The 118,591-nt window shown below is 39.1% G+C and overlaps 3 protein-coding genes across 6 annotated transcripts; 2 read left to right on the forward strand and 1 right to left on the reverse strand.

The window, feature by feature from the left end:
• The first annotated feature begins 13,509 nt into the window (after positions 1-13,509).
• On the forward strand, positions 13,510-86,761 carry LHX6 (LIM homeobox 6). 3 transcript variants are annotated; one of them, XR_012473654.1, is made up of 11 exons: positions 24,566-24,753; positions 30,110-30,330; positions 34,819-34,919; positions 35,047-35,142; positions 35,961-36,135; positions 40,181-40,284; positions 45,544-49,150; positions 55,930-56,067; positions 60,706-60,782; positions 86,360-86,394; positions 86,680-86,761. XR_012473654.1 is itself a non-coding variant. In XM_074211647.1 (9 exons), the coding sequence occupies exons 1-9, from the start codon at positions 13,510-13,512 to the stop codon at positions 45,562-45,564; spliced, it is 1,092 nt and encodes a 363-aa protein (XP_074067748.1). In that variant the 3' UTR covers positions 45,565-50,041. The 3 variants fall into 3 exon arrangements, 1 of the variants encoding a protein (XP_074067748.1); XR_012473655.1 differs by lacking the exon at positions 24,566-24,753 and adding an exon at positions 25,857-25,908; XM_074211647.1 differs by lacking the exons at positions 24,566-24,753; positions 55,930-56,067; positions 60,706-60,782; positions 86,360-86,394; positions 86,680-86,761 and adding exons at positions 13,510-13,578; positions 13,968-14,150; positions 14,608-14,729 and having other exon boundaries at positions 45,544-50,041.
• On the reverse strand, positions 40,895-101,871 carry MORN5 (MORN repeat containing 5). Of its 2 annotated transcripts, none has more exons than XM_074211648.1 (5): positions 101,568-101,857; positions 100,619-100,766; positions 96,833-96,944; positions 94,679-94,810; positions 40,895-54,690 (listed from the first exon to the last, which is right to left on the reverse strand). In XM_074211648.1, the coding sequence occupies exons 1-5, from the start codon at positions 101,693-101,695 to the stop codon at positions 54,611-54,613; spliced, it is 600 nt and encodes a 199-aa protein (XP_074067749.1). In that variant the 5' UTR covers positions 101,696-101,857; the 3' UTR covers positions 40,895-54,610. The 2 variants fall into 2 exon arrangements, with proteins under 2 accessions (XP_074067749.1, XP_074067751.1); XM_074211650.1 differs by having other exon boundaries at positions 40,897-54,690; positions 101,742-101,871.
• Positions 101,872-101,913: 42 nt separating this feature from the next.
• On the forward strand, positions 101,914-116,715 carry NDUFA8 (NADH:ubiquinone oxidoreductase subunit A8). Its single transcript, XM_074211651.1, has 4 exons — positions 101,914-102,116; positions 105,736-105,899; positions 111,298-111,463; positions 116,362-116,715. Exons 1-4 carry the CDS (start codon positions 102,066-102,068, stop codon positions 116,497-116,499), a joined length of 519 nt encoding a protein of 172 aa, XP_074067752.1. The 5' UTR covers positions 101,914-102,065; the 3' UTR covers positions 116,500-116,715.
• Positions 116,716-118,591: the final 1,876 nt, after the last annotated feature.

Consider the following 118,591-nt stretch of genomic DNA (forward strand, 5'->3'; position numbering starts at 1 on the left):
GAATTTGTCAGGTGAGATCATTAGAAACCCTGAAGAAAGCAATTGAAGACAATAAGTGAAATCAAAAGTCATATTTAAAGAGGCCAAGAAGTAAAAGAAATTTGATAAAGAGTAGGTTACAAGTATAAGATTTTTTTCTCAATAATTTGACTGTGAAAGGCAGACAAAGCATAGGTTGATTAATTTGAAGGCATAGCAGAGTGAAATAAAGAATTTTTAGGAATGAGGGAGGCCTGGGCATGTTTGTTGTCAACTGTAGATAAGGAAAAACTAAAGATGAGAAAAAGAGAGGGAGATGATTTAAATAAGCCAGCTCCTGGAGGAAAAAGAAAGGAAGAAGACCAATGGTGGAAGTAGAAAGCTGGCCTTAGCAAAGAAACTAGAACAAAAGAAGAGTCAGAGACAAGGTAGAGAGATTTTGAGGTGTGAAGAACAGAAGAGGAAACTCAAAGGAGCCTAGACTGTATTTTCTCAGTAAAGAAGTCTTCTGCTGAGAACAAAATACAGGATACTTGAAGAGAAAAGAGAATGAATGAATGAATGCACATTTATTGTATACTATGTGCAAGGTATCATGTTAAGCTCTGGAAATACATATAGAAAAGTAAGACAATCTCTGCTCTTAAGGAGTTCATATTCTAATGGAAAAAAACAACACATATAAGATGTTTCATTTTATAGTAATAACTAATGTTTATATAGTGTTTATATTTACTTTGTGCCAGTCATTATGCTAAAATGTTTTATAATTACTATCTCATTAGGTAAAAGCTATTATCACCCTCATTCTACAGTTGAGGAGACTGAGACAAAGAGGTTAAGTAACTTCCAGGGTTACATAACTAGTAAGTATCAGAGGCTAGATTTGAACAGGGGTCTTCCTGACTCTAAGCCTGATATTCTATCCACTTGCACTACCTAGCTGCCCCTATTGCAAGCCATATTGAAAGGTACCCTAGGGTACAGAATCAAAGCATATGGAAATGCATCTTTCTGAATACCATTTTCACTGATAGATACAATTCCAAGGACTTTCTTGGTGAGAACTATTTTCCTCCAGTCTTCAGCGAGTTTGGGTGTTGAGAAGTGGGGCTTATAATACAAACTGCTTCCTGTCTCCCCCTTTTTAGTTATTTTTATCTAATCTAGCTTTTTTTACCCAATAGAGGGTAGTTATTCGACTATTATGTTGAGAATGGCTAGCTAATTTGCTACCAGGATTAAAAGGTTTTGAATAGCTACTTTGGGTAGTGTGATAGAAAGTAAGTCATAGAAAGATTATACATATGTGGGATCCAAATTAAGATTATATTAGGGGGCGGCTAGGTGGCACAGTGGATAGAGCACCAGCCCTGGAGTCAGGAGGACCTGAGTTCAAATGTGACCTCAGACACTTAATAATTACCTAGCTTTTTGGCCATTAAGGGGCAAACTACTTAACTCCATTGCCTTGCAAAAACCTTAAAAAAAGATTATATAAATTTAGAGTGGACCCAGTCAGATTGATTGCAAATTTCTTTGATGATTTCAACAGCACATATATATGCTTGATAAACCCAGACTGGTATTTGGCAAACTATGAGCAATGACAGAACAAAGAATCAAGGAATTCAAGGATGGATGATAGGAATATAGATCTATAACTGGAAAGAACTAGATTATCTAGTCTAATCCCTTATTTTACAGATTAGGAAACTAAAACCCAAGGTTACTTGTATAATATGCATAATTGAGTTGGTCAATGATATGATCCAAAACTGAAGAAATGATAGTTATCAAAACAGAAGTGGTAGACTGCAAGATATGAGAGGAATGAAGGGATTAGAGATTGCAATTGATGGGATATTTAAGAGGAATGAGGCAGAGGGATAAATGAGAAGACAGGAGGTAGTGAGTAGCTCAGTTATTGATAATGGCAAGATCTGAGATGTAACCATCCCTGTGGGTGGCTTGAGTAGATTAAAAATTTAGGACATGGACTCTAAGGAGATTGATGAACTAGGAGACTAGAGTGTTCAAATGGAGGGAGTGAGGGAAAGAGAGAGAGAGAGAGAGAGAGAGAGAGAGAGAGAGAGAGAGAGAGAGAGAGAGAGAGAGAGAGACAGAGAGACAGAGAGACAGAGAGAGACAGAGAGAGACAGAGACAGAGAGACAGAGACAGAGAAAGAGAGACAGAGAGACAGAGGCTAGCGCTAGTGCATGTTTGGGAATGAAGAAGATGATTGATCTACCTCCTTAAGAAATAAGAAAAGGTAATATGGAAGTCAATAGATAATAATTCTGGCAAGGTCCTGGGATATTTGATATTAACAAATTGAGTTTATTTCCTGGGGAAGAGTTGAATGAAGGTGGCAAAGAAACAGATCAGAATTGGCAATGTGGAACAAAATATTTCCCACTCTTCCTTCTGGTTTGGTGTATAGTGTGGGACATAAGCAAAGGAATACCAGAAATGGTATCCAAAGACAGAATATCTTTCAGAGGGAAACAGATTTTCAGGAAGATCAGAAGATGGTTAGAGTGTGACATAAAGAGACCTAGATGGAGGGGAGTTTGTTTACAACAGAGTTATAGGATGGGGAGTCAGCTGTAAAGTGGATTAACATTCTGGAAAGCACCTTGAAATTATCCTAAAAGAGTGACAGAAATGTCTGTATCTTTTGACCCGAAGAACCCATTGCTAGGCATATAGTCCTGGAAGATCAAACATAGAAGAAACTATGATAGACAGATAGACAGAGAAACAGAGACACAGAGGCAGAGACACCCAGAGGAAGGAAGGAAGGAAGGAAGGAAGGAAGGAAGGAAGGAAGGAAGGAAGGAAGGAAGGAAGGAAGGAAGGAAGGAAGGAAGGAAGGAAGGAAGGAAGGAAGGAAGGAAAGGGAAGGGAAGGGAAGGGAAGGGAAGGGAAGGGAAGGGAAGGGAAGGGAAGGGAAGGGAAGGGAAGGAAGGGGGGAAGGGAAGGGAAGGAGGGAGGGAGGGAGGGAGGGAAGAAGGGAGGGAGGGAGAGAGGGAGGGAGGGAGGTAGCCTTCTCTAGAACAGGGTAGGGAAGAAAACAGTCTGAAACTTAACATATAACCAAAAAAATTAAATTTAATTTAGAAATAAAAAAGAAAGTTATACATAGAGAGGGAGAAATATAGCTAGAGCACTAATGATATAAAATCAAGAAAATAACAAGCCCCTACCATGAGGACAGAATTATACTTAAGTGGCCAAGACGGCTGTTACAGAGGTAGTGCAGACTGGAGATTGAGCAAGAAGTGATGAATATACCTGTGCTATCAATATGAATATGAAAAATGCAGAGAAGCACTAACAAGCTCAGTAAAGTTGGAAAAGGAAAACAATATACCCAATGACTTAAACTCTGCAAATGGAAAGAACTAACAGCAAAAGCAACAAAATGAAACATCAAGCTTGGTCCCAAAGAAGAAAAAAGAAAATTTACTTTTCTCCTTCCTTTCCTTGCAGAGCTAGGGAGCTATGGAGATGCAATATTGAACATATTATAAAATTCAGCTGACATATTAATTAGTTTTGCTGATCTGTTTCACCCTCTACTTTCATTTTTATTCATTTCAAGTTCTCTGGGTCTTCTGGGTATCAGAAGAAGAGGCCTAAATTTGAAAATGAAGATGATGTAAAACAAAAGTTTGTAGTATTTTTTTAAAGAGGGAGGATCTGAGAAGAATATGGTCTTTTGAGGATCAGGGCTGAGATGGGGAGAGTTGAAAAGCTGGGGAGAGATTGCAGGAATCAAAGGATTTTCACTTTAGTAGATGGTGAGTTTACCAGCCATGTATGGGGAAATAATCACTTGATAAGAGACCTACTTTGCCTGATTATTGAAAATAGTAGCAGTCCAGTTATAGTGGCAATACCATCCCTTGATTGTCACTCCAAAGACCAGAGGTCTGAGGATGAGAGGTAACGAGGAGTGCTTTCTGGACATCTGGGTTAATAACCATTTAGTAATCAGGGTATCCTAGGCCAAAACTTACACAGCATGTGAATCCTGCAGCATCATCCCAAAATGAAGTGCACCGAAAAGATACTCTGCAAGGAGATCAAGTACTGGACTCTCTGAGTCCCTAAAAATACAAGCCCTCTAGTTCTTCTGATTCCCAAGGTCTTGGGATCTCTTATAGATTTGTTCTGAATACTGCCTCTGGTTTCCCGTGGCTTAGCACAGAACTAAGTGGAAATATCAAGATATTGAGAGGATGAAATCAAGAAAGCCTAGTAAGTGATACAATAGAAAATGGAGAGGAAAGAATTCAATATAACCCCAAAGTTATTGGTATGGGAGGCAAGGTGAATGAATTATGATGCATGGGGATAGAAAAAGAATCTTCAGAAAGAAGAATGGTTTTGTGAGGAAGAGCACTGAAGTCTGTTTTGCACATGTTGAATTTGAAGCACTGGTGATAAAGATGATCTGTAGGCAGTTGGAGATGTGAATGTAGAACTCTGAAAAGATCACTAGATATAATAATACTGAGATCTGCATGAAGCGAATGACTTTCAGTGTAGAGAAAAAAAAGAGGAGGATCATGGACAAACCCCTTATGAATTATTAAAAGGTCAGGAGCCAGAGGAGGATTGATTAGAGAGGTAGGAGGGAAATCAAGAGAGTATGATGATTTTGAAGCTGAAGGAGCAGAAAATATCCAGTAGGAAAATTCATATAGTTGGGCCAAAGACTGCAGAGTTTGAAGAAAATGAGGCATGAAAAAGAAAGATTCCATTAGATTTAGGAAAATAGAAGGTCCTTGACAGCCCTTAGAATATTGTCTCAATAGATGGTTAGGGTAGAATCCTGATTGTAAGGACTTGAAGAGATGGTAGACATTGAACGAAATAATTTTTATTATTATGTTTTGCTTTTAGTATCAACTTCATTTTCAAATATAACCTCACCTATGACCAGACCATAAGTTAAGAGGAGGGAGAGACTGAAAGCCAAAGGAGCTAGAGTCAAAGGATTTGAGTTTTCTCAGTGAAGTAGGAAACTCATCCCTGCTAAATGTAAAAGGTGAATATGTTTGGTAAACAGAAGAAAACTTTTTTTAAAAAGTTATTGTGGGCAATGAGAAAAGATGTTGAGCTATATAGCAGGGTCCCAGTTAAGATAATGTACTAGGCATTTGTAGTGGATGAAAACATAGTTAGAAAACAGAATCTAGAATGTTGGAATGAAAAGGACACACATAGCATAGATAGTTAGACTATATAATATCAGAGCCAGAAGAAAATTAGGAGGGAATTTAAAAAAACTAGTTCAACATTCATTTTTTAAATGAGAAAACAAAACTAGAGACAGGAACTTGACTTGCCTATGGTCACAAACTACTTAGTTACAGTGTGGGAATGGAGCCCAGTTCTCCTGATTCTCCAGGGGTGCCTTTCTCAAAGAGTAAATGAATCAATCGATTAAATAACAAATATCTACTAAAGGCTTGTTATGTGTGAGGTATTGTGCTAGATCTAAAGAACAAATAAAAAGCAAAATCACACCTTCTCTTCAGGAAGCTTATATTCTAATGAAGAAAGTGATGGTCATATACATACATATATATATATATATATATATATATATATATATATATATAGGCAGACATAAAATAATGTTAGAGGAGGAAGTTCTAGGAGCTGTTGTGATAAGAAAGGCTTCCCTGCTGCAGGTGGCTCTTGGGCTGGGCCTTGAAGAGAGCCAAGAATTCTAAGAAGTGATAGTGAGAAAGACATTCCAGGCATGAGGAATGGCCAGTGTATAGGCAGAGACCAGAGATGAAATATGATGTGTGAAGAATAGCAGACAGGTTAGTATTTCTGGACCACAGAAACTGGGATGGAGAGTACTGTGTTATAAAGATTGAAAAACAGGAATGGTCAGATTGTAAGGAGCTTTAAATGCAAAAGAGTTTATTTTTGATCCTGAAGGTAATAGAGAATCATGAGTTTATTGAGTAGGGAGGATGGATTGGAGTGTGGACAGTCTTGAGGGGGAAGAGACCAATTAGGAAGTTATCACTATGATTCAAGTGAGATTATGAGGGTTTGAATTAGGGTGTTGGCTATATAAATGGAGAAAGGGGATATATATGAAAGATGTAAAGGTAGAAACAAGATTTAACCCTATGTCTAGCTTATAGTAATCACCTTGATATGTGAAATGAGTGAGAATGAAGAGTCAAGGAAGATAGCAGGGTTGTGACTAGAAGAATGATGAAACCCTCAGGGATGATAGGGAAGTTTATAACATGGATAGGTTTGGGGGGGGGGGTAATGAGTTCTGTTTTGGACATAATGAATTTGAGACATCCACTAAAAATGACCAGTAGGCAGATATGGGACTGGAGTTCAAGGAAAAGATTAGGTAAGAATGATGTCTTAGGCTGAGGTATGTGTCTTTCTGGGGGTTTGTCTGATTTGTTTGCCTATTTGTCCCAACCTGGATGTTTAAATTTAGTATTTGGTCTTTCTTCTGAAATGGCTTTCATCTGATTTCCTCTCTACTCCCCAATTTAGCTGTCAAAGGTAATAAACGTGAGGATGGCTCAGCAGCCTCCTGCAGCTCATGTTACCTTCCTAGAATTACTCAGAGGCGGAACCACCGCTGGGGGCTCTCCCATGGATTGATCCGGTTACTAATGAAGCCCCAAACTCCATGGTACAAATTCAGTGTGTGGGAGGCAGGGAGGAGGGGAATGACTGCTGAAATGCCAAGGGAATCAAATTTCACTGAAAATCCTCAGGGAGAGATCACAAACCTAAAGCCGACTCTATCTTGGGAGATGCCCCCTGCCTGAGGCCTGCAGGCCTGGGCCTGGGTCCCAGAGGAGCTTTGTCTGGAAATGAGGCTCCTAAGGAGATAAAGTTCAGTTCAATTCAGCAACAAGTAATCCCAGATCATGTTTTGATTGCCATGGTACTTTTTACACAACAATCTCAGGAGGCAAATATTATGCCCATTTGACAGATGAAGAAATCGAGACTAAAGTAGTTCAGGAGACTTGCCCAAGGTCACCAGTGACAAATTTGTAACTTAAATGCCTTTTTTTGTTCTTTCATCTATTAAGCACCTATTATGTGTGAAGCCTGGTCTCTTCCTACATGGCACAGAGAGTTCATTCAGGACAGTGGGATAAAATGCCCAGTTTTTTAGATTTCTTTGAGTCAGAAATACAATGATTCTGAGATAGTAAGTACACTGAACTTGGGCAAAGCTCTCTGCTTGATTCAAAAGAAGACACCAGTTTCTTCTACCAGAAATTTATAAACCAGACCCAGATTTTAGAGCTAGAATAGACTATCCATTTGTCAACCTGGTAGGCTACCTGCCCCATCTATCTCGAAGAATAGGTGAGTATGAGATTATAAACCCATATAGATTTTAGAATTGGGAGGGGCTTCAACATAGAACATAGAATAGCAGAACTGGAAGGAACATTCAAAAAGAGATTGCTAGAACATTTCACATATAATATAGTTTAAAATTCTATGCTGCCTTGAATTTATTATTTTTTTTTAGGTTTTGTTTTGGTTTGGTTTTTTTGCAAGGCAAATGGGGTTAAGTGACTAGCCCAAGGCCACACAGCTAGGTAATTATTAAGTGTCTAAGACTGGATTTGAATCCAGGTACTCCTGACTCTGGGACCGGTGCTTTATCCACTGCACCACCTAGCCTCCTCTCTACCTTGAATTTATAAATATTATCTCACATTATAACATAATTCTATGGCTCATAGTTGGAAGAGGGTGGCAATTGGTGTTAAATGACTTGCCCAGTCACACAGATAATAAGTATCAAGATTCTGAGATCATTTTTGAACTCAGGTCCTTCTGATTTCAGGGCTGGTGTCCATCTCCTAATCTGCCTAGCCATCCCCTTGGCTCATTCATCTTTTAAAGCAAGAAAATAAAAGTTTAGAAATGAATGCTATTCAAAGTGAGAGCAAGATAGGGAAGGCAGGTTTGTATGCTCAAGTTCTTAGGAAGAAGTTCCTTATTTAGAGAAAGTCCTGTGATTCACCATCTAGAAAACAGGTATTCATTTAAATACTCAGAACTGCCATTATAAGGTATCTTAGCTCTGCACGTAAATTTGTCTTCTTTCCACAGCTATTGTCTTTTTTTTTTTTAGGTTTTTGCAAGGCAAATAGGGTTAAGTGGCTTGCTCAAGGCCACATAGCTAGGTAATTATTAAGTGTCTGAGGTTGGATTTGAACTCAGGTACACCTGACTCCAGGGCCGGTGCTCTATCCACTGTGTCACCTAGCCGCCTCCACAACTATTGTCTTAAAAGAAGTTCACATAAAAGCTGAGCTAGTTTCCATTTATACTGAAGGCAAATGACCACGGAAAAGGGTATGGCTCCTCTCTGTCCTTTTCTCTTCCCAGCTGTACATCCCATAACTTCTTTTTATAATGTTTCAGACAGCTTATCTTAGGGGGTTCATCATCCATTGAGGTAACTAACTTCAAGATTAAATACTAGGATTTCTAGGAAGTGGTTTTCCCTTTTATATTAAACCAAAAAGTGCATCTTTATAACTTTTTTTTTTAGATTTTTCAAGGCAATGGGATTGTCCAAGGCCACACAGCTAGGTAATTATTAAGTGTCTAAGGCCAAATTTGAACTCAGGTACTCCTGACTCCAGGGCCGGTGTTCTATCCACTGTGCCACCTAGCCACCCCTATCTCTATAACTTTGACCCATTTTTCTGAATTTTTAATTTTCAGGACTTAGTTTTAACAAGACTGATCTTTCCTACATGTAATTCTTAAACAGTCATTGCCTAAACCCTAAGGGTTTTTTGGTCAGTTTTTTTTTTGTTTGTTTTGGTTTTTTTTGCTCTAGGCTAACATTTCTAGTCCAATCAACTAATCTTTATATAGTATGGTTGCAAGTCAACTCACCAATCATCCTGGATGTCCACTGTTGGACACACCTTAAATTGCAATGTCATTTCTTAGAACTTAGAACTGAATGTAAAATCCCAGCACTTGACCCAGTGCCTGCACATAATAGGTCCTAAAGAAATATTGATTGATTGATTTCAGATGTGATCTAACCATGACTGACCACCACCTTATTTCTGAATGTTATGCTTCTATTAATCACAACAATTTTATGCCCTTCCTCTGCTGTTACCTGAGTTTGCAATTCTTGAATTCCCAGATTTTTTCACATGAAATTTTATCTGTGTCTCCATTCTCCTGAATGACTGAATTTTTGAACCCAAATAAACATTTATCCCTATTAAATTTTATCTTGTTAGACTTGATCCATCTTGCTAGCTTTCTGGGTTCTTTTTTGAATTCCAGTTATGGCATCTAGGATATTAGCTATTCTAGTCAGGTTCTAGTCATCTATGGATTAAAATGCCATCTATACGTTCATCCAATCATTGATAAAAATGTTGAATAGAATGGGACCAATTATAGAGCCTTAGGGCACTCCACTAGAGACCTCCCTCAAATTGATATAAATTCAGACCTCCTCTAAGTTTAACTTTGAGCACACTTCAAATGAACAGCAAATATTTATAGAAAATAGATGGAATAGCATGAAATTGAATATATAGAATGGGATGAGATGATATGAAATAGTATATGATAAAATGAGATAGGATTATAAAAGATATATTGGAACAAATGGGATGGGACAGGATAAACTGGAACCAGTCTGGAATGGAATTCAATTTATATTCATTAAGAGGGTTTCTTGAGCACCAACTCTCAATCAGTTAATGAACATTTATAATGCGTTAGGCACATAGCACACAATGAACAAGACACTTTTGAGAGAGATACGAAGTTTAAACAAGACAGATCTGTCCTCAAGGAGCTTAAAATCTATTAGATTAAGAGCTAGAGACATATAGTACAGAAAGTAAAGTGAGATAAATATGTAATGTGTGTGTATAAACAGAATGACATGGGAATTGAAAGAAGGTTTGAAAAACTTATTTGGAAGGAGAGAGAATCAAAGAATGTGTACTGGAGAAACATTTGACCTGTATCTAGAAGAATGGATGGGATTTCAACAAGCAGAGATGGCAGTAAATGTATATTATAGATGTTTCAGGAAATGTGTAGATGTGTCTTTGCATCTGTTTATACATGCTTAAACACATATGTAAGTTTGTATCAGTGTATGACTGTAAATGGTACATGAAGATGTGTCACCAAGTTATCCATATGTTTGTCTATCTCTGAGTTATATGTATAGATATGAACATAAATAGGGGAATTTCTATGTAGGAAGAGGGTATAAAGGTAAAGGTATATTATGTGACTGTAACTGTAGATGCAGTAAGTATATAAATTAGTGATTCTGGAAAGGTATACATTGGTGTGTGTGTGTGTGTGTGCATATAAATATATTTGGGTACATATATGAGTGCATTGGAAGGAATCTATTTATTGGTTTGCCTGTTTGGGGAGAGATATAGGTATAAGTTTATCCACAGGGGAGAGTAGAGAATTGTAGTGCTTTGTAAATATATATGTGTGCATCTTCAGGATAGATTGAAAGAAAGAAGTGAGAGTGTATCTCTCTTCTAAGGGATGTGAAGGGTTAGCTGGGGATGAAGCTTGTACATTGGAAGATTGTTTCTGCTAGAGTCAAGGTGGTAGTATGTAGGGATGTGTGTCCATAGGGGGTTGTATATGTCTATATCTGCGTTCACTAGGTATGGGGCCTGTAATTGCTCTGGTTTCCACAAGGGAGAGTCGAAGAGAATTATTTTACACAGAAACACAGAAACGGAGAATAGCTTGATCCCCCAGCCTTCAGCAATTTCCCTAGAGAGATGCAGGCAGAGGAGGGAAGAGTGGGGGGAGGAGGTTATACCTCAAAGTTCCCTATTCTAATCCCTACAACCCCCAACCTAAGGATGGCTTCTTCTTGCCCTGCCTCCCTTCATTCCTCAAGTCTTTTGAGGAGGTGGGGTGAGGAGGTCTAATCTGATCTTCCTTAGTTTGACTCTTGGAGCTCCCCATTTCCCAGGAAAGAACCTAGAGAGGAAAGTGCTCCAAGCCCTTTGACCTTAAGTCTATCTGCCTAAAGTGTCTTAGTTTTAGTCAGGAAGGTCAAAGTCAGTCTATGGGTGGGGAAGAGGAACTGTCTGTATCAGTATGGATATTTATATTTATCTTCAAGATGTGTGTTGCATGATAGAAGGATGCTATATGGTGTGTGTGTGTGTATGGTTGTGTTTTGTGTATGTGGTGGGAGAGTGTGAGCATATGTGTCCAAATATGTCTGTGCTGGGACATATTAACTAAATGTTTATGTTTAAGGGTGTCTGTATATGATGGCAGCTTGAATATGTATAAAGCATATTTGTGAGAGTGGTGTTTGTGTAGATTGTGGGAAGAAAAACACACATTGTGTGTATATATGGAAGGGTGAGTATGGTAGAGTATATAAAGAATATGTGCATGGGTCTTGTGTGCATATGTGTGAAGATAAGAAGAGGGTGTACAAAGGTGAATGTATACTGTGGCAGGGGTGGCACAAAAGAGTATATGTGCATGCATGCATGTGGAGTCTGTGTGGAGGTCTCTATGTGCATATGTATTGTGTGCCATGTGTCTGTGTCTAGTTTTCTTCTTAGCAGGGATTGGTCATGCCGAGAATCTTCTTGAACTCAGTGGAGAATCAAATAACTGCCACTTCCAGAAGAGGAGGAAGAGGAGGAGGAAGAAGAGAAGAGAGAAGAAAAAGGGGGGATGAAGAGAGGAGGAGAAAAGGAGGAGGGGAAAATGAAAGGAGGAGGAAGAAGAGAGGGGTAAGGAGAGGAGGAGAGAAGGAGAAGAGAAGAAAAGAAGAGGCGGAGGAAGAAGAGGAGGAGGGGGAGAGGGGAGGAGAAGAGGAGGAAGAAGAGGAAGAAGGGGAAGAAGGGGAGGAGGAGGAAGAGAAGGGCAGGAGGAGCAAAGGAGGAGCAGGGGCGGGGGCACGGGCCTTTCCAACTTTGTTGGGACTGTACTTGTCCGCCCGAGGGGGTTGGAGCCTGAAGGTGGGGCGGGGGTGTCGGGGGGACCCCGGCGGTGAAGAGGCGGGGGCGCGGGGCTCCGCAGCCTGCTGGGCTGGCTCGCTCTGCTCTGCTCTCCTCTCTCCTCCTGTCCCTCGCTGCTCTCCGGCCCGCTCGCCGGGGCCCATGTACTGGAAGCATGAGAACTGCGCCGCCCCAGCGCCCGCAGGCGGCCGCCTCCCTACAGAAGGGGTCCCCGCCGACCAGGTGAGAGCCAGCCGCTTCGCTTCGGACCCCTTCACTAGCGCCACTAAGATGAGCGCCCAGCCCGCCGAGAGTCCAGGATTTGGGGGAGAGGGGAGGAAAAGGGGGAGACAGAGAATCCACCAGTGGGGGAGTGGGTTGCATGGGGGGAAGGGAGGAAGAGAGAGACAGGCGGGGGAGCCCGAGAGGGAGCTGGCCAGAGGGGGGGCGGGGGGGCGCAAGAAGAAATCAGGGGGGAAAAAAGGCAAACATTATGCAAATGTTTGAGAAATTTCTCAAAAAAAAGCGATTTAGCCAAGAGCAGGGAATCATGACGGGGGGAGCTCGGTATTGTCTGCTTGAATAGGGGCTTAATAACCCAAATGCGCCGAGGGGTTGTGGAGATGCAATGCTCAGAATTCCAAAGCCGCTGCCCTTTTCCGAGCCTTGAATACCAAACTGCCGAAGGATTTGGTTAGGGAAGGGGGTGGAGTGGGGGGGGGGGGTGGCTTCCCCCCTTCCCCTAGATCTATCTTGTTTTTTTCTCCTTTTTCTTTTCCCCCCCTTTCCTTACCGCCCCCACCCCTACTTCCAAAGAGACCTTGAACCTGCGCCCGCTCGGCTGAAATCTGGGACCATTTGGCTGCTTCGCGGTGCGGGTCCGGGCTGTTCCTCCTCCTCCTCCTCCTCCTCCTCCTCTTGGGTCTCTCTCTCTCTTCTCTCTCTTCTCTCTCTCTCTCTCTCTCTCTCTCTCTCTCTCTCTCTCTCTCTCTCTCTGCATTTTGTGCCAGAGAAGACGGGGGGCAAGAGGAGGAGGGGGGCAGGAGGAGAAGAAAAATTCGATTTTTAATTACTACCATTAAAAAATCAAATTTGCAATTCTTTGGGTGGTCTGATCCATTTTCTGATTGACAGCTGGAATTGACACCCTCCACACCTCTTATCTCGGGCATTTACGACAATTTCTAATTGCAGGTAGTTTATGTGTTTCAGAGCTGCGGATTGCAGGGGAACGGAGCGATTACTTCAAGAGCCGCGGGTTAAGTGCGGGGAGGGAGGGGGAGAGGAAAAATTCCATCCAAATTCAAATTGCTTCATTAAAGAGACACCGCTTTTGTCGGGAAGGGTTTAAATGCCCGTTGGAAAGTTCTGAGGTATTGTTTTGCTGCGGCTTATATAGGGGGCGCGGGAAGGCGCAGCGCGGACGCAGCCGGCTCCTGGCCGAGGCTCACTGGCTGCGTGTGACTCCGGCTCTCTTGTCTTTCCCCCCTCAAGGTGATGGCTCAGCCAGGGCCGGGCTGTAAAGCCAGCTCCCGCTGCCTGGAGGGAACCGCGCCGCCCAGCATGGTAAGCTGGGCCCGTAGCTCCCGCTCCCGCTCCCTTTTTCTCCACCCTTCCCCACTCCCCGGCTCCCCGAGCCGGAGGAACTGGAGAAATTTCGTTGAGACCCGTCTCCCTTTGGGTCAGGGAGGGGTGATGGAGCCGCGAAAACTCCCTTCACCCCCCAGGAAGACTTGGGTCTCTGGTCTCACTTCACAGCGAGTGACGCTGAGTCGGGCAGGCTGGCCTCCGGGTCCCCCAGAGGACGCGTGGAGGGCAGGGTCCGAGCCGGGGAGGCCGCGGGGAGCTGTCCTGCCTCTCACACCCAGACGGGAAGGTGGAGAAAGGGGAGGGGGGCGCTTCTCGCTGGCTTCTTGAACCCCAGCTCAGCCGTCTCCCCTCCTCTTTTCTCACAGGCTCAGACGGACGGAGATGCTCTGCCCGGGGGCCTAGACAAGGACGAGGGACGTTCTTCCCCCTGTACGCCCAGCACCCCTTCAGTCTGCTCCCCTCCCTCCGCCTCCTCTTCGGTGCCATCAGCCGGCAAAAACATCTGTTCCAGCTGCGGTCTCGAGATTCTAGACCGCTACCTGCTCAAGGTATGTGCGCTTACGGTAGGGAACATCGGAGTTGGATCCTAGATTCTTAGAACCTAGAATGCACAAGCTGGAAGGGACCCTAGAACACAGAAGGACAGGACAGAGACCGTCTTAGAATATCAGTGCTTACGACATCGGGTGAAAGAGTTGAAAAGGGGGAGTTTTAAACATCGAATCAAAACACCCTACTTTGAAAAAAGGAAGGAGCAGGGTAGAGAGGGTGGGCTTGGCTGTTCAAGGTCACATAACGAGTTGGGACCAGAATCTGGGCTCGGAAAGACAGGTGAAGAAGACTGAGTGGCCTGCCTCTCCATCATCTCCCAGTTGGCAGGGGACATTGCTCCCGCGAGTTGCTGTGGGAGGCAGGGGAGGCCTGGGGCACCGGGGCCCACGCTAAGTCCCAACCTCTCTCTTCTTCTCTTCCCCTCTTCCCCTCTTCCACATCTCCGCTGTCCAGGTCAACAACTTGATCTGGCACGTGCGGTGCCTGGAATGCTCTGTCTGTCGCACGTCACTTCGGCAGCAGAATAGCTGTTACATTAAGAACAAGGAAATCTTCTGCAAAATGGACTATTTCAGGTAGGAACTGATGTTCCGGAGGTCGAAGAGCCTCCACAATTGAATATGGGAGCTCCGAGGGAAAGGAGCAAGGACTGGAATGGGGCCTGGGGATGTGGCGGTGTGCCTCCAGAGGCTGTCTCCACCCGCTTTCTGCGTCCTGGGGAGAAAAGAGGGGAGGAGGCAAACTGCAGCAACTGGCCCAGTAGTGCCCCTCAGCCAGCTTCCCAAGCTAGAAGGGACCCGCTTGTGGCGACTGACTGACAACTCAGTTACGCAGGAGTCTGCGGGCTCACTGAGACTGTGGGAGAATGATGTAGAAAAAGGAAGGGGGGATGCCTGAGAAGCATCACTTGAAAAAAGAAAAAGGATGCCTGAATTGAGGGAAGGAGTCCTCGATCCAGAGGAGTTCCATATTACCATGCTTCAGGGGACAGTTTAGGGAATGGGGCAATGATGATACCGTTCTGTTTGGGGAATTCAATGAGGTGTCTTTGGACTCCTTTGGAGCTCCCCTAACACTTGGCTGGGCACCTTCCCCTTTGCTGGACTCTGACCCTTTCCTCCTGGGGGAAGGCAACAAATCCCACTCACCCGGAGTCCCAGATTTTGGACTGGTCAGAGAGGAAAGATCTTGGCAATTTGGCAGTCCCAAACTACCTCCCATTGTGATATGTTTGTCCTCCTTTCTGGAAGACCATGCATGACATCGGCGTGATGATGCCATGACATGCACATGAATTGGATATGAGTGAAGGGGTGCCGTGCTAAGTCACCAACTCCCTCTAGTTAGAACTGGGCAGGAGGCAAAATCATGTCCTTGAAATCCCACAGCTGTAATGTATAGTCAAGGACTCTGAAATGTCAGAAAACAGGGAGATTTATATTTGTAGGAGAATGGAAAAAAGGGTGTTAATCTCTCCACCTGCAGTAACCCTCCCCCCCCACCACCACTTCAAGGACATCTATAGAGGGCTAGTTGTGGGAGAGTGAGGGGAGCCCTTTATGGAGAGGAGTGAGGAGGGAGACAAGAAGATATTTCCCTCCAAATCTCCAACAATCTCATCCTCACCTTAAGTCTAATCTACTTTCAGCCACAGCTATTGGGACTACTACTCTTCCTGTCAGTATTTGAAAGGCAGGGTATTTTGCTGGACCTAGGGGTAGTATGCACTCCCTGTCCTTACTCTCCCTCACTAAAGAGCACAGAATTACAAAATGCTAAAACTAACAAAGAATTTAAAACATAGAATGTTGCTGCTGGAAAGGACTTTTAAAACTTACAGTGTTAAAGCTGAAAAGAATTTCTGTTCAACTTCATTTTATATATGTGAAAACTGCAACCCAAAGTGTAGTTTGCTCCAGGTCACAAAGCTAATGAGTGTCAGAACAAGGATTTGGACCCAGATCAATTTTCCTCCAAATTCCATACTCTTTTCACTACATCATAAAATCCAGTCCTGTGGTTCTTTGGGCAAGATCTGATCTCAACCTTAGCTGTGACAAGGATCATTCTTGGGGGAAAAGGTCACTCATAGGGCAGAGTTCTTACTTGGGGGAGGGATGGACAGGCTGCCATTTCCTTTGGAGCTAAGGAATCCAGGGAAGGAGAATTACCTTCTTCACCCACAGAAGGAAGAATCCTGGAGTTCTGCCCCACCCCCACTATTAGGAAGCTGGGAGACTGGGGGAGGGGTGACATTTTAGTCAGGCTGTGGAACACACAACCTCCCCCTTTTGACTGCACATTAGCAGATGAGAGAAAGGAGAGACTCCCCCCCCCCCCAGTGAAGGATTGGTTTCAACTGAAAGGATTCCCCCTTCTACCCCTTATCCACCCTTACCCAGGCTTTTACCATGATGCTAATGGTGATGATATGATAGTAGTAATAATAATAGTAATAGTAACAATAAAAGCAATAATACCTTTAGGGTAGTCAAAATGTTTTTAATCATAACAATTCTGTGAAATTAGTAGGATAATGGGATCATATAAGGATCCTTAAAAGTCATCTAGGTCAACCCCCTCATTTTACAGATGAGGAAACTGGAGCCCAGGGAAGCTAAATTACTTATTCCAGGTCAGAGGCAGTGATTTGAGTGTCAGAACTGGGAACTGAACTTGGATTCTCTGCCTTCACATTCAGTAATTTTTCCATTTACTACCTATAGGATTATTATCTCCAGTTCACAAATAATAAAAGATGTAGTAAAGTGACTTTCACAGTTTAGAGGTAGCAGGAACTTAGGAAATAATTTAGTCAAATTGTCTTAATTTTACAGATGAAGAAGCTGATACTCACAGAAAGAAAGTGACTTAACCAGAGTCATGCAAAAATCACTTGTTAAGTACCAATAATATGCCAGGTAGGCACTGTGCTAAGTGCTGGGGATTAAAAACAACTCCCTCTCAAGGAGCTTACATTTTAATGGGAGAGACAACATGAAAACAGATATATAAACAAGCCACATACAGGCTAAATAAAAGATAATAGAGGGAAGGCAACGGAATTAAAAGGGGCTAAGGAAGGCTTCCAAAGAAGGTGAGACTTTAACTGGGACTTAAAGGAAGCCCGAGATGTCAGTAATCAGACTGGAAAAAACAATAGTATTCCAGGCCTGGGGGACAGCCAGAGAAAATGCCTGAGACTAAAAGGAGTGTCTTATTCATAGAACAGCCAAGGAGGCACCATCACTGGATCAAAGAGAATAGTGTGTAAGAAGACTGGAAAGTTAGAAAGGGGCTAGGTTATGGAGGACTTTGAATGCCAAATAGAGTATTTTGTATTTGATCCTAGAGGCAATAGGAAGCTACTGAAGTTTATCGAATAGAGGAATGAAATGATCGAGCCTGTGCTTTAGAAAAATCAGTTTAATGGCTGAATAGAGGATGGACTGAAGTTGGGAGAGAGGAGACTGAGGGAAGTCTTTTTTGCAAGAATAGAGCTTTGGAGCTAGGAAGACTCTGAGAAGAGATCTCAACATAGATTCCGTGGATGGAATTGAAGAAGCATCCAAGGTCAAAGGGTTAAGGGTTGAATCCTAAGAGTGTAGTGTAGTCTCTGCCTTTTTCACACACAACTACCCCCCAACACACACACACACACACACACACACACTACTGTCTGTATTTTCAGGAGGCTCTTTCTGGCTTTTGGTATGTATATCACAGGAATGTATCATTATGATCTTTGTTGCAGGTCATAAAATCTAGAATTAGCAGGGACATTAAAGATTTTATAGTTTAGACCCTAATTTTACACACACAAGGACCAGAAAGGGAAAAAGACTGGACCAGTGTCACTCAGCAGATCAGAACCTCCACTCACTGACTCGTTTATAAGATGCCCTATCGAAGAATAGGAATTCTTAAAAATGAATGATTATATACTTATATAAAGTTGATTAACCAAGGAAATTGAGTTACAAGAAGGGAAGATAGCACAGTGATTAGTGTGTCTGAATGAGTGTCATGTGTGTATGAAAGTATTAGTCTCTGTGAGATTATGTGTGTGTGTGTGTGTGTGTGTGTGTGTGTGTGTGTGTGTAAAAATGTGTGTCTGAATGAGTTTCACTCTCCATGGCTTTATATGAGGGTATGAAAGGTAGGCTTTATATGAGGGTTCCTTACACTATCTGGTAGGAAAGACCAAAGGCCAGACTGGGATTATGGCATAATGAACCTTGGTTTGCTTCACAGATCGTGTATGTGTGTGTGTGTGTATGTGTGTGTGTGTGTGTGTGTGTTCCAGCACTCACACATGTTATGTGACAGAGTAGGGATGAGAGAATGAGTATGTATGTCTACATGAGGGTTTGAAAATGTATGTGTCAGGAGCGGCTAGGTGGCTTAGTGGATAAAGCATTGGCCTTGGAGTCAGGAGTACCTGGGTTCAAATCTGGTCTCAGACACTTAATAATTACCTAGCTGTGTGGCTTTGGGCAAGCCACTTAACCCCATTTGCCTTGCTAAAAAAATGTATGTGTCAGGTGATTTGGGGTATACACATCAAGGTGTGTATGTGCATATATGTTAAGACATAAAGAGGAGACATTTTGAATTGAATTATCTGAGTTAAAATCTTAGATCTTCCACTAATTATTTGTGTAATACTACGCAAGATATTTCTCTTTATGTCTTAGTTTCCTTACCTATAAAATAACCTTTGAGATTCCTTCAAATTATAAATCTGTGTTACTAGGATCTTTTGAGTATGTCTAGGCATGCATGTGCATTCAAGGTGGTATGTTGTATGGTTGTGTGCAGTAAGGTAAGTATGAGTGTGTGTCTGTATAGACTGTGCATCAGGGTAGACTTGAGAGAATGAGTGCAGTGTGTATCAAGGGGTGTGAGAGATAGGGGAGGGAATAGGAAGGAGGGATGCCATGTCCCACCCCTCACCATCTGTCTTAACACAGGAGGAAACAAAACTTCCCATTCACTTCCTGGCTCCCTCTTGGAAACCCATTTTCTCTGGTTGTGGAAAGAAAAGGACTCCAATACCAGTCAGGGCCTATATATGAAAAGCCACAGTTATTCTTGGACCCAAACCTCTCCTATAGCATTCCCCCTCCAACCCTGACCGGTGTATGCTTATGTGAGAACAAATAGATTTTCATGTTTGTCTAGGTCTGTGCAAGAATAAACGTGGAAGTGCTCATTTTCTGAGCTCATGTGAGGATGAATCTATAGATCTATTTCTGCATAATTAAAATACCTCTAGCTTTGAGTCTGTGCAAAAAAGAGGTTTGTGTATATCTCTCTTAGGATTAATTCATGTGCATGAAAGTATTAGTCTCTGTGAGATTGTGTGTGTGTGTGTGTGTGTGTGTAAATGTGTGTCTGAATGAGTTTCAATCTCCATGGCTTCATATGAAGATTTCTCTGTTGTTTACATGGAGATGAACATATGTATCTCTATACATCTTTGTGTATGTGCACACACATGTGCACACACACACACACCATGCATGTATTTATATACCTATGGACTCTTTGCACAGGAGCCACTTGGCAGACTCTGTGAAAAGGAGAGGGCAACTGGTTAGGATTCTTCCCTGGTACAGAAAAGGCTCAGTCCTAGTTCATGGTCAAGTTCCTTAAGTAACTTCTACTAAAGAAACCAAGACTAATATTCTAGATTTCAAAGGAAACTTCCCTTGAAGAACCAAAGGAGACTGGATGACATTTTGCCCTCTCTACCCCCTTCTAACTGAATGTTCTTCTCTGACTGGGCTATGAAACCTCAGGGAAAAAGGGAGACCCAGGTTCTGATCTTGGCTCAGTTATTAATTTTCTATGTAAGCTTCCTTTCTATTACACCCCCCCCCCAGGTTCTGAGGCTCAGTTTTTTAATCTGTCAAATAAGGGATTGCTACTTGATATTTTTTAGCTCTTTCCTAATATACCTTTCCTAATATTCTCTGCTTTAACATGCTGTGTACTACTTATTACCTGAATGACCTTGGGAAACCCACTGATGGGCTTTGGTTTCTTCATGTACAAAAGAAGTGATTTGGCCTGAATGAGCTAACCTCCCTTTGAACTCTAACATTCTGTTCTGGGGTCTCTTCCAGCTCTTTGACTTTTCTAACCCTAATAGCCTATGATTCTCAAGGGAAGGGAGCAGTTAGTCTGTCTTGATCACACTCTACTTTCAGATAGTGAAATACTGGAACTGGCAGGCTTAGGGGATAGAATATTGATATCATTGATTCCTCAGGCTCCCCTGAACCCTGAAAATAAGATGAGGGAAATGTACCCCTGCTCATTTGCTGGCAATTCTTCTGTTGGGCAACTGTCAGCCCTACCCTTTTAGCTCCTGGCTTCTTTCCCTTAGATCCTCCCAACAGACCAAGGTCCCCACCCCTTAGGGTCCTGGTTCTGACAGCTCCAGGTTTATTGACTTTCAGGGATTGGCAGCTTCTGCCAGAGCAGCATCTCTCTCTGTGGGAAGGAGGGGCTCAGCTTGGCTTGGTCGGCAACTACTTTGGATTTTCTCTCTTTGCTCTGTGGTCGATTGGGTTTTCTCCTTCCCTTCCCTGCCACCTCCCTGCCAAATTATCAAATTGAGGATCATGCCCAGATCCAGTTAAAGTATCATTGCAACTGAAAAAACAAATCTCTGTGCTTTGTCTGGGTTTTTCAAAACTGTCTCCAATGCTCTCATGTGCCAAACATCTCTCAACTTATCTATAAATTGGGGATAATAATTACATTAATTTACCTGCCTCACAAATTTTGAAAGTAACATATATGTAAAGTAATTTACAAACCTAAATCATGATATAAATGTTAGATGTATAATACTGGAAAGAGGAAGGGAAGGTAGTTTTCCATTTTCTCCTCCACTCCCACCCCAGCAAAGCAGTTAGGGTCAGGGCTGGCTCAGAACAATTTGCTCTTAGGGTCTTTAGGGATAACGTTTATTCAGTTCCGTAATCAACATTTGACCTCTGGCTTCCAGGTCCAACATTGGTTCTACAGAGCCATAAAGCCCTATGAACATGGATAATTGACATTGCCAAAGCCTCAGAATGTTAGAGTTGGAAAGGAGATTAGAATTCAGCTGAGGAACCTGAGACAAAAAGACCAATTGGAATTCAGGCCCACCAATATCTTCTCATGAACAGGTTGATATTATATGTGTTTGGTTTTGATCATGTGCTGCTTTTAAGTCAGGGTATGAGAGGAATCAAAAATCAGGAAAGATTAACTGTAGGTAAAGGAAAGAACATTGCTCTGAGAGTGAGGAGATCTGAATTCTAAACCTGATATTACTGCTAACTTGATGTGATCTTGATGTGATCCATGGACCCTCCATGGGTCTGTTTCCTTATCTGTAAAATAAAGAGGTTAAAGTGATTAATCTCTAAAACCCCTTCCAGTTTTTTTTAAATAAACAAACTGCATAAATAGGGACATATGCAGACACACCATTTATAGAGCATGAAAGTTGCAACAAAATACAATAAGATTTCTGAGAAGTTGACCTCTCATATTAAATAAAAGTTTTTTTGGGGGGGGCTAGCATTGTGAAATAGTTTATAGACATTCATACTTTATGTTTTCCATAGTTAATCAGGACTGGGAAGTGGGAACACTTTATCCCAGCAATATTGCCTAGTCTCTTGATTCAGGGCTCATCAAGTGGTGCATGTCAACTCCCTTTCCTAGCCATCCTTTCCTTCAACCTCCCCAGGTTGAGGGTAAAAAAATGGATTTTAGCCACACATTCTTGAAGGTAAAATAAAATATCAGACCTGGAAGGGACTTCAGTACATTTTAGAGATGGAATGTCAGAGTTGAAAGAAATTTTAGAATACTGGATGTTGAAACAGAATATTGGATTAATATTCTCTAGAATGTGTCTAGATTAATACTCTCTGGGGTCAGAACTTTGTAATAAGTTATTATTAGCCCCAAGTTGACCCATCCTACCAGCTATTCTCTCAATTCAATTATTCAAAGTTTCTCCTGCACCTTCACCTCAGGTTCTAAGCTAGTGAGTGCTCTCTCTCTTTGTCATTCTCTCTCTCTCTCTCTCTCTCTCTCTCTCTCTCTCTCTCTCTCTCTCTCTCTCTCTCTCTCTTCTCTCTCTCTCTCTCATCTCTCTCTCTCTCTCTCTCTCTCTCTCTCTCTCTCTCTCTCTCTCCTCTCTCTCTCTCTCTCTTCTCTCTCTCTCTCTCTCTCTCTCTCTCTCTCTCTCTCTCTCTCTCTCTCTCTCTCTCTCCCCTTACTGAAAGAAGGTTATTTCCCAAGTCACTGGACCAGTGACTCACTTTGTATCCTTTGGAATACAAGACCCTGTCTGTAGGCCATAGGATATTCTAAAAGAGAAACTGACTTCTCACATTTGAAGGAAGCATTTAAGTGCTTCCCTCATCTATCAACTCATCTGAGTCTCACAACAATCCTTTAGGGTAGGTAGGATAGGATTTTTTTTCCCCATTTAATAGAAATGGAAATGGAGACCTAGAGAACTTCTTAGAAGCTCCAGGGCATGGCAGGGAGTGGCAGACCAAGGGCCAGAACCTGTAAGTCTTGACCTGCCCTTTTTTCTTTATGCTATTGCTAAGCTGGATGAAGGTCAAACTTCAGAAGGGATCTGGGAAATTCTAAAGACTTACGTGTGTGTGTGTGTGTGTGTGTGTGTGTGTGTGTGTGTGTGTTTTCTCCTGGCTTCAGGGCCAGCCTTGGCCTCAAATTCTCAAGCCAGGATGCTATTAGTTCTCCCTTCTTCATATAACCCATTCCACTCAGTTGGAGAACTGCCTTCCCTACAAAGCCCAGAAATTGGATTCAGTCGATCGATCCAAGACCATCTGGAAAACCCGTTCTGATCCTGAATCTTAGTTATCAGTGTTCTACCTGTCAGGTAGAACAGTCAGTCACAAGTCCTTGACAGGGAACCTCGAACCCACGCATCCCTCTCCCCTTCCTCTTCCCCAGAGCTTTAAGAGAGTCTCCTTCCGCAATAGGGGATCCCCTCACTTTCGGCCTTCGAGCCTTCCAGCCCTGGGCATCTTCCTACAGCTCCTCGGGCCCCTGGCTCCTTGGGGCAGCCTGGGAGGTGAGTCTAAGCCGCCGCCTTTCCCGCGGCCTTCCAGCCCTGGCCTGGAGCCTCCGCCTCCCGTCCCTTAGGCGAGTCCCGCCGAGGCCGCTCCTCTGCGCACCTCAGGGCTCCGCATCCCCACGCGCGCCCCGCGAGGCTCGGAGCGGCGCGCTGCCGTTGGGGCATCTTAACCGCCGAGCGGTTCCTTGTCCTTTGGGCGCTGCGAGCCCTGCGCCCCTTCTGTGCCCTCCGTGCGCCGCCCTGGCTCCCCGGGCTCTCTCTGCGCCGTTGTCAGGGCCTCTCGGACCCCGGGAGCTCGGCCCCGCGCTCCTTCTTCGCGCCTTTCCCCGTGTCTCGGGTCCATCCCCAGACTGCGCGCGCTCTGGCTCTGCGTGGCATCCGTCCCGCAGCCCCTGGCCCCGCCGCGTGGTCGGTTTTCCGTCCGCTCCGCGGCTGCTGCCCTCTGCCGCAACGCGATCTTGCACCGTATGCCCCCCGCCATTTGTCCTCCAGTCCCTCTCCTGGACCAGGTCTACTTCGCGAGGGGCAGCTCTTCCGTGCTTCGGGGCGTCTCCGGCCTCGCTCCGAAGCCCCCCTAAACCCTCAGCTTCCCTGGTCCTAGTCTGGCTCCCCAAACGTCTTTCCACGGTGCACGGTGTTCCTGTGGTCCACCTTCGGCGATCAAGGTCCCCCAACTGCAGGGCTCCGCTCCGAGCCTCGCGGGGCACGCGTGGGGTGCTCTTCATCCGGTTCCTGCCCGGTTCCCCAGAGCTGCTCCCCACCTCCATTTCGGTCTGTAAGTCAGCCCTGCGCTCCGAAGCCTTCCTGAAGACCCTCGTCCCTGACCCTCCGGCCCCGGCTCTCCCCACTCGGAGGAGTCGGGGTTTGGGGTCGATTAAAAAAAGATCAGATAGCAGCTGGACCTTTCCGCAGGCGCCCCACGCGTGCTTATTGCATTACATCGTCAGCTCGCGGGTTCTATTTCGTTGTTCCCGGAATTCGGGTGGAGCAAGGCGAGCTGATGCGTGCGGCCCCAGGGAGGATGGACTGGCAGCCAACCTCGGCTTCTCCCCCGGGGCTGACTGCTAGGCTCTGAGGCCGGCCCTCGGGCAGAAGGGGCGGACTAGCAGCAGAGGCTGCCGAGGGCCCGGGGAGCCCGGCTGTGATGAACGAGTGCGCGAAAGAGCTGCTCCCGGGCGGCAGCCGGCAGCGGAGCGCACGAGCTCAGGCGAAGAAGCAGAACATCGAAAGCTCCCAGCGCAGCCGGCCCGCGGGGTGTCCGTGCGCGGGGACCAGGACCAAGGGCCCAGGGGGTGCCAGTCGGGCGGGATCCGAACGGCCGCGAGCCGGTCCTGCAGGGATTTCGTTATCTGGAGTTAAAGATGTTACTGAAAGCGCTTCAGGCGCCAGAGCAGAGGGCTCAGCCACAGGGAGAAAATGGACCCTGTCAGGGTTGACCTCGAACTCCTTGTGGATGGGAACGTCGATGTGTGAGTGTTTGGATTATTAGCAGAATTGATAATAACGTTATAAGAAAACTTCTGATCATTGAAAGGCCTCAGGAGATGTATCTGGGAGAAAGCCCAAAAGGAGCTGTGGACTCGGGAGACTGAATTCGAGTCGTGCCCTCTGGGGCTAACTAGCTGTGTGACCGCTTCCTTGACTTTAGTTTCCTCATCTGTAAAATAAGCCAACCGGCCTAGATGGCCTCTAGGGTCTGCTTCCACTTCTAATGTTCAGTGATTTTTGGACCTGCGTGTGTCTTGAGGAGTGGGGGCATGGAAGCAGCTGGTGGGCTGAGACGTTTGTGGGACGTGCGGTTCGTGGACGAGATCTGGGCTCGGCCTCATTCCCCTGAAAGGTTTTTGGGTCCGTCGAGTCTACTGGATCGGTCGTGTTCTGGGACAGCAGAAGAGAAGATCCCGGTCCAACCTAACAATCCCAGTATTGACCCTGAACGGACTCCTCGCTGTCAGATTCTCTTTAAAGTCAGGGATCCAAGTGAATGCTGGGCAGGTCCCGGGGCTGAGCATACGTGCCCGGGACCCCTTCCAGTCTCCAGGAACCCTGGAGGGCTAGGAAAGAGCACTACGAACCCAAAGCACAAACTGGAATCTCCAGTCTTAGAGACAGCAGCTACTCCCCTTAAGGCTGGGAATGATCATTTCCTGTTAAAGACGACAATTAGCATCAAGGAGCACCAAAGCGCTAGTGTCTCCAAGATCCGCTCCTTCAGCGAGCTCCCTACCTCTAGCCCTTCCTTTCACCATGCCTTCTGAGTCTACTTTCCCTCCTCCAAAAGCTGACTTAGTGATAGCGACAGCTTACTTTAAAAAAAAAAAAAGCACTGTCACATACTTGAATTCAAGTGTTTCTCCCTTTGAGTTCGGTGGCGCAAGTATTTTCACTTACATTTTATTAATGGGTACACTGAGACTCAGAGAATTGAAGTAACTTACTGGTCACACCCGGAATCCAGTTAATTCCTATTTCCCATCCAAGGCTTTTATGTGACACCTGACTGACGGACCTCTTAACCAAATTAAACCATAATGTGTTTCTCCCTAACTCTGAAGCGAATCCTTGTGATGAGATTGGCAAAAGGAAACGAAAGCTCCATCACTCTTCCCTTCCCTATTTCTCTGGTAGTGGATCTCCCGCCGTGTTGGGGGGGGGGGGGGGAGGAGAGTAGCCCTTTTCTGAGAAAATGTATATTCATTGTGAGCCGGCCACCAAGACCACACAAGTTGGAGTCAGTTTGCACCGAAAGTGTCTTGAAAGATGCTCGCATTGAATTAAATACCATGGGTTTCTGATGCTTCCGATTAACCGTAGCTTTGCCTTCTTCCGTTTTCCGGGGATTTTTGACTGAGGCGGTCAAGAAAGGGGGGGAGAAATCGCCACACCCTACTTTCTCTGCCTCTTGTTTCTTCTCGCAAATGGCTGAGTGATTAGTCATTTAAATACACTATAGGATCGTCCTTCCTCCAGGCTGCTAATTAAAGGAGCATCTACTAATGGGGCCTCTTCCATCCTTGAGAAGAATCTGTAGGTTGTTATGGGCTCAAAGCTGTCTGTAATTACAGTAAATTTGAAAGCGAGCAGCAAACGGGACCAGGACCCTTCTTCACTCACTGGCTCCCCTCCTCTATGACTCCATACCCGCTCCCCAAAGGCCCCAAGGGCAGGAGGGTTTTGAGTTTTGGGGGGGGGGCTGTGGGTGGGGCTGGTTAGGCCCCACTTAGGGAGCTGAGACTAGAGATCACTCACAGTGGAGAAGTGCAGGAATAGAGAAGAAAAAAGAGATCACCAGCCTTGAAAGGAGTGAAAGGAGGGAAAGCAAGCAATTGTTCTCTCCGACTTGATCAGGGGAGTGAGGCAAGACTCACAGAGAGACAGGAGTACAAAGAAGCTCTAACTCTCTTTGCTATATATAAACACACAAAGACAATCACATGTATGCATATGGAAACACCTTTGGACTCAGGGACACATATAGGTACACAAGACTTAAGAGATCCAAAACCACATACACATGGAGACAAATAGACACAGAGATTAAAAATCAAAAACCAAAACCCACAAACAAAAAACCAAATGCATATAAACATAGAAACAAGGGAACACATGCAGGGGGTCACAAACACAGCAGCCTAGATTTGCAGGGACACAGTCATTAACAGTTGCACAAAGAGATGACTAGAGATAATGTACACACATATTAAACATACAAATACATCTAGTAAGAAATCCTCCTTCAGGACTTGCAGGCATATATATATATATATATATATATATATATATATATATATATTACATGAAGACACATTCAGATGCTCTAAAACATTGAACTTCACATGGATACAGAGATGCAGCACACAGAGCTAACCATACAGCAGCATACTTACACACAGATTACATAGACCAGCACACACGCACACACACACATACATACACATACTCAGACCACAGTCTTGTTTTAATTAGCTGCTCCCCTCACTCCCCAGCGACACCATTGAATATACACAATGAAAACATTTTAAACAATTTAAATAAGTTCCCCAGTGGAAAATGATGTCAGGCATTCTGAAAAAATCAACCCTGGTCCCTGGCCCTTGGCCCCTGGCTGCTTTCTCATCTTCAGGTGCCAGAGAGTGTTTCTGGGGGGGGACGATAAGTTCTAAACTTGGGTCTAAAATGGGTCACTTGGGTGGGGAGTGAGGGCATAGCCAATGTTGTCTGCCATCTCCCATAGAATTGGGTGCTTCTGAGATATGATTAAGGCAGAATAATATATGGAAAAAGTGCTGAACTTGGAGCCAGGAAGATGTAGGTTCAAATTCCATAGGATGTGGGCAAAATTAAATAACCTCTCTCAGTCTTAGTTTCCTTGTCTGTAAAATGAGAGGGGTTGGACTCAATATTTTAAATGTCCTTTTAGTTCTAAATCTATGGTTCCCTGCTCCCATGAGCTTCTCTATCTTAATCTTCACCATCAACTTTCCTCTGCATTCTTCATTCTCATATGTTATGAGTTTGTCCTCCTTTACCTTGGGTCCTAAACACTAAGACTTGTACAGTTAGTTGTCTATTCTGAATGCGTTTGTTGGGGGGTGTGTGTGGAGGAATTTGGTTTTTTTTTTTGTTTTATGCTCCTTCAGGAACTCCCCTAGGAGTTTCTATCCTTTGTCCTCCCAGTTCTAAGAATTCATGATGCTCCCAGCACTCAACTGCTTTCTCAGTTTACTTTCTCTTCACACTATTACTGCTCACCACCTGGCTTATGGCTGTCACAGTCAACAAAGAAATGTTTTCATTTTAATGAATGTTCTCATATAAGCCACAGAACTGGAAGGGACCTTAAAACACAAAATGCTAGAGCTGAAAGGAATATTAGAATACAGAATGTTTGAATATTGAACACAAAGTAAAGCCAGGAGAGAGATCTTAGAACAGAAGAGGATTTCATTTTACAGATGAGGAAAGAAACAAAGATAAATGCACATAGTAAAAGTGCCTGAACAGGGCAGTCCTGGATAGAACTTTTTCTACAACTTATTCATTTTACATATGAGACTCATAAAGGAGAAGAAATGACTAGGATAACACAGAAATAGGACCCAAATTCAGGTGTCTTGACAATCAGTATTTAAGGTCCTAGGCTTAGTCCCTTCCAAAAGCACTTAACATCTTTCCAAGTAATGTTAATTTTCCTTATTGACCCAAATTTAAAAGAAACTTATCCTCTGACCCCTGGAATCTCTCCCTCTCCTTAGCCCCTCTTCCCTTACCTCAGTTCAATTTTCCATCTTGTAAATGGTAACAATATGTATATAAAATACTTAATTTGTTGGAAACACATGATCCCAAAGAATTCTTTGTCTTAGACTTATCTCACTCCAAATTTCTCCCTTCTTCCCCCCACCCCCGCCATGGAATGAGTGGAAAAGAGCACTGTGTTTGGAATTATAGGACTTGGATTCAAGTCTTAATTAGGCTACTTGCAACCCTAGGTGAGTTCCTTTCCCTTCCTGTGTTTCTTTTCCCTTTTCTTAAAATGAATGTGTTGTATTAGATAATCTTTTACAACTTTTCCTGTCCTAAATTCTATGATTCTAAAATCTTAGACTAAGAATTAGACATGGGTTGCAAGTCTGAGCTAAATCACTCCTGAGTCTTAACTTCCTTATCTGTAAAGTGGGGATAATCACAGTTTGCATTATTTTTGTGCAGAAATAGTACATAATTTTGAGTCATAGAATAACAAACACAGTAGTATTTATTCTTTATACTGTGGAGGGCTTTTTGGTCTCCTTGCTGTCTATCCTGACTCACTATACTTCAGCAAGCTCAGCTAGTTTAAATGTTAACTGCAAGTCTAAATTGGTTTTTTTTGTTTGTTTTTTTTTTCTCAGTCACCTTCATTGGCTGATGACAATGTTGCCTTTTTGGTCTGCAGTTTCAACAGACCTATGCTTGTCGTTTTATCTTGCCACATACAACAAATCTGCTCTTGAGAGATTGGGCAAGTCATTTTATTTTTCCAAGTCTCAATTTTCCCATTGTACAATCTACTCTGGGTTCTTGTGAGGATCAAGAGACAATAATATGGAGCTGTGACTTTTAGCAAGAAATTTAACTTAGCCTCTCTAAGCCTCAGTTTCTCCATCTATAAAACAGAATTGGTAATATTTGTACTATATAATTCACTGGGTTCTTTGATGAAAGTTATATTTTTTTCATCATAGAGAAGCTATATGTGGAAACTCTCTTTAACATGGTAACTCATCTGTAATTTATAGACATAAAGAATTGCATGGGAATATTCAGAGATTAAGTAACTTGTTCAGAATCACACAGACAAATATATTTTAAAGGCAGGACTTAAACATGTCTTCTTTTGTTTTTGTTTTTGTTTTTTAGATTTTTCAAGGCAACGGGGTTAAGTGGCTTGCCCAAGGCCACACGGCTAGGTAATTATTAAGTATCTGAGGTAGGATTTGAACCCAGGTACTCCTGACTCCAAGGCCGGTGCTCTATCCACTGCACCACCTAGCCGCCCAAACATGTCTTCTTGAGGTCAAAACTGTTCCCTTATCCACCATGCCAAGATGTTACTCAATTCAGAAGGGGACTTGTGAGGAGAAGTCTTTTGAAAACTCAAAAGACTGCAGAAAGGGAAGTTAATCATGATGATGATGATGATGATGATGATGATGATGGGTATTTACAAGTAGTGATAGTGATGAGATGTAGGCAAACCAAGAAACAGACACTTTAGTGGAGATGCCTTTTCCTTCTCCAAATCCCTGAGTTGCAGCTCCTTCCCTTCTCTCTCTCTTCCAGCCGGTTCGGTACCAAGTGTGCCCGGTGTGGCCGCCAGATCTTTGCCAGTGACTGGGTGCGACGGGCACGGGGCAATGCTTACCACCTGGCCTGTTTTGCCTGCTTCTCCTGCAAGCGGCAGCTCTCTACAGGCGAGGAGTTCGGGCTGGTGGAGGAGAAAGTGTTGTGCCGCATCCATTACGACACTATGATCGAGAACCTCAAGAGAGCAGCTGAGAACGGTATCCTTCCCCCAATCCCCTTCCTTCAAACTCTTTCAGCCTCTTGGGTACTACACCCTTTTCTCAAGTCTTGGGTTGTCCTCAGGAGGCTGGGTCATGGGCTGAAGATGGGGGCACAGGGTGTCAAGCCCTTTGTGGACTCTCCCCTTTCCAGGGAAGGAAGGAATGCACAACGTAGGATCCACCTCTGCACTTAGCCTTACCCATAATTGTATGACAGAGCTGGAAAGGATCTTAGATCACAATGTTAGAGCTTGAAGGAAGCTTAGAATAGCATGTTAGAGCAGGAAAGGAACCTAGAATGTAGCATTTTAGAACTGGAAGATTAGAACATAGCATGTTAGAGTTGGAAAGGACATTGAGCCATAGCATGTCAGAATTGGAAAGGTGCATCATATATCAGAGCATGAAGGAATCTTTGAAACTAGATTGTTGGCTGTAGAAGAGCCCTGAAAACATAGACACTAAATAAGCTTTTCTTTTTTGTGAGGCAGTCAGGGTTAAGTGACTTGCCCAGCTATTAAGTGTCAAGTGTCTGAGGTCACATTTGAACTTGGGTCCTTCTGACTCCAGGGCTGCACTCTATCCACTGCATGACCTAGCTGCCCTTTAAAATATAAATACTGGAGCTATGGGATGGATGTGTGGGGAAACCCAGGACTCAATCAGGAAATCAAGTTCAAATTCTTGCTCTGACACTTTACAACACACCAGGCTCCCTACTGCTCTCCCAGGGAATCTGACCCTAATATTCACACCTTGCTGCTTCCCCCACCTCTTGTGACTTGGTGAAGTACCTGATGTTGCCATGGAAATTAAGCAACTGTTCCTGTTGCTTTTCCCAATGCCTGAGTCTTGCATTGTCTTTGAGGGGGCTGTTGGCTGTATCTAACTCTCAATCCTACTGGACTGATCCACAGTGTGAGAATTTCCTTGGTCATTCTATGTGAGGACCCCTAATCCAGATCCTGAATCCACTGCTTCTCCAGAAGAAAAATGGGTAGGGATAGGAGATAGGGAGGAGTAGTTCCTATGCAAGTGACTTCAAACCCTGACTCTTCTTAAGTGAAAGGCATCTTTAGCATTGTCTTGGGCTTATGTCTCTCTTATGTCTCTCTTCAAATCTCTGGCATTGTTCATATACTTAGAACTCCAAAATCCACCTCCTATTGAATGGAATCATGGAAAGAGTCCTGGACTTGGAGTTAAGAGAGTAGTGGTTTTGAATGCCTCCCAGATCTAACATTTTCTGGTTATGTAATGTTAAGTTTCTGAACTTCAATTTCCTTACTGGCAAAATAGAAATAGTAATTCTTATATTACTTAGCTCACAGGAAGATGAGTATTAAAGCAATAAAGAAAGGTGAGCTATTATTCACAGCACCTATGTCTTCCTCATAGTCAAAATCTGAATCAAGAATAGGAAGCATTTTATTTACAGTGGAAAAGCATATAAGGCTTCTTTATGGAAAAGACCCCAGTGGTCTTCATCACTTACCTGTAAAGATCACAGGCTTTCAACCTGGAAATTAGCTTAGAGATCATCTACTGTAACTGCCATTTTACAGATAAGGAAACTAGGGTCCCGGAGGGATAAGTGGCTTGATCAAAGTTGCACAGGCTGGCAATTGCAGTCACCCAAAGATAGTATTATATTATATCACTAAATTCACCCTCCTAATTCACAAAGGAACCCTCTTTTTTTTTAACAGGTTCTGATTTACATACTCTGTTTAGAAAAGTCTTCTGCTGTGGTGCCTAGGCAGAATAGGTAACTGCCTCCCCAGAACTACCTTTTCCTTCCTATCTACAGGAGATTTCTTGGTTTACTTCAATGATAAAAAGAGGGAACTGGATCAGATACAACCAAATCCCAATTACTGTCAATAATGACTTACTTGGAGTGGTTGCATGTATTTGAATTTGCACTATTTTGAAATTTTAATATGGAAATATGGAAATAAGGCAGTGCAAATTCAAAAAACAATCACTTCAAGGAATTTATTGCATATACTAATTGGGACCTTGTTATCATTGTAGCCCCTTCCACTTTAAAATCTACTAATCTTATGATCTCTTATCCAGCATTGACTTTCTGTGGCTTTATGCTGTGATATTCTGCACTTTGGTATTCTTTTCAGCTCTCAAATTCTACGTCTTGTGGTCTAAATAAAATTTTATGCTCTAGGTCCTATTGCAATTATTACATTCTCCATTGTAAGGAACCTTCCAGTTCTGATACTGTTTTCTGTGGCTCTTTGCATGGAATAGGGGGCAAGAAGGAATGAGATTCCCCTTCCCTTCTTTCCCCATCTCCAGACCTAGTCCCCACCCTTTCCCACTGTGTCCCTTGATGCCCATGACTGACCAGGGCAGTAGACAATCCTGTAGGATGAGTCACAATCAGGGAGATAGGAAGGCTGGCAAAGGGACAAGCCTTTTCCATAATCTCCCCACCCACTCCAGGTTCCACCTTTCACTTCCTGGCCTTCCCCAAACTAGGCCTGGTTCCCCAGCTTACTGTAAGTGAGGACTGAGAAGGTGGGGATGGTGTGTCTGCTTTCTCCATTAGTTCCCCTGCCCAACTGCCCCATGAGGACAGAACAGGGCGGGGGAAGGTCAACCTTGCCACAAAGCAGCTCCCTTCCCTTTGGAGTTCTGCCAGTCCTAGCTTCCTGAATGACAACAGGGGAGGGAATAGGAGGGAGAGAGAGAAAGAGAGAGAGAGAGAGAGAGAGAGAGAGAGAGAGAGAGAGAGAGAGAGAGAGAGGAGAGAGCTAGGCAGACAGACAGACAGAAAGACAGACAGATAGACAGCCAGGCAGACAGGCATAGAAAGAGACACAGATACACAAAAAAGACAGAGAGCAGAGATATTTCAAGCCAAGATATGCTGCCCTTCAAGGCAGTCGGTGGAAGTGGTAAGGAATTCAGCAAACCAATCTAATAAAAATTTTCTCATATTAAAAATAAGTCAGGAGAAATAAGACCAAAGGAGACATTCTCTCCAGGGTCAGCTGGCACATCCTCAGAATTACAGAATCAGGCTACTTCCTTTTACAGATAAGGAATTGAAACCCAGAGAAGAGATGCAACCTGTCCAAGGTTTCACCTCTAGAATTAGAATTCAGTTCTTGTAGCTTAATGCTCATTCCTATTATATTACAGCTTCCTTCTTTTCCTTGAGGAAGCTAGGTGACATAATGCCCAGAGTTAGGGAGACGACTTAAAATCCAGCTTTAGACACCTATGGTGTCTGTGTGAGCAAGTCACTTAACCTCTGTTTGTCTCAGTTTCCTCAACTGTAAAATGGGGATATTAATATCATTTATCTCCCAGGGTTATTGTAAGGATTGAGATAAGAATTGTTAAGCATTTCTCTTGTATTTGGAGCATACTAAACACTATATAAATGATAGCTATTATTCCTAATTAGAGAGTACCTAGTGACTGGACCTTGTTAAGCTACCATACAAGGAAAGAAGCAGGGGCAACCTGATGGTCAGCTATTCTAGGATTCTTTGTTCATAGTTTCACTGACAATAGTAATTCAAGCAGGAAGGAACTATAGAGATCATATAACTCATCTCATCATTGAACTGATAAGAAAAACCCAGGCAAGTGAAGGGACTTGCCCAAGATCATATAGGTAGCTGGGACCTCAACAATAAGGTTTAATGTTAGAAGCTACCTAAAAATCATCCAATTCAACCCCCACCCCTCGCCCCGGGAACAGGTCTAGAAAGAAAAGTGAGATAGTAGTCAGGTTTTCTAACTCCAAATCCAGTGAGTGCCCTTTCCATCATACCACACTGGAGGCACAGAGGGTGTCTTTATGTATATGCTTTCAAATATATATATATACATATATATTTATATGTTCATATATATGTATACATATGCATAAATATTTCTTTTGATTGAATTCCATAGATAGAAAAATTAAACCCTTCAAGAGTTCCCTGAAGTAGGGCCTCCCTCTGGGTCATCAGAAAGAGATCAGGACTTTCTAAGCTATTTCATCTAACACAATCTTGTTCTTTCACTGGGTAGACTGAATCACAAGGTTTCTTTAATAAACAAGGGGAAGAGGATACATAATGAGACAAAAGAGACTGCTCTGCTATTCAAATCTGAAATCCATGACACTTTGAAACCCCATTTCAATTTTCTGCCTCTATTCTAAATCTCCTCTATTCTTTATTCTGACTATCTCTTCTCACAAGGCTATAGGAATACAGGAATACCCCATCGGCAGTATATTGGAAAAGGGGTAGGGGTTTGGAGTCAAAAGACTTAGGTTAGAATCCTAGCTCTGCCACATGCTACCTTTGTGATCTTGGGAAAGTCATTTTAGATTATCTAAGCCTCAGTTTCCTCATCTGTAAGATGAGAGGATTAGGTCAAATGATCTCTAAGGTCTCATATAGCTTAAATTGCAATTTAATATAAAACAGTATTTAATATTTATTCCTTCTTCCTCCTCAGGCAATGGAATCACATTGGAGGGAGCCGTGCCATCAGAACAGGACAGTCAACCAAAGCCAGCTAAGCGGGCACGGACATCCTTCACAGCAGAGCAACTGCAGGTACTTGGTCAGGAAAAGGGGCTTCCCATGCTAAAGGCTCATCTGATAGGCCCAAGAGATGGCTAGGGAGAGCCTCCCTCCGAGCTACCTGACCTTTGCTCCTCACCCCTCCCTCCCTGTTCTCCAGGTAATGCAGGCCCAGTTTGCCCAGGACAACAATCCTGATGCACAGACACTTCAGAAGCTGGCAGACATGACGGGCCTTAGTCGTCGAGTTATCCAGGTGGGCGGAGGGCAGACACCCAATGAGAGAGAAGAGGGTGAGGCTGACAGAGTCAGAGACAGAAATCATTGGGGGGGGGGGGGGTGAAGGGCTGGTCCTGCTACTCAGGAAGAAAAATAAAGCCTGTACAGAAGGAACAGGAAGGGAGGGGGGAGTAGAAACCAGGTATGAAGGGGTGGGAAATTCTTTGAGAGAGAGGACAGGAGAGAACTGAATCTGGCCCCAACCTCCCAGGTGTAGTGCAAAAAGCAATTGGATGTAGAGTCAGAAGATCCGAGTTTGAATTCCACTTCTGTTTCCTTACTGCTTATTTGACATTGGTCAAGTGATTTAACCCCTGGACTTAAGCCCCTTTCTTAATGCAAATGAATGAGTTTCATGACACAAATGTTAAGAAATTGCTCTGTACAAATTCAAAGCCAAATTTTAAATTTAAATTCTGTGACACTTTACACTCCTATTTCAAGACTTCTGCCTCTATTCAAAATCTTCACTGTCCTTTTGTTTCTCTTCTCCCAAGGCCATGGGATAGCAAGTGCTTTCTGTCAAAGTGAGGAGGGGTCCTCCCAAGATCCTTTCCAACTCTTAGTCTTATGACCCTTTGATTTCTTCCTTGACTTTGGAGATAGTCTTGCTTTTTTGAGAACAACTCCCAGGCTAAAAACAATCCAGCATAAAACACTTCATGGGGTGGTGTGAGGGAGGCAGAACTCTAAGGGTCCTGGGACATTCATCAAGAAGGATGGAGAACTAACTTCACCAACCTGACCAGTTATGTGGGATTTTCCTTGGTGGTGGGTTTGGGGCTGTCATTTCAGGTCTGGTTTCAAAACTGCCGTGCCCGCCATAAAAAGCACACACCCCAGCACACAGTGCCACCCTCGGGAGCTCCTCAGTCTCGTCTCTCCTCTTCCCTGTCTGATGACATCCACTATTCCCCCTTCAGCAGCCCTGAGCGAGCCCGCATGGTAACCCTGCACGGATATATAGAAAGTGAGTGATCACAGCCCTTAGGGTCTCGGGGAGGGAGAGATATACAAACTTTCTAAGCCTGGGGCCTTCCAAACTGGGAGAAAATTATGTTCCCAGATTCCTAGCAAACATGACTTACTGTTTTGGTTTTGTTGACTTCAGGGTTTGGTGGGAACAGATGAAGTGACAAAAAAAGAAATGAGGGCCAGGCCAGGACTGGCATTTGGTTAGGGAGAAGGGCAAGGGATGGTCCCACTGTAAGAGAAACAATACTCTTCCTCCTTTACCCCTCCACCCACAAGCCTGAACTAAAAAAGCATGAGAATGGTTTATTTGCATCCTGTTCCCTGGTTAAGTCTATCCTGGGTTTCTTTTCTCTGGTATGGGGAAGAAAAGTATTTGTCTCCTGAGTTTGACTAGAGTTCCCATGAGGTATTTTTCTTTTCTATTTAAAAATAATAGTATCTCACAGTTGGGGGTGACTACAAAGGTTATCTAGTCTAATCCCTATGAGAAATAAAAATTACCCCTTGATAAGATCATCCAGCTTCTAAGAACTCTAGTGTCAGAGAATTCATTACCTTCTATAGGTCATTTCCATCACTGGATCTTTGCCTTTTTTTGCTTTTCTTCTTAGCTCTATTATATCTAACCATTTAGAATAGTTGTATTTCCTGTAAGTCCCATTTCTTCTACTTCATACAAATCACTTTAGCTTTGTGGGTCATATTTTCTTCATTTGTAAAATGAGTATGTTCTATTAGATAACCCCTAAAATCTCTTTCGCCTTAAATACCACAAACCTAGATGATTTTTGTAGGCTCTGGTCTACCTACCATCTTCTGTTTTTTTTTCTACTCCCTTCTGTCCCAGGGGGTTGCACAGGATCTGGGTACTCTCATTGATGGATCTTAGGAAAAGCAATAATCTCTAACTACACTATCCTCTGCTCTATTAGAATGGTATACAGAAATCTCTCCTTGATTTAGGCCACATTTCTGATATTTGGGCTCTTTTTTAGCCAACCTCTTGCTCATGCTTCTGAGGGCAATAAGAGAGAGAGAACCTGTATTTGTGAAAGAAATGTTGACCAACAAACTCTGCCTTATTAAGACTCAGGCTGGGTGATCATTGTTGCCAATTTTCCAGGGCTCATACATACTGAGGGTGTCTATACTGAATCTAGAGTTAGAACACTGAATATTTACCCAATTGTGTGTCTTGAATAAGCCACTGATCCATATCAGATAGTTGGATTAGTTGGTCTCTAAAAACCATTTTGACTTTAAATCCTATGAAATATACTCATCAATTCTTCCACTGGTTTAAACTAGACTTTGTAAGGAATAGGTATACAGATCTGGGCATCAGAATATCCTTTGGATGTTGGCCTAGTCTTTCTTTAGCCTCTTCTTCACTTGTAGTCTTGTAGTCTTCACAGGCCACACATATATTGTAGGTACCTAACTCCTACCTTATCAACTAGAGTAGACCCTCAGCTCCCCACCATTTGTCTGCCTCAATTTCTGGATGGGGGAACATAAGAACCCTCTTCCAGGTCCTCTGTGAGTCTCAGGCCCCCACTGATGACAGGATTTGCCTTGAGAGATACAGCTAGACCTATTGAATTCCATACTTCATAGGATTTAGAACTTAAAAAGAACCTTTAGAAATTAACTTATAGATGAGGAAACTGGGGTCTCAGAAAGCACAAGTGACTTGTTCAAGATCACGCTGGGATAAGAGTTAGGATTGGTATCCAGGTCCTGCAACTCTATATCCAAGCCTCTTCACTTAATAAAACATTGCTCTCAGTTAGCTGTTATTCTTAGGAAGCTAGATAAAAACTTGCTTAATAGGAGGAACTCTTTTTTCTTAAGTGATTAATTTTCAGAGTAAATCTAATATATATCTTCCTCAGTAACCAAATAGCATGACACTATCTGTATCTATATGTCTTGCTAGTTGAATTTTTGGATTAGAAGTAGAGCAAAATTCATTTGGAAATGAATCTCATCTTGAGGCCAGTGTAGACCAATATGTAGGTAACTTTAAGGTTCCAACGAGCCCATAGTACTTTTAGAACAACGAAGTCTAATTAAAAATGCTTCTCTTAAGAAAAAAAGCTGATTTCAGATGTTTTGCAGTCTGCATATTGAGGTGTTCATATGCTCTGGAAGGGAAAAGACTTTATATTCATAGTAGTGAGGATGATGAAGAGCTGGATCTGATTTTTGCTTCCCTACTTTGTATAGACCTGACCTATTGAAATACTAGAGGCCATGCCAAGACTTAGCTACCCCAGAGCACTGTCTTCATTGCATGGAAGAAGGGGTAACTTGCCTCAAAAATGGGAATTCAAATCTTTTCTGTTCTTAACTCAACTTGAAGATGTGCTCTTAGATATACAATCTCAATATTAAACCTTAAACCTTATCCTATTCCCTCAGCTGTTCTTTGCTGCAGAGACACCCTTCTTCATGATGGTGTTCTCTCTGGGCATAGCCCCAAATTCTGAGTCAGTAGTCTATTATTCTTTCATTCATTCATTCAACCAGAATTCATTAAGCATCTATGTTCCAGTCACTATGTTAGCCTCTAGAGATATAAAACTAAAAACAAAAGTCCCTGGTCTCAAGGGGAAATGACATATACATACAAAATTAAATTTTAAAAAAAATAGGAAAAAATTGTAGAGGTTAAGGATACAAAGAGATAGGTTTGTTTTTAAATTAACTAAAAGCATGGGGGTCCATAAATTTAACACTATTCTATCTAGAACCACAGAATTTTAAAAGAGCCTTAGAGCCTCATAAATTTGTAATCTTGGAAGCTTAAAAATCATAGGAAGAATTTAGACTCTTAAAACCATAAAATTTTATAATCTTTGACTCATAGAAGTTTAGAGAACCTTAAACTTGAAATCGAAAAATCTTATTATAACTTTAAAACCATACAATCCAAAAATTAGTAGGACCTTGAACATGGAATTTTAGAATCTCAGAACATGGAATCATAGGTGCCAAAGATTCTTAAGATTATATTTAACAATCTTAGATTTAAAATTTTCAAATTACAGCATCTTAGAACTTTAACATTTTAGAAGAGGTTTTCCTGACCTTGAGAGGTGGATGACTGATCTGCTCTACTCTAGCATTTAAAGAGTTGGGTGAGGCCATTTGGGAAAATGATGGGTGAAGTATCCCTAGTTCTGCTTCACAGACAAACTCTGTATAACATCTTGCAGTCTTTTTTTTTTTTTTTGCAATGAAAGAAACAAACATTTCATTGGTCAGAAAGTGTTAGTCATGGGATTACTGGCAAAACCACACCCACAGCAACTATAATTCCTCTCAAAAATCAAAATACTTCTGGACCAATTTCATGTGCCTCTGTGTGTGTGTGTGTGTGTGTGTGTGTGTGTGTGTGTGTGTGTGTGTGACACACATTCATAGCTACATTTCTTCACATTCATTTAGGTCAAACCAAGACTGTCTCTCCAAAAGCTGCTATTAAGGATTGGTTTTGAATAGTCTACCATACTCATTTCCCTTATCCATACTGCTCTGAAAGGAATTTTGAAATCTGAAAGCTGGGGTAGGGGGTGGTGGTGGTGGTAATTAACATTTTAGACCTGAGAAGGATTAAGCAAAGTAAGGAACTATACACTTCCCGTATCAGTGGAGAGAGTCGGAAAGGGGCTTAACCAGAAGCAATTTAGTTAGAATAAGGAAGAATGTTTCCAACAGTGATGGTTTTAGATGCTGGAATGGGTTATGAAGGTGGTGGAGATCTTTATGGATGGGTTAGAACTTTTAGCATGGAACCTTGAATATAGTAAGTGCTCAATAACATTTATGGAATGGTTAACATAAATCCAATGAGCCCACAACTAATCTAGTCTAAATTATAGGGAATGGAACTAATAATCTCACCCGAGGGTTCCATGGAAGGGTCAGTATTTTGGGACATTTCTCTCTAGGGCCTCAACCCTGGGATGATGTTATAGGATAATCTCTGGCATAGAGAGCCCCAGAGGCTGAAGCCATCTTCTTGTTTACTACAGGTCAGGTACAATGTGGGCAAGTGCACTGTCGGCTTCCTTACACTGCCCCACCAGTTCACCTCAAAGCCGACATGGATGGACCACTCTCTAATAGGGGTGAGAAGGTAAACTGAGTGTTCCCTCAATACAATGTATTCCTCCCAATAGGTAGGCAACTGCATGCCAATGATCTGGAGCTCTATTGGCACTAGAGCTGTTGGGCTCTTAAAAATGTGTTCATTTCCATCCACCCCAGGTCCTTTATCCACCTTAAGAGTCTGGGGCCTATCAGTCATATCACTGTTGAAGCATTTCTTTCTCAGAAACCAGTGGTCTGTCTGCCTGTGTCTATGTGTAGTACAATATCCATTTACCCATCCTGTCATTCTGTAGTTCTCAGTTCTATAAATTCTTAAAGAAGTCACAGACCACAACATAGCTTATCGGTCTTATTAGAATAATTCCAGAGTTTGTTCTACATGCTGCCATTTCTTATTACATTGATCTGGATTTATTCCAACTCATTGTGGCATTATCATTTTAATTTTTATTGCTGGGGTAAATCCATTTTTAGAATACTACAATTTGACAGCTGAGAAATTAATCAAGAAATAATAACTCCCATTTCTGTAACACTTTAAGGTTTATAAATCACTTTCCCCACAACCACTCTATGAGGTAAGTAGTAGTCTATATTATATTCCCATTTAATTGATGAAAAAACTGAGGCTCAGACTTATCCAAGGTCATCTCTTCATTATTCATTATAATTAAGGAATGGGCCATTTTTATTCATCAGTTATCATGATAGAGAATTATTATATATGCTATACATGAATTACCAATTTTCAGATTATCAGAATAAAATAAAATATGCTTAACATCAGAACTATACTGAACATAATTTAATCTTTCATAGGTGATTTAGAAAGCACTTCATGATCTGGCAGGGTCTTGGGGTCATTGTTGTGCACATCAATTATCATTGTAGAAGTGATGGTTAATAGAGGCTTGCAGTTGAAAGAATATAGAATAAAATAGCTTTCATTCTACATGGTAATAATCTATTGTTAGACTAGAAATCTCCTAGTGACATCATGACCTTGGAGGTCCCTTCCAACTCTAAGCTTCTATGATTCCATGATCACAGGTATTTAGAAGTGCTGACGGGGGGGGGGGGGGGATTTAATCCAAGATATGATAAACATCTCAGTTTTAAGGAGTGTATGAATCCAGTCCAGACAAAGATGTAATTGTTGTGCTTTTTTTGTCATCATTGCTGATTTCCAATGAGGTCCTCCCCCAGTGTTTCATCATAGTGTGGGAGTGACTGTGGCTTCTTCGTGGCTTTGCCAAGAAGTACAAGGAGGGTGGGGGATCCTAACAAACTGAAAAGGCTTGAAATAGAAGCCTTGTACACAAGGACCAACCTACCCCCACTGGAGTCATGCCAGGTAATGAAATTTTCTGGGGAGGGAGTTTCCATTTCTATTAATGGAAGAAAACAGCATGTTACTGGTAGGCAAGATGTAGTAGAAAGATCGCTATATTTGAAGTTACAAGACCTGGGTTCAAGTGTGCTTTTGCCACATCATATAAACATAGAGCAATTTCCTTCTCTGGGCTTCATTTTTCTCATCTATAATGAAAGTTGGACTAGATCACTTTTGAAGTCCTTTCCCAAACTAAATCCTATTATGCTCTCAGTATTCACATTGAAGAGATTCTGGGTCCTTGAGATAGTGAAGATAAGTAGCTAAGGTTTATGATCTTGTGTGAGGTTTCAATGACAATGGCTGCATAATCTTTGAATCTCACAGCTGAAAGGCATCAGAGTGATCCAGCCTATCTGAAAAGAATTCTAACATTTCAGTCCTAAACTTAGGAAAAGAGCTACCCCTTGTCCCTCAGGACCCGAGGATTCTCTTAAGTGTTGCTGTGGTGTGGTAGATGAGTTTGGAATCAGAAGACCAGAGCTCTGACACTTTGACTTAGCTATATGACTTCAGAAAATTCAGCAAATTTGAGATAAACTCTCTTAAGTTTTACTCATCCGTAAAATCCCCATTTTACTTTGCATATTTAATTTTGCATACCTTACATTGCTGAGAGCTAAGCACTTTGAAACTTACAGCACTATGTGAGTTTTTTATTTTATTATCTGGTATTCTTATATTTCTAGCTCTTATGAAAATTCAGCTCTTTAGTGAGTTGTATCATAGTTCTTTATTTTAAGATTATGGTGAAGGGGGTGCTGCTAAGGTGACACAGTATAGAGTACCAGTATATAGAGTATATAGAGTACCAGCTGTGGAGTCAGGAGGACCTGAGTTCAAATTTGACCTCAAACACATTACCTAGCTGTGGAACTTGAATAAGTCACTTAACCCCATTGCCTTGTAAAAACCAAAAAAAAAAAACAAAAACAAAGATTAAGGTGAAGCTATCCTCTTCGTTGATAAGGCCTCTTCACTTCTGTCACTTGCATCTTTTTTAAAAAATTTATTTATTTAAGGCAATGAGGTTAAGTGACTTGCCCAAGGTCACAGAATTAAGTAATTATTAAGTGTTTGAGGCTGGATTTAAACTCAGGTCCTCCAGTCTCCAAGGCTGGTACTCTATTCACTGAGCCACCTTGCTGCCCCTATCACTTACATCTTTACTTGTATTTAAAATTCCAATTCAATGGAAGATGAGGGAGACAAGTTTCAGTCTGATAACCCCATTAACCAGAAAGTTTGAATAGTTACTATATGCTAGACATTGGTATGGGAAAGACACAAAAAAACCTAATAATCTACCCTGGAGGAGTTAATAATCTAGATGGGAAGACAAAATTAACACATATTAATGTTAACAGTTCCTTAAAGTTACAAAGAGCTAGATTGTGTGGTCCTGACTGTAAGAGCTGAGAAATGTTACTGATGATGATATATCTCTGTGGCTTCTATTGTTAACATGAGTTTTCTTCTCACCCCCTAGACTACATTCTCTGTTCAGTGCATGGATTAGAGTTATTTTTTTCAGCAGTATCCATTTCCTCTTAGTTGACCAACTTCAAAGTTTTCTAAACCCAGTCTTTCTTTGCATTAACTTCCAATTCTGGTAATGAGGTTCTTAATTTTAAAAAAAAAATCTTCTTTTAATGTGACCTTCAAAATATCTCTGACTTAGATCTGTAATATTCATAGGGAAAAAATATATATAAGCTTTTGAAAAGGAGCTATTCTGTTTTGTACTTGCATCCTCTCATTTTCAATTATAGCTTGACTATGCCTTCCTTCCTTATGTTATGGAATTGGTTGCCTACCCTTGGCAGTAGGTAGAAACATAAAACCACTTACATGGTGGTGGTGAATACTCTCTAGCAACCTCTCTCTTTCCAGAAGATCTAGTATGTACTATGCCTGAAACTATGCCTGGAGAGTTTCCTGGATCATTTCCTCCACTTCTTCTGGTTAGAGAGAGTAATCACTCCCTATCTGCTGGTCCATTTTGACAAAATTCACAGTGACTTTGGTTTGCAATCTAAAGGTCTGATGATTAACATAGGGTTTATGGTGGAGATTATTGTAGAGCATTTCATAACATTTGACATTGGAATTAGGAGGAAAGTATAAAGAGAGGGGACAGTTCAGGAAGATGAGGTTCTAAACTCACTTCAAGAGCTACTTATTTCCAAAACAATAGGTATACCTCTAGCTATTTCTATCACAGTCCTCTCTAACATTAACCTTGTACATTTCATTTTCAATAAGTAATGTAAATCAAAGAAACATTCACTGAAGAGATACTAATCCTAAATTTGCCACTTGCTGCCCTAGGTTAATTTGTCCAAATCACTCCACCTCTGGGCCTTGGTTTTTTGATCTAAGAAAAGAAAGAGGTAGTAGAAAATCTTCTATGGTCTTTTACAGTTATAAAGAACATTCCATATTCTGTCATCTCATTTCTAAGATCGCTGGGTTCTAACATCCTTTCCAGGTGTAATGTCTTATGGTTTATGTTCTAACATTATTGTTTCCATTTCAGTACTATACTACAATGACTTTTTCTTCCTCAGTCATCTTGATTGTACACAACCATCTACTAGAGCTTTTCCCCAATCATTTTCTTTTCCTCTTCTGCCTGTGGGATTCTTCTCCACGTCCCCATATCCTCCCTGTCAAGTGTAGGTAGAATGAAGTATTTTGTCACTGAATCTAGATCAAACCAAAGGGACCAAGGCAATAACATGATGTTGGTTACTTGAAAACTTTCCTGACTGTGGTCACTTTAAGACATTGTTGTCCTTGGCTGAGAAGAAAGGGAAGCCTTCTCTAGTCAGGGGACTAGAGTTTCTTGTCAGTAGTTAAGTGTGATCAAAATGCTCTACAAGCAAATGAATAATGAGGCAAAAAGAGCAGAACTTAATAGCAAGGAAATAAGATTCGGTGAATAATAATAATTTATATGTATATGGTGCTTTATGGTTGCAGAGATTTTTTTATACATATAATGTATGTGAAATAAGCAAACCACTGTGTAAAGTAAATAGCGCAAGTATTGATCATCTCTCTTTTGATGGATGAGGAAAGTAAGAATTAGAAGTGACTTCAGTGCCTAAAGTCACAAAGAAAGTCTTATCTCAAACCTAGATCTTCTGACTTCCATACTTGTTTTTCAATTCTTGTTCTCTGATCAGAACAAATGGAATCAGTGAATTCAAGGTGCACTCTCTTTTGAGAGATTATTGGGGATTACAGTTGCTTGTTGTGGATAGATTCCCAGAGTATTGAACTTCCCTAGTGAACTCAGAGAAGAGTTCATGTCTAGTCTTGAGGAAGTAAATTTCTCTTTGGTGGACTGAAGGGGAGAGTTGCTAAGTCTAGTTAGGCCATATTTTTCACTTAACTAGATGTGTAACCCTGGAAAAGTCACTTAGACTCGTGAGCCTCAGTTTCCTCATCTACAAAATGGGTAGAGGGGGCACTAATATTTGGATTTTCCACATCACTGAGTTATTATGAGATTCAGACATAATGAATATCAAGGCACTTTGTAATCTTTAAGTATCTTATAAATGTCAGCTAGTTTCATCTTCATTATTCTTTATACCCAGTGTCATCCTTCAATCTGTCATATACCACCCTGTTTGCCTCTGGATATATGGGTGTGAACATTATTTAGTGGAAAGGGAAAGCTACATGTCAGACACATTTTTTAAATAAAAAATAAAGTTTTGTTCCCAATTATTTCAGTGAAGGAAAGCAAGCAACAAGAGTCATTCTTTGAGGAGCTTCCAGTCCTAAAGCATGACTTTAAGCTGCAATGGCTGGCAGAATGACAGATGGGACCCTGAATGAGTTGTCTAACCCTCCTTGTCTATTTTCTTCTCCCAACAGGTCATCCTTTTTCAGTACTGACCACGCAGACTCTTCCACATCTGTCTATGGTGATTCCACAGCTGCCCCTCAGTCACTGAAATCCTGTATGTCTGCCCCCTATGACTAGTGGCTTCTGTCTCAGCCTTTCCATTCATTCCCAAGAACCACCAGCCAGTTCCAGGTCCCTGCTCAGCCTTCTGGGGCCAGTTCTCCCCTCCTGCTGAAAGCAGGCCCAAAGTTGTGCAGATCAAGGCCAACCAGGTCTGGATCCCCAGAGCTCCTGGGAACACTCCTGAGGCTACTTCTTGAAAGGCAAAGCCCCAAAAATTTGGAAACAGGGTGAAAAAACTTTTATTTTTATTGAAACTGGAGTAATTTTCAACTTGAGTGAATTAGAATTAAGAAAGAATGAAATTGTCAGGACAGTAAATATCCAATTTATTATTTTTTTTCAATATTGGCCTTTGTTACCCATTTCCTTGAGACCATCTATGAGTTCTGAATAGTTGACAACCCCAAATATAATCCACTCAGTTGCTTTTGTTTGAGAAACTATACAGTTTTTGTGGGAATTCCCAAAAGAAAACTGTGTTCTAATTTTATCATTTCCATCTGTCTGGTTGTGTCAAGTTAATTAAGAGAACAAAGTGAGACTCACCAGCTTGGAGAGCCACATAGGATGCAAACGAAGAACTTACCCAGCCAGAAGAAAAGGTGGCCCCGCACTGGGCATGAAGTCTATGGGAATCTTTGAACCTTTAAGTCAGTGGATATATATCCAACTGCCAGTTTTCAGAATGTCGTTGTTCTTCTTTTCTCCAGTTTATGGCAATATCTAGGTGGGGGGAAAAACTTGACAAACCAAGCAGAGAACTTAACCATTCACTTTAACCCCATCCCAAGGAGCAATTTAATGATGTCATAGAATCTTAGAATCTCTAAGCTGGAAGAGACCTTAGGGGTCATCTCATCTAAACCCCATCAAAAGCATGCATCCCTTTTCCTGCCAATTAGCCCTTCAACCTCTGCTTGAATACCTCCAGTGACAGGGAACTCATTTTTTAAAGAAAATAAACAGAAACAAGATGGAAATCAAGAGGGGAAAAACTGATTAGTCCTTCAGGTTGTACAACTTATATACAGAGTACAGAGCAAAATGTTATTTTATCAGAATGATTGTATCTTTAACTTTTTCAGCAGATGGATATAGTAGGGGGGCAAATACCTCTAAATTGCTTTGTATAGGGTCAGCACAGAATACCTGCAGTAGTAGGACAAGGAAGAACACTGTAAATTTCAATCAATTAAAGAGACTGAATCCTGTAGCAGACCAGAGCCCCAGGCATTTCAAAGCAATTTTGGAGGGACTAAATTTGATGGGCACAAATGGGGCCACAGGTATGTTCTCTTCCCAAAATAGTGCAAGAGACAGGTTAGGAAGCCATGGTGTATGTGTCTTAAATAAAAGAAACAGGTGCAGGACAAAATCATCTTTCTGATGATGAGCCTCATTCTAAACCTTCCTGGGAGCTTTCTTTTAGGAATATAAAGAGATAGCAGATGAGAATTATAGGACCTTTGTGTACTAGACATAGCCCTACACTAGCTGACAATGGAATAATATGTCAGTGATTCTCCTCACAGTTCAGGAGAGAAGGAAATGCTAGGCCCTTCAGCTAAGGCTCTGGAAGATGTTCATTTTGAAGATGCTGATAACAAGTTTCTACTTGTAGCCCCATCCCCCTTCATCAAGACCATTGGAGTTTGGACTAAAGATTGAGGAAAAAGATTCACCAAACAGTGACTGGCCTTCCACAGTAGGTATTACCTATTCTCTGAGCTTCTCATCAGATAGCTCTCTCCAGTAGAAGCAGGTGGGCTTAGCAGCACAAAGCAAGTCCTGCTCATTAACTGGCAAGCTGCCTCAGGGATAGTGACTGCACATATCTCCAGAGAGATTTACTGCCTTGCCCCAAGCTTGCTCTAAAGCCCATTCTTCAGTGAAGTCAAAAACTCCTCTAGGAAGTAGATTCTTTTGTATCCATTAAGCTCCAGATTTTTCACTTACAGTCCAACTCCTATATAACTTTAAAACAACAGTGATTATGCATATGGAAAAATAACTTATTGTGCCAAGAATATGACTTTCTTTCATTTTGTTAATTATCTAAATGCTTCAAAAATCATCTTATCCATTTCTCAGTTGCAATCATTGCTAATTAAACTTTATCTCAGGTCATTCATTCCATATAGCTTCCATCACAGGTAACTTTGTTTACTGCATATATGTTAGAATGAGCCACAGAATGCAAGAGACTTTCATGATGCATGATTAAAGTGTGCCTGAGTGCTATTTACAGGAATAGCAAGGGCAAACTATAACAAAATTTGATGTGACAGAAAGGGTCTTATAAAGAGTTTAGAAACCTTAGACAAATTCCCTCCCTTCTCTGGGCCTCTACTCCCTAGTCTGCAAAATTAAAGTGATCAAGATCCTTTCCACCTCTTCTTTGGTCTGAGGTTCCTTTTAACTCCAACATTCTATACTCTAGTTTTAACATTCCATACTCCATAGTCCCTTGTGGCTGTAATAGTCTATGTTCTACATTCTAACATTCTATGTTTTAAGATACCTTCCATCTCTAAAATTCTATATCCTAAGTTTCTTCTTACTCTAACATTCTTTTCTCTAAGGCACTTTCCAGCTCTAAGTGGCAGGGAAGGGGATGAAATGAGGAGGGGGGTTGCTATAAGAAGATCTCTGAATCATAAACACTATTTAATTTTAACAGCTGGTCCCAGATCTCAGAGAAGGGAGTGGTTTCAGAATTGCTTACTAAAATGTTTCCAGTGATTTCTTTGTTTATAATGGTTAGAACCTCCAACCCCAACTGAGAGGGAAGATCAATGAGTGAACCATGTATTAGAAGTCACCACAGACACAAGTTCAACTTAAGACTTTGCCCCAGAGTTGTATTCCTAAGGTGGCTCATGTGGTCCCAGCATACTGAAGATCCAACAGATCTCCACTACTATGGTTAGAGCAGCCTTGGACACAGCAGGCATTCAAAACTAATATTTATTTAAATAACAAAACAAAAGGGAAGACAAAAACACACACACACAAAATTGTAAGCACTTTTTTGTAAAACCAATGTCTGTTTTGTTACATACTTTTAATGTTGTGTGCTTTGTAAATGTCTTATTTGTGTAATAAATAAAGTTAATGCAAATAGAAGTGCTGGCACTTACATCAAGAAAATGATGTAATTCCATTTTTTCCATTTGATTCTTAGTGGATGGATCACGCCTTGGGAACCCCTGTCCCAGTGTGTGATTATTTGGTTAATCACCAGCTGCCAGGGAGCTTAGCACATATCTGGTAAATTGTTACAATTTCCCAGTTAGCAAACTGGTCATTAAACTGGCAATGGTGTTCCTTGGGGTAATTACCCAATCAATGCCGTCTGTTACCCAAGCTCCAAGAAGAGGGAAAAGAAAGCAGTTCCCCACCACTGCTAACTAGCACTTTCTTCCATTGCTGTAGGGGACAGAATAGATGCCACGTCAATTTGAACTGTTGAGTTTACTTAGAATGCTAAAAAAGTGATCTGGAAGCAGGAGGGTGAGTAAAAAGAGTGCTGGATTGGGAATCACAAGAAACCTGGGTTTGACTCCTGTCCCCACTATCTGCTAGTTGTGCCATCATCTCTCTATGTCTCAGTTTCCTCATACATAAAGTAGGGTTTGTAAGAAAAATGCAGTGCAGACTTTAAGGCACTATATATTTTGAGGCACTATATATAACTCTGTATATCAAAGACCCAAGTTAATATCATTCTATGCCTTTATCCTAAACCATTCTCCAAGTTTTACTACAAATCTTCAATCTACCAAATACTAAAAGGACTTAAATTCCTCTGGTCTCATGGTAATACCCATGTATTACTGAAGTTGTCTACCTGTTGCCTCATTTTTCCAATAAAACTGGTATACCTCCTTTTCTACTATTAAAAGCCCCTAACACAAAAATCCTAGTTAGGCCCATGTTTGAGATTGTTTGTGCCCACTTTGTACCTTTCTGTCTTTGAATGATTTATAAGTTTTAATTCACCAATCACTATGTTCCATGAGGGAATTTACAATTGAAGAGAATGGGGTTGACTATTGAGGCTAGCAGGTATGGTAGATGAAAATCTCTTAACTCAATGCTTCTCTGAGGTCAGGCTCAGGCCCAGTCACTATTAGTATAGACTGACATAAAGACCAAAGAGAGAAAGAAAGGAAGGCATCAAGAGGAACTTAAATAGATAGAAGCAACCATTCTTGTTTTTTCTCCTATTAGACTACACACCTTGAAGCAGAGGACATGTGTGGTTTCAACCCATCAAGGGATTGGAGCCTTTGTCCTTAGTTATCCAATGAAAGAGAACAGGATGAACTCAATGACCTTTTGCAAGTCCCCTTTGATTCAAAGAAATCATGATCTTTTCAATTCTATAGAATTAGTGGAATTTTCCAAGTTAATTGTTTTAGACTCAACTTTTCCCCTTCTAGATTCTTGAGCCATCTCACAATTTGACAAATAGAGGAATTCTATTCAAAAATATTAAGCAAATATTATATGTAAGACTATGTGTTAAGTTCTGTATCTAAAGTGACAAAGGAAGCTTACATTTTAATTGTAGGAAGAACAACTACACAAATAACTATGATGCAGGGATAAGTTAAATAAGCATAAGTCCAGGCAAAGTGGTATTACAGATTTGAGGAAGAAGAAAACACTTTTACTTGGAAGGTGTGGAATGGAAGACTTTACAGAAGAGATGAGATCTGTTGGGTCTCAAAAGGAGGGAACATCAACAAATAAGGATGGGAAAATGGTCAGATGCTAGTGTGAGAAAAGGCAGAGTTGGCAAAGGGCAGAACAAGAATGGTTTACATAAAATAATTTGAGGTAATAATAAGCTATAATTCTATAGAGTATTAAAGTTTATGGTTGTTTTCATCACAGAAACCTAGTGAGTTGTAATATAATGAATTGCTATGACTATTTTTCAAATGAATAACTTGCACATGGAGTAACATATAAAGCTATTTTAATAAGATCACTTAAGAGGTTCAATCCAAAATGGATTGGAAAGGGAACATACTGATGGAAAAAAGATCAAATGGAAGCTATGTTAGTGATTTAGGCAACAAAATTGAGAGCCTCACTGAGGTCAGTTGCAATGAAAAAAGAGAGGCCAGATGGGAAAGATACTGTGGGAGAAAGACACACTGTTTCCACTGCCTTAAATTTAGGAAAGGATGCTTGTGTGAGCAAGGGAAATGATTCTTTGAGACTGCAGGAAAGGAATAAGGCCATAAGGGATGGTAGGAATGAGTTCTCAATGGTCATCATATGACATAACAAGCATTAACAGATGAGCACAAGAAGTGAGGAAAACACTAGATCTCGAGTTGGAAGACTTGGGTTAGAATCTCAACTTTGATACTTCTGTGATCTTTGGACAACTCTCTAGATTGCAGTTTCCTTAAAAATAAAGAAAACTGGGCTAGATAATCACCAGTGTACCTTTCAACTCTAAAACCTCTGATCAAAATAAATACTATGATCCTATAGCCATTGTTAGATTTATTTTCTTGACTGGTTAACAAATAGTTCACCAAATAAGATTACTGTGATTTAATATTTTTTAATCTGAAAGAACATTGAACTGGAAGTCAGAAGACCACTTCTTTATCTCTCTAAGAGAATACCAGATGACAATTTAAGTCCCTTTTAGTATTATGGTTCAGAAATACAATTTTTGAGGACACTGGAAACATTCATCATTCCATGGGAATGCATGCTATTTAAGATCCAAGATTACAGTTAAAATGACATTGAAAAGAGGGTAAATATTTTTTCTAATTTAAGTATAATATTAGTTTGTGTTCAATAAATATTTGTTAATTGACTACATGATGCACATCTCTGTCACTAATTATAAAGTGTTGTAGTGACGTGTCCAAAGGAGGACAACCACGATGATGAAATGAATAGAAACAAAACCATTAGGGAATCATGAAAGGGATCAAGAGATGTTTATACTCTTGAGCAATTTAGGGAAGACATGGCCACCATCTTTATGTATCTGAAGGGCTATTAAATGAAAGAAGTCAACATTTTGCTTGACTTCAGATTGTCAAACTGTGTTCAGTGATTAGAAGTTTCAGAAATCTAGGCTTTGGCTTAATGTAAAAAATAATTGCCTAACAAAATTGTCCAGTTATGGAACAAGTTTCTGAGCTAGGATATTCTTCATCCTTAAAGAGTCTGACCATTTTTAGGCGTATTGGGATCACCAGAGAACATACTATATTTAGAGCATTCAGAAATCTTACAAGCCTCATTATTTTACTGATGAGGAAACATAGACCTGGAGTAGAAGAATTAAGTGATTAGTCCAGAGTCAAGTGGTGGGTTTGGGATTTTATCAAACCAGCATTTGTTCCCATTGCCCAAGAGAGACTGCGTGATATAATGGATGGAGAGAGCACTAAATTCAAGAAGACATGAGTTCAAGTTCTGTATCTGATAGATGTTGACTATGTGACTCCTGCCCGCATACTTTAATCTCTCATTGCTCTTGGCAATTCTTTAATATTGTAGGAGAGACTGCAGAAGATATTGCAGAAGAGATATGGAGCCCTCTTTCCTGCCTTTATTTAATACATAATATAGAAGGGATTTCTGCCTAGGGCAGAGTTGGGATTAGATGTTCCCGGGGGATAGCTATTTTCCGAGGTCCCTTCTAGCTCAGATTCTGTGAATAAATATCTTGAAAAAATAATTTCTGAATTATTATGAAACATATAACTGAAAAGATTGGATTTAAGTCTTCTTTCACAATATTGGGATTTGACCCAAGGCTCAACTGAGGCAGCATGATATAATAGAAGAAATTCTGGAAATGGAGTCAAGAGAGATCTAGGTTTATTATGCTGTGTAATCTATAGCAGAAAGGCAGTGAGGTGGCTCAGTGAACAGAAACTGACTTCAAATTGGGCAACAGACATTTTATTACTTATGTGAATCTAGGCAAGTCACTTAACCTTGCCTTAATCCACTACCAAGAAAACCCCATGGACAGTATGCTAAGGTCCACAGGAGTCAGAAGAGTCAATATGACTGAACAACAACAACAATCTACAGCAAGGAACTTGTCAGGATTTGACTGTAAAGTAGGATTAATAATAACTGCACCTCTTATCCCACAGGTTATTTAGAGGAAAGGGCTTTGCAAATCTTAAAGTGTTATTTAAATGCTATTTTGATTACTATTATCAGTCAAGGGGATTTTTGGGACTATCTACTCCTGTCCCATAGAAAAAGCAACCCAGAGTCAGTAAAGAGGTAGTGTTATGGGAATAGTGACCATAGTTCCTCACAGACATTTTCCATAGCAATAGCACTGAAGAGCAAGGTCATTGGAAGGGTTCCCAGAAGCATATCTGATATTTCACACACATAATCAGACCTGAAAGCAGTAGAGATTGTTACCTTCCTCAGTCTGGACACTATGACTCTTACCATTGTAAATACCAGATTAGATTTTATAGAATATTAGATCTAATAACTTCTAGGGAAAATACAGGGGCAAAAATGTATTGGCTATACCTTTGCCTGACAATGGAAGGAGGAATTAATGGCATGTCAAAGATATTTCCAATGAACTGTCTCTTCAATTTCTTACAAATAAGAAACTGCTAAGAACCCATTCTTGTTTGGAGTTACTAACACTAGTTTGATTTGATTCTTCTGAGCTCATGATATTCCATGATTAGCACACACAGAAATCCCCAGTAGCAAAAGTATGGGTTGAGGTGGTAGCAACTTAAAATTTTAAACAAAAAGAAACTTTGGATAGCATTGAGTCTATCCTCTTTGTTTTACAAATGAGGAAACTCTATTTGAAAGAAGTTAAGTGACTTAAATTTAAGGCTGCAAAGGAAGAAAGCAGCAAAGACAAGATTTTACTCCAGGTTTTCTGACTCCACCTTCAATATTAAGCAATGTGTCCATTTTGTCTTTTCACAGCCCTAGCTAAACTAAACTATTCTTTTGAATGCCACCAGTCTCATTTGGGAGTCCCTTTAGTGTCCAGGTCTTAAGAAAATTCACACCATATTATCCACAAACCAGAACACCTAGAGAATCCTATAATCGATAAAGAATCCCTATTCCACTTGGACTTTGCTCAGAATTTTTGACAATCAGTAAGATGCATTCAGTGTTATTATTTCTGATATTCTAAGAGAACTGTGTCAGATTTACTTTTGTATTGAACACTTTCGTCCCACCTAACTGTAAGCACTTTGAGGGCAAGAGCTGTTCACTTTTTAGTTCACTTTGCATATGAAAGCATGTACCAGTTCTCTTATAGGTCAGTTAATTTTATTCTTCTCAGTGGCCACAGTCTAAAGAGCCCCAAGATAGTCAATCCCATTATGGCCCAATAGGTATTTAGTCAATACTAGTGCACTGAACTGGTGATGATAATAGATGTCATGTTCATGACTTTTTTACTTAGGTTGTTTCATGTGCTCCTCCTAATAATTTCAAAAAGGAGAGTATTGTTATCACTATGTTATAGATAACTTAGTGAATTTAAGTAGCATGCTCCATTTCACACAATTAACAAGTGAAAGAGCCAGTGCTTGAATTCAGACCTTCCCCCTTTCAATCTAAGGCACCTTCATGCTCTTTTATGAATGTGATCCAAAAAAGTGGTTTTATAGAATTATAGTTAGGTTATCAAACATAGCTGACCATGTTTTAAATTTTGAAAGAGAGAGATCATCACTTGTGATTATAAGGTAAACACAAAGGGAGACTGATCTTTGGGAAGTGAGAACCTGACCTCAACAATAATACTCCACCCACTACAAGTGAGGCCCTTCTTTATGAGGAAAACACATCAGATGTAGTGAACTCCAAAAGCCTTTAATTCTACTTAAAATAGGCAAATGATATTTCCTACTAGAAAATGTCAACCTCAAAAACTGTAACCATTGATCCCAGAAGTAGTAGGGCTGATTAGAGCTTAGCTTTGTGGCCAATAAACTCATCCCAGCCTTTCCGACAGGTCCGGATAATCCATTCATGTTCATCATCATCTGCAACAGAAAAGGAATCCTTATCATCAGGGTCTGGAAGAGGCTGTCTCCTGCAAAGACTTTCCCAATTTAGGTCCTCCCTTTTTAGTCTGTGGAAGAAGACAAGCCTTTAAAGTTAGTTAATTTTGTCTGGTCCAGTCCCTGATTCCCATAACCACCCCATGTAATTCCATAGAGGTTGATTTTTTTTTTTTATGAATGAGGGCAGAGGGCTGTTTAGAGTCATTTGTAGAGGCTAAACTAATATTTGATTATTTGCTTTAGGCATGAGGAATTAAGGGGGGAATTAACCCTTTTCAAGGCTCTTATCTTGTTATGAGGAAACAGTAGATTTTAGTCACTTCATAGAATCAGAAAATATTCCATTTCAGGACATTGGAAGCTACAAGATATTTAAAAACAATTAGCCTTTCCCTGGGCCGAATATTGCAGAAGTCCACAATAAATGCTAATCTCTTCATGAAGCTATGGTATCTTATCTTAATGAATCTGACTAATAACTGTATTTCAGGAGCAATATCTTTGAAATAATGCAAGAAGATATTTGTGTTTTTTTCTTTTCTTCATACTTTAGGTCGCAATTTCTCTTTTTAAGAAAAAAAGAGATATATCATACAACCTTGTTATTCATTAAAATTGCTCTGAGTTTATGGGCCATTACAAGTTAGGAAGTATTAGTATTTTGAGATTAGTATTAGTGGTTAGTATTTTGAGATGTTTCTTCCTCACACACATTCTCCTCAAATGGCAAGGAAATCTTATAATAAATGTTTTCTCAAAATTGCCTGTCACTGGTCCTAGAAATAACTGATCCCGACTTACAAGGAAAAACATAGTAGAAGCTTCCTGAGGTAAATGTTTAGGGTAAAAGTTTTCTTTTCTTTCTTCCCTTTTTCTAAGTCATGAACTTCTTGAACAATCTGTTGAAGCCTATGAACCCCTTCTCAGAATAATGTTTTTAAATGCATAAAATAAAATACATAAGGTTACAAAGTGAAACAATTCTACTTATATGTAAAATTTATATATATATATATATATATATATAAATTTAGAGATACCAGGTTAAATAACTCCTATTCTTCAGAATTCATTTAATTCCTACAACATTTATTAAGTATTTATGGCAGGGAGGGGAAGCTTTGCCCAGGTCTTCAAGGACCTTATAATGGTGTGGGGAGGAGGAGATACGATAAATACACAAATAATTATAACACAAGCTGATTTGTGCATAGGCAGAGGTTGAACCAGATTATGAGAGACTCGGAGGGATGAGAACACATCTGGAATGAATCAGTGAGGATTTGGTGGAGAAGATGGCATATGAGTGGGCCCTGAACATGGAGAATAACGGGGGAGGACCAAAGACCATTCCAGGTATGAATGTATGCACAAAGAGAAGAACAGAGATGAGCCATGAGATAAGGAATAATGAATTAACTGGTTTGACTCACTATAGAATATAAATGTTAGTTCCCTTTTATATTTTTATTTCCAGTGCCTAGAGTAGGTCTTGGTACATAAAGCTGTAAAAAGAGAATGGAGCCAGACTTTGGAATCAATCACTCCATCAATCAACAAAGATATTTGAGGGTTGTCTTATGGGAAAAGGACATCATTAAATAAATGATGGCATGATGATACCTGAGCATTTTAGAAAGATTACTTAGGTCAGTGATATTTATTAGAAAGAGTAAAGCCTGGGGAAAAAATCATCTAGGAGGCTCTTAAAGCAGTCCAGGTGAAAGGAAAAGGTCAGAATTGGAGTAGGCCCATGTGAGAGAACAAGAGACCTCCTTGATTTTTAAAGAAAATTGTTGACATCTCTTATTTTTACCTCAACTTTGTTCCTGAATATATTCCTCTTTTAATCAGAGATCAATCCTTTGTCACAAGGGCAGCGAGGTGGTGTAGTAGATAGAGCATTGACCTTGGAGTCAGGAGATCAGGAGTTTGAATCTAATCTCAGATACTTGACTCTTCCTAGTTGTGTGACTTAGGGCAAGTCACTTAACCTGACTGCCTCATGTCCAGAGCCACCTCATCCTGATTCATATCTGGCCACTGGACCCAGATGGCTCTGAAGGAGAAAGTGAGGCTGGTGACTAAGCACAGTAACCCTCACTCAAATCCAATTCATATGCTTGTCATGGCATTACCTCCCTGATGTCATGGTCTTCTTCATGAATAAAGGACAGACATTATCATTATTATCTTTTATCACAAAAATTTAAAAAAATAAATAAAACTAACCAGCATATGAACCAAATCTGACATTTTATGCATTGTTTCACACACAGAAAGGAAGTCTATTTTCTTATCTCTTCTTTGGGAACAAGTTTGATCATTTTTGTTATATATCATTCAGTTTTATTATTATATATTTTGTTCTTTCTGTTGTACATTGCTTCAATGGCATAGTGTATAGAGCATCAAGTCTGGAATCAGGAAGATTCATTTTCTTGAGTTGGAATCTGATCTCAGACAATTATTAGCTGTGTGACCCTTGGCAAGTCAGTGTATGGTTTATTTCCGCATTTGAAAAATGAGCTAGACAAGGAAATGCAAACCAGTATCTTTACCAAGAAAATCCCAGATAGAGTCACCAAGAGTAAGACATGACTGAAGGGAGTGAACAGCAGTAATTGGGTATATTGTTTTCCCTGTCCTTCATACTTTATCAAGTCTTTCCATGCTTCTCTGTACTGGTCCTATTTCTCTTTTCTTACACTGCAATAACAGTCCATTATATTCACGTACCACAATTTGTTTAGCTATTCCCCACCCAAGGCCCCTTCAGGGCCCTCTTCCTAGACCCCTGCCTGGTAGGCAGAATGAGTCACAATAAACCAAGTCAGTTGAAAAAAGTGCAAACGTCTTTTATTCTAGTCCAGAGTCATGTGAGAGAGACTTTCTCACTGTAGCCTGAGCTAGTCCCATTGTAGGTTAGGAAATTTAGGGTGAGGGAGCAGCTAGGTGGTGCAGTGGATAGAGCCCTGGCCCTGGAGGCAGAAATACCTGAGTTCAAACCCAGCCCCAGACACTTAATAATTGCCTAGCTGTGTGACCTTGGGCAAGTCACTTAACCCCGTTGCCTTAAATAACAAATTAAAAAAAGACATTCTTACAGGAAATTTAGGGTACTTGACTATGGGAATATTCTGTGTTATTGGTAAGGGTGGTTGTTTCCCAGCTAAAGGCTTCACCTCATGAGCCAACAGTATTTCTGAGACAGCATATAGCTTATTGGTGATAATGTTTCCCTTAGACAAAATCTTTTTTTTTTAGGTTTTTGCAAGGCAAATGGAGTTAAGTGACTTGCCCAAGGCCACACAGCTAGGTAATTATTAAGTGTTTGAGGCCCTTAGACAAAATCTAACAAGGCTTTTTATATGATTATACTTTGTTCTATTAGAGTCAATTGAATTGAGGAGTCTCCTGAAAGGATTTAAAGGATTATCACTTATGTTTGTACAAATTAGTTCAATCATTTCTTTCCTGCTAAGATCTGTTTGAGAACTAATAAATGTGGGAATAGAAGTTTTAAATGTAGAAGTAGAGGTAGATAAGTTTGGCACTTGGGGCATTTTGGGGTAGGACAGCCCTAGGTTCACTTTTCCTATAGAGGGCTCACAGAAGCATGGAGGGCACTGGGAATCCAAGAACAACACCACTAGGAAACTGGGGAGGGAATTAGAAAGGAAAATGAGAGATGGCCAAAGACCACATACAAAATTTCAAAATTTTTGCCAATGGCTGGCTCTCTACCAATTAATAGGGTATGTGTGGGGGGTCTGAAGGGGGGAGAGGCATAAGGAGAGAGAAATTTATCTTTATATAGTGGAAAGAGCAGAGGACCCAGAGTCTGAAGACAAAATCATCATCATAGATTTAGAACTGTAAGGGCCCTAAGAGCTCACCAATTTATATTATCATTATCATCACACCCTTCATTTTATAGCTCAAGAAACTAAGTCACAGAAAGTTCAAGTCACTTCCTGAGGATCACACAGAGAGTATCTGAGGCTAGATTTGAACATAGATTTTCTTTACTGCAAATCCAGTACCTTATTAATTATAGATGTATCTTAGTTCCAATATTGCTTCTCTATGTGGACTTGGGTAGGTAATTTCTTCTCTTTGAGCCTCCATTTCTTTATCTAAAAATGGAGTGTGTATTATTTCCACAACTTATTTCATTGGAGTGTTGTAGGGAAAGCATTTTGTCTTTTATTTTTTTGGCAAGGCAATGGGGATAAGTGACTTGCCCAATGTCACACAACTAGGTAATTATTACGTGTCTGAGGTCAAATTTGAACTCAGGTCCTCTTGACTCCAGGGCCGGTGCTCTATCCACTGTGCCACCTAGTTGCCCCTAGGGAAAGTATTTTGAAAGTAATATGCTACAGAAATGTATTCTTGCTGACCAACACTTATTAGCCCAGCACCTTTATACATAGTAAGTGCTTACTGAATGCATATGACTTGATTATTTCTGCTGTTAAATAGCATGATATAGTGGATGGTAAGCTGGCCTCAGGGTCAGGAAGACCTGTGTGTGTATGACAGTGGGCAAGTCACTTAACATCTCAGCATTCCAGGTGACACTCTGAACCTATCATCATGGGGATGCTGCTGCACCATAGGGCCTCTTGTTCTCAGGGTCTAATCTGCAATCTGTACTAAAAGGATAGTAGTCCATAGGCTTTAGTGGGCAGGCCTGGGAATCTAACTACCATTTGTAACATTGTTTCCATGGGAAAAATGTGTTATACATTCCAAACAACTGAATCACTAACAAACTTTTTGGAACAAAATTTGTTAGTTGGGGACGGCCTGCATAGGAATATCCACTGAACTATAAAAGATAAATTAGAGGCTGGGTTTTCACTTTACAAAAGACTTCACAAAAGAATTATTTTACATAGAAACTCTTTTCAATAAGACAGAAATTGTTTTCAATATCCTCTTGTGGGTGGGGAGGGGAGTAAGGGGGAGGAGAAGAGCCATGTTCCCTTTCATTGTGCTCAAGGTAAATAGGACCACCCAGTGCTCCATTCTGCCTTTTGGGATTTAGCAGAACATGTATAATCCCTATTTGACTTGACTTTTAAATGACTTGACTTTAGAAATTGACCATGTTCTTCCTAAATTTTCTCTTCTCTAGGCCAACCTAGTTATTTCTAGTTATTTCTTACACAATTCCTTGATTCTAGCCTGATGTGCTCTTAAGCCTCCTCATGGTGTCGGTCACTCTCCTTTGAACACTCCCTAGCTTTTCAACGTCAGTCCTAAAATATGGTGTCTCCAACTGTACCTAATTACAATAAATATTAAGTATACATTATGTACAGAATATTGGGGAAAACTCAATGTTTAGAAAAGATACAACTCACATTAGTGAAGAGATGACACCAATAGTTATAATTCAGAATATTATGATGCAAGTCTGAGGAGAAAGATTCCTATCAACTGGATGAATGAGGGAAGGCTTCTTGGAGTAGAGGGCATTTGAGTTGGAATTTAACAGCAGAAAAGGGGAAAGAAGATATTTTATCATAGTGTAAGCTAAGTAACTCCATCTAGCAGGTGTCTAGAATAGAATACTCCTGAAGTTAACTGCCCCTAGCAGGCGGACATGAATGCTGACTCCTGCTCTCTGGACACTAAACATCATAGATTCAGTGATTTTAAAGCTAGAAGGCATCTGAAGAGGCCTTCATAGCCAAGACCCTCCTCTTAGAATTAAGGAGACCTATGTGGAGAGTGATCAGTGACTTACCAGGATCATTTGGCTAATTAGTGTCTGAGGAAGAATTCAAACCTAGCTCTTCCAAATTCTGGGTCCAGGGCCCTATCTGTTTACTATGCTTTTAATGACTGCTTTTTTCAAATGACAATCAATTGGTGAAACTCAGAGAACAAAAGATACAGGGAATCTTGGGAGGATGCACTTAAAAGCCAAAGGGGTGGGGGTGGGGGCTAAACCATGACCTTTGGTGTTTTTCCATCTAGTAGCTTTGGTTTCCTGGGTGCCAGGCAAGGGATGAAGCTGCCATCTGCTAAGAGCTGACACTCTGAGTCATGAAAAGGTAACAGACCCAAGGACGCCAGGCTCCCCTTTATCCTTAAGAATGGAAGCCCCACCCTGCTTTGTTTTTGCCCTCTAGCTCTTTTTGATGTGGCCTGGGAAATTGGAACAATTGACAAGGCCTTGTAGTACCCTCAGTTTCTCAACAGGCTTCTGGGTCTTATACCAATTCTCCAAGTGCTTGGGGATCCCTTTATGTCTGAGGTGTTGGGGCCTCTGGGATGGGGGAGGAAAACAGGGATGCCTTAGAATTTACCAAAGATGAAAGCTCTGAGGAATGGCCTGGCTGCCTGGGCCTGGAGTATAGCTAGCTGGATGTGTGGGGAGGCAGTGGCATGTCAGAACACAAAGAGTTAAACTCTGGTTAAACACACTTTTGCCACACGAAAAGAAGACTGGTTGATAATTACAGTACTATAGTTTTAGGGCTATTCGAATCAGTACAGCTGCAACCTCTTCAGTAGTAACCTCTGAAACAAGACAAACTGGGTTTATTGTACTGAACGAGTCTTCAAACCCCTCCCTGATTGTTAGTAATTGGACTTAACAGCCTCTTGACTACCCTTTTTACACTCTACCTGACTGTGCAGCTACCAATTTAAATCACAGATGCCGGTCCTCTTTTATAGCAGCTGCCTGCTCACTATCCATCTCGCCTTGTCAGTCTCTGTCGGCTTCCATAACCCTGCCACACCAGGGTGAGACTGGAAAATCACATTTCATCAATATTTAAAATGGAATGAAACCTGGCGGTTTGATTAATGCTACCAGATAGCGGGAGATGTAATTATTATTTTGCAAATTGCGATTGTTGGAATATGGTAATATGATTGTCTAAGCACATCTTCACCTTCTTGGGTAATTTTCCATGGGGGAGGGGAGGAGGAGATGGAGGCAAAAAAAGGAGATTGAAAAAAATACAAACTGTTTAATCAATTGTAAATTATTACCCTGGGCACAATTAAGGGGAGCATGGCTCCCCCCCCCCAGTACAGAGAACAGGGAGAATGATTTTTCTTGTGCTACTTTAAAGTTTATTTGCTTTTTTGGTGATCTCAAGGGGCACACTTTACCAATACAAAGGGAATACTTTCAGAATCCTAGATCTCATTTTTCCCAAATGTTTTTGTTTGTTTTTTAAAAAGACCATTCTCAGAATAAAAAATATTTGTTAAACTCGAAAATACTGTCATATATATAGTAGGAAAGAGTATTTTAGCTCTGGAGTCATAAGACTGGATACGAATTCTAACAATTTCATCTCTCTGAGTCTCAAATTTTATAATTTGTAGAGTTGGATTCCATGATATCTTCCAAGATCTCTTTCATCTCTATCTTTACATTCAGTGCCTTTCATATATATACATTACAGTGTGCTAAATTCTGGGGAAGTTTCATCAATGAGTTTCTAAGGTAGAAGGAAGATACAGCACATTCAGAAATAAATAAAAACAAATTAGAATATGCATCCAAAGAAATGAAAAGAGAGAGCAATCATTTTCAGATGGGAAAGCTACTGGAGGAAGAAGTATTTGAATTCAGACATTGAATATTGAAGATTTTTGAGCAAAGGAAACCAAAATAGTATATTAGAAAGATTAATCTGGCAGAAGGTATAGAACAATTTAGAGGGGAAGCATGAAAGAGGCAAAGAAAACAGCAAAGAGGTGATTGAAATTGTCTGAGAGTTGCTGAAGATCTAATCTACAAAGGAGGAGGGGGAGTTGGAAAGAAGTGGAGAGAACAGATGAAAAAGAAATTTTGAATGAGTTGAATGAGTTATAATAATATAACTCATCAAATGATTATTACAGAGACTGTTTTGTGCTATTCTATGAAGTCATATTGGAGCCCATCTTTAAATGTCAAGATTTATTCTAGAGAAGGTCTGTTTAGAAATTAACAAATTTTATGAAATCTTTTGAATGCTTTTTAAAAAACAAAAACCCAAGGATTCTCCCATCAGAAATATCCTTCCTCATCTTACAGAGTCCTGGGCTAAGATTCAGAGAAACTACCACTACCTAGTTTTATAACATTAGGCAAGTTACTTCCTCTTTCTTATCCTCAGTCTTCACATTTGTAAAATGAAGGGATTAGACTTGACAATTATGAAAGTATTCAACTCTAATAATCTCTATTTTAATATTTTTGTTCTACTTTCTGATGCTCTATTTCTATTTTCTTTCTATCTGTTCTTTCTATTCTAACATTTTCTATTCTAAGATTCCATACACCTCTAACATTCTGTTTTAATAAGACAAGGGGATGAGAAGATTTGAGAGGATATTAAAAAACTCGATTTGCTGACTTTCTTCCACCTGCCTGCATTTAATAATATAGTCATGCTGTCAAAGTATATTTACTATGTGAATGAATTCAGGAAGTAGAAACATCCTGCCTTTTTCTTTTCTTTTTTTTTTAAAGTTTTTGCAAGGCAAATGGGGTTAAGTGGCTTGCCCAAGGCCACACAGCTAGGTAATTATTAAGTGTCTGAGGCCACATTTGAATTCAGGTACTCCTGACTCCATGGCCAGTGCCCTATCCACTGCGCCACCTAGCAGCCCACCCTGCCTTTTTCCTTTAAACACATGGTACCTTTAATTGACTGTTAGCGGTTAAGTCGAACACTGAACATTTAGGGTAATTTTCGTAGATGTATGGCTAACTATGAGAGATAGTGTGAGATCAAGAAGGGTTAAATCTCTACCACACATTGACTGTGAGTATGACCAGGTACTGAACTGCTCAGGGCCCTAGGCATCCTTGAGACAATGGATTGCAGAGCAGGTCCTGAGATGCATTGGTATAAAGCATGGGTTCCTCAGACCTATGAATTCACAGGTAGTCCCATTTAGCATCCACCTCTCCCCACCCCCAAAAATCATTGACCATAAATAGCACAGGTGAGGTTCTCAAGATGTTCCTGTTTGCAGGTGTCATTGTTTTGATTTCATCAGACCTCAAAATACTTAAGAACTCCCAATAAGATTCAAAATTATTCAAGAGATCAAGCAGTCTATCAATCCATGAGGGAAAAGCCAAGTAAAGAATTCATAGTTTCCCAAATTATATCATGCAGTTAGATGGGCAACTATATAAGTGAGTTCATAAGAATATACACCATGGACAGAGATTACAGATATATAATGTGTTGAACAGGATAAGAATCATATGATGTGGAATTGTTCATTTTACAAATGAAGAATTTGAGAGGTTAAGTGATCTTAAGGTAGAGAACCCAGTTCTCTGACTCCTAAATGAATGCTTTTTTCATTATACAATGTTGCTTCAGCAAAGTGAAGTGGCTCCAGAGATTGTCACATTTGTAATATTATTCAATATTTGAATAATTCCCAAATTCTCACTACCACATTTTCCCAAAAATTACTTTTTCTAAACAAAACTCCAGATTTTTATTAAAAAAACTAATATTCCCTTGGTAGTGACATTCAAATTATAGAATATCAAGATCTAAAAAGAATCAAAATTATAGGTGGCCTAAAGGGTATATTATATATGAGCAGACTGTAACATAATACTAGAAATGACTTGAGAAATAGTAAAAGAGATACCATTAAGGGTATGAATATAGAGAAAGAGGTAAGCTAATCATGTAATAAGAGTTTGGGAAAATAGATGGATGACCAGAGTGCTTAGTTATACTAATATCCATGGAATATCAAAAGAACCAAAGGAAGGTCTCCAGTTTATTGGATAAATTCTTTGTGGAGAATTTATGGAAGATAGTACAAAAATTGTACCAGAGAAAGAAGAATTCATAACAATAGATCCATCAAACTATATAAATATGAATGAGGCTGTCATCACACATTCTGATACATAGAGTAACTTTTAAAATCCAGGATATGTTTCATAGTAAAACATCAGAACATTGTGTCCTAAGTGGAATCTTGATTAGATGAATCTCAGTTTCTTCTTCTTCTTCTTTTCTTTTTTTGGCAAGGCAGTGGGGGGTAAGTGGCTTGCCCAAGGCCACACAGCTAGGTAATTATTAAGTGTCTGAGGCTGTATTTGAACTCAGGTACTCCTGACTCCAGGGCCAGTGCTCTGTCCACTGCACCACCTAGACAACCCCAAGCCTGCATTTTAGAAATATCACAGCTGTCCCTACTGTGCCACCTAGCCACCCCTTCAGTTTCTTCTAAGATGTAAATTCAAAGAATCATAAATTGTTAGAACTGAAAGGAGGCATAGAACATAGAATGTTAGAGTTGGTAAGGCCACTTACCAAAATAAAATACTAAAATATGAAATATAAAAAGTCAGAGATAAACCTTTTTAGATAATGTTAGAATTTAAAAAACTACATAGACTATCTAATCTACCCTTATTCTATAGATGAGGACACTGAAATCCACAGAAGGGAAATAACCTGCCCAAGGTCAGACATGGTAGTTAGCAGTAGTGTTGAGACTAGAATTTTTCCCATATACCATAATATCTCAGAAATTTCAAGCGATTATTATTTGTTAAGACAAGGACAACAACTAGGAAAATTCTGAATTGCCTAAGTGAATGTAGTCAAAATATCTGTTAGTCATATTTTAGAATAGGCAAAGAGTAATTTACCTAGAAAATTACAACTAAGTACAGTCTGAAAATATGTACTTAAGATTATCTTTACCTTATATCTGTAGTCCTGCAAATAGTGTTAAAATGAGAACTTTATATAGTACAAAAATAAATCATGTCTAACTGCCAAATAAAATACTGTAACTGAACTTGAATTAAAATTGTAATCATTTACTACAAAAATTCTTACTCAATTGAAAATTCATTTCATCAGATTCATAAAAAGTAGGAATCACAGAATATTTCTAAGGGGTACAGTTTTACTTTCAAGAATATACCCCCATCTCAAATCAGTCTAGCTTTAAGCAAAGGCTCTTAGAGCTTGTATACTTAATCCTTATGTATTATATTGTAATAAATCATTTTGTATTTGGAGTATAGTTGTTTACTTACAAGCTCAGCCCTCCCACCCTCCCTCCCAAACTCCGACTAAAGCTTTAAATTCCTTGAAAGCAGAGATGTTACATATTTTCTTTTTCATCTTTGTATACTTAATACTTTGCACAGTGCTTAGGAGGCTCTTAATAAATGTCTATGGAATTCAATCAATTAGATAAGCATACATTGAGTGCTTACTGTGTTCTAAGAACCATTCATTTCAAGAACAAAGATAAAAATGAATAGTCTCTGCCCTCAGTGGAGTGCATATTCTATTGGGAAAGACAATTTAACAAATTAAACTGAATTGAAATGTCCTAAAGGGTACTTTCAGAAATTTTTTAAATATCATGTCATTTACAGTGGTGCTAGAAAGGACCTGAAAATAATCTGTTTTCTGATAAATTTAAAGTTTCCTAACCCCATTAACTACTCCTCCTCAATCTTATGACACTATTGATTCGAATTGTGAGTAAAGAAGACTTAATTTACAGAGTGATTTGTGAAGTTTGAGTTTATGACAGGCAACACATAGAGATGAGCCGGTGACAAGACTGTAGCATTGTTAATTTCATATGAGGCATATGAATGAGTGGACTTTACCACTCGCCTAAGAAAAATACCAAGGAGTGAATGCACATCTGGTGGTTGAGCTATGCCAGAGACATGTTGGTTCCAGTTTCTGAATTTTCTTGGAGGGTTGGACTAAATGAAATCTAAGGTACTTTCTGATCAAATAGTTTATTTAAAAATTTGAGGATCATTTAAATGAGATTAGATTATTTTTCTATCTCTAGAAATTCAATTCAATAAAGATTTCTTGTTTATATGCAATGCTCTATGAAAGGTGCCCAGGATACAAGGATGAAATAGGACATGATCTGGACTGTAATGAAAACTCTGCCCTGATTTCCTCTTTCCATTCCATATTCTACAGGAAAAGCAAACTGCTCTTTTCCTTAGAAATTTCCATTCCAATAAAGTGTGGACATTACATATGGTAACAGTATTCTATCCCTGGTTTTTGAAAGATATGGTCTCTTGTTATCCTCAAAGGGTGAAATTATAGGATCTTAGATTTTAGAGATAGAAACAGAGATTCTCCTCTTATAACACTCTTACTTTACAATTGAGGAAGCCGAGGTAGAGAGGAGTTAAGTGACCACAAGTGAACAGAAGAACTGGGATTTGAATTCAGATACTCTGACCTGTACCACAATCCCCCCAAAGGAGATATTTTGATTTGTTTTCCTTACACGGAAATGGATGGTCATGATCCTGTGTGATTAGATTAAAGTCATTTAAAAATGGACAGGAGGTTAGAGCAGACCTCTAAAATACTGTTCTGTTCTAAATATTCAAACAGCAATCATTTTTTTTATTTCTGTAATATTTAACAATTGTTAAAAACATTTTCATAACAACTTAGTAAAGTAGGGTGAGTATTTATATTTCCATTTTACAGATGATGAAATTGAGACTGAGAAGTCAAAGTGACAGTTCATAAAAAAAGACAATTAAGATCACCATTTCTGCCTTTATTAATTCAGTTTCAAGTTTTGAGCACTTAAAACCTTCTCTCTAGTAGATAAAGAATTATTAGATTACCCAGAATCTCAATAAGAGGCCCCTTTTCCACCAGGGAAATCGAAGGCTGAGGCCAGGGTGAAAGGCTGCCAAGCAGGGGATCCTTAAATATCACTACCCCAAAGGGAGGAAGATGGCATCACTTCGATAAACCTATCTGGTGGCTGAAAGCCTTTCCTGAATGCTTCCTACCAGCTGCTTTGGATGCTTTCAAGACTTGGCTAAAGGCCTAAATATTTTCCTGCTTCTTCCTGCCCAACCTCTAAAGTTGTCCCTCTGGATCTCTTCTCCGTCATTCTAACTTCTTTCCTCTGTTTCCTATACACACATAGAAGCAGCATTTGTCTTGTGGTCATATCCTTGTATTCCACCATTGTAGAGTTCTTGAGGATGCCCTCAAATTCCTTTAAAGTTGAGTAAAGTTTAGATCTTAGAGAAGTGCTGGGGTGTTTGACTTATGAAACTGCCCACTAACATGGGTCACTCCTAGAAACTTGAAGCCAACCACATCCCTTTTCTTGCCCCCCCCAATCATCTGTGGTATAATGACAAAATCACTGGCTTTAGAACTAGTAGATCTGAATTCAGATTTTGACTATGCTGTTCTGTTTTGCCTCGTGCAAGTCATTCAACCTCTCTGGACCTCAGTTTCCTCCGTCAAAGAGGAGAATTGTTTTTTTTTCCTTTATTTTTCCAACTACATGTAATGGTAGTTTTCAACAATCTTTTTTTTTTCATTTTTCTTTTTCTCCCTCCCTTCCCTCCCCTTCCCCTGACAGAAAGCAATGTAATATAGACAACATCTATAACTATGCTAAACATAGATCCAAATTATTTGCCTTGTGAAAGAAGGATCACATCCAAATGTAAGAGAAAAAAATAGAGAGAAAAAATGACATAATTCATAAGCCATTTTTTTTTAAATTGAAGAGAGAGAATTTTGGTTTGCATTTAAACTCTACACTTCCTACTCTGGATATGAATAGCGTTCTCTAACACAAAGTCTTTTAATATTGTCTAATTATTGAACTTCAGAAAAGATCAAGTTCATCATGGTTGATCATCACCCAATCTTGCTTTTAGTGTGTATAATGTTCTTCAGGATCGGCTTACTTCACTCAGCATCAGTTCATGAAAATCTTTCCATGATATTCTGAAGTTCCATCTTTCATGATTTCTAAATAGGAAGTTCCATCACATTCATATATCACAGTTTGTTCAGCCATTCCCCAACTGTTGTACAATTTCTAATTCTTTGCTACTATGAAGAGAGCTGCTATAAATATTTTTATACATGTAGGTGAGGGGAATTAGATTACATGATCTTTGAGGTCTCTTCTAGGATTTAAAAGTCCTAAGAACCAAGAAGAATCTGGAGATATTTGGAGATCTCTTGGAGGAAATCAGAAATGATCCAGATTAGTCAATGATGCAGGGTTTAGGTACAAAGAACCCTGATCTTTATTTTCTCTTGGGTCTAGCTCTTACAGTCAGTTTTCTAACATTCCATGTTCTAATTGAGGGTCCTTCCAGTTCTTTCTGCATTATAAAATCATGATATTAAAAGGGATCTTGGGGGCAGCTCGGTGACACAGTGGATAGAACACCAGCCCTGGAGTCAGGAGGGAGAATCCAAGTTCAAATATGACCTCAGATACTTCATAATTGCCTAGCTGGGTGACCTTGGCCAAGTCACTTAATTCCATTGCCTTAAATACATAAAATTTTTTTAAAAGGGGATTTCAATGACAATCTATCCCAAAGTCTTACATTTTACAGATGAGAAAACTGTGGGCCCAAGTGAGTTGTCCATGGTAGTAAATGTGAGAAGTCTTTTGTAGCTTCAATAGTTTATGATTTGATGATTATAATATTGATGACTGCATGTTGGTTATAGGTCTAAACCATTGTGGAGGAGAGTTCAAAGTCCTTTTCTGCCCTAAAGAAGTAAATGAGATCTCTAGGCGTTGCCTTTTGTACTAATGGGTGAAAGTTCCTGTGTTTTTGGAAGGCATTTGGCTTATCGTCCTCATCATTAGTCCTATTGCATTCCAGTATTTTGGACCATTGCCATCCCCAGTGATTCTACTCAGTTTGCATTTAGGGTGTTTTCAGTCAACCAAGGAAAAAGAACATTTTTTAAGAGCAGATGGCAATGCCAATGTGTTTGTTCTGTCCTCTTTTATACCAAGAATTAAGAGTTCAAAAAGAAGATACTGAGAAAGATCTGCCTTGAAAGTCTGACCCTCAGGTGACACGGACTTAGCATCCTAAAGCCTAATCATTATATAAACAAGAGGTTGTGAAAATGTTGCTAGCTGCCCAGAGAGATAGTGGTATAGGGAAGAAACACTGAGATCTGGGTCCTAGTTCCAGCTAAATCTACTGTATGACCTTGAGCAAGTACATAGTTGCATAAATAGTTTTTTATGGGTCAGACTCTCATACCCATACTCCTCTTTCCTATTTCTATCTTTGTTTCTCCATCTCATATATAAATTCACACATACACACATATGCACACTAATTGTAGACTCCTTGAGGTCAGGGACTGAACCTTAATTATTTCTGTACCTCTTTTGTCTACCAACATAGTGAACACAATGTTCTCTTTGAACTTAAGAACTTAAGTTGGTGAATGAGTTGGTGTGAACTTTTCCAAATAGTCCAAATGCAGGCACTTGATCAGTACATAGTAATTATGGAATTAAAATGAATACTGTGTCCTGTGGATTGTGCCAATAATATCAAAAGTGAGATATGCACAGGTGGGAATGCACTTCCAATAACTCTGAGAACTTTCAGTATGTGTAGACTTTAAGCATCCTGTGTTTCTCCATCATTGGGATAGAGTAGCAGTAACTTTGAGCTTACACATATATGAATTTATTCAGCCAATTTGTCTTTGCTTTAAGATTTCTAAATCAGTGGACTTAAAACTTAGTTTCCTAAGATGTTAAAAATCAATGATAAAAACACCAGTTAGTAGTCAGTTTTCATTTGGACTTTTCTGTCTTTGAATAGTTTATTAGAAAATGAGGGAAATTATTTTTTGCTTGCTTTAATATTTCAAAAAGTTGGGATTACTGTGTAGATATACCTTCTGCTATCACAGCACAAAACCCTACAATCCTTCAATAGTGACATCTTTATGTTTTATAAGACCTGAGAAATCCATCACTATAGTCAATATGCTGGATGAGTTTCTCCAAACAAGAACAAAAAAGAAAGTTTTAAAAAAGTGTCTTGAAACATTCAGGCTCCATAGTTCTTTTTCTGGAGATAAATAACACCTTTTATCATAAATCCTTCAGAATAGTCTTGGATCATTGTATTGCTGAGAATAGCTATTATTCACAGTAGATCATCATATAACTTTTACTATCTCTTTTCCTGCTTATTTTACTATGTATCCATTCATGTAAGTCTTTCCAGGTAAGAGCATCCTGCTTGTCACTTGTTATAGCCCAATAGTATTCCATCACAATCATATACAATAACTTGTTCAGTCATTCTCCAATTGATGGGCATCCCCTCAATTTCCAATTCTTTGTCACCCCTAAAAGAGCTGCTATAAATATTTCATACAAAAAAGGTTATTTTCCTTTTTAACATCTTAGAAAAATACAGATCTAGTAGAGGTATTGCTTGGTCAAAGGGTATGCATAGTTTTATAGCCCTTCGGGTATAGTTTCACATTGTCTCCCAGAATCATTGAATCAGCATACAACTTCACCAGTAGAACACTGATATTTTAATTTTCCCATATTCTCTCCAACATTTGTCATTTTCTTTTTTTTATCATATTAGCCAATCTGATAGGTTTGTTGAGGTAGCTCAGAGTTGTTTTATTTGAATTGAATAATTGAATAATCAGTAATGATTTAGAGCATTTTTTCACATGACTATAGATTACTTTGAAAACTACCTATTCATATCTTGATCATTTATCAATTGATGAATAGCTCTTAGTTCTATAAATTTGACTGTTTTCTATATATTTGAGAAATGAGGTCTTTATCAGAGAAACTTACTATAATTTTTTCCACAATAATGATTACTTTATAGTTTCCTTTATCCTATTCCCCCCCATATCCTATTCTCTCTTTCCTTTCACCTCACCCTGTCCATCCTTCAAAAGTGCTTCTGACTTTTATCTCTCCCAATCTGCCTTCTGATTCCCCCTTCTCTTATTCCCTTCCTTCCCTATTTTTGTACATGGTAAGATAGATTCCAACTCAGTGTATATGCTATTCCCTCACTGAGTCAATTCTGATGAGAGTAAGGTGCACACCTTCCCCTCCCCCATCCTCCATTTCCCCCTCCACTAAAAAAAGTCTTTCATGTTTTATGTCAGATAATTTACTCAATTCTACCTCTTCTTTCCCTCTTTTCCCAGAACATTCTTCTCATCTTATTTTATTTATTTATTTATTTATTTATTTATTTATTTAGGTTTTTTGTAAGGCCAATGGGGTTAAGTGGCTTGCCCAAGGCCACACAGCTAGGTAATTATTAAGTGTCTGAGACCGAATTTGAACCCAGGTACTCCTGACTCCAGGGCTGGTGCTTTATCCACTGCACCACCTAGCCGCCCCACTGCACCACTTAGCCGCCCCACTGCACCACCTAGCCGCCCCAATGTGCCACCTAGCCGCCCCAATGTGCCACCTAGCTGCCCCTTTATTTCTTTAGATAATCATCCCATCATCTTCAACTCTTGCCCATTACCTCTGTCAATGTAAACTCCTAACTGGTCTAATGTTTTGTTTTGGTTTTTTATGGTTTTTTCAGATATTTTTTGTCCTTTGTGCTTGCTCTTGAAGAAGACCATGGCACCAGAGAGGTGTTGCCACGATAAGCACATTAGTTGGATTTGAGTGAGGGGGAGTTATGCTAAGTCACCAGCCTCACTTTCTACTCCAGAATCACTTGAGTCCAGTGGCCAGATATGAATCAGGATGACTGGAGATGGCTCTGGATTTGAGGCAATCAAGGTTAAGTGACTTGCAGAAGGTCACAATGCTAGTAAGTAGCAAGTGTCTGAGATTGAATTCAAACTTCCATCCTCCTGAATCCAAGGCCAGTACTCTATCCACTGCATCACCTAGATGCCCTTATGGGTCTAATAATGACTTTTGGGAGTTACAAGTATCATTTTTCATGTAGGCATGTAAACAATTTAACCTTGTTGAATCCCTTATGATTTCTCTTTCCTGTTTACCTTTTCATGCTTTGTTTTGAGTTTTGCATGCAAAAGTCATGTTCAGCCCTGGTCTTTTTATCAGGAATGTTACAGGTTTTCTGTTTCATTGAATATCCATTTATCTTGAAATATTTATTTGCTGAGAAGATGATTCTTTCATTGTGGCTGTTTGCATTATTTTCTCCTTGATCTGGGAGCTCTGAATTTTGGCTATAATATTCCTGGGAGTTTTCATTTTGATATCTTTTTCAGGAGGTGATTGGTAGAGTCTCTCAATTTCTATTTTACTCTCTGCTTCTAGAATATCAGGGCAGTTTTACTTGATAATTTCTTGAAAGATGATGTCTAGGCTCTTTTTTTTGATCACGGTTTTTAGGTAATCCAATTATCTCTCTGGAATCTATTTTTCAGGTCAGTTGTTTTTCCAGTTAAGAAAGTTCCCATTTTCTTCTCTTTTTCCTTCTTTGATTTTGTTATTTTGCTTCTATTCTCTTTTTCAAGGCATTCTTCTCTTTATGCTTCTTTTACCATTTGACCTATTTTGTTTTTTAAGAAGTTGTTTTCTTCAATTTTTTTGTGCTGATCCTTTACCAAGCTATTGGCTCTTTTTTTCATGAGGTTTTTATATTACTCTCATTTTTCTTCTCAATTTTTCCTCTATTCTCTTACTTTTTTTTTTGCAGTTCAACAAGATCCCTTTATTCAACAATAGTAAATATGACAATCCCTCCAACTCCCACGGTCAGGATCTTGGGAGAGGCAGTCATGGGAAGAATACAGTCCCTTCCATAGCTTTTTTTTGTTTGTTTTTTTAGGTTTTTGCAAGGCAAATGGGGTTAAGTGATTTGTCCAAGGCCACACAGCTAGGTAATTATTAAGTGTCTGAGGCCAGGTTTGAACTCAGGTACTCCTGACTCCAGGGCCAGTGCTGTATCCACTATACCACCTAGCCGCCCCCATAGTTTTTTAATACCAGTAAATTTTCCTGTGCCTTCGAGTCTCCACAATCCCCATTGACTCCATCACCTCTTCTCCCAAGGTCTTCAAACAGGGAACATAAGTTCTCTCCAGAGCATCTTCCACCAATGTATCTTTGGGACCATCAATCCACTGCTCAGGGATGATACCGTCAGGTCTGGGGAACTCAGGCTTTGGGATGATCCTCCCTGTCCTCAGGGAGTCTTCCTTGTTTTTTTAAAACCCTTATACTAAGGTCTAATTCATATTTTTCTTTGAGGCTTTGGATGTAGGAATTTTGACTTTGTCGTCTTCCAAGTTTGTATTTTAATCTTCCCTGTCCCCACAGTAATTTTCTATAGTAAGTATCTTTTTCTGCTGTTTGCTCATTTACCAGCCTAGTTTTTGACTTTCAACTCTATGCTAAAGTGGGGCTTTGCTTCCAGAGTGGAGGGGGAACCTCTCCGAGTTTTGGGTATTTTGTGCAGCTATTTTCAGATCTAATTCTGGAGACTTGTAAGATTTTGGTTCTTCCAAGGGGGGTATGATCTAGGGAGATGTGTGTTTACTATTCTCCTGGTCTTTGAGTGATCAAAAGCACTCTTTTTCCACATGAAACTGTCACAAGGGTCCCTGTTCCCATGTGGCCACAACCTTTGCTGCATTACTGGTCCTTCTGAGACCCAGGTCTACTATGACTCTGATCCAAGTATGGATAATACATCAGAGCCCTAGCCCTGGTGCCAGTAAAAGAATTCCTGTAACTGCCTTCTGACCTATTATATGATCCCCTTACTATCTGTGGGCTGAAATGTCGGGAAACTACCATTTCTACCACTGATTCGGTCATCCCCAAGACCTGCTCCTGGTTTACTGGAGCCAGACATGTGCTGGTATGCTCTACCTTGGACTTTGTTCTACTCTCACCCAGGTGCAACAAACCTTTCTACTCTCATCCAGGTGCAAGCAAACAACTTCTAAGTTGTCTTGGGCTGGAAAATTGTTTCACTCTATCCTTTTTTGTAATCTGTCACTATAAAATTTGTTTTGTGGCATTATTTAAAGAGGTTTGGAGGAGCTTAGGGAAGAGCTTAGGCAAGTCCCTGCCTTTTCTCTGCCACCTCCTAGACTATATGATTCTAAGATTCTTTTCATCCCAAATGTTTCTGTGTTCTAACAATATATTCCAGGATCCCTTCTAGATTTAACATTCCATTTTCTATGTTATACATGCCAGTTTTCAGATAATGTCCAATTAACATCAGATTCTATGGAATGAATATTTTATAATAGTGCATATTCTAAAGACCTTTCAAGCTCCTGCATTCTCAATATTACTATCTGAGACATGTTTGCTGATTTATCTTGGAAAAAAAAAGGAACAGAAAACATTTAAACATATAGCAAAAATTGAGGTTATTATAATAAGAGGATGAGGTTAAATATTTCTTATTTGAGATACCTTGACAGTTGAGAAGGGGAAGGGCCAGAGTGGTTTGGGAACAAAAGCCCTTCAGCACCAGAAATCTGTTATCATTGCAACAAATGTCACTTTCAGGTCTTTTCAAGCTAGAAAACTGAGGGTGCTAGAATTTCTAGATGCTTGCTAGACAGTTTAACTTTTACTCTCTTCTGAGGTTGTTCAGTTTGCTGGCATCAACAGCAAAAGTATATTGGTGTCTTATGAGCACAGCATTTGGGAGAGAATCCTTTTACATAATACACATGACATTCATAGAGGAGAGAGGAAGGAAGGAATCTACTATTCACTAATGCATACAGAACTAAGTACAGTGCTACTCTACAGACCAAATGTGCTGTACTCTATCTTAGTATCAAATTATGAAATGGCACTTAGCTCTTCTTACATTTAAGTTAGTAGAAAGAGCATTGAATTCAGAGTTATAGGACCTGAGTTAGTGCTTACTAACTGTGATGAATTAAAAATCTGAGACACATAATTTCTGGGTAATTAATCATCAATTTATTAATTATGACTAGAAAATAATTAATAGATTAAGGTCAATGGCGCTCTCAGAAATCAAAGATGCCTCCTGTAATACAATGAATACTTAAAAAAACTTTGGAAAGGGAGAGAACCTGAGGGTGGAAATCAATCTTGATTGGTTAACAATCAATGAGGGGGTAGACATATTTATGAAGAAGTGGGCAAAAAGTCTTCAGTCCCACCAACTGAGATCTTCTTCAGATCATGAGAATCAGCTACCTCCAGCAATCTGGATAAAAGAATCCATCTTTATCCAGCCTACTCTGGCTAGTTTTCCCCTTCATAAACTGGATCACCCTAAATTCTTATGGAAGATTACAAGGACAGGGGTTTATTTACTAAGGGCAAGAACTTGCATAGACTGTCTTCTAACTGGGTGGGGTCCCACTTAAGTTCCATAAGCATATACCCAAGAATATCTGGGGAATATTATCTATCAGCAATATCCTTTAGAGAATGACTGAAATAAACCACAGGGGCTGGTTTCTGAATGAAGAAACAGGAAGGGAAAACCTTGATTCTAATTGAATAATTGGTTATTAATAGAAGAGAGATATATTCATTTAAGCAAAATCATTTAAGCTCAGTTTAAGAGAATGGACTGATGACTTCTAAGATCCTTCTAGATATAAATCTCTTATTCCATGATGCTAATAAAGCAATCAACAAGCATTTAACAAGTATATACTATGTGTCAGGCACTTTAATAGGTGTTATGGATAAAAAGACAAAAATTAAGCAGTTTCTTTCCCCAATGAGTTTGAATCTTACAGGGGAGATGATGTACACACATATATTCATATATAAAATAAATACAATGTAATTATTTGAGTGAAAAACTAGTAAATGGGGGGGGGGGGTCAGGAAGGCCTTCATATAGGAAGTAGTGCTTAACCTGAACTTTGAAGTGGTGGTTTCTGAGCAGTCCAAGTGAGGAAGGAATGCATCCTAGGTATGAGGTGGAGCCTATGCAAAGGCCCAAGGATGGGGACTGGAATGTATATGTGAGGAACAAGAAGGCAGCCAGTTTGGCTGAAAAGTTCTGTGAAGGGGAGTAATTTGAACTAAACTCAGAAAGGTAGGTTAGAGCCAGATTGTTAAGGGCTTTAAGTACCAAATAGAGAGGACTTTTTCTTCTTTTGAATCTAGAAATGATAGAACAACTGGAACCTCATGATCAGGGCAGTGCCATGGTCAGACTTCTTTTGGAATATGACTTTGATAGCTGAATGATTTGGAGAGGGGAGTGACTTGGGGTCAGCAGGCCAATTAAGAAGAGTGGGGAAGCATAGAGGAGGATACAGATTTAAGACATAATGTGGAGGTAGAGCTGACCAGACTTGGCAACTGATCAGGAGTGGGTGAGGAAGAATGAGGAGTCAAGATTACTCCTAGATGAACCAGAAAGATAGTGATACCTTTGACAAAAATAGATAAGTTAGAAAGAGGAGAGGGTTTGAAGGGAAAGATATTAAGTTCTATCTTGAACATGTTGAGTTTGCTGGTGAGGCATCCCATGAGAAATACTAGGCAGTTAGTGATACAGGACTAGAATTCAAGAGGAAGACCTATGATTTTTCCAGTATTATTCTTCCTCAATCTAAACTAATTGCAAATATGTTTACACCTTAGTAATAGCTTTATGAACAAGTTATGCTGAAAAAAATATAGTCCAGGTAAACCCACTTCTAATGATGAGCCTCTTCACACTTAACTAGACTTGTTTTCAGAGGGAAGACATGGAGACCATGTCTGGGTCATCCTCAAAGCCTTTACAAACTTGGAAGGACTTGCCAAGTTTGTGGCATTGCCTTTAAGAACTCAGGAATATATGCATGCCACAGTGAGGTAATGGAAGAGGATTTCAATGGAAGAACAGTTATGCTGAATTTAATTCTGAATCAGAATCCACAGGTTCAAACATGCACAAAACCTCTTTCCATATAATCAGAAACCAGGAGATATTTTTAAGACACAAAAGGCATTGTTTCTGATTGAAGTAAAGTTGGTGTTATTTTGAAGAGTGGTGCGATTACCATTTGGTGTTATCTATTTAACCGTTTGGAATTATACACTCAATGAAAGACTTTTTCGCTCTAGGACGTTTGCCAGATGTGGCTGATTCTGCATTTCAGACAACAAAGGCAGTAATGTTCCTATAAAGCTATAAGACATTATTGATAATCAGGATATTCTTTGAGAATGGTTTGGAGACCTTTGGGGGAAGAATTTCTGCTTTTACACAAACTAATTTGGGATGCCAGTTCTCTGTCTTCCACAAAGCCAATTTGGCCCATTGTTAGCTGTATATTTTAAAATGGTTATATGGGCTTATTCTTTGAATATTAATAATGTGCCTTTCATCTGAGGCTCTTTCTTGGTATCATTAATGGGGGTGGGGGTGAGGGAGTAAGAATTACTACAATTATTTTGCAGATCCCTAAAACTCATAAGATTAAAGCAAACAGATACATAAAAGATAGATGCATGAACTTAAAAGATTGGTTTGACTTATCCTTTATCTAAGAAATGAAAGAAAGATCAGAGAGAGAAGGGTTAACAGTTAATCCTGTGATTTACCATCATATTAAAGGTAATTACCTCAAATCTTTTCAAATGCCTCATCAGCCCACAGTCTCTAAGTGATCCTTTCAAAAGAAGTGGTATCTTTTAATGATGTCATTGTGGTATGGTGTAGAAAGAGAACTGGATCTGAAGTCAGGATCTGGGTTTGAATCCTGGCTCTGTTATTTGCTAGCATTGTACTTTCCCTTTGTGGATCTCACTTTCTTCATTTGTAAAATAAGGAGACTGAAGTAGGTAATCTCTGAGGTCCCTTTAGCTTCTTATGCTTTCTCTGGGACTTGCAATGTTTGTATCCACTAGTGTTGCTTCAGTTACAGTTGATAGTAGTCAGCTGAGACAGAAGTGCAAGGTTTTTACCAATCTGAGGTATAGGAGCCCATCCTTTACCACGCAACATTCCAGTAGAGCTGGAGAGATCTACCATACCAAATTGTACATAGATTTTTTTTCCTCTCAAAGTCCCTTTTATTCCTTTTTTTTTTTTTAAAATACTATTTTTTGGGGCGGCTAGGTGGCACAGTGGATAAAGCACTGGCCCTGGAGTCAGGAGTACCTGGGTTCAAATCCAGCCTCAGACATTTAATAATTACCTAGCTGTGTGGCCTTGGGCAAGCCACTTAGCCCCATTTGCCTTGCAAAAAAACCTAAAAAAAAAAACTTTTTTTCAGTTAACAAACATCTATTTTTTTCTTCCTTCTATCCTACTCCTATTCTTAGAGGTTGGGGCAGGAGAACACAAAACTCTTGTAACCAAATATTCAAACAAATCAAATTCTCATATTGGCTGTGCCTAAAAATGTGTCTCATTCTGCATATTTTAGTCCTTCACCTCTCTGGCAGGAGGTGGGTAGCACTCTTCATCATCACGCCTCTAGAATCAAAGCTGATCACTGAATTGGTCCGAATTCTTGTCTTTCAAAATTATTTATTTTTTTTACAATGTTGTTATTCTGGTATACATTATTTTCCTGGTTTTGTTCACTTCACTTGCATCAATTCATTCAAGTCTTCCCAGACTTTTTTGAAACTATCCCCATCATCATTTCTTATATCCCATTAGTATTCTATCACATTTATATAACTTGTCCAGACTTTCCCCAATTGATGGGGACCCTCTTAATTTTTAGTTCTTTGCCACAATATAAAAAGCAGTTATAATTATTTTTATATGCAAAAGACATTTTCCTTCTTTGATCTCTGGGATAATAGGCCTAAGTGATACCATTGGGTCAAAAGTTATGCACAGTTTATTGACATTGGGGACACAGTTCCAAGTTGTTTTTCAGGATGGCTGGATCAGTCAGATTTAACCAAGTTCATCAATATGCTTGCTTTCCCATAGCCAGTTCTAATTTCCTTTTTTTGTTAAATTTGCCAATCTGATGAATGAGAGAGAGAACCTCAGAATTGTTTAAATTTGCATTTTTATTTTAATTATTTGCATGTTTTTTTTTTATGTGCCTATAGATAGCTTGGATTTCTTCCTTAGAAAACTGCCTGCTCATATTCTTTCACCATTTATCAATTGGGAATGGCTCTTATTTTTATAAATTTGAATTAGGTTTTTATTTATCTTGGAAATAAGATCTTTATCAGAAAAATAGTCAAGATTTTTCTTGTTTGGTGGGGTTTTTTTCTATTCTTAACCATATTGGATTTGTTAATTCCAAAAATAAATGGTATATAATCAAAACTGTCTGTTTTATCTTCTGTGTTTCTTTTTGTTCCTTGTTTGGTTATGAACTCCTTCCTTATCCCTAGATCTGAAAGTTGATTTTATTTTTTTGGTCCTCTTGGACTTTTTGGTCCTTTTTGGTCCTTTTTTAGTCCTAACTTGAAAAAGAATTTATTTTCAAACATTCTCCAAGGGGCGGCTAGGTGGTGCAGTGGATAAAGCATTGGCCCTGGAGTCAGGAGTACCTGGGTTCACATCCAGTCTCAAACAATAATTACCTAGCAGTGTGGTCTTGGGCAAGCCACTTTAACCCCATTTGCCTTGCAAAAACCTAAAAAAAAATTTTAAAAAATCTACAAATGAAAAATGAGTTGTTCACTGTACCCCTGAAATTGTGGAACATATTCTTGTTTGTCTAACAGTAAAATACTTTCTTACAAATGTTACAGATTTTTTTCTTTTTTGGTGATAATATTGATACATGATGGAAATATGTATGACTTCAATCTACTTCATGCATACTTATATATTGGTACTAAAGCATTGCTAGAAGATGAGTTATTGGTATTTCTGATTTGCTCTATTATAGCTTGCCTTTTTGTGATATCAGAACACTTGCTCCCTTGTTATTTATGTAAAGCTGATCATCAGAATGGCTCCAGTGACTCAGCCTGAAAGCTTATGCTGCCCTGTAAATTTCTTAGAAACACAAGAAAAGTTTTTATTAAAGTGACTGTCCTAACTCAGTCAGTGGGTTTCCTGCCAGGTTTCCCTAGTCATTCTAGTGGGTTCAAGGCACCAAGTCCTTGCTGGATATCACCATGACTAGAATTTCCTTAGTTTGCCATCCCCTTTCCACCTTCATTATGATATAGGGGGTCAATTGGACTTTGAGGGGGTAGTTGCATGATCATCATACATTATCATCATCGTTGTCATTGTGATTAGATCAGACTTGAGGCTTCTTTTGGAAACTTCTGTTGAAGAAACTCCTTGAACCCAAGCAGATTGGGAAATATCTGGTGACTGACAATCTTAAAAAGTTGTCCATGGAACTGAGAAGTTAGGCAAGTTGCCCAAGGTCACACAGATGACTTGTACTAGAGGCAGGATTTGAATCTAGGGCTGCCTAACTCCAAGGTTGGTTCCCTATCTACCCTGAGAGGCAGTCTTTTAACTGTTATTAATCAGTTCATAAATGAGGAACCTGAAACTCAGAATAACCTGTCCTGCTTACCCTATTATCCAGTACTCATTCCTTAGTCATGGCTGGGGGTACAGAGTGACTTAGAGTTCAAGGGATGAAAAGTACTAAGCAGCTTTATGGAAGACTATCTTGGGATACCCAAGAATCACTACAGAAATAATTTTCTTTTATTCCATTTGGGTCTGCCTAAATGCTAGATCTTTTGGAAAGTTCTAGATCATTACTCCTCTAGCCAATTGCTATTGCACTATACAGCAAAACATAGAATACTGTTAGGGACTATTGTGTGTGGGAGTACTGTAAATCTTCTTCATCTGGTGTCCTCAAGCACCAGAGCATTGTTTTACTAAGTGCCATGGGAGTGGGAGTGGACAAGGGACTGGGGAGGATATTTAAGCACTTGCATTTTGGTAAATAAATGGAGAGAGAGAGAGGGAGAATAGGGAGAACTTGTCTCTCTTGTCTCTGCCCCTTCAACGTTCACCTGGGGAAAAGTTAAGTGAGTCTGGAAAGGGGTTCAACAGAATATAGTAAGGCAAAACATGCTTACCTTCCCTTACCATGCCATGACAGAGAAAATCTTTCACTGGTCAAAATACAGCACCAAGATGTGGGATTTTGGTATTGATATCTATCAATAGCATATCTATACTTCAAAATCAAACCATCAGCAAACACTTATTAAGCAACTACTATGTTCTGGCACTGTTCTAAAAGAGTCACGAGATGCTTCCTGCTTTCCAGCAGTAATCATGTAGTGGGGGGTAAGCCCTTTCTTATGTTCTTATTCAAATTACCCTACATGCTAAGACCAAAAGGAGTTTGCTTTTCTTGCTCTAAGCCCCATAGTTGTCAAGGACAGGGATACAGGCCTGACTTTGTCCTGGGAGATGCCTGCCATAGCTTTTGTTGGCTGAGTGTGATAATTCCTGGCATCTGTTTATGACTAGGGTGACGGCAGCTCCTTATCAGGGAGAGGCTTTCTAGCCACCAGACCCCTACAATATTGAGTTGACATGGTCAGCTATTAGCCCTGAGAAGATAAAGCAAGAAAACTATTAGAAGAAAACAATGAATGAATGAATGCATGAATGAAAAAGCACTTATTAATATTCACTATATGTAAAGTACCATGCTAAGTACTATAGTTACAAATGAAAAGCAAAACAGTCTGCTTTCAAGCACTCAGATTCCAATCATGGAGACAAGTATGATGCCTAGGTACAGAAACAAGAGATGGCAACTCTAGTAGACAAGCCCAGAGAGGAAAATACAGTCATATTATTTTAAGACATCAGCATTAGAGATATGAATTATCTCATTCTTCTTGTTTCCTGGAAACATGTGTTCCTTAGAGGTATGCTCTTCCACAAGTGAACTCAGGCACATGTATATCTCTCATGTATGATCTAACTGTATATCCACTCTTTGAATTGATTATGTGTAGAGTTGTTGAAGAGTATTCTTCAAGTTTATGAGGAAGATTTTCCACTGTTAAATTTTTTACTATGCAGTTTCATTAATTGTATTTGTCTTCACTAATGTGTCCTTAGCTGACCAGTAAAAATGAATTCTGTGAATAAATATTTTAAATACTCCAAACCAAGTCAATACATACTTTAAAACTCAGTTACTTCAATTAGAGTATGACCCCAAGTGATGATGACAAAAAAAAGTTTGGAAATGGAGACATATAAAAGGTCTAACATAGACAACTCAGAAGCCTCAAGGATCAGTAATAATTTTTTCCAGAAAAGAGTCAAAAGGTATAACACAAAATGAAACTGACTATATATACTGATTCTTGTCCTTCCTTATCAAAGACCACCAAAATTATATCACCACGTTAGAGACAAGTTACACATTGTCCAACTAAGGCCAATCAGACCAATTCAAGCTCAGAATGATCTATCACAGGTCAGACACAAATAATCCAGGCAAGCACTCTAAACTTATACATCTCACACTTTTTTTGAGCTGCTTCAATTCTGCCTTGCTTATAGAGCACAGCACCCTCTCTGACGAGGGCATGCCAGTTATCTCTCATGCTGCACAATCCTTATATAGCTTTTTCTGACCCCCTTTCTCCCCACACTATATATTAAGATATAAGATATTCTGCTCTCTAGAATCAAGGATAATTTAGAGCAAAAGATCAAAATCAATATCAAATTAGAAGATCAATTAGAAAAATATACTGGGAACACACACTTAGTGATGTTTCATGGTTGCAAATACTGGAAGATCACACTTATGAGGAATCAATGTTAGGGTGACCAAAGAAAAATAAAAAGATGAATGATTGGTAATAACAGGCTTCCATACAAGAAGTGGCATTAGTACACAGGAGTGTTGTGAAGTTCAAATTAGATGTATGCAAAGCACTCTAGAAACTTTAAAGCACTATATAAATGTCAGTTATTATTACTATTATCATTAGCCTATTACCTGTTACCAGGCTTCAGCTTTAGTGACAACTTCATTCCCTGAACCTTCTACACTGAACTCAAACAATGTTTATAAGTACAATATAGAGATGTACTGATAAATGTTTAAAAACTGGACTCTCAGAGAAAAAAATTATGTGCATACACTTTAAAGTTTAATCTACAATAGTAATATTTTCTTAAATTAAAATAATAATCAGAACAATAAATCAGGTCCCGATTTGTAGTAATTGTCAATTTCTGAGGTATGAAAACTAAACAAAGGGGATCTTCCAAACCATGCAGAATTGGCTCCCACTTACCCCCTTAAAGAGATGTTAGAAGGAAAATGTTCTTATCCTATACTATCTATGTGATCATGTGAAAGGAGGTGGACTGATTGTGTGAAACTGATTGAGCAAGAAACAGACAACCTAAGTACTCATTTGGTAAAATGTAAAATGGCTTAGAAGGTCTGTAGCACATTAGGGACCCTTTGTGGAAGAATATCTATGGGATAAGATGAACAAGAATTGCATATAATGAGGAAGCATGGATGGGTGGTAATCTACAAAGATAGAGGGAATATTCAACATCAATGAGATTATAAATCTATTGAAGTATAGTGAATGAATCACAGAATTATGTTTCATAACCAAAACCAAATGACAAGACACAAGAAAAGATAAGACTATTTTTTTCTTGACTGGAAAATAAAAGGATTTCACTAGATGATCTCTAAGGTCCTTTTAATCCCTAAATTATTTTTCCCAAGTCCCTTCAAATTCTAGCATCCTTTGTTCTATAACTTCTTCCAGCAAGCTTGAGATAATCATGATCTATAACAACTGAATTTTAGAGTTAGCAATAACTATCTAATCCTAACCATACTTGAGAGAGAATTCCCCTTAGCACAAAACAGATATACAAGTTTTTGCTTGAAGACCTCCAATGAGGAGGAATCCACTATCTCCTATAGTAGACCATTCCAGGTTTGGATAGTTCTAATTGTTTTTCCTCATATTAGTCTTAAATTTGTTTCTTTGTAAGCTTCCATCTATTGTCTTAATTCTACCCTCTTGGTATCAAGGATAAAAGGTCTATGTCATCTTCCATATGATAACTAAATCAGCTATCATAACCCCATATTCTTTAAGCTGAACATGCTCAGATTCTTCAGATTCATAAGTGGTATGAAGTCAAAGCCAATTCCCATCTATGATGGCTTTCTTTGGATGTTCCTAAGCTTGTCAATGACTGTCCTAAAATTTGGTGGTCAGAAAGTGACATGGTATTCCAGATAGGTCTGACCATGACATAATACAGCAAAACATGAACATTATTTCTCTCAATATAACCTGAGGGCTTTTTTAATAGCCATTATACCATTATATGAATGAATGGATAGATGGATAAACAAAGCAATTATTAAGCTTTTACTATGGGTAAAACATTGTGCTAAGAGATAAGAAATACAAATTGAAAAGCCATATAACATCTCAAGGAGTTTATATTCTGGGAAGGAGAGGGGTCACACATAGCAAAATAAGATATTTCAACAGGTTAAATATAAAATTCCAGTGGTCTCTAAAGTGAAGGGGCAAAGCAGACAGTAAAGCATCTTCTTTAATGTCATTTCCATCGATAAAGTTGTATCTAATTCTGATGATGAACTATTTGACAATGACCAGAACTCTGGTAGTAATAACTTTTTTTCCCTTGAGTAATTGTAGCTGAGGAGGAGACAAAGGCTACAGCATCTGCATGGGTAGCATCCAGGTCTTATTTCCATGAAGGTTGCTTTATTGAATGATGGAGTGTGAGGGTGGGGGGGGTAGCCTAATGGCAAGACTGGTAGTCTAAAGGACAATGCTGTTCCTCTGGCTCATGAGCTTATCTTCCTATCTATAGAGCTGTTGTAGTCATTAGTTTGCTTTAGTGGTAGTAGGGATAGCTATCTCCTTTCTCACAAGAATATTATCCCATAATGAAGATTGTTGGGGTGAGGAGACTGGGAGTAGAAGCAGTTGTCTGAGGGGACACTGCTATTCCTGAGTCTTCTGAGCTTCCTGGAGTGTTTTTAACTGGGTCTGAGGGCAGGTGATAGTTGGTTTGATGCCCTGCCATGATCCATCAAATGCACATGCCATCTCCTATTTCTCCTTCAGGATTCTTTTATCCTCCAACTAGGCTGATTTGCTAGCCCTACCAGTACCAATTAGTTAGCAGTTGGGGTTAGCAGTAAAAGAGATGATGGGCCTCTTTGCCATAAGGGTTGATGATACTTGTAGGGACCAGGCTGGAAGTAGGGTCAGTAGGCCTGGTGGGAGGAAGAATGCTGCTCTTTCTAAGGTATATATTTATATTTCAATCTGTACTCTGAATCTATCACATCTCTATCAAGAGGAAGATAGCATATTTCATTATCAGACCTCGGAACTGTGTTTGGTTATTACATTGGTTAAAGTTCTTAAAAATCGGGGTGGCTAGGTGGCGTAGTAGATAAAGCACCGGCCTTGGAGTCAGGAGTACCTGGGTTCAAATCTGATCTCAGACACTTAATAATTACCTAGCTGTGTGGCCTTGGGCAAGCCATTTAACCCCATTTGCCTTGCAAAAATCTAAGAAAAAAAAGTTCTTAAAAGTCTTTCAGAATTGTTTGTTTTGCTCAATAAACAGTTAAATAATATTGTTGTATAAATTGTTCTTTTGGTCCTACTAACTTCATTCTGCATAAGTTCATACAGCTCTTCTCAGACTTCTCCAAAATCATCTCCTTCATATTTTCTTATAGCATAAAACTATTCTATACATTCATATTCCATAACTTGTTAAGCTATATTTCCACTGATGCACACTCCTTAGTTTCCACTTCTTTGACACCATGAAAAAAGATATAAATATTTTTTGTATATATGTGTAATTTTCCTTGTTCTTTCCATCTCTTTACAGTATTGGACCTTGCAGTAATATCACTGGGCCAAAGAGTAAGTCTAATAATTTTAAGGGTATAGTTTCAAATTGCTTTCTAGAATGGCTGGACTAATTCATAGCTTCACCAATAGTACATTAATTATATTTTCCCATAGAAGAAGTATCTGCTTTTTTACAACTCCTCTAAGATGCAATTTTTTTGGGTCAGTTTTGCCAATTTTATGAGTATGAGTTGGAACCTCATGCACAACTCTAATGTAGTGATATGGAGAATTTTTAAAAATTTCTTTGACAATTTATTAATTGTAGAACTGATCCACATTTTCTCTCCCTATCAGAGAGAATAGCAGAAGAGTTTTTAATCAAATGCTTTGCTGAAATCTAGGTAACTTATACCGATGGCACTCCCTGATCAACAAGTTTGGAAGTTCTATCAAACAGAAATAAAATTAGTCTGGTATGATCTATTCTTGACAAAGACATCTTGGTTCTTTGGGATCACTGTTTTTTTTTCATGTTCATTAACTTTAATGATAATTTCTAGAATATCATTAGAGCTACACATCAAATCTACCAGATTAGAGTTTGCAGACTTCTTTTGCTTCTCATTTGCTTTTTGAAAACTGACATGATTTTTATAGCAGCTCTTTTTTGTAGAAGCAAAGAATGAAACTGAGGGAATGAATGCCTATCAATTGGGGAATGGTTGAACAAATTGTGGTATTTGATTGTGATGGCGTACTAATAACCTTTTTTTTTGTTTTTACAAGACAATTGAGTTAAGTGACTTGCCCAAGGTCACACAGCTAAGTAATTATTAAGTGTCTGAGGTGGCATTTGAACTCAGGTCCTCCTGACTCCAGGGTCTGTGCTCTATCCAATATGCCACCTAGCTGCCCCTATTCTAATAATCTGTAAGAAATCATGAGCAGGGGGCAGCTAGGTGACTCAGTGGATAGAGCACCAGCCCTAAAGTAGGGAGGACCTGAGTTCAAATCTGACTTCAGACAATTAATAATTTGCCTAGCTGTGTAACCTTGGGCAAGTCACTTAACTCCATTGCCTTAAATAAATAAAAAAATATTAAAAATCATGAGCAACTTGACTTCAGAAAAGCCTGGAAAGATTTGCATGAATTGATGCTGAGTGAAGTGAGCAGAATCAGAAGAGTACTATACACAGTAACAGCAATATTGCATGATGATCAACTGTGATGGACTTGCTCATCTCAGAAGTACAATAATCAAAGATAATTCTAAAAGAATTGTGATGGAAAATATCCACATCAGAGAAGGAATTTGACAGACCAAAGCTTAGTATTTTCAACATTTAAAATTTGTTTTATTTTTAAAAAAATTTTATTCGGATTCCTCTATCTCAGCATGATTAATATGGAAATATATTTAATATAATTATATATGTACAACCTATATTAGATTGCTCTCTGACAGGGTAGTGGGGAAAGAATGGAGAGAAAAAAATGATTGTTGAAAGAAATCTTTGCATGGAGTTGGAAAAATAAAGGAATAAAATAGTATAAATAAAATTTAAGGGGCAGCTAGGTAGCTCAGTGGATAGGAGTACCTCAGTTCAAATCCAGCCTTAGACAATAATTATCTAGCTGTGTGGCCTTGGGCAAGCCACTTAACCCCATTTGCCTTGCAAAAACCTAAAAAAATAAAAAATAAAAAAATAAAATTAAAATGAGTTTCCTTTAACAAAACAAAACCTGTGATATTTGACATCCAACCCCATGTTTCCTCTCCTAGTCTCCAAAATCCTTCAGAGATAACTGACAATAGCTTGGCAACTATATCTTTCAGTTCTTTTAATATCTGAGGACTCTGGGCCAGATGATCTGAATTCTTGACTTTCCTATTAGTTATATTTATTCTGTCCTATCTATTCAAAGATCATTCTCCTTGATGGAGAAGGGAAAAATGTAGTGAGAATTGAGTTCTTCTATTTGTTGTGCCATTTGCCCTGAATAGTGGCCATATCCTTCCACTGATCTTCCCCTTTTCTTATCATAGTTTTTAAAAAAAAACAACTTTCAAAAAACACGCTTCCCCCAAACCCATATTATTCTTAGGTTTCATTGCCAGTCTCAGGTTATTCTGAGCTTTTGCAGCCTTTTACACTATTATTATATCACCATGCTAAGGTTTAGTCTTTATTCTGTTACCTTCTTTTGCTTCTATCTTCTCTGTTTCTTTTATAAATTTAAGTTGATTGATGAATGGCATATGCAGTCATATACAACTCTTTGAACAATTGTCCTTCACTGGAATTTTTTTTTAGGTGTTCAAAATTTTATTTTTGGGAGTTTTTCATTCCCCTGGGCTAACCCTATAGCATTTTAGTCTGGAGGATTCACTGTTTGAAATCTGCTCTCCCCAAATCTAGGGTATACATGTACTTCCTCCTAAATCTCCCATGACTTCTACAACAGAAATCAGTTTCTCTCTGTTGAGAAGAATTAGATATAGAATAGAATTTCTTCTTGTTTGTTCCTGCATCCTGAGGGATGAAATGATCATTAAGGTAAATCAAGAAATTGCTGTTCTTTTGGCAGAGAGAAAGTTCCAGTATATGTCTGGATAACTGAAGTCTCTCCATGCCCCCCTCCCCACAACCAATGTATCATGCCTCTGTAACTGGGTTGTGATCAATTTGTTGATCTCCTCATCTATTTCTGCATTCCTCATTACCTTAAGGTAAGATCAGGATAAAGATGGTCAAAAGAAACTTTCCTAACTTCAAAATATTGTCTACTATAGGGCTTCCATTTAGTAGATCAATAAATTTTGCCTTCACTAATGTCTTATTCTGAGAGCTTATCATGAAATGGCAGTGACCCTGAGTTCCTGAACATTAGAAGGTCTAAGTTCTGGGCAAGTCCTCTCAAATTGGATATAATTTGAATATAGAATAAGGGAGAGACTGAGACTGTATGTCTATTACCCAACAACTAGTCTAGTTAAATTCATTAAGATTCATTACCAGGTTGTTTCCTAAACCATTATACTTTTAGGTACCACAACTTTAAACACATCTACTAAGTTATAAAAGTACTCTAACATATTTTAGTATGGGTACTGATGAGATTTCAGATCATTGAAACACTAAACTAAATGTTGCTGACATGATAGTCAAATAAATGAAGGGTAACTATGCAGTTTTCATTCAGTACAAAAACTCAAAGGTAATGGGTTATACCGAATCAGGAGAGAATTCCGTTAGATCTGAATCCAGCAGCAATCTAATGGAACTTCCAACCCAGACAAGAGTGTTAGCAAGAGTGTTACACAGACTCAAATCAAGGACAGAAACTGCAGACTTTGGACAGAAGGCTCAGAACCTAGCTTGTATCAGAACACTGGGAATATTTAAAGCTTCAGGTATGCACCCTGAACTGTAGGGCAACCTAAATTGTACTGTAGCCAGTACTAGAAAGAGTGGCAAAGGGAAGTGGCAGAGGGAGCCCTGTTTCAGTGAGGGTCAAATGAAAGGAGAAAGAAACAGGTTTAAGATAAAGTTAATTCATTGTGGAGCAGACATTCCAGAGGGTGCAGTGGAAGGGGAGTGCATGGAAGTTTTTGGGATGGGGTTGAGGTGTATATAAACAGGAAGGTGAGTTAAAGACGGGAAACACAATTTGTACATAGGCTACCAGTGATTCAGAATCATTGGACTGGGGTAAGTATAAAAGGTTGAAGAGTATGTTAAGCATTGAGCACTAAGGACAGACAGAGATGTTTGCTGAGGGAGGTCTAGGATTATAATATTTAACTTTCTTCCTTGAGGTTCAACCTCATGGTAGATGATGATAAGGGACCTGTGAGATCCCAGAAGATCCCACAAGAAAATAGGGAAGTCTGATCAGAGATAGGGATTCCTTTTTTTATCCTAGAGAGGTTTCCTTAGGAAGTAATTAACTCCCCATTGGTAATGATGATGATGGTCACAAAGAAGACCATGACATACAGAGAGGTGATGCCATGACATGCATCTAAATTGTATTTGAGTGAGGGAGTGTTGTGCTAAGTCATCAGTTTCGCTTTCTCTTCCAGAGTCATCTGGATCCAGTGAGCAGAGATGAATCAGGAGAGCTGGAGAGAGCCATGGATTCCAGGCAATCAGGGATAAGTGACTTGTCCAAGGGCACACAGTAAATGTTTGAGGTCAAATTTGAACTCAGGTCCTCTTAACTTCAGGGCATCAGTGCTCTACTCATTGTGCCATCTCACTGCTCAACTAAGGCTAATTCACCAAGACTGAACTATTATTGAGAGTGGGCAGCTAGGTGGTACAATGGATGGAGCAATGGCCTTGATTCAGGAGGACAGGAATTTGAATTCAACCTCAGACACTTGCCACTTACTAGCTGTGTGACCTTGGGTAAGTCATTTAACCCTGATTTCCCCATATCCAAGGTCATCTCCAGTCACCCTGATCCAGGAGAAAATGAGGCTGGTGATTTAGCACAGCACCCCCTCACTCAAATCTAATTCACATAGCATCACTTGTCATAGCATCACTTCTCTGATGTTGTGGTATTCTTTGAAAATGAAGGACAAATATTATTATTATTATAGAGGGTATTTATCCTCTAGGTATTGGCCTGAAATCCCTTCCACATCTAAGATTCTATGAAATCCTAGCAATCCCTCATGTCTAACCCTCTCTATAAGATTTTTCCCCAACCATCTTCAGGAAGTAGAATGGATTAGGCTTTACCCTCTACTTTGTAACCATCATCTACGACACAGAATTTTATAGAACCCTAGAATGTTCAAGTTGGAATGGATGGTAGACAGAATACTTGAACTAGAAGACACCAGAAACATAAAATGTAGAGCCAGAAGAACCTTATGACCAAAAATGTTAGAGCTGGAAAGTTCTTAAGAATATAGACTGTTAGAACATGGAATGTAGAATGTTAGCTATACCCACATATAATTTCTGACTACAGAAAGAGAAGGGTGATTTCTTCACAAGCCAAAATGAAATCAAAATGGAACAGAGGAATTTTGGTTTTGAAGGAAAGGTTAATTAGAGACAGTTTATCTGCTCTTCGCCCACCTTGTTGACTCATGTAAATTAGAGGTGTTCAGACTATGTGACACACTCAAGTCATATTTGCTTTCTAAATTGCAGTATTTGAGTGTATCTGTTTACTCTGGGATCATTTCAATAATCAAACTTATGACCTGGTTTGATCATATTGTTTATTCAGGTGCCCACTCTTGGGAATAGCCATCAGTCCATAGAAATAAAGTTTCTCTCTGCCCCCAAATAAGTTGTTTACAAAATGAGTTATGAATGCAGAGCAAGAAAGAAATCTTAGGGGAAACAGAAAGTGGTTAAGAATCAAGTGATTCTATTTTAGGGTAGACTGAAGTCCAGATGAGTTCCTGGTATAGATAAAGTGAATCAAGTTTAATGACTAGGTAGCAAAAAACAAAGACCCACATTTAGTGGTTTGCAAGACCCTTACATTTCTATATGTCCTGTAATATTGCAACAAAAATATCCCTTAGCTATTTCTATCCTAGATCATTGAACCATGGAGATAAAAGGAAACTTGGAACATAAAATGTAAAAGCATCAGTGTTAGGAGCATAAAATGTTAGCACTTGAAGGAATTAATAAGAGTTGCTCTACCTTTCTAGCCTTTCTCCCCTTCTTACCATGCACTCTTTGTGCCAACTGTATAGAATTACTTGGTCCTTAAACATCCCTAATGCTTTACTTTCTCCATTCCTTTGTTTATAATGTTTGCCTGGACTATCTCTTTCTCCACCAGTAGAATTCTTATCAGTCCTTTAAAGCAAAACTCGGTTCCTTCATAAAACCTTCTCTGAACCACCATCCCTCCCACAAATTCCCTGGACCTCAAAAATTACTTTGTTTTGAACTTCTATGATGAAGTTGTCAAGTGATAATGTGTGTTATAGTTTGATTTACATTTTTTTGCTACTAACTTCCACGAGTGCAGGGATGTCTTGTCTAAATTTTGTTTAACCCTGGAATAATCTGCACATTAAGTATAGGTGCTTAGTAAATGAGGACTGACTGTACAAATGAATAGAATGTGTGAGCCATAAAAAAACCTATGGAATATCACGGGGAACTATATTATATGTTTATCAATTTGAGATGTCAATACCATAGTTCATGATGTGCTCCCTATGGAAGTAGAAATAGTACTAAAAAAAAAAAAAAACAAAGCCAACACTGACAGGGAAGAACAACTGGATCAAACCAAAACCACAAATAAAGAGGTATATTCTGGATGTTATAGAAGATTAGAATATTGTGAGACTGATTCTCAAGACAGCTGACAGATACAAAGCAAGTGGAAAAATAATGCCTAAAAAATGTAATAGAAAGGATATAAATAATTCATTTAAGACCAGTCAAGATGGTGAAGTAGTGAATCTCTGCTTCCCTGACCACTAGAACTCAGCTCCCAAGGGCTGTAGCTCTATCACTCTCCTGCTACTCAGGCCCTGGAGGAACAGAGTTACAGCATTGTTTTTCCAAACCCAAACCCTTTAAGGGGAGGGGATTTGATACTCTAACTCCCAGGTGAGAAGTGATCACTCATATTCTAATTCCCAGAGGAAGGGAATCAGATATTTGAGCTCTAGGTAGGGATCAGCACTTCAGAATGGCCATCCAGGCCCCAAACTAGATCTGAATCTCAGATGTTCTCTCTCTATCCAGGAGAGGGGATCTCAGACTATAGTGAAGAGGAGGTTGTCAGTGATGGCTTAGCATCTAAATACTCCATCTTGACTTATCTCTTCCTAATTTCTTGCTAAGATGATTAGACAGTACATTTATTTAATATTGGAGGATTTCAGTATACCCCTTTCAGAACTAAGTACATCTAACCAAAAATAAATAAGAAATAAGATAAAGACCTGGATAGAATTTTAGAAAAAAATAGATATGATAGAGCTCTGGCAAAGAATAGAAAGGCAAAGATTTATAACACTAAAATACTTTATTCAATAAGATAAAGAAAAGATCAATAAATTGAATATGCAATTAAAATAGCTACTTAAGAATTTTTAAAAGTCCCAAGTGAATACCAAAATACAGATATTATAAAAATATGAACAAAACAAATAAAAAAGGAATTGACAAATAAAATTAAGACCAGTTTTTTGTTTTTTGTTTTTGCTTTTGCAAGGCAATGAGGTTAAGTGAATTGCCCAAGGTCACAGAGTTAGGTAATTATTAAGTGTCTTGAGGTTGGATTTAAACTCAGATCTTGCTGATTCCAGGGCTGGTGTTCTCTATCCACTGCTCCAGGAAATCGCCCCCAGGACCAGTTTTTTTTTAAATCAATTAAAATACAAACTGCTAGCTAATTGGAGAGTGAAATCAAAATATTGGCATTAAAAAATATAATTTACAACAAATGAAGAAGATAAAGATAAAAGTACAAACTAATTGTGGAGAAAAAAAGTGCTGCTACAAAGGGAGACCAGGAAGGGCCTCATTCAGTAACTACCTAACTTTTGTCTTGGAAGGAACAGAGGTTACTAAAGTAACAGAAGTAACAGAAATGACGACAGATCAGCCCACTCAGGGTGATCCACTGGGGTAAAGGCATCTAGGTCTAAGATGGAAGTTACGGATTAGTGAGGAGTTGGTAACAAGTCTGATTGAAATGAAAAAGTCCAAAAGGTCACTCATAATGCCATGGATGGACAGATGGTTATGGAATACACTGTAGCTTCTTGCCTCCAAAGAATTATTCTCAAGAAACAGCATAAAGAATGTCATCAAAAATATGTATAACTAGAAAAGAATTTGTGGTAGTCATGTGGTAAGAGTGAGGAATAAGAAAGGATAGCTCATGTTCTGCACTTGTATCTACACAATGTCAGGATATCTAAAGGAAGGCTTTCTGCATTGTGAATTCCCTGAGGAGGGAGGGCACAGACAAGAACTCAAAAAGATATGGAGTGTATGGGATATGATTGCCATCATAGAGGGAATGATCACATTGACAAGATCATTTCAAAAAGATATATTTCAGTATTAAAGTATTTTCCTTAGTCTCTTTTAGCAGGAACATTCTGTAACTAACATTCTAACAAATATTTATTGAATTTCTGGACCAGTAGTAAGAATATGGATATTCCTTATCTTATAGGCAGTTATACCTGTAAATTGTGTAGATTATGAATGAGTGAGCTGATATAGTATTTAGGGTAGTCACTTTTGGGTTTTGTTTTTTTTTGGTCTGCAATGATCTTCCTATTCTTTGCCACAAGCATATACTTTTGGAAAAATGGAAAAAAGAAATGAGCAAACCTGCATTTCTCAGGAACCGCTTCTTGTAGTCTCTGATCACCCTTGCTTCTGGGTCATAGAACCCATCTCCACAATCATAATAACCTTGAGGAATTTTTCGAGGTGGGTCCATGTTGGTGAGCTGAGAAATACCTGAAAAGGATACAACATAATTAGTTCAGTGTCAGAACTGAATCACATAGCCAGATTTACAATACATGGCTCATCTGTTATATGGTCCCTTCAGCTCTAGCATCCTATGTTCTACTTTTTTCCCCAATTCTGCATTCTAAGTTTCTCTCCAACTATGTTCCATGTTCTAAGGCCTCTTTTGGTTCAGATATTCTATTATACTTATATCAGGGTGAAACTGCTAAAGAAAGGAAGTATAATTGCTGCAGAGAAGAAAATGCAAAATTCATTGAGGTTTAGGCTAAAAGATATGGACTCTACTCATTTATTATTTATTCAACTTAAAACTCCAAAAGTACCAATGATCTCTTGATTGTCAAGGCTAATGCCCCTTTAAAAATCTGTATTGCATTTGACACCATGGACCACCATCTCCTCAATACTTATGTCTTTCTAGGCTTTCATGACTGTTCAATCTTGGTTCTCTTAGCTTTCTGTCTCCTCTGCTGGTTCTCCATCCATATTAATCCACCAACTGTTGCTGTTTCCCTAGCTCTAACACAGTTTCTCTTATCATTTCATTGTAAACTGTCTTTACATGATAATATCAACTCCCATAGTTACCAGTCTCTCTCCTGAACCTCAATCTTCTATCACCAACTGATTTAGATAGCTCAAAATCAATATATAAATAACAGACCTCATTAGCCTTTCCTCTTAAATCCCTCCCTACCTCTGAACTTCCCTATTACTATAGAGGGTACTTCCACCCTTCCAATAAGCCAGGATTGCTACTTCAGAATCATTCTCAACTCCTCATTTTTACTCATCCCACATGTGAGTGTTTTGTCAAATCTTGTCATTTTTACCTTTACAGCATCTCTCATATATGCTTTCTTCTTTCCATTCCCATATCCACTACTCTCTTCTGTTTGGCATATAAAGTTTTTTTCTAACCTGGCTTTCCCATCTTTCTACACTTTCTTTTCTTTCACACGCCCTGTATTCTAAATTTATTGACCTATTTGCTTTTCTCATACACAACACTCCCTCTCTCCTAACTCTTTGCCTTTGTACTGATCATCCTCTATATCTGAAATGCTCGCCCTACCCCCACCTCTAAAGCTTCCCTGGTTTCTTTCAAGGCTTAACACAAAGTTCATGTACTGTAGGAACCCTTTCCCAGTCTCTCTAGCTAGTGCCTTTCCTACTTTTCCAATCCACTCTGCATCTACTTCCCTGTCTGGTTTCAATTCAAGGGAACTGAGGACCTGAGTTCCAATTTGGCCTCAGACACTTGACACTTACTATCTTTGTGACTTTGGGAAAGTTATTTAACCCTGATTGCCTCACATCCAGTTGTCCTGATCCATATTTGGCCACTGCTCTAAAGGAGAAAGTGAGGTCAGTGACTTAGCTTAGCAACCCTTTCATTCAAATCTAATTCACATGCGCATCAAGGCATCACCTCCCTGACATCATGGTCTGCTTTAAGAATGAAGGACAAACACCATTTTCATTATCATCATCATCATCATCATAGAGAGCAGAACTTGAACCTGACCAGCTCAGTTCATTTTGCATCTGCTGTTCTCCCTGGTTTCAACTCCACATATCCTTCCTCCCTTCTATCTCTTCCAGTTTTGTGTGTTACCTTTCCCCATTATATTATAAGCTCTTTAAGAGCAAGAACTAGTTTTTCTTTTTGCAGAGTTTCTATGGTAGATATACAGTAGGCACTTAATATTTATTGAATTTAATTGAATTCTTAATTTACTATCTTTTGTGTATATAGTGTATAAATACCTAATTTCCATATTGTCTCTTCCATCTGGGAAAGCTCGGTTTTTTGCCTTTATTTGTATACTCAATAGGGAGAATAAAGTTTGACACATAATGAGTTGTTATATTTTTTATACTTGCTTATATTCTACTCTTTAGTTTTACCTCAACAAACTTAAAACAAGAAATCTACTGTTTTAAGTTCCCCAACTCCTACCCTTACCACTCAAGTTTCTATAGAAAGGAAAATAATTTTTCTACCTGCTGGCTTCAGGCCTTCACAGATTTCAGTGTAAAATCTTCTATCATAACCATCACAATAATGCCATTTTTCTTCATCATATTTTAGGCCATCAGCAAAGGTATAGTTCCCCTGAAAGAGAAGTCATATGCCTTTCTAATGAATCTGAGACTTGGGGAGTAAATATTCATTTGGGGGGGGGGGTCTTAAAAAGAAGGTGTCAAAGGAGAAAGGATAGGATCACTACTAAGGTAGGACAGTGTGCACCTGGAGAAGTCTATGCATAAAGATAACTTCCAAATCTACACTTTTCCCATGCTCTAGAATTATATCTCTAAGTATATGCTGAATATCTTCACCTTGATATTCTACTTACAGTTCAAATTCACCATACTCCAATTCAACATCTTTGCCCCTATAACTTCTTTGATATCTGATTTTCTATTTTTGTCATACCAACTCTTTTTCTGCTTCCAATATTAAAATCAGTCATTTTAAAAAATGTTTCTTTCCCATATTCATAACCACAGTCACTATGTTCAATTGATTTTAAATTTACATTGTCTTAAATTTTTTTTTTTTGCAAGCCAATGGGATTAAGTGACATGCCCATTAAGTCACACAGTTAGTAAGTATCAAGTGTCTGAGGTCAAATTTGAATTCGGGTCCTCCTGACTCCAGGGCCAGTACTCTATCCACTATTCCACTTAATTACCCCCCCCAACAATGTCTCTTGCATCAATATTCCCCTTTCCATTTCTACTATTCCCATCTTCATTCAGACTCTCATTACTTCTTGTATAGACTATTTGAATATCCTTCTTTCTCATTTTTCTGCTGCCAGTCTCTTGATTTCCCAACTTATTATTGTTAGATTTATCTTCCTAAAAAAAAAAATATATATATATATATATATGTATATATATATATATGTGTGTATATATATATATATATATTTCTTATGTCACTTCCCTTCAAAGTCTCCGGTTCCCTATGGAATTCATAGAATAATATTAGTCATTTAGTTCAAAATCCTTAAACTTTTCCCAATATATCTTTATATATTTATATATCTTTAAACTACTTTCCCAGACATCTAACTAACCTGACTGAATAATCAATGCACAAGCTTTCCCATTCTTCTTTGTCTCCAGGCTAATCTCAAGAAAAGGTAGCTCTCATTTCCTGGTTTGCCTGTTGAAAATTTATGTATCTTTCCAGGATAATCTTAAATGCATCCACATTTAGGACATTCTCTGAATGTCTACATTACTATTGTCTTCAATGGAATTTATCACATTTTGTCTTGCATTAATTGTTTCCATGTCTAAGCTTCCCCATGTGTACAATGGGGGAGAGATCAGAGCATCTTGTCCAGAAGGATAAAGGTGCTCCTCATCCTCTTCTCTCTCCAATTCATCAGTGCCAAGCACACATATAGTTAGTGCTTGCCACTTGTTTGTTGAATGATAATTATTGTTTAACTCTTAGTTTCATTTAAATTATTTAGAGTCCTTAAATGTAATAAAGATCTATTCCAGAGTTTACAAAAAGGAGGGAGAATTCTCAAGTACATATAATGAAGAGCACAAAGGACAATTTAGGGGACTCCAAACATAGGAGTGTGTCCTTTCAAAGCTCTTTTGTGGTGCTTATTACACTTTTGTCATTCAGTGAGTTCACTTGCATCTTGCAAAGAGCACTGGATTTGCAGTAAAGGATCTCAAGGATCTTTTGGTTCTTAACACCTACTAGCTCTGTGACCTTGTCCAAAGCTATAGGCTTATGGTAGACATGGAAGGGACCTTGGAGGTCATCTAGTATAATATTGTCATTGTTTTGATAAAGAAATTGAGACTTGAGAGAGGTCGAATAATTTGTCTGCATAGTACAATAAAAAGAACATTAGATTCAATGTCAGGCATCTTGCTTCTTTGTGTAACCTTGGGGAGCTCATATAACCTCTCTGAGCATCAATTTCCTCATTTGTATCTACTAGATGAAAACTCTGAAACTCTTAGTTTTAGGCTAAGGAAGGGTATACAAAAATGAGTAGGACATGAGCCCTGCCATTAGGAATTTATGATGCAGTAAAGGAGAAAAATGTAACCAAACCACTAAAAGACAAAATGTGGTAAGTGTCACTGAGAGTAACAGAGAACTAAGAGCATTCAGAGAAGGAAGAACTCAAATATGACTAATGAAGAAAGAAAACTCAAATATGACTGGGACACTAATACACTGTTGGTGGAGTTGATCCAACCATTTGGAGAACAATTTGGAACTAAGTCCAAAGGACAATAAAACTATGCATACCCTTTGATACAACAATATCACTACTGGGCTATATTCCAAAGAGATCATTAAAAAAGGGTAAAAGACAACCAAGTATAAAAATATTTAAGTAGCTGTCTTTATAGTGGCAAAGAATTGGAAACTGAAGGAATACCTATCAATTGGGGAATGGCTGAAAAAGTTATGCTATATGAATGTGATGGAATACTGTTGTTCTGTAAGAAATCATGAGCAACTGGACTTCAGAAAAGCTTGGAAAGACTTGCATGAATTAATGCTGAATTAAGTGAACAGCACCATGAGAACAGTGTACACTTTAACAGCAACATTATGAAATGATCAACTATGATAGATTCAGTTCCTCTAACAACTTAGTGACCAAGAGACTCCTGAAAGTCCTATCATGGAATATCCATAAAAAAAATTATTGAGTCTGAATGGAGAGCAAAGCATACATTGTTCACTTATTAAATTTTCTTTTGTTTTCTTATGTTTTTCTCCTCTTAGTTCTAATTCCTCTTTCATACATGACTAATATGGAAATATGTTAAACACAATTGTACATGTACAACCCATGTTAAATTAGTCTCTGCCAAGGGGAGGGATAGAGAAGAGAGAGTGGTAGAAAAATGTGAAGGTCAAAACTTTGCAAAAAGATGAATGTTGAAAACTACCTTTTCATGTTATTGGGGAAAAAACAAAATAGAGAAAAAAATAAAAAGGGAGACTTGGAGGAGACAGGATCCAAGATGGACCTAGAAAGATGGGAGTTTTTTTTTTTTGAAGAAACAGAAATTCAAAGAGGAGGATAAAGGAATGGATGATGTTTCTGCACCCTTTCTTGTATAAATCCCAAGTAACAGCCTCCAGATTTTCTGACTATAAAGTTTGTAATCTTTCTTCTACACTCTTCATAGGCCTAATTTTTCTCATTTGCAAAATTAAACAGGTAGGTGATTCAGTAAATAAAACACTGGCTCTAGAGTCAGGAATACCTGAGTTTAAATCTGGCCTAATACCCACTAGATGTGTGATCTTTGGCAAGTCACTTAACTTCTATTTGCTTCAGTTTCCTCAATTGTAAAATGGGGATAATGATAGTACTTAACTCATAGAATTGTTGAGAGGATCAAAGGAGTTAATATTTGTCACACAGTAGGTGCTATATAAATGTGTTATTTTATTAAAATAGGGACAAAAACCTTCGAATTTCCTATCTCACAGAATGATTACTAGGAAAGCACTTTGTAAACCTTAAAGCACTCTAAATATGAGCTATTATTTATTATCTGTGAATCTCCCAAAGTTGGTCCTTTATATGCACAGAAGTTGTGTGTATCCATTGAATATAATTGTTTAATAAATGTTTGTTGGCTGAAATAATGAATATTGAATGTTTTTCAATGATTTAATGATTAAACCATGGGCAGTACAGAAATACAAGGCTTTCTTTCTGTTCTATTCTGAAAGGGACTAGATTCCCATTGTGTCTCCTGGAAGAAGCCAAATACCTTTATGATTCTTCCCTTTTCCCATGTGGCATCATATCGGCTCCCATTAGGAAAGTACAAAGTTCCTTTGCCATGAAACATTCCATCTTTCATTTCCCCCTCATATTTTGTTTCCGTTGGGAGAATATACAAGGCCTTGCCTTCCATCCTGTTTTAAGAGGACACATAGAATTTCATGGAATTACAATAAGAAAAAAATTGGAAAAAAAGTGTGGGGAATTGGAAACTGGGGAATGGCTACACATACTCTGGTCTATCAATGTAATGGAATTTTAAATGAGAAACATGAAGAATTTAATGAAACACGGGGAGTCATATGAAATGGATCCAGTGAACAAAGCATCAAAAAGACATATATATATATATATGACAACTACATAAATGAATACAACTTCAAACAACATCAAAACTCAGTCGAAGAACACCTAATAATGTTGATGTAAAATATTAGAATATATATTTTTTGACCTGAAATGGGCCACAGAACATGGAACACTGGTACTAAATTGGACCCTTAAACACAGAATATTAGAACACAGGACAGAGAAAGAATATAAAATGTTAGAAAACAGAACCAGACTGTTAGACCTGGTTTAAAACTTAGAACATAGAACATTAGAACAACCTCAGAAATATCATTTTTCATTTAACACATGAGAACTGAGGTCCAGGGGAGCAGAAAGTGATTTGCTTAAATGGACACTGCTAGACAGAAGGTGAATTTTTTTTTTGTCATAATCTCAAAGCAGAGACCGACGCGTCTCCATTTTCCCAACTTTCCAAAGGAAGAGCCGGCAGGGGCTGTGGGGAGAATGCCCTTGGCGCGTGGGATTCGGAGGGGCGGTGCTCGGGCGGGGCAGAGGGGGCCGGGGAGGCAGCGCCCCAACAAGTCACCGTCCTCTGCGGGGAGGGCGGCGCTGTCGCGACAGGCCGGGCAGGGGATGCGCACTTGGGGTTAAGCGGGCCCAGGCGGCGACTTGGCGGCAGGACACGGCCGTAGGCCTTCTGGTGGCCATCGGGCAGCCCGGGCGGGGGCTCGGAAGCTCTGTCCTTTGACTCTTCTGGCTCCGGTTTCATCTTCTTGCAGGCTTGCTGCCGTGTGTTTGCAGCGCTCCTCCCTTACCTTTCATGGACATATTCACCAAAGTACTGGCTGCCCGTGTACTGCATGGCGAACGCTGCCTTCCCCTCCGGGCGCCGCTTCTCGGTGTAAGGTCCTCACTATAGCAACTGGCCGCGCGCATGCTCCGTTGCCCCGGGACGCCGGCGCTCCACCGCGCTTGCGTACAACTCCGGGGAAGCGGGCCGAGTGACGGTCGGCGGTGGGTCCCGCGCCTGCGCATGCGTCACTGCGGTGCGACTCGGGAGCGGACTTGGGGAAAGGGGACTTCAAGGAGAGCCGGGCCGGAGCGGGCTGGCCTGGGCCCCGCGCGCCGCCGCCGCCGCCATGCCGGGTGTGGTGGAGCTGCCCACCCTTGAGGACCTCAACGTGCAGGAGGTGAGGCCCCGCTCGCGCCCAGCAGCGGACGGAATGGTGGCTCGAGCTCGGGCCCCGCGCCCTCGGGCCTGGCGCCTCCCAGCCGCCCCGAGACAGCCCCCTTTGGGCCGCCCTCCCGCCCCTGCAGTCTCGGCCTTGGCACCCCATGCGCTTTCTGTTCACCCCGCATTCTCTTCCTGGTCGCCCCATTTCTCTTCCTGTAATCCCATACTCCTCTTATTAGACACCCCCATTCTCTTCCCTGGCACCCCGATACCTCCATTCTTGCCCTAGTCACTGCCACATTCTCTGTAATCACCCCACCTTCTTTTCCTGGTAGCCCCCATTCTCTTCCCTGACACCCCAACACCTCCATCTTTGTCCTAGTCACTGTCACATTCCCTATAATCACCCCATCTTTTCCTGGTAGCCCCCATTCTCTTCCCTGACACCCCAACACCTCCATTCTTGCCCTAGTCAGTGCCACATTCTCCATAATCACCCCATCTTCTTTTCCTGGTAGCCCCCATTCTCTTCCTAGTCACTCCCTACATTCTCTATACAATTAACCCCCCCCCCCCCCATTCTCTTCTCACTAAACTACTGATTGTTCTTTACCTAGGAATTATTCCTTACCATGCCCTCTACCTTCCCTCCTATCTTCCTTTTACCTCCCCCTTTACTTTCTGATGATCACCTCTCCTTGAACCAGATTTGACAAACCCTTAACAACTGGTTACACCTCTCAGTTCCAGGAGGGCAGCAGTCACTTTCCAACCTCATGTGTTGGAAACATGTATTTGTTGATCCCTTCTTCTACTCTCTACTAGGCTTGAAACCCACCACCCCCTTTTTCAATAGAGTGTTCTCCCATTTCCTTGGAACCTTACCTTTCCACCTCCTTTCTCTCTAAGTGGAAAGCCTATGGTCTCCACCATCCTTTCCTACTCTTCTAGTTCTTTTATAGTCTCTCAGAATGTAAACACATCCCGTAGTTGTGGACCCTGGGGAATACACACTGTCCCTGTGAGGCATAGTCACCAATCATTTTACTTTCTCTCAGCTCTACTGATGGCAGTCAGAGGTGTCTGTGTCCCGAATTTCATGAGGTGCCTATCCTTAGTATCAGGAGAACCCTTTTAGCTTTGGGCAGTTGACAAGAGACCTCAGACTCAGTTGTTGTCACCTGTGTTCTGTAGCTTGTGAGTAGCAAAAGTTGGACTCAGGGATCTGGGCATTATGATTCTATTTATGGCTGTCATGTATGTCAGCTTGACCTTGTCTGCACTGTGTTGGAGTGGAAAGAATGCCAGAATGGTGGTCAGTTTTTTGGTCAAAATTTTTGTTTTTGGAAGGAATGGCTCAGTTACTAAGTATGTGTGTGTGGAGGGAGGGAGGGAGGGAGGGGAATATTTTGGAGTAGAAATTATGAAACAACAAAACAAAAGATATCAATATGATGAAAATATGAAGCATCACTAGAATATATGCCTCTTGATTTGTCACTAACTTATAGAATTGTAGAAAATGAGATTTTTCTGGCATGAATATTGGGTTTGAGGGTTTTTTTGGGGTGGCTGTGATTTGTTTTTTAGGGATATGGATGGAAACTAGATCTACGATTCCATTAATAGAGGTCATTCTCTTAGGTGAGGAAACTAACTTCCTCTATCAATGCTGGTCTGCACTTCCTCTTCTGCTTATAGCTTTATAGTTGCTCTGAGATTAAGGGCAAACAGGTTATTAGGTGAAGTCTGATTTTGAGGCCTGTTCTGTTAGATTGTAAAGCTCTGTGAGGATAATGTTCTTTCTTATTTAAACTTTATGTTTTCCTGGCACCTAACCCAGTGTTCTGCATACAGTATGCTTTTAAGTGAAATGGATAAATTACTGAATGACCTACTTTTTAATCCAGTAGGACCTGACAGACTTAGGTTTGAGTCTGAGTCCTAACACTTAGTACCAATGTGGGTGTCTTAAACAGGACACTTAAGGTCCCTGACCCTCAGTTTTTCCCATCTCTACCTTTGATAGCAAGATGAGGAAAGCTTCACTATCTATTAGAGTGGTTATGAGGGAAAATGCTATAAAAAAAATCCAAAAGTGTCACTTACATTTGAAATAATATTGTTGCCATGAGAAAGAAATTGGTAGAAATACTTAAAGACTTTTCAACCAACAGGGATCAATTTTGGAAAAAAATACTGAATAAATGTGTGATTGATGATAGCTTTTAATGACTTCAATTTGACTGATGTTGTTCAAAGTCCTCTGATGAGCATTGAGGTGGGCTTGGGGATCAAGTCCTCTCCTCTCCCACTGTGCTGCTTTACTTGATTTCATAGTTTCCATGGATTTAATTACCATCTCTATATTGATGATTCTCAAATCTGCCTATCTATCCAACTCCTCTGCTTACTTGAATCTTAAATCTCCAGTTGCCTTTCAGACCCCTCAAACATGATGTCCAGTAAACATTAAATTCAGCATATCCAGAATGGACCTCATTATCTTCCCTGACCCAAGTCTTCCTCTTCTCCTGCCTTCCCTGTAGGGCAGACTCTTATCATCTTGAACCTTGAATATTGCAACAGTCTGTTGGTGGGTCTGTCTCCAGACTTCCCCATTCCAGTCCATTCTCCATTCAGTCATTAAAGTCTCCATTCAGCCATGATTTTGCTCCCTATCCAGTCTATCCAGTAAGCTTCATTGACTTCATTTTGCTTTCATACCAAATGTGCTATTTGGTATGCAGAGCCTTTTATAACCTACCTGTATCCTACCTTTCCAGTTGTCTTATATCCTACTCCCTGACACATAACAATTCAATCCAGTGACACTGACCTCTTGGCAGGTCTTGAGTGATACTCCATTTCTTAACTTTTTATTATTTCCTATTTATCCTATGTTTTATTTGCTTTCTATGTATTTCTTTTCATGATATCTTGCCCATTAGATTGTAAACTCCTTGTTGTCTTTTGCCTCTTTTTGTATCCCCAGTTTAGCACTGTGCCTGACATGTAGTAAACACTTAGTGAATGTTCATTTATTGATTGATTCTGTTGCTTCAAATATAAATATCAGGCTTTTGTTCCCCACCAAATCTGGCTTATAAAAATCTTGAATGTGGCAGATGATTCTGATATTCTTGGCTTTTAATCTCTTGTCCTAGCCTTTATAGGGTAAAATGCATCAGTCCAGTTTGAAATCTGCAGTTGTATTTCCACCAACTTTTTTCCTTTCTTAATATGAATTTGAATTTGCTGATGATGCTGATTGTCATTTGGTGGTAATGTATGGGTGCTAGAATCTTTTCCTTTGGGATCATAGCATCTTTTGACTGAGCAATCTACGTCTCCTCCTTTACCATCCATTTTTCACAGGAAATATGTGCATAATTTTTATTGTAGTTTTCTGTAATTATTTCATTATAGGTCTCTCTCTATTTTTTCTTTAAAAGAGGCCTTAGGGCTATTGCCTGAATTTGGAGTCAATTTACATTCTGATCAATAGAGTTATTAAGCTAAATAGCAAAACAACATCCATTTCCTCAGGAAATTTATAATCTAGAAGCATGAGTATAATTAAGAAACTTGTTTCTGTTCACAAATATGTGATTCTTCTAAAACTTTTCCTGCAGGTGAATGTCAGTTCTGCCGTACTAAAAGCTGCAGCCCATCATTATGGTTCACAGTGTGATAAAGTCAATAAAGAATTTATGCTTTGCCGCTGGGAAGAGAAGGATCCAAGGCGATGTTTAAGCGAAGGGAAACTTGTCAATCAGTGTGCTTTGGAATTCTTCAGGTAAAGATTTCTCTGTGTATATGCCTTGGCACAAAAAGACCAAGTGAAAAGATTAGAAGGCAATATTTTTAGTTAATTCAAAACAATGCCTGCTGTATGAAAAGCATTGTGCTAAATGTAGGGGGATGCAAAGACAAAATAATCCCTGCATTCAAAAGGCTTATATTGTACTCTGGGGATATACAAAATAATTTGTGAGAGGACTAGTTAGTAATAGGGGAATTAGGAGAGGTATCATAAAGGATATGACACCTGAATAAATCATGAAGGAAGATCAGAGGATCATAGACTTAAAAATATAAGATACATTATTCTTCATCTAGGTCTGAGGTGTCAAGCACCATCTGTAACACTCCACAAGTAGCCTGAACCTAATTAAAATGTAATTGAGAAATATTTAACAAAATAAGTAAAATTTCAGTAGGACATAGATAATTTTAATATGTGGTTCTTCTTAGTGTTCCTGAAAGAATACTGCATATATGGTTTATTAGCCCCCATTATAGGAGTTTGAAAACACTGATGTGGCTCAACCCCCTTATTTTACGTATAAAAAAACTGAGGGAGCAGCATTAAATAACTTGTTCAAGAATGCATATCAGAGCTGAAATTAAAAAGGTAATGCATTTCAAGCATTAGGAACAATTTGTACAGATTTATAGAGTTGAGAAAATGTCAAATTTAGGAAATAGCTGATAAATTTTAGGTGAAATTTGTTTTTGAAGTAATGTGAAATAAGATTTTAAAATTGTCTTCCTGCATATTGTCAATATCACTCAGAAAAGGCAGCTGCAGAGACAAGTGAGGGAATTCAAGGTGAGACATATGTATTTTCCCATTGTACTTTCTGTGCTCCTTATAATAAGAGTAATTATTGTTTAATAATATGATATTATACTAGTTAATTATTATATATCATAATAGTTTATTATTCTATTGAGCTTGGCAGTTTCAAGTTACTGCAACTCCAGGAAGTACATAGTGTAAATGTTGTCTCTTATTGTTGTGGAAACTGTGACTTAGGGAGCTGATTTGTTCATGGCTTCACCCTAAAGAAAACTAAAGAAGACTTTAGGAATTTGATCTTTTTATTTTTTTAAGGTAGATTCTCAACAAAGTAATTTCTTATGGTTTAGGTGTACCATGTTCCCTTGGTAAAAATTTCTTTCTCACTTTGTCCCATGGTACCTATAAGCTTCTTTGGGAGAAAGCCATTAATTATGAGAATGCCAGGGGCAGGGTTGGGTTGTATAGCTTCTAGGGTGATAGGGATGAACTTTACAACCTAAATAACCTTAGGTGACTGACTGAATCTTACATAAATCATGGAACTATAGAATATTAATATTAATATTAGAAGGAATCTTAGAGACTAATAAAGTCTTCTCATCTTACAAGTGAAGAAACTGACTTAATATTGACTTAAATATTGACTTAATTATTCTCTAACAATAAATTAGTGACAGAGCCAGAATTTTCCTCTATATTATGAATTTCTAGATTAAAAACCACATTAGAGTTCCTTTTTGGGGGAGAGTACTTTTAATTGATTTCTCTCATAATCATACTATATAGATGCACACTTTCTCTTAAATTTGTTTTGTAAAAATGTCATTAATTCATTGAATTGGTTTTGATTGTTAAAAATAAATGAAAAAATATAGGAAAACCAAATGCTGCATTAAACACCTTCATTTTGCTAGTTATATAAGATATAAACCTGATAGTTAACCACCATCTAAGAGAGTTCTTGAACCCTAATTTGAGTCACCCACCCAAGGGCCTCTGGTCCGCTTGCCATTTCAATTGGAAGTTGTTCTTAGGAAATAAATGCCCCTCTTCTCTCTGCAGTTTTACCTCCATCCTCCACTCAGCTGTCATGTTCAACAGTTCAGTTGAAAATTTGTTCACTTCACAGTGCCAAGTACCATATTCACTCTTGTGTAGAAAGTCTAGGATAGGTTCAGAGCATAGTTAAGTGAATAGTTCGGTTTAGATGCATGTAAGGGAGCAGCATAAGAAAGAGGGCTAAAAAGAAGGAATGGTGCCATACTTGCTAGTTATGCTCTAGAGAAACTTTTTGTTCAGGTCTCAATTTTCCAACTCTGAAGTATTAGGAATATTATATGACAAGCCCTCTGCAATAAGTTTTGTTTATCAGTTACATTCCCAATTTCACTCACCAGGCAACCTGAAGTCACCTCAAGAATTTTCTGAGCAGAAGGAGTGACATGAGAGCATCTCTGCTTAAGCAGGATTATTTTTGTTGAAGTAAAAGATGGATTGAAGAGAGGGAGAGTGAAGGCAGAAAGACCTATTAGGAGGCTGTTAGGAAGCAACAGGATTTCATTCATAGAATATTGGATTTAAGAGAGAGGATTGTCGTTATCCTGCCATTAACCCTTGGTATCTTTATGACCAAAGGCAAGTCACTTAACATTTCTAAGCCTATTTCCTCATCTGTATAAAAGATTCATGATAATACTTAACTTATAGGTTCAAATAAAACATTGTATGTAAGGCATTTTACAAACTTTAAGAATCTTTGTCAATTGCAGTAGTCCATGTGAACGTAATGAAACCTTTTACTAAGGTAAAGTGAAAATTGAGAGGGAATGATTGTGAGATGTATTGATATTTTGCTAACTGATTAGACATGGAAGGGAAATGAAAGGAAAGAATTGAAGATAACCCTAGCTTATAAACAGGAGAAAGTCTCAAGTCTCTTCATTCTAATCCATCCTCCACTCAGCTGTCATAGTGCTCTTTCTAAAGAACAGATCTGATTGTCATTCCTCTACTCAAGTAAACTCTGGTGGCTCCTTATCACCCTTAGGATAAACTATGAAATCTTCTGTTTGATTTTCAAAGCCCTTTATAACCTGATCCCCTTCTAGCAACACCGGCCTCTTTGTTATTCCAGGAATAAGACTAACCTTGTTCTGACTTGGAACATTTTCAACTGGCCAACTGTCATGCCTGGAATTCTCTTCCTTCTCATTTCTGCCTCCGGACTTTACCTGTCTCCCTTAAAATCCCAATTTCTATGGGAAGTGTTTTCTAATCCCTTTAACATTAGTGCCTTCTTTCTATTGAGTGACTTCAGTTGATCCTATTCAAAGCTTTTATATGCATTTGCAATATAGAGAGATTTATCTGCATGTGCACATGTATGTACCTATATCTAGATAGCTAAATTTTGTTTGTACTTAGTTATTTTCATGTTGTTTCTTCCATTAGACAGTAAGCTCCTTGAGAGTAGCCTTTCTTTACATCCCTAGCACTTTGCCTAAGTGACCTGGCACATAGTAGTACTTAACAAATGCTTGTTGACTAACAGATGGGTGAATGAGGGTGTTGAACTGGGAAGCAGCAGATGTTGGACAGGTTGAATTTGATAGTCAGTGAGACATACATTTGAATTACATGCAAGTCTTGAGACTTGGATTTTCCTAGGACAATAATAATTTCACTACTACAGTTAACACCCATAGCTCACATTATTAGGAATAGTGTACTGTGCTAAGGAGGAAGAGAAATTCCCATTAGAGACTTTCAGTTGCCTAAACTGAAACAGTTTTCCCTCTTTGGAATGGAAATGTTTCTAAAATGAAATACGTGTTTTTTATAAATAGAATAATGGATGTAGCATAACCTTTCCTTGACAGTTCAAAGCTGTCATTAAGTATGTTAGTTGATGTAATGTTTTGTAAAATATTATGCTTAGTGTTGGAATGTGCATTGTGCTTTTGACTTTGTGTGTCTGCTTTTTGTAGTATTTCTGGAGTCTTATTTCTCATAGTCATTGTCATTTCTTGCTACTCTACACTTGCCTGCTTCAGCTACAGTTCTCTACACTCCATCCTTATCTCTTCTTAATTTGCTTCTAATCTGCTCAGGTTTAGAAACCAAATTAACTTAATTTATTTGAGCTGGATGTATCTAGTGTAAATACACTCCTGAGGGAGAGTTAGGTTCTTACTTAACTCTATAATACCTGGTCCTGATTTCTCTATGACCTTTTCGGCCAATTTCTGGTTCTCTATATCTTTCCAATAATAGACCTTACTTTGTAATCAAGGTTTTATGGTACAAAAACATTATTGACTTAGAAGAGAGTGTTAGATTGGAATCAGAAGGTCTACCATTGGAATCAGGTCTACAGTTTAATCTCTTCACAACTCTGATTCTTTGTTTCCTCATTTTTAAAAAGGGAATAATATTTGTAATACCTACTTTGTAAGTTTGTTGTGGACATTGAGATAGTTTATGTAAAATGCTTTGGAAATGATGTTTTATATATACATACCCAAGGATCATTATCATCATTATAATTATTGTTGTTATTACCTACTACTTTTATCCCATTGATTTATGTTCTAAACATTAATTCGTTGCCTGCTGTGTTCTAAGAACTATGCTAGGGATAAAAAAAAAAAAACAAAATTTAAATCATTTCTGCCATGATGAAACTCATATTCTGTCAGGGAGGATGAGGTTTACAGATGAGTAAATACAGAATCAATTCTGGGGATGAGAAGGGAGGGTAAATAGCAACTGGGAGGATCAAGGTAGACCTCTTGAAAGAGACAGAACTTTAATTAAACTAGAGTTATAAAAGAAACTAGGGAGTCCTTTGAGGGAGACATCATTCATTAATACATACATTCTAAGTCTGTGAAGGCTTGGAAATGGAGGCAGAATATTGTGTAGGAAAATTTGGCTAGAATTGAGAATGTGTGAAGGAGATTTAACATATAGTAAGCCTGGAAAGGTAAATTGAAACCAAATTGTGAAGAACTTAAATGCCAAGAAAAAGAAGTTTTTCTTTTTTTCTTTTTTAAAAAGATTATAGTTTGAAATCATTGGAGTTTCTTGAGTAGGAGATCTCTGCTTTTGGAATATCAAATTTGTCAGCTGTATGAGGAATAGATTGAAAAGAGAAATTGTCTTTTGAGTTTTATCCATCATGAGTCATAGAATTTAGAATTAAGGGGCAGCTAGGTGGTACAGTGGATGGAGCACTGGCCTGGAGTCAGAAAGACCTGAGTTCAAGTTTGGCCTCAGACAATTAATAATCACCTAGCTGTATGACCTTGGGCAGGTCACTGAAATCCCATTATCTTAAATAAAAAATTGGGGGGGGGAAGAATTTAGAATTAGAATAGACCTTATATATCACTCAGGTTTTTCCCCCCATTTAGTTTTAGGAAATTGAGATCCATATAAATTAAATATTTGCTCAGAGATTACACAATTACATGATTAACTGAGATACCCAAGTAACAGCTTAACTTTGAGCTCAAGTTTCTTGATTTACCACTATGCTTTTCATACATATTACTCTTCTTCCTATTTTGCTTCCCAATAAGCTAACTTCCTAGTTTCTCCCTTTTAGGAATATAAAGACACACTGTGCTGAGTCCTTTACTGAGTATTGGACATGTATTGATTATTCTGAGCTTCAAGAGCTTCGTCGATGTCGCAAGGAACAGGCAAAATTTGACAACTGTGTCCTACAAAAGCTGGGATGGGTGCGCCCTGATTTGGGAGAACTGTCAAAGGTAAAAAAGATTTGATTACCTAGTTCATGAATCAATAGTTGGGTTAAGTAAGATGGGAGAAGTATCTTGGACAGAAGTACAGGAATATGTTCATTGAGATTAAACACTTTTAATTGTCATTGTAAATATGGTGGACTTCCTGAAATCCAAGTTTGCAAAACAGAAAAAGGAAATTGGATAATTACTCACATTTAAGAAGGAATTTTGTTTTCTAGGAAAATCCCTTCCCTCCAATGCATGTTGGGGAAGGCAGAGCAGAGAAGAGTTTGATATAAATCAGTAGGGAAGATAATAGCTTGAATTATGGAAAAGGCTTGAAGATTTTGCTACTGGCAGATCACTGTCTCTGAGAGTAAATTTCCTATTCTTTAAAATGAGGGAATTAGATTAAATGAATCTAACATTCTGTGTTCCATTACCACTCATTCTAAGATCCTTCTATCTGTTTTTGGAATTACTTCCAGTTCTAATATTCTCTACTGTATTTTTTTCTGTTATAAATTTCAGGACCTAATTGGCCATCTAACTTTACCAGTACTGAAAAAAGAATTCCTTCTTAAAACATACCCCAAAACAACTTCCCCAGCCATTGTATGGAGACCTCAGAATTTACTTTGTTCTGAATCAACTCATTCCTCTGATTATTGGAAAATTTTTCATTATATCAAACTTAAATTTGCATCTTTGTAACTTTCCACACATTGTCTGCTAGGATTAAGTGAAACAAATCTAAACACCCCCTTCATATGACAACATTTTTAATTTCTTGATAGACAGCTATCATAACAACCCTTGCCTCCCTTCTCCCCAGTCTTTTCCTCTAGATTCTTCAATGTGTCCTCATGTGTTGTAAATTTCAGATTGAACTCAAAGTCTGATCAGCCTCTTCTTGAGTTTATTAGTGTTCTTCCTAAAATTTGGTAACAGAACTGAATATAATATTCTAGATGTAGTCTCATCAAGGCAGAGGACAAAAAGACTCTTGTCTCCCTTAATCCCTGGATATTGTCTCTGTTAAATAGATTGCATTAGCTGTCCCTTTGCTGACTCCTGAATCTTATAGGCCATTAAAACTCTTCAGATATTTTTTTCAGACAAATTGCTATCTTCTTGTTTCCCCCACCTTATACTTGTGAAAATTGGTGCTTTTATTTTTATTTTTTTAGGTTTTTGCAAGGCAAATGGGGTTAAATGGCTTGCCCAAAGGCCACACAGCTAAGTAATTATTAAGTGTCTGAGACTGAATTTGAACCCAGGTACTCCTGACTCCAAGGCCAGTGCTTTATCCACTACTCCACCTAGCCGCCCCAAATTGTTTTTTTTTCCTTTATCCTCTTCTGGGCTCTAAGATTCTACATTTATCCCTATTAAATTTCATCTTATTTGACTTTGTCCAGTATTCTAGCTGTCAAGATCCTCTGTCCAGTGTTCTGGCCATCAAGATCCTTTGAATCCTGGTACTGTCATTAAATGTATTAACTCTTTCCTTTAACCTTGCTGTCTTCACCAAGTATCAAGCACAGATCCTTAGACTTTCTACTAGAAACCATCTTATAAATTGACATTAAACACTAATGACTGTTCTTTGATTCTAAACATTCGACTGGTTCCCAGGGTATCTAATTTTATTTTAATTTAGCTTACATGTTTCCATCCTATCCACAATAACATCCTGAAAGTTTTTATCAAATACTTCGCTGAAATCCAGGTAAAATATTATCGATCACATTCTCTGATCTAGGAAAACATCAAAAAAAGAAATTATATTAGTTCGGTATAATCTGCTCTTGATGAAGTCTTGCTGTAATCAATTCCTTTTCTAGATGTTTACTAACTATTCCTTTAATAATACTTTCTTTTAAAAAAATACAAAATGAGAAAAAAAATTGTCATGTGAGCAGCAAAACATAAGGAATCATAATGTAAAGTAATAAATTTCCATTTCAAGGGAGCCTATATAATAAACACTATACAATGTATTCAAAATTGTTCATCTTTTCTTAGCTTCCTTGTAGGTCTTCTGTTCTTTGTTATATACTGTTTATTTTTTCCCTTCTACCCTCCCTAAGACAGTTAGAATTAAACATAGATATATACATATATACATACCCATATATACATAAATCCACATACATATACATAGTTACATATATACATGCATATTCATAGATATCTATGTATTTGGTTTCTGTGTCTCTCATTTTTATAAGATTTCCTGAAAGCAGCAACCCTTTTCACTCCTCTCTTTTATTTCTACTCACTACTTGCCCTCATATTTTTTAACCTACCCTTTTTTCAAGAATCCCTCCCTTACATAACCTTCTGTATCCACATTCCCCATGAATCTACTCATCATTCTATATATCTTCTTATCCTGTTCACTCACCCTTTAACCCAGTATCTTTATCCTATTTCTTAATGATTTTTAAAAGGCTTTTATACCCGTGTGTGTGTGTGTGTGTGTGTGTGTGTATGTGTGTATATATATATATATAATATAATATATATATATTATATATATATATGTTTGTTATATGTGTATTTGTATGTGTGTGTGCAAATGCATATGTATTGTTCCCTTTTTAACCCATTCCCATTGAGAACGGATTTCCACAACTACCAGCTCTCCAATTCCTCTGTATCAATTCTTCCTCTCATACCTCAGTTGTATAAGATGAAAACTTTTTTTAAATCTTTTCCTACATTATTTTACTTGTAAGAATCCAATCCTGCTTAGCTGTACAATTTTTCTTTTGAACTCCCCGATTACTAGCAACAATCTTGAACATATAGTTTACATTCCCATATATAAATAGTAAATAATTTGTCCTCATTGAGTCTCTTGTAATTAGTTTTTGATGTTTACCTTATATTTTTCTTGATTTTTGTATGTCAAATTTTCTATTAAGTTCAGGTCTATTTCTACTCTCCCCTCTTATTCTAACACTTCAGACAATTTTCTTTAATTATTTTCTACATTTTTGTATCAAGATAAGGGTAGCTTTCAGGTAGTCCCAATTATTATTATGTTTTTTCTTCTTGGAGCCTTTCTTTTCTCTCTTTTCATTTTTTTTTCTTTTATTATTTCCTGGTCTCTTATAACTTCACTGGTTTCCCCTTGCCCAGTTCTTTTTTTTTTTTTTTGGCTTTTTGCAACACAATGGGGTTAAGTGACTTGGCCAAGGTCACACTGCTAGATAATTATTAAATATCTGAGTTCAGATTTGAACTCAGGTCCTCCTGACTCCAGGGCTGGTGCTCTATCCACTGCACCACCTAAATGCCCCCTGCCAATTCTAATTGTCTAATGTTAGGAGAAGAAACTGCAGATAAGAGAAGCTAAGTGATTTGCTGAAGGTCATAGTATGTATCTGAGGCAGAATTTGAACTTGTCTTACTGATTCTAAGAGTTGTATTTTATCTACCAACCAACTGCATTTTATCCACTGCCCTACCATCATCCTATCTGCTCTGAGCATTAGTCCTTTTTTTAAATTCTCTTCTTTTCCTTTTTTTTTTTTGTTGTTAATTCCTGATTATTCTTAAATAATAGGAATGGTTAGTGATGCCACCTCCTCTGTCATCTTTTCTTGCTTTGCTTTTCTGCATATTTTTTTAAAAAACTTATGTTAGTTATATCAGGCAATTCCCCTTTTTCTGTTTCATTGGAATTTTTCCTTTGCAACTTCAGAATTTCATTATTGAGATCCCTATTGCTTCTGGCCTCATTTCCCTTGTATAATTTTGATACATGTTGTCATACTTGGGAATTTTAAAAAATCTGCTTTCCCTCAAATGTAAGGTACATGTCATATTATTCCTGCCTTTTCTTCTATCAAAATCTTTAAGTTTCTATGATTACATGAAATATGATCAAATTTTCTAGGAGCACATCTGTTGTTTAAAATAAGATACACTAATCAAATTTTATAAGGTACTTGACTTTAGAATACTGGAAGGATTTTTTCCTTTTATACTGTTGGTATTTTTCAGTTGCCTCTTCGTTTTCGAGTATATGATCTTTGTACTTGATGGGAATGCTACCAGTGTGATGACTTTGGGCAAGTAGGTCTCAGTCGGTACCTCATTTGAAAAATGAGGGGTTTAGACCAAATGGCCTCTGAGGTCTTATACAGCTCTAAAACTTCGATCTTAAAATTAGGCACACTTGGGAAAGGCTTTCCAATTGTAATTGGTTTTGTGGCCAGTTAGATATGTTAGCTCCTTTATGTAAAATAATTCTCTCTCTTTTTTTGGGGGGGGCAAGGCACTGGGGCACACAACAAATTACCTAGTTGTGTGCCCAAGGTCACACAACTAGGTAATTATTAAGTTGTCTGAGGTCACATTTGAACTCAGGTCCTCCTGTCTCCAGGGCCGGTGCTCTATCTACTGTACCACCTAACTGTCCCCATCTAACCCATATCTTTAGACTTCATGTGCAGGTCTCCTGCCCCACACTAAGATGTTTACAAGGGTCATGTATTCCCAAAACAGAAGGTTGTGGTAGAAAATGCACTGGTGAAGTCAGAATACCTAGATTCTTTTGAATATCGATGTGCATTCATGAACAAATCATTTCATCTCTCCTTAAGCCTCAGTTGTCTTATCTATGGTATAAGAATATATTCCATGTGGTATCTACCATTTTTCATATTCTGGGCAAATCTCATAGTCAGGAGAAACTCTTGTTTAAATCTGGCTCTCACACTGTTTGTGTGACCATGGGCAAGTCAACCTCAGTTTCCTTTCCTGTGATAACTCTTGCATCCCTTATTTCAGGGGATTATTGTGAAGAAACTATTTTGTAATTGTTAATACCCTATACAAGTGGAAGTGCCTGCTATTTACTGCACACCTATTTCCTAAAACTGCCATTTGTTTCTCTTCCTTTCCAGGTTACAAAAGTGAGCACAACCCGACCTCTACCCGAGAATCCCTATCATTCTAGACCAAGACCAGAGCCAAATCCTGCTTTTGAGGGAGATTTGAAGCCTGCAAAACATGGCAGTCGATTCTATTTCTGGAATTGGTAGAAGAAAGAATTATATCCAGGGAGCTCAAACTTGAAGACAGCCTTAAGCAATGAGTACAGAATTAAGACTCTTGTCCAGCTTGTCTGCAGGACCAGTAGGTCCTTTCCAGAAAAATAAAAAAAAGAAAACCTAATTTATGTGACTTGGCACTTATTTTATACTGTTTCCTGATTCTTATGGCGAACAAACTATTGAGTAAAGATTTAAAGGAAGTCACTTTATTTTATTTTATTTTATTTAACCTTCTGACCTTTTTAGTTGATTTCCCCCTCCTTGTTTTTAGGCTCCTAAATTACAGCTATTTGTATTTATTTTTCACATAGTGGAGTTCATTGTCATGGACTGAAAATATCACAAGGTAGTTGACTCTAGAGACTTGAGTTGAATCCCCTTGGTTTTACTGTCGTTAGTTATGTCATTTCCCCTCTCTGATGTTGCAAATGTATCAAATACCATTACCAGGATTTGAATCTAGTTGCTTTGATAAAAACAATCCAGTACTTTTAGGTCTGCTGGGTGGCATAGTAGATAGAGCATCAGCCCTGGAGTCAGGAGGATCTGAGTTCAAGTCTGGCCTCAGACACTTAATAATAATCTAGCTGTGTGACCTTGAGCAAATCACTTAACCCCATTGCCGTGCAAAAAATTTTAAAAAATCCAATACTTTCTTCATTAAACCATATATGCATTCCTAGTTGCCAAGAGTCACAACACCACTTGAAGCATCTCCCTCTTTTAATACTTAACACTTCTTGGCACTGCCACTAACTGTATGAACTTGGACAGATCATTTCACTTTTCCGGACCTCAGAGAATAGTTGGGCTAAATGATCTAACGTTCAATTATAGCATCCAACATTCAGTGTTCTAAGGTCCTTCCAGTTTTCTTTCTCTTTAAGTTTCAGGGGTTTCCCATTCCATGAGGCTTACTTGAACTTATAATTTACTTATATCCTCTACTCCCTAAGTTCTATGAGCAATTTGAGGAGGGAGAGATCACTAAATGATTTCCATAGTATCTTTGTAATTTTGAATATCTTATTTTTTCCAATGACATATAAAAACAATTTTAATGTTCTTTTTCTTTTTAATTTTGAGTTCCAAATACCCCCCTTCCCCATCCCCTTATTGAATAGGAATACTCCACTTGTAGTTATTAATGGGTTATGGGAGAAACAATTACTTTAGGTAAAACAGTATTAGGACTTGGACTTCTATCACTACATGAAAACATGGACAGGGAGTGACTGTTTGTTATTTTGGTGTGGTTGTGTGACCCTTGTGTGCCTTAGCAATAATGTATTCAGGTAGGTCTTAGTTCTTTGATTTTGCCTGGAATTCATCCAAATGATGAATTCACATTTATTTATACTTTCATATCATACTAGTTGAATATTGAATTCAAATTGCCAGTTAGCTCCAATTTGAACTTGAAGCATTCTGAAAGAAAACCTGATACCTCACTGTGATACAGAGATAACTCTGGAAGAAACTCCAAATACAGAGCAGATGATATCCATACAGAGTATTATCACCAGAAGGTTAGCCATTAGGCCAATGCCTCTTTTTGGTATAGCCAGCTTATGAACTTCTAATATGAGGGAGGGTTATTATGTTGATAGGTCAAGACAGGAACCAATTATAGATGAATTAAGCTGGTGGATTTTTTTTTATCAAGATAACTTGTGAAGATTGATACTCGAGAAAAATCTTTTTCATTTTGTGTTAAAATAATTTTTAACGTTTTTTAAAAAAAAATTGAGTTTCAAATTCTATCCTTTTCACCCTCTCTTCTTCCCCCTCTGTGAAATGGCAAGCAATCTAATAACTTATATAAACACAAAACATTTTCTTATTAGGCATTTTGTGCAAAAAGACTCAAAAAAGTGAAAAATAGTATCTTTTAGTCTATTTAGACAATATCAGTTCTTTCTCTGGAAACAGATAACATTTTTCATCATGCATCCTTTAGGATTGTCTTTAGATCATTGTATTGCTGAGTATAGCTAAGTCACAGTTCATCCTACAATATTTCGGCTATTGTGTATGATCTGGTTCTTCTGTCACTTTGCATAAGTTCATGTAAGTTGAA

Source organism: Macrotis lagotis, chromosome 1 (assembly GCF_037893015.1).
Source record: "Macrotis lagotis isolate mMagLag1 chromosome 1, bilby.v1.9.chrom.fasta, whole genome shotgun sequence".
Taxonomy (NCBI): Eukaryota; Metazoa; Chordata; class Mammalia; order Peramelemorphia; family Peramelidae; genus Macrotis; species Macrotis lagotis.

Bases quoted from the DNA above. Each gene is read 5' to 3' on its own strand.
- MORN5 (XM_074211648.1), bottom strand. From the start codon at position 101,695: ATGAAACCGGAGCCAGAAGAGTCAAAGGACAGAGCTTCCGAGCCCCCG. The intron at 94,811-96,832 runs GTAGAAAAATTA...TATCCTTTTCAG, and splicing joins TGAAGGCCTGAAGCCAGCAG to GTATTTCTCAGCTCACCAAC. The intron at 54,691-94,678 runs GTTTGCTCATTT...TTTCTGTTGCAG, and splicing joins GCGGTTCCTGAGAAATGCAG to ATGATGATGAACATGAATGG.
- LHX6 (XM_074211647.1), top strand. From the start codon at position 13,510: ATGGCTCAGCCAGGGCCGGGCTGTAAAGCCAGCTCCCGCTGCCTGGAG. The intron at 14,730-30,109 runs GTAGGAACTGAT...TCTCTCTTCCAG, and splicing joins TGCAAAATGGACTATTTCAG to CCGGTTCGGTACCAAGTGTG. The intron at 30,331-34,818 runs GTATCCTTCCCC...CTTCCTCCTCAG, and splicing joins CAAGAGAGCAGCTGAGAACG to GCAATGGAATCACATTGGAG.
- NDUFA8 (XM_074211651.1), top strand. From the start codon at position 102,066: ATGCCGGGTGTGGTGGAGCTGCCCACCCTTGAGGACCTCAACGTGCAG. The intron at 102,117-105,735 runs GTGAGGCCCCGC...CTTTTCCTGCAG, and splicing joins AGGACCTCAACGTGCAGGAG to GTGAATGTCAGTTCTGCCGT. The intron at 111,464-116,361 runs GTAAAAAAGATT...CTTCCTTTCCAG, and splicing joins ATTTGGGAGAACTGTCAAAG to GTTACAAAAGTGAGCACAAC.